At 43.3% G+C, this 144,179-nt stretch overlaps 1 protein-coding gene and 1 long non-coding RNA gene across 5 annotated transcripts; one reads left to right on the forward strand and one right to left on the reverse strand.

The window, feature by feature from the left end:
• Nucleotides 1-12,202: 12,202 nt before the first annotated feature.
• On the forward strand, nucleotides 12,203-115,497 carry SLC28A3 (solute carrier family 28 member 3). 4 transcript variants are annotated; one of them, XM_054986111.1, is made up of 18 exons: nucleotides 12,203-12,358; nucleotides 26,917-27,000; nucleotides 29,539-29,618; nucleotides 34,858-34,949; nucleotides 56,134-56,323; nucleotides 58,469-58,613; nucleotides 66,646-66,759; nucleotides 68,945-69,022; nucleotides 79,494-79,574; nucleotides 80,296-80,376; nucleotides 82,175-82,300; nucleotides 83,262-83,392; nucleotides 84,955-85,123; nucleotides 88,113-88,310; nucleotides 98,462-98,543; nucleotides 101,309-101,407; nucleotides 104,954-105,062; nucleotides 113,684-115,497. In XM_054986111.1, the coding sequence occupies exons 1-18, from the start codon at nucleotides 12,299-12,301 to the stop codon at nucleotides 113,805-113,807; spliced, it is 2,043 nt and encodes a 680-aa protein (XP_054842086.1). In that variant the 5' UTR covers nucleotides 12,203-12,298; the 3' UTR covers nucleotides 113,808-115,497. The 4 variants fall into 4 exon arrangements, with proteins under 4 accessions (XP_054842086.1, XP_054842087.1, XP_054842088.1 ...); XM_054986112.1 differs by lacking the exon at nucleotides 66,646-66,759; XM_054986113.1 differs by lacking the exon at nucleotides 104,954-105,062 and having other exon boundaries at nucleotides 113,684-113,789.
• LOC129334197 (uncharacterized) lies at nucleotides 34,774-47,601 on the reverse strand. Its single transcript, XR_008597490.1, has 4 exons — nucleotides 47,445-47,601; nucleotides 45,765-45,881; nucleotides 36,029-36,162; nucleotides 34,774-34,861 (listed from the first exon to the last, which is right to left on the reverse strand). It is a non-coding gene; the product is annotated as an uncharacterized LOC129334197 (long non-coding RNA).
• Nucleotides 115,498-144,179: the final 28,682 nt, after the last annotated feature.

Here is a 144,179-nt window from a genome sequence, read left to right on the forward strand (position 1 = left end):
TAGCTATAAAATCTAGGTTTAGAGTGTTTGTATTTTGGTATTGTACACTGTAATAGTCAAAACTATACTCCATGTTTCATTACAGTTTCAGAGTATTAGAATCTGGAGCAGTTCTAGGTGAGGTCTTACTCACGGCTCTCTACAGTCTTGATCTAGGAACTCTGCTATGAAGGACTTCAGTAGGCCTAATTCTCTTCTCTTTGTTTTATATTCTTTGTTCTGCATTAAGTTGTACTCTGCCTACTTTAGAAGACTCTCAGCATATGCCTGAGTGGCAACATCATACACATATGTGACAGATGTCTCAAAAACAGGACTGTCATGTTTGACTGTGCCCATTCATCCATGCCAATATTAAATGTATGGTCCAGAGTTACCTCGGTGTTGTACCTGGTCTTATGTCATAACTGATAAGTACATTCCTTAACTTGCAATAACCACTTTAGTTTTCTCAGGCTCACAGCATAGCCAGCAGCTGTGGACAATCTTTTCTATTGATATTGTTTAGACTGACCTTGACTGTCTGAAGTGTTGCATTACTCGGGAGCACTGGATCTAGGGTTGCCCGCGCCTGGAGCAACCCTAGGCGACCACCTCGCGTGTGCTTGCAGTGGCCACCCCCTGTCCTGCAGGGCAGGCGAATGGCGCAGGCGGCCCCGCAGCCCCCCGCACTGCAGGACAGGGGGTGCACGGCAAGCTGGCTGCCCCCTGTCCTGCGGGGCAGGCAAAAGGCAGCGCGGGGGGCTGCGAGGTGCGGGGGGCTGCTGCTTGCACCCTCTGGCAGCTGGCAGCTGCTCCCGGCGCCCCCTCCCTGGTGGCACCAGGGGCAGACTACCCCCCCTGCCCCCCCATTACTTGGTATCTTGTCTGTCTAGTGCAGGGGTGGGCAAATTGCGGCCCGTGGGCCACATGCGGCCTGCTACAGAGCCACATGCGGCCCGCCAAGACAGTCACCTACCGGGCCCCTGGCACTGAAAGTTAACTAATGAATGCAATCATTTTAAAAGGTGCGGCCCTCCGCTAACCTCCACTCCCACAAAGTGGCCCTCGAGCCAAAACAATTGCCCACCCCTGGTCTAGTGTGTGAACTCTGAAGCTATTTCCCAGACTACCTCTGAATTTGTGGTTTAGGTGGGAGGGGGTTGTTTGAGTATATTGCTTTGCAACTGCCTGAAGCCTTATTCCTTTCGATGAGAAGTTGCCATGCTCATTTGCCTTTAACTTCATGTACTCCTATGGACCTGTGTATATGTAACAAGATTGATTTCCTGAATAAAAGTCATTTAGCCAAGGACATGTGTCTTGCTGAAGTGATCCAGGGATCTATCTGCCATAACCTGTCATCCAGAGTCTGACAAGGACTCTTGTGGTGGGGGGAATCCAGACCACATGGCCACTACATACAAGACAAGGCATAGATTATTCAAAAAAATAGGATGGCTACCATATTTTCATGTACCCAGCATCTACTTTCAGTCTAATAAAACCATGTAGTCTTAGCTAGGTAGCACAGTGTCCATCCAAGCCCTAGCTCCCTAGTATGCTAACAGTGCATGACCAGGCAAGGCCACCCAGTCAAAATTAAACACTGAAAGACAGAGCACCACATTGGTATATTTTTCTTACCCCTTCAGCCTTATTTAAACTTAGCACTGCAGGTTAAGTCATAATCATGATCATGAACACGATTCTATTCTTGAGCCTGCTAATTATTCACAGGTGAACAACAAATGTGCCATTTGAGAGGTAAGTGGGAAGGCACCCTCTCCCGTGTACTTTTGAACACGTCATAATTCCTCAGAAGCATCTGGTTTCATCTGTGATTTTAAAAAATCCTAAAATGTACTGGATTTTTAAATTTTGGGGTCTGGAATTTTTGGTCTTCACTATATCCATAAGTAGGTCTTCCAAACTTCGTGCAATTCCTGAAATGGTGCCCTGCAAAAATAGCACTCACTGCTGCTTTGTTCCCTTCTGCTGTAGCTCATCTTCAGTAAGACTAAGTGTTTAGGTATAGTTTTGTATAATTTTAGATCATAGGTCCAACTCTTCTTTGGCATCAGTGGTAGCTGTGTCCCTAACTGGCAAGAGTCGGAGAGCTGAAATCTTTGAGGAATGTGTCCGGTGTCTGGACCTCAGCCCCCGGACTTGCTGGGAGGGAGACAACTGGGAGACAGCAGCCCTGCCGCCCCAGCCAGCAACCAGGTTCAGAACCCACTTACACCCAGGGAAAGGGGCAAAGGGCCAGGGGCTCAGAGGGCTAGAGGAGGCAGAGAGGCACCAGCTAGGCCCACCCTCCAGGGGGGCGATAGGGGGCTCAGCAGAGCAGAGGAAGAAGGCAAAAGCAGGGGGAATAGGGACCCAGCAGCTGCCCAAACAGAGCTCTTACCTGGCAGAGAGGAGAAGCAGCCACAACAGCTCAGAGCCACGCCCCAGCCTCCACCTCAGCTTGAAGACAGCAACCTGGCTCAGGAGATGCTCAGAACCAAGCCCCTCCAGGTGAAGCTGCTGAAGGCATTCTGTGGGAAGAGCTGGGCAGCCAGCCAAGGGGCCACAGCTGGGCCTACCTTCAGTAATCAGCTCAGCCAGAGAGGCCTGGCAGCCAGCCAACATGATGCAGCTGTTGCTGATCCAGGCAGACCAGCCAGCTACCTCAACTGCAGCAGCTTGAGACAGCCCAGGCCAACGCTGGGAGGCCAGGGATGGGTGTGGCCTGGCAGGCAGGACCTGCAAGGAGGGCGGGGCGGTGAGAGAAGGCCCTATAAAGGCTGGCTGGGGGAGAGCTCTGAGGTGGTGGGTGTGAGTAAGGAGTGATGGTGTGGAAGCAGGTCAGTGCGAGAGTGGAGGCTTGGAGGAGAGTTCTGGGAGGAGGAGATGATGGAGGACGCAGGGGGTGAGCATGCCAGGTTGAGCAGGCCAGCTAGTGGACTGAGAGGGAGTCTGGGTGATGTATACCACCCCTCCTTCCACAGAGCAGGGTCCTGCAGCATCCCTGGCACCCCTCTGACATCAGGGCCGGCCCAGCCGGCGCCCCGCCCAGCAGCAGCCGCGACAAGCCCTGACAGAATGTGCATACTGTTCTATTTAATTTTGCATGCTAGAAGGCACTAGCATCAAGGAATAGTCAGTTTCTGTAGTAATCTACTATGGAGTACATTTATTGCTTTGTAGACACAAGCACAGTCTTCTCACCCTGTCAAGCTCAGGTGGACCTATTCTTCTGGTTTATAGTAGACGTTGAATTTCCACACTGCTTATCGGCTGGCCAGTGTATGAAGCACTCAACCGCCATCTTTTTAGGAGTGTTCTTTCAAAATTCCTTTCTAGTAATTGAAAGGAAGAAGTCTTCCTCCAATGAAGTTTTTTTTTATTTACCAGAACAGAACCATTGCATTCAATTCCAGGTAAAAGGTGTTACTTTATTTCAGAAAGGAAGTGTAGCACAAATGCCGATAAGATAAACATGCAGGGCACTTGAGGTGGGGAAAACAGGATAAAGTGTTCAATTTGTTTAAATCAGAAGGTGTTTAGCAAACAGCCTCCCCAACCAACCTTCACCCTATGTGGTTTCAAAGGCATGTTTGCATCAAGGAAACAATGAAAACGAAAAAGGGCTGTGCCTCGGCTACACTGTGACTTTTCTGATCTAAACCTCATTTTCTCAAAGCGGTTCTGCTAGTTTTATAAAAGACCATACACGCCTTATGAGGCAGAAGGGGCAGTGGAAGTGTACCTTAGCCCACAGCAGAAATCCCTCTTCTCGTTGCTATCATTTGCAGACATACCTCTACAAAGCCTTGAAGCAACAGGAACTGTCAGCACTTTTATTTTACACGAGAAAAATAAAATCCACTCAGCTTTCAGGCTAGGACCTCCAGGCAGATTGCTTAGTTAGTACATGTAGGTAGGATTACAGTTGGTACAGTTCCAATAGAAACACTTTCCCAGAGTCCCCTTGTAGAAAAGAAAATTCTGGCATGTTTTTTTAAAATTGGAAAAGGTCACTTTCCCTACTTACTTTCCCCATGGGTGGGGAACAGGGTCTGCCAACAGTGCGGTATGCTTTTGGCAGCTACCATAGCACTGGCAGAAGCCTGCGGGGATCCCCAGGCACAAGGCCTTCCTTCATGCTGTACGGCTGGGGCATTAGGTGCTTGATGGGGGGATCCCTTGCCTGGCTGGCCGGGTTGCAGCCATTCAAGGGATGGCCTACACCCGGGGCTTTGGGGCTGTCAGACTTGTGGCTAGATAATGTTCTTCTTGGAGCAGAGGTCTTTGCACAGGCCGATAAGGACATTGCGCTGCAAAATGACCACTTTGTCCACACTGCAAACACAATCCTTGTTGCCATCTAGCATCTCTCGCTCCACGGATAGCGTAGCCAGCCCCCCGGCTCCCTCGAGCAGGAGTGGAGGAGCGTCTTTGGCCCGGAGGTTGTTGGTGTTGCTCCACCAAACGAACTTCCATCAAACGGTTTTCTACTTCACAGGTCAATTGTATCCACCCCAACAGCGTAGGAGGATTATCTTGCATTAAAGCTCTGTCCAACAATCTAGGGTTTAAACCCTGTTTAAACATGATAATCTTGGTGGATTCTTCACACCTTGGGCATTTGGCAGCGAGTTGTCGGAATTTTGCGGCATAGTCTCTAGCCGACATGCTGCCTTGCCTAATAGCCTGCAATTCTGTTCGGGCTCTGGTTTCTTCTAGGGGATCCTCATATTGAGCTCTGATTGCGTCTACCAGCCCTTGGAGTGTATCTAACTCAGGGGCCCCCACGTTATACAGTCCTACATACCAGTCAGCTGCTTTGCCTTGAAGATGTGACCCCAGATGTTCGATTTGACTAGCTTCACTTCCGAAAAGATGTCCCCAACGATTAAAAAATTGCACTACTTGTACTAGAAAAAATCCCAATTTGGAAGGGTCCCCATCGAACGTAGCATCCAACTTGACCCAACCCATTGGAAGGTCTTGTCGAGGGGCCGGTGCCGGCATTGGATAGACATCAAGTGGCCCGGGTTGTAAAGGGGGTTGTCGTGGAACTGGCGGCAGCTGTGGTAGAGGTTGTTGAGGGTGCGGTTGCGGATGGTACGGTGGCGGCTGGCACGGTGGAGGCACTCCCGGACGCGGCTGGGGGAGTCCTCTCGGGATAGGTCGCGTTGGCCGAACGGGTGCTGGTTCCCCTCTAGGCAGCAGCTGATGAGGGGCCGGTCGTAATGGTAGCGGATGAGGAGAGATGGGTTGGAGAGGTACTGTATCCCCTCGAGGCCCTGGCGTTGGTCCCGTCCCTGGTATGCTTGGCGGTTGGTTCGCTTGCGTTGTAGGTGGAGGGGCTACCGGCTGGTCCGCTTGCGTCGTAGTTGGAGGCAGAAGCGGTATCACCGGCTGTAGCGGTTCTCCCCCGCCGTTGGTAGGAGTGGTGGGGCAGGGATCTCCCGGCTGCGGCCCATCACCCCCTCCACTGGTCCCATCGTCACCTGGTCCGACCGGTTGGTCAGGATGGGCATCATCTGGACACGGGTCATCTGGACCGGGTCCTTCTCCGGTAACCGAGTCATCATCTCCCGTCTCTGGTGGCTGCTGCGGCCAGGGTTGAACAGGACCCCCCGGCCGAGGTAGGAGCGTTTGAAGGTTGGCCAAACTCAGACTGATGTCTGGTAATCCAGCGGGCCGATCACGACCGCTGTCCCCCGCAACTAGCACTGACAGCAGGTGGACTGCACTAGCCAAACTTTCTTCCATATTTATAAGTCTGTTTTCCAACAGCTGCACTCTATCCATAGTTTCTTCTCCCTCAGCAGCTCCGGCAGTCTGCGAGGTTTGCCTAGTTTCAGTCCGCGATCCCGTGGTGAGCGTTTGCTGCCAAGGCAAGGGTGTCTCGTCTCCTCGCTCCTCTTGGGACCTCGCGGCTAAAACTCCTTTTGTCAGGCCGGTGATCGCCGAAATCCCTGAGTCAATGGCTATCGTTCTGCTCTGCAGTTGCACCCACTGGTGCTCACTTACTTCTTGTTGCCCCGACCACGGGGTGACTTCCGCATAATCCCAACTCAGGGCGCCACGGCGGGATGTGTCCCACTCCGATTGTTCGGTCGACCTATTCCAATATAGCCAAGGTTGATCACCGGTTTGCTCGGGGATGGATTCCAGGCTACGCCGACTATCCAGCTGTAGATGCGTGAACATCGCGCTGGCCCTCCTATCCCTCGTTTCCCTTGGTCTCGCACCCCACTGGGTCGGGGTAGGCAGCGACAGCAGCGGGAGAGCCGTGGCCCGAGGCTGCGTATCCGCCCTGCTTGGAGCAAGGGTATAGATCGTTGTAACCGAGGAGTTATTCTCCCGCGGTGCAGGTATTTGAGAGTCCGAGCCTTGAGAGCCGGGGGAGGCATACGGGTCAAACAAAGGATCCCTGACCGGGACATCTTTGGATTCCGTCTGATCCGGCTTAGGCATTGGAAAATTTGTTTGGTAACAAAATGTCAGACTTGTGGCTAGATAATGTTCTTACTCCAGACTGCCTCCTGCAATTAGACAACAGTCCATTGTTTCCAAAAGGTTTTTACTGAAGAATTAGTTCATTATAGTCCACGAGCCTGAATACAAAATCCAGGATGGTACATATGCATTGTTACCAATGACAGGCAAAGCATGAGGTACAGAGTAACAGATCACAGCAGGCCCAACCTCCCCCCACAGTTCTCAAAACATCCCCTTTGAAGTCAGAAGAGCGGGCAGCTCCCAAGGCCGGTTCTTGGTGGAACGTCAGTAGCCAAAACAATCCTTTTCTGAGAGATAGCTGCCTGGGAACCTTGGCACCTGGAAGAGAGCACTTACACACTGAAAAGATTAAAATGGAGTCGGTTAAGCATAGGCATACAAGAAAGCAGTCTGGACCTGACAGGGGCTCGCCCAGGCAGGTCAAGGCGGAGGTCCTGAGTTGACCCCGTGGCTTGACCTGTACCGCTTAGTTGGCCTTTGCCTTGTTTATGTTAATGGTCATTTTAATAAACGGCCCCTTAATTCCAAGCCTGTGTCTGTCTCTTCATTCCAGCTGGGGTTGCAATGCTTATGATTGTTCTCGACATCTTCTACTCCATTGACTGTCTCAGGTTCTCATGTGATATGTTTTGTTTATACATAAACTGCTTTTAAATTTTGAATCTTGTCACTCCATAGAATTCTTTGATCTTGACAGTTACGAGATTCTACTGAAGTCTTTTTTAGGACTAAAAAAGTAGCTGTTCAATCCCACCCCGAATTAATTTCTGGCATTATCTTGTTCCTATTTAGATTATTTATTTCTGTGTCATAGATTTTCTGGTTATTTATTTGATACCTTGTGGTACCATACAAAAAGCAATATTTGACTGAAGGTCCAGTGAGTGGATGGCTGGGGAATAGGGCAGCATAAATCAAACAAAATAGAGAAATAGTATTTCCCCTTTTAAAAAAATCTCATAAAATAAAGGGGGTGGCAAATAATCCAACTGCATATGAAATACCCTTTATACTGTATATGTTCAATATATTAAAAGTATGACCTCCAAATCAATAATAAATCAATGTTCACAGACAAATTTGCAGAATTTACTTATTCATTAATATGGGTACATAAGCTTTGTAATTTGCCAAAAAGGCAAATATCTGCTTCTGATCCTGCAAAAAGAAATCAGAGGTACCTGAAATTCTTGCTGGAGAAGCAGCATTTCAGAAGTCTATAATTAATCCTCAACTTCAAATACTTCTTCCACACCCTTTGTAAATTAAACAGAGGTTTAGCATAGAAAAACAATGGCTCCCAAAAGAGTGTGTCATTTTAGGGTGAAGTCAGCAATACAGACAAAGAAGAGTGTGTGACAGATTCTTAAACTGGGCAGGGGGACTTGCCCTCCTTGCTGGGGGCAGGAGATCCCTCACTCCCACTCTCCACCCCCTTCCCCAGCTTATCCGGCTGGTGGGGGGAAAGGCAGGGTAACGCACCTCCTGCATAATCTACAGTGTATCCTAATTTTTCCCCCGGTGGTAAAGGGGATTTCAGCTTGTGCCAAGCCCTTCTGGACCTCTGGGCCCCAGTAAAGTGTACCTCCTTACACACACCTTGCAAGGCAAGTGCCACTGGCTCATGTTGGTGGCATACTACACCCACCACTTACTTCAGGCAGTGCAACCTGAGTGTTCAGAGGGCATGCTGGGGTGGCCCCAATAAGGGAACAGCCCCCCAAACCATCAGCCCAATCGGAAGAGTCTTGGTAACCATAATTGCCCATCTGCCCCTGAATTCCACTCCCTCTTAAACTCTTCACTTTGTCCTTAAGAGCTTATAACAGAGTCGCTAATGCTTTTCCTCTTAGGTAACCAAATTAGCTTTATGCTATGAAGTTTCCATTTTGTAAACTCCTTCAAGCTGTCTGTTTCCCCTGACAACATCAATGAATTCTTTTTGCATCTTTCCTCGATTCCAGATTCTCTGCATCTTCAGTCACTCCACTTGCCACTTTCAGTATATTCATACCCTGTGCTTCCTGACAGTGGTCCTGTATGTGTCTCTCTACAACCACAAAAATCTAGTTTGTATTTCTTGTTTGTCTTTCATTTCGCGATTTTGATTTGACCTAGCAACCAGCAGAAAACCAGGGCTACCGGGGCAAGGGGGTTCCTTACTGTGATGTCACTTCTGAGAAAAACCCAGACATGATGTTTGCCTTCTCTAGGAATCCAGCAACATTTTTAGATTAATTTTTTTCCTGCCAGTTGCAGGAGCAGTGACATATAGAATCTGGGGGCACAGGTTCTCCAACCCCTGGCAGAGTTTGGCAAACCTACTTTTCACTCTGGGCTATTAATTAGCTCAAACTCATCCTTCCGAAACTGCTTTTTTCACCTTTTGAAAGAAAAGGTACTGGAATTCTGCACCTTCCTTTTCTGTTTTTGAAAAGAAGCTTGGGAAATACAATTTTAAGATGAACTTTTCTCCACTCAGACTCAAAAGCCTCCAAGGTGCCTTGGGTTTTTAAAAAGTAGAATAATCACAGAACTCTGTGTAACATACCACTTAAGCCAAAGTTTAGAACAAAGTCTTCTTTACTAGCTGTTATGCATCCTACTCATTACAAATACTATTAAGTTACCATCTATCCTTTATTTAAAAGGGCACCTGTGTGGTGTCTAATGGTCCATGTCCCTCATCAAGTTTGTTTGTGACATCTTTTGAATACGGTTATAGCTGTAGTCATAAACAGAACTACACAGAGTTATACAGATCTACTAGAGAATATTGTGTATTCTGAATCACTCCTAATTGCTGTGGGTAGCTGTTTCTAAAAATAACCTATGAGCTTATTTTATGTGGTTGCCTTTTGCTTCTTGATTACATTTAAGACATATGTACAAAATTTTTGAAAATAATTTTGGTTACTAATGATAACGACCATTACTATGTACCAGGAAATGATTGCCCAAATAAAACCTGAAAACAGTAAAGAGCAGGAAGATTTGAGAACATTCATGAAAACAACAGAACATATTTACCATTACTTAGATTCTGTGGCATTACCTTTAATAAGTTAATAGTTAACTATAATGGAGATGTTAAAATTAACTGGTGGAACCCAGCTCAAACCCTCCCCTTTCATAAAACAGCTTCAAAGCAGAGCAGGGTCTTCTTAACATTAGCCCCGAAGCTCCCTAGTCTGACCTTCAGAAGGTAAAACTTTTATGGTTATAGCAATTTTTTTCCTTTCAAAACTTTTGAGAGTTAATTTGCTAGTGCTGCATGTGATGCTTTGCTGTATGTAATAATTAGAGATGGGCACGAACCCAAATACAAACCAAAAAACCCCACGAACCTGCCTGGTTCGTGGTTCACAAATTTTTATTGTGAGATTTAATATTGGGCTAAGTACCCTTGAGCAAGTGGAAACAAATTTTAAAATTAAATTAAATTAAACACATTGAAGCTGCATTGATTTCAATAGTGATTTTTAAAACTTTTTTATTAATTTCATCAAACGTACACAACAAACAAATAGAACTAACCATTAAATAATACAAAAATTAATAAATCTGACACATTTATAATTCTGTTGATTACATAATATAGATTCTACAAATCATGTTCAGTCTAAGATATGCACAGACTCCACATCAGTACAAACTGTTCCAAGTTATTTCTTCTCTGTAAGAATGTTAACTTAATCAAAATAAAAGTTTATTTAATTTTATCTTTAGTTTTTAATTTTGGTATCAATAGAGATGTAAGCAGAACATTAATTGTTCAGTTTTTTTCTTCAGATGAGTCTGAAGCATGCTTTAACTTTCTCTGGATTCTCCTCAGACGTTTTGATCCAAAATCTGTAGCTCTTCTTCAAGTGAATGGTGCCTCTGCATGGGCAGCTATCCCATTCAAAGTTGATGACTGTGAAACATGTCCAGATCCTATAGTGTGCACAGTGTAGTGTATAGCATGCATCATTATTGTAGTGTATGTTTGTATCATGCTTACCAGAGCCCTACACATCCATGTACACCCATCCTATTCCAACAACAAAAGCTGATATAACACATGGGTTGAATCCAGACAGCTTTTTCACTCATTCTCACCCAACTGCCCTCCATACTACAGCCCCCATCCCACATACTTTTTATACCTGCAGGCCTTATGATTTTCAGAACAGCCTTTTTTTGTGGTCAAAAATATTTACAATTAAAACATCTTATAGAAATGCCAAAATTCAAGTAACTTTAACACAACCTTGTACAAAATTTGAAATTCTGATAAAACAAGCAGCAGGCAGAAAAAAAGGCACAATTTCTAAAATCTATAACATTCTAAATTCAGAAACTAAGTCCTCTCTCCTCCCTTATCAAAGATCCTGACAAAAGGACTGCCACATTGCTTTTAATGATAGCCACTGGAAAGAAATACGGAATTATTCTATACTAAGTACCAAAATTATAAATATTAAACTACAAACACTGAAAATCTTAATGCTGTGGTACATTACACCTTCCAAATTAAACTACATAAACCTTCCCTCTACTTGCTGGAAAGGTTGTAGCAAAAGGGGTACCTTTCTCCACTGTTGGTGGAGTTGCACAGAAATTCAGAAATTCTGGTTAAAAGTAATAAAAATTATCTTCAACATGACAAATTACTCAGTACCTTTAAAGCTGGAAGTTGTTTTATTAAATTTCTGTCCTGATACAACAATTCCACCCACTCAAAAAACTCTATTCTTCTATCAACTGCAAAAACAACTATTGCAACTTGCTGGAGAGAAAAAAAGGTCCCGCAAGTCTAAATTTGCTTCCTAAAAATCTGGGATTATTTTACTATGGAGAAGATCTCTGACCAAATTATGCTGGTAGAATGTCCCAATTATAAATCTAATTTCATGGCGTTCTGGATCCCAGTGTTGGAATGTTTAGAAAAAAATGATCTCATACTCAATAGAGTCATCTCAAATCAAGTATATTATGAAACTCTTGAGTTATATGTAATATATTGTGCTCTCTTTCTTATTTATTTATCTCTGCCTGCAATCCATTTATACTTAAATATGTTCTGACTGCCTGGTTATTATGCTTAATTATATATATTAGTCTATGGTCATTTACTATTTGCTGTCAGGCTTCGTTACAAGTTCACTGCAAATTGTATTCATATTGCAACTGAAGTTAAATTAAAAAAAAATAAAAATGATGCCTCCTTCCTTTTTCACCAGTGGAAAAGTTGGTTGGATGCAGCTCCATGTATGAAGGCATGTCATCTGATGATGGCCTGACAGAAATCCAGCATGTTTTTGCTTTTCAATTTATTTTTGAGGTCCTAGCTTGTCAGATATATAATAACCATTGTCCCTCTCTGAATATTTTGAATGACATGTGGAGTAACAGCAAATATGAAAGCAATGCCAAATCCCAAAACTCTGCAACAGAAAGTTTCACAGGAATCTACACACTTGACTTTAGGAGAAGTAATGATTTAACAACAATATAAGAACAAACATGTGATGTTCTTTTGAATGGCTCAAAGCCATGTGTTAATCATCCTCTTTTTTAAAAAAATTCACAAGCTTGGGATCTTACTCTGGTTTGTTCAAGTGACTTCCAAGAGACCCAGTAGGTGGAGCAATGAATAACTTAAGAGATCTCTGGGAGTGGTTACAGTAAGGTAAACTTCTAGGAAGAGAGATTCTGTACACACTGCTTTACTGGATGTTGTTGCTGGTTAAATACTATCACAGACAGAACTTTGAAAAGAAATCCAAATAAAAAAGCCCCTGTTCTGGCTAAGCTCATGACTCTGAAGGAAGTTAACAGTGTTTTTTCAGATGGCTACAGAAACCCTGCATTTGAGGTAAGCCTAAATAGCTTTTATTCTGTAGAAGGCAAAAATGCCATGGAAAGGTTCTTAGAAAGAGAGATTTTCTGCTTTCAACAAACGATGATTTCACAAATACTGATACACCTGGAAAGATGTCCTACCAATGCAACGTGTACTGGACTGAATTGAGGTACTTAAATGAGAGGTTCCACTTACTATTCACATTGTCTCTGATTATATTGGTGCAAACCAAAAGTTTTTGTTTTTCTCTTTAGAGCAGGGTTATTTGTGCTCATTGAATTGAATACTCTGATCTTGGTGTTACATGGAATTTAACACTCTAACCTTTTTCAGTATCTCAGACTGGAATTGTGTTTAACCACAGATTATTGTGACTGAAAATGTAATTGAGGCTGCATGGCATGGTTTGATTGTAATAAATGTGGCATTTGTTGGAATGTAAACATCCTGCTGTGTGATAACATTTCTTTCTGTCATTTTTGAAATGTTTCTCCAGCAGCATGAGCATTATCAAAATCACTCCCATATCTTTATATGTTCTTTTAAGAGAATGATTAAAACTGGGGCCTTAAAGCCATTAAAACACACTTGTTCTACACCCTAGAAAAGAGTCCAGTAGCACCTTTAAGACTAACCAATTTTACTGTAGCATAAGCTTTCGAGAATCACAGTTCTCTTCATCAGATACAAGAACTGTGATTCTCGAAAGCTTATGCTACAGTAAAGTTGGTTAGTCTTAAAGGTGCTACTGGACTCTTTTCTATTTTGCTACTACAGACTAACATGGCTAACTCCTCTGGATCTAGTTCCACACCCTTACTCTTACTACAAAATAGAGATGTTACTGAAGTTCGTGAACATGCTGTTTCAATTTGAAAATTCCAGTTTCTACCATGGCTTCTCCCTGATTGGGATGGAATTGTTGTCTTTCCCAGCTTGCTAAAGAAATTCAAGAGAAATATTAATGTTAAAACTGATACTTGTTTCTGCATCAAATGGGTTCAAATGCCTGGAAGATGATATCAATTACCATAGAAGAAACAAATAAATGAGGAATATTAACAATGAAAAATTAGCAGATAAAAATGATTGTGATGACAACAAAACGAAAAAGTCATACTTGTACATTCCTGTTAAGGATCTTTTTATCATGGGGAAAAAAATCTTCACTGTGAAAACAGAGCCTGTGTGCACATTCTTCGCCTTCCAAATAGGGCAAGGCGTAGTGCAACACCAGCTTAAAAACACGAAGCCCTGTGCATGCTTACATGTAACCCTGTGGTAAGGAGGGTTGCAAGTAGACATGGGCACAAACCAGAAAAAAAAGAACCATGGGGTTCGTAGTTCGTGGGGTTTCCACGAACCACGAACTGGCACGGAACGGGCCCAGTTATGAACCAGTTCGTGGTTCGTGCGGTTTAAATACCCCTTTCCAGCAGGGAAAGGGGCATTCAATCATTTAAAGGGCCCTATCCTGCCGCTTTCAAGGGGCAGGACCCTTTAAACTATCATCTCGCAGGCGGCAGGGGGGATCCCCCATTGCTGACTGCCAGCTGATAGTTTAAAGGGACCTGTTGCTTGCAAGTGGCAGGGCCCTTTAAATGGCCATTCCTCCCCCCCAGGGAAAGGGCCATTTAAACTGGCCCTTTAATACGAAGCAAACAAACGAGTAGTCCAGTTCGTGGAAATTTGTGGAAACGAGCTTCCATGAACTCTGGTCGCGAACCCCGAACCGGGCTGGTTCATGGGTTTTTTTGGTTCGTATTTAGGTTTGTGCCCATCTCTAGTTGCAAGCACACATCATCCCACAATGCAGAGAGAGTTCTCCCTCTATTTTGGTGAGTGCCTAAGCCACTTTGTAATTGACATAATTAAGCACTTCGTATTTTTCTGGGTTTTGGTTGTTGTGGATTTTCCAGGCTGTATAGCCATGGTCTTGGCATTGTAATTCCTGACGTTTCTCCAGCAGCTGTGGCTAGAATCTTCAGAGGTGTAACACCAAAAGATCTCTCAGTGTCACTCTGTCACTCTCAGTGTCACTCAGACTTTCACTCTGACACTGAGAGATCTCTGTCTTTTGGTGCTACACCTCTGAAGATGCCAGCCACAGCTGCTGGAGAAACGTCAGGAATTACAATGCCAAAACCATGGCTATACAGCCTGGAAAATCCACAAAAACCATTGTTCTCCGGCCATGAAAGCCTTCGACAATATTTCTGGGTTTTGTTTGCAAGTTCCTTCATGCTTCTAAGCAGCAGGTTATAAACACTTAAATAAAAATAAGTGAAGGTCATTTATTCATAGTACCTGACAAAAAAAAATAACAATAGCAATTTTCAATTAAATCTCATGACACTTGAGAAGGCACATCAGCCATGGCTACAATTGCCTTCCTGTGCACAGCAGCAGCTCTTGCCTTTCCATTATGGCTATATTAGTGGGCCATAAGACTGGAAGGACTTAATCTGGGGCCTAGCCTGCCAACACCTAATGATGAAGTACAATTTAGGTTGGTTTAATATTTATTTTGACAAGTTTCATCTAAGACTATGAAAAAGACAGCAAAATATTGCATAATAGGTATAAGAATATGAATTCATCAGAATCAGTTCAGAATATCTCAAGATATTCTGGGAAATGGTCACATGTGCACCCATCTCCAGTCAATTACATCACTTCCAGTGTGACCTGGAAGCAACAGCATTGCACCAGAGCTGATTCATTAACAATTAGCATGAAACATAGCAAAAACACTATGTTTTCCAGTAGGTAACCTGCTTCCTCTGCCCCCCCCCCACTGGTTGCTAGGGGAGATCTGGTAACCCTAATAATAATCCTGACCTGATATTGAAGATGGGAGTTTTTCCAAGTGTGGAAACCATGTGGATATCTATTGACAGAAGCAGCTGAAGAAAAGTAACCATGCATTTTAAGACTGCAGTAGCAGCAGCTAATGCCTCCATAATAGCAGTGTGATATGTGAATATGTGAAATGGGTCACATAAAGTAAGGAAAGTGGAACCATCCCTGGGATGTATGTCTTTTGGTTCTTTCACCATTGAAAACTCCCTCCAAATTAGAGCTGTTTCAGTGTAATAATACAAGGGAGACACACCCCTTTCTGGTTCAGCCACAATGCTTATTGGTTGGCTTTGAGCCATTGATTTTCTTTCTCCTAGCCTAATCTACCTCCCAAGGCTTTTGTGAGGATATAATGGGACAAACACCCTCCCTATATGCTGCCCTGTGCTCTGTGCAGAAAGAGTAGAATATTGTTGTCTTGCATTTCTAAGATACTAGGGAAACAATTGCTCTTTAATATACTATATCTTTTCAAGGGTGAGAATTGGAGGGAGGATTAGCTTCCTGCATCCAGGAAACAGATAACTGAAAAAGAAATGCAGGATCCTAGTTCCCCCCTTCCCTTTGCTTCTTCCTCCACACCTAAATATGCATTAATCATCTCAGATACGTGTTCTTATCTTGTGACATACTCTATTTCCTCAGCTCAACTTTAGTTTCCACAATGAACAAAGACTGGAAATCTGAAGTCCAAAAGCATGAAGACATATATGCAAGCAATTCATTTGTACTATGCTTACTGCAATTTTGTAGCAACACTGGCTTGTACACAGATTTTCAGAAGTATCCAGATCATTAAACTAAAGGCAGAGAACATCAGTTGATGCCGCTTGTTCTAGTTAAAATTTATCTCAAAAGGAAATGAAAAACTTCTGCAAGTTTACCAGCGTCCCAACAAAGAGATAATTAGCTACTCCCTGGTGCCCAAAAGGTAGTATCTTGTTTACATTATTTGCAAATATCTGACAATGATAATACATTTGCTACATCAATTCTCCTTCTTTTCCTAGTCTAATCACACCCAGTTGCTTCAGTTTTTCTTTATACCCGGACCCTCTCCACATGCTGTCTTGCACTGGATTTTCTGGGCATTCAATATGTGAGGATCAGATCTGCTTTAGGCCTCTGTAATTCTGCACTTCAGGGAATTGAAGCAAAGTCCATATAAGGAATGGTGAGGCTGGTGCTCTGGACAAAGAATATATGACACACCACCTTTGGATGAAAACAGACCACAACTTTATTGATTATAGCCATTAGAGCATTGGTAAGGTATAGGACAATGGATTCTCTGCATTGAACAGCCCCTTGCCACCCAATGGACACTTGCCCAGTACCCCTGTTGGCACTGTCGGATGGGGGCTGTACTCCCATCCAGGTGTGGCCCAGATGGCCCTTGTCACTCAGGGTGAAACCTGCAATGGACAGCTCAGGGATCAGCTTCCTCTAGATCCCATAAGGGGACCCCAAAAAGGGAGGGGTGAGTCACCCAGTCAGACTGACTCACCCCAGTGGATCCAGCCCAATGCCTCAAAATCACCATAAAGTTGTGACAAGCAACGTCCAGCCACAACTAGCACCAAGGGAGGGAGGGAAGCCATCAGTTTTTCCTGCTTCCCAACAAAGGAAGGGTGGCACTGACCACAAAGGGCTGCTGGAGAGGAGCCAGGTCCCTCCTACACTCCTCCCTTCACGCCTCCCAGCAGTCACCCTTCATTCTGACATGGCACTTGCCCTCCATTTCAACTTTGTCTCCTGGCTGCAACTTTGCCCGCTGGTGAGTCCCTTTGCATCAGTTGATCAGCTGAGGACATGTCAGTTTCATCAGTCCCTTTGCATCAGTTGATAAAGCTGAGAAAACTGATAAAGCTGAGAAAACTTGAGAGGCTTTTTTGCTTTTTATTAAAGCATCAATATTTGCAACCTTGTTTTTTTAAAAAAAATTAAGACAAAAAGGGATAGACTAAAAAGTACAGGAAACACAGAACTCCAGTACAAAATGTCATCCTATATATCTTGAGTAGGTCAGAAGACGATTTACTTCTCACATACCCACAATGCATAACAAAAAATTATTACATTTCAGTGTATTGATTGACTGAGGTGTTCTGGAGGAAATTTTGAAATATTAGGGATTAATGGCTCTCTGCAGAGTTTTTCTGTTAGACATATTGCAACATTTTTTACCCCACCAGCTGCAAGGGTTTTGTTTGTTTTTAAAACAACAACATTAAAAAATAAAGAGAAAAACTGCATTGGTTGCTGTCCAGGGGGCATAAAGGGGGAGGCAAAAGGTAGGGTCAGGGCCAAATCCCACACCAAAACAAACAAACAAACGAAAAGCAAAACAACATTCTGCACTTCAAAAAAGGCCGCAATTTCAGTTTCACTGAACATGGGGGTATGTGCGCAGGGAGAAAAACTGCAGAAAACCTAGGTACAAATCAGTTCTGTAGCTTATCCAGCCTTTCACCGTACAGAATACACAAAATTCTGGGAAGCAGTTTGGAGACTCAGGGCCAAGCTACAAGTGATGAATGACACTTGAACGGCAAGTGTATTTCTCCCTGTTCACTTGCCCTCCACTCAATCCACTTGCCGTTCAAGTGTCATTCGTCATGTGTAGCTTGGCCCTGATTGGGGTATTTTGACCCTGTATTCAGAACTCTGGAGAGAAACTGATGTCTTAGGGGGCCAAAACTGATGCAAAAGCCCTGTTGGGAAAGACCATTGTCTAAACTTTTGCTTCTTCCCAGAACTGAGCTATATGTGACCAAATCAGACTGTTTAAAAAGTAATTGCCTAAAAGCAACTGTGTGATTTTTCAACTGGATCAGAAAGGTGGTGCTGGGACGTTTGGCTTTCTCCCACCATTCCATTTTCTCAATCCTCCCTAGCTGGGTAAAAGGTACCTATTTGGGGTGGGGGGGACAAGCAGCAGCTGAGGAAAGGCTATTTAGATCAGGAAAACAGTGCATGGAAAGCATTTTTAAAAATCAGCATATGCAGGTGTTTAACACAGCTAACAATAACTATTAAGGGACAACAATTTAAAATTGCTAAGAACCTGGAGGAAAAAAATGCCTGCCCCTTTAACAGAGGTTTAATGGGATGCTGTTTACCAGGTGGTGTAACTACTTCCATGACTATGAAAAATTCACTTGCCTATTTCTATACACTAAGCCTCTATTAAAGGGAAAGGACATTGTTTTTTGCCAGGTTATTCACAACCCTAGACAAAGTAGACAAGCAACAACCCCCCCCCACACACACAATTTTAATTGACATTATTTATTTATGTTATTTATAGTCATCTCTTCTCACCGAGATTCAAAGCCAATTACACAGTGTAAATCAATACAATCAATGGCTGGGACATCCAGTAAACAATGGATAGGGTTTGGACCAGCCCTTTTTGTCAATTTCACATTTCTAATCCATGCAGATTTTTAAAAAGCGATTCATTTAAAGACCTGGAAACAGTTTAAAGAGCTGGAGGGAGTAGTAAGAAAGACTAATCTAGTGGAGGGTAGGGCAGGGGGAGGAGAAGCAAAGCCAAAGGACAGCAAGAAGTTGAATGAAAAGAGCATAACGCTGGCAAGACTGATGATGAATAGCCTGGACTAGCCTGAGCTTGTCAGAGCTTAGATGCTAAACAGGGTAGGTTGCTACGCAGAGAAAAGCAATGGCAAACCATCTCTGCTCATCTATTGCCTAGAAAACCCTTTGAGGGTAACTGCACAGACATTACATGGTGTTCTATCTCTAGGGTCTACACTCTTTATTGGTTTAGGTCCCCACAAGAAGGAAACCACCTAGTCTTAAACCTCCTTTCCAACATTGTGCTCTGCGTGAAAAGAGAGAGGGGGAGAGGAAGCATTCGAGCACATGTACATAGGCTCAGCACATGACAACTGAAGCAGAGTAGTAAGGAGTCAGACATGTGGAGGCCATTCCCACCTGCTTCCACACTATGGTTGCACCCATTTTTATTTAAGAGTGTTAAACTGGATGCTTGAATGCACCCTTGTTTCCTCCTTAGCTGGTCATAATTTTATGCCTGATCCTCCTGGTTCAAGTCTTACACTCTGTACAGTACTTTGGCCTTCTCCTGTGCTACAATGAAAAGACACGGGCATTTGATATCAATCAAGTTCTCCAAATACTTGTGAGCATATAGGAATACTCTGCATTTGGTGAAAGTTCTCTTTGTTGAAAGCCAACGTTCAAGAAGCATTTTAGCTCTGTTCACATATGAACAGGTGGGGGTGGGGGTGTTCAAGATAATGATCCCCTCTTTCAATTTCCAATTTGTGAACATGTAGGTCATGGCCCAGACCAGTGGGTGTGATCCTGTTTTCTAACTCCATACGTTCACTAAATATGGGTGTATCATATGAACAGCAGTCTACCAGATGTTTATCTCTCACAATGATGTATATGGTTCTCCTTCCATTTTAGTCTCACAACAGCCCTGTGAGATAGGTGGAGCTAAGAGGGAACGACTGATCCAAGGCCTCCTAGAGACTAACTCATGGCTGAACCAGGTGCCCCATTCAATCCAATGCTCTGTTACACAATAGGTCTGTTAAGGTCTGTTAAGGATTTCAAGAGCTACAAGAAAGTACTAAAGATATTACAGCTTTGTTTAATTAACATGTGCCTTTAAGTGTTCCACTTTGCTTTAAAATATTGTCAGAGCTCATTTCATTGGGAATATCTGAACAAGCTCTTATGCTATTACTATTTGATTCAACAGGCCTTGAAGTTTTGTGCTTTTGTTCTAGAAAATGTTTACAAAGCATATCTGAAATATAAAAAGTGCTTTGCATAGATTGTCTCAGAAATACTTATAACAGTCTTGTAAGGTGGTGAGTGTTATTAACCCCATACAGTAGCTTCCATGGTTGGAAAGAGCCTGAGTCTAATAGAATGGGAGCTACCTTAAGGCCACCAGAGGAGCTCGTTACAGAGATGAGATCTAAACTGGAGGTTTTGCAGCTCACACCTTGATCTTAGTTGTTATTTTGTGCCATGAAGATCTGTCAAAAGACAGTAGAGACCCCCTCACCTCTGCAGGAGTATACCGTATACCCTGCAGCTGTGGACAAGTTTACATCGGGACCACAAAGCATAGCATCCAGACAAGAATAAAAGAACATGAAAGACACTGCAGACTTGGACAACCTGAAAAATCAGCAGTGGCTGAACATAGCCTAACTCAAACAGGGCACAGTATCTTATTCCAGGACACCAAAATACTGGACAACACTTCCAACTACTTTGTCAGACTGCACAGGGAAGCCATTGAAATTCACAAGCATAAGCAAAACTTCAACAGGAAACAAGAAACCTTAAGAATGAACAGAGCATGGTTTCCAGTTCTGAAAAACACCAGGCTAACAAAACACTCTACACCCGACAATAGCCCTGCAGAGAAGATTAGCACATCAAGCACCAATCCATATGCAAAAGAACCTCCTCAGGATACAGTGAAGCCTCCCGCCATTAGCATTCCACACCCTGGGAAACTCTTACAGGATGACTCAGCTCAACCCCACCCCTCCTGAGTAGATATAAATGACCTGCCAACGTCTTTTCCACACTGTGACACTGAGAGATCTCTGTCTTTTGGTGCTACACCTCTGAACATGCCAGCCACAGCTGCTGGCGAAACATCAGGAACTACAATGCCAAGACCATGGCAATACAGCCCGGAAAACCCACAACAACCATCGTTCTCCGGCCGTGAAAGCCTTCGACAATACATCTGTGTGATTGATCTGTGTGATTTCTTTTCCATCCACATTTGTGTAACTACAGGTTTCAGAAGGAACACATAAAATCCTACGAGTTACCAAGTTCTAACTTGTATCCCAAAAAGGATTATGCACATAACCCCAGAAAGATGCCAGTGGTGTTTTTCCACATAGTGTTTTCCACACAGTGACAGGCATGTGTGGGGTTGCCAGGCCCCCTAGAGCTGAAAGTGAGGGATATGAGATTTTGAGAGGTGGCACCAGTGGAGCCTTACCTTGTTCATGCACGCATGCGCTCTGGAATGCTCCTGTGTCACAATGGGAATGACATCATTCTTAGCACATTGTGGGTGCATTTCACACACTATGGAGTTTACAGCCCCATTCCTGCACCTTCAACACCATCACCTCACCAGCCAGGTGAGAGGTGGTGGGGGCAGAGGCTGGGAGAGGGGATCCCCTGCCCCCACAAGGAGGCTGGTAACCCTGGGCATGCGTAGTTTCTCTTTTGCTGCTGAGGCTACAAATACAGCACATTGGCAATGGGGCTTCCATATGACAGATTTCCTCATAGTTTCCCATACCCCATTCCTTAAGCACACCACAGGGTTTTTTCAGGTTTTTTAAAGAAAATTGCCAATTGAATATCATTATATTAATATAATCATCATGACCTGGATGGCCTACGCTAGCTAGATCTCATCAGATTTTGGAAGTTAGTCAGGATCAGCCCTAGCTAGTACTTGGATGGGAGATCCCAGTCCCTTCGACAAAGAATTAATGGACATAAATCTGACATCAGGAACCCAAACATTCAAAAAACGTTTTAACCTTCCAGGACATTCAGTCGCTGACCTAAAAGTAGCAGTTCTTCTGCAGAGGAATTTCGAAAGGTGATTAAAAAGAGACTGATAACAAAGGTCAAGACAATGCATCCATCTGGACTGAATCGAGACACAGACTTCCTCTCTTGTTACCAATGCTAATTTCTCCACACCTACTACCCCTCTGCTTAGCCCACCCTATTCAATCATGCCTGCCTTTGTCATTCACCAGCTATCATCATTCGGCTTCTGTAATCACTCCACTCTCCAAGATATAAAGACAGATGGACTCACAATTAGACATGGGCACGAACAGAAAAAAAACAAACATGGTGTTCGTTGTTCATTGCCATCCACGAACAACGAAAAAAGACTGACGAACATGACCTGTTTGCGAACATGTTCATTGTTCATTGTTCATGGGGGCCAGCAGGCTCTTCTCCAGCCATCAAGATCCCTACCACACCACTCCCAGAAACCCTACCTGAGCAGGCAGCAGGAAAGGTACCAGTAATAAATAATAGCTTGGCCCCAGAGCCTGGAAGCAGCCCTGGAACTTAAAGAGGTAGATCCCTATCCCACCACACACCAAGAAAATTCAAGCTCCAATGCACTCTCCCTGTCTCTCTCAAAATGCCAACAGCAACTGTCTCTCCCTCACTGTCTGCAAAACCAGAGCTGGGAGCCCCACTCCCCCCTGCTCTTTGCTTCCTTGTAACAAATTTGGAGCACCACACTTGAAAGGAAGACCTGCCTATCAAGCTAAATTGGGCTTAGATTGGGGTTTCCAGGGCAACAGCAGGAGTTCAGAGTTCAGGCAGTCCCTGCCTCCGGTTGCCAAGGGAATTGATTGCAGGTTCCAGACTGTCTGGCTTAATGAACAGCAACGAACAGCAACGAATGAGGCTTGCAATGACCACCTGTTCATTTAGAATGGGGCCTCAGGGACAGCTTGTTCACGAACAGCTGATTGGGGTGTTCATGGCATTTTTTAGTTCATATTGCTGTTCATGCCCATCTCTACTCACATTCTAGCTGTATCTGAAGAAGTGAGCTGTGGCTCACGAAACCTCATACCCTACCACCTATTTTCTTAGTCTTATCGGTACTACTAGGCGCTTGCTCTTTTCCACTGAAATTCACTAATTACACTTACCTTACACAAACCAAATTCTGCAGATGATTAGAATTAGTGCCACATATTTAATTGCTGAGAGACCAAGACTAGTTTTAAAGTAGCAGGCAATGCAATGTTTCAAAGCTAAGGCTCACCAAAATCATTGAGTCGCACAGCCCTATGTCTTTAAACAAGAATCTGCCCCAGTCCCTTATGTAAAGACATGACTAAATTACAAAAATGACTAACAGGAGAGGGTGGCTGGTGGAGGGAGAATTCCATACCTTCTCCTCTCTGCTTATTTATTTATCAACAAAATTTGGAATATAAAATATTTATATTACAAATTTTCTTGTGGCTCAAGATGGCTTACAAATCATAATTTAAAACACCCCCTCTACCTGCATACTCTCTCGGTGCTTTCAATCACACCTTCACTTTTCACGTGACTGAGCCAGTGAGCCATGCTTCAAATATCTGCCATTGTCACATGTGGTAGGGTCCTCATTTGGCATTACATAAACCACGTTATCAAAATTAGTGCTAAAAAATTATATTAGATTACTGAGGAATAGTGTTGGCTGTTTCCACTGTTCCTGTTTTTCAGACTTCTGATTTTTGGAATATCCTCTGGAGCCGTGAGAATGCTACAGCTACACATCCAGTATAGCCACAAATGTATAGCTGCAACAGTAGAGCCAGACTGTTTGCTAACAAGCATTTTGAACTAAGCAAAATGAAAACTTAAGTAATTAACAAACGAAACTCTGTTTGACTCTAAACTAAAAGCTGATATACACCAAGTTCACATAGGCCATTTAGGGCCTCTTCAGTTTCTTTCTAACTCCTTGAGTGTGGGTTGTCAACAAGCCTAGAGAAAAATATCTTGTCCTCTTAATACAACATGTGAAATTAGGGAGACCTCCTACTGCTGCTTTAGGTTGCCCATCAGCCTGCTGAGGGTTAGCAGGATGAAAAAAATGTTAAATGGTACCATGCTGGCAGCATAACGTCACTTCCAGTGAATACCCAGAAGTGATGTCACATTGCTGGTGTGTGATGACAAGGCAACACTGCAGGATTTGACCAAATCCTAGAGCATCATCTGGACATTACACGGGCAATGCGATGTCACTTCTGGTATTCATCAGAAGTGACATTGCACAGTGGGTGTGGCACCATTTTCTGTTCCTGTGCCCCCACCTCCTATTGGTTGCCACCCTCTCACTGGCTGGAGCTTTTCATGTCATGGATGTAAATAACTTCTCTCGTTAAGCCTCTATTAAAGGGAACTTTTTCTTTAGTCCAGGCAGTTGGCAACCCTACATGGAGTGTATGTTTGGTGGGGGAGGCAGTTTTAAAGGTGTTTGTGGAACTGTCTACTAGTCTCATTAGCATCCACATGCTTTTAGAAATTGTGTATATAAACAATCTAACCTGAGGAATGCAACTTAGAGGTGGATACAAAAACACAAACCTCCACTCATGTATTTAACAGCTCTGTGTCTGTGCCTGTACGCCATGTTTAGTACATCCTCTATTTACATTATGAAATGCAGGACATGAGCTGCATTTACCTCTAAATGTGTTTCATCTTCCTTCCTCTTTGCTATTATCTACATGTTTGCACGATCCTTTATTATAAGGGCAGAGAAGTCAAGCTAATCCCTGTTTCAATAATACTTAATTCCTGTCAAGTCAGACTTGGTGTTCATCTCAGATATAAACAACAAATAATCTTTGTTTAGTCCTAAAGTTATAGCTACACATTGTTGACTTTAACTGGTTGAACAGAAATTCTTTTTCCTTCAGGGATCCCTGGGAACTGTAATGTTCAGCACCTTCACCAAACCGTAATGTTCAGAATTTCTTGGTGAGAGGGATTTCTCATAGCAGTCTGGTCACTGTGAATTCTGTACAGCTTCTTATGTAGTATTTTGCTTCCACCGATAATAGAAGGCAGTAGCGGTGGCTTCACTTCCCTGCATGGCTATGCCCAATGAAAGTAACTAAATCCCCTCTATTACCTCCACCCCACCCACATGATAATGGAAACGAAAGCAATTTCTATGAATCTTGAGTGACCCGACCTTTTGTTTTTATTGTCATTTTGGCATACCTGTCATCATGACTAGCAATATTTACTTGATTTAGGTGATTTAAGGAAATTATTTACATGGGTGGAATCCACTGACCTTATTTACAAATCTCAAACTTTTATTTTCATTTTCTGACTGTCAGCTCAGGACGACAGATGATTCAGGAATAAAACTACCCCTACCAGTTAGTCCAAGTCTGGAAGGCATAAAACATTTAAAATGCAAACAAAAAGGATTGACATAGATCTGGAAATAGTCCAAGGAAACAGTGACTCTTTGTTAGGCTCTGGAACTGGGAACCCTACCAACTCCTGTCATGAAGGGAGGTTTCAAGGAAGCCATGGAGAAGCCAAATAGACCTGCCTCCCTGAACAGTTGAAGAAACATGACCCGTCATTGCTAAGCAGTGTGACCAACTGCAATAGAGTCTCTTGTGCACTAGCTGTGTAGAAGAGGACAACTTGACAAGTGCAGCTTGGCATACAAGGGTGAGAAAAGCAGCTGCTGCTCAAATAGTCTCCTTTATATGGCTAACAAAAGGTACCCGAGCACTCTCCTCCTCACCAGTGCAGTTTGATAATCTTAGACTCTGCATTTAACAGTCCCCCTTTAGATGGTAAGGTATTATTTACTTCAAATGTGAATCACAGAATAAACGTTCAACAAACTTATCTAAGTACTCTTCACAGATAAGTGGGGTAATCTGATCCTGTGCATATTTACTCAGAAGTAAATCTCTCTCTGTTCAACAGGGCTTATTCCAAGATAAGTGTGTGTATAGGGTTACATACAAACAAAAATCTCAGCCTTCACTAACAGAAGGATGTGAGAAATAAGATCCTAAATAGAAACAACATACACATACAACATGAAGAGGGCATCCCTCCCTGCCCCTGCCTGACCAACCCATGGGCTGAGGCCTGTGGCAGAAGCTACTCTCCATTCTCCTCTGCCATGGAGGCAACAGCACTCACTGCCATATACACAGAGACAAATCTTTCTCGCTCTCCTCTCCCCCTCCTTTCCTGGATTCATAGAGGTTGTGCAGGAGAAGTCGATCCCGCTTCACTCTTGCTACTGCTGCAGGATGTGCGGCTTGCCTCCACTGTCCAAAAACAGCCCAGGCTGTTCTTGCTGCCATATGCTGGCTACAGCCTGCATGGGGGGGGGGGGTATCCCATGAACTGAAGCCCCAGGCCCCTGCTCCAAAGGCATTGGTCATTTTTTACTTCCTTCTGGTCACCCTCTTGTAAAAGAAGCTGGCACTCCACACTTTAAAGAATTGTTGGTTTCTAGAAATTGAAAACACAGTTTCAACAATTTACAAAGCGTACTTTAGGCTGAATTGGAGGCCACTACTGTTGTTTTCTATAAAGTAATGTCACATCCATGAATAAGTCACAGAAAGCATTACTCTGGGGGGCATTTTATTACTTAGATGTATTAGATGAGGTTTGAATGCTGTGGATTTTTTCTACTAATGTCACTTCATCTATGAATGCCTTCCTGAGTTTGTTACTGATTGCTAACTTGAATTTTAATAATAATAACAACAACAAATTCGATTTATATGCCGCCCTTCAGGACAACTTAATGCCCACTCAGAGCAGTTTACAAAGTATGTCATTATTATCTCCACAACAAAACACCCTGTGAGGTGGGTGAGGCCAAGAGCTGGAGGTCCAGAGAGCTGTGACTAGCACAAGGTCACCCAGCTGGCTTCAAGTGGAGGAGTGGGGAATCAAACCCAGCTCTCCAGATTAGAGTCCCGCACTCTTAACCACTACACCAAACTGGCTCTCAATGTCATACTTTAATTCTACCATAGCTCCAGTGCTATTGTCCATTGTGCCCCTACAGCGTTGTTATTCCTAAATTCTACTTTTTCTTCTGTTCTCCATCATTGTAGGATAATATCAAAGAAGATGACATTACAAACAAGAAACTTAGAAACAGGAACTTAGATAAAAGTGATTTAACACCTCCTAACCAGGTAAGCCACTTCTTTCTCTAGTCTGCCAGAAGTTCTGATTTAGAAGCAGAGCCATTCTCTCCTATACCATGCCAGACAAGCTGAGTTATGTTGTACATAACTCTGCATAAGATAGTCCTGCAAGACATGTAATCCTATACACTTACTGGGAAGTAAGTCCCATTGAACTCAATTGAACTTTTTTCTAGGTAAACATCCACTTGCATGCAGAATGTAATGTGACTTGGTAATACATGGATATAGTTAATAAAAATGCCAACACTGAGATCATAAGAATTGTTACAGACTAGAACTCCATTTCACTGATTTGCACACTACATTTCCCCATACGAGTGTGTGGTTGGAAAAGGTCAGACTGGTTTACAAGTATCCCATGAACAGACTTTTTTAAAATGTCTATTTCTGCTACTAGGTCTGATTTTGTTTAAAAGAGTCAGCCAGATGGAATTAGTAGCAGGGGATTAATATGGCCAGAGCTTACCATTTCTGTTAGAGGCGCAGGCTTTTCACAGCTGTGTGACACAGAGATATTCACCAGGTTAGGCTGTCATGAACACATTCATTGCATAAAGAAGGTTTCAGGTTCAATTCCACATTTCATGGAAATGTAAAGGATCTTTGGCAGCAGGTATTCTCTGCTTTCTCTGGCATTCTTTGTCTTGGAAAACCAAAGCTAGTCAAAGCAGACATTGAGCCTGGATCCTCAGAAGGTGCTGACAGTCATGGATCTTCACCTTAATTGCCCCCCCCCCCCCCGCAGTAGTCCCATCTTACCCCTAGGAACATTGTTTACTGGGCAGGACCTCCCTTAGCTAATAATCATGAGACCTGAGAGGTTACAGTTTGAAGGGGAAGGAGGCAAAATAGTATTTCACCTCCTTTCCCCTCTCTACAAGGTTATTAGCCCATGCGGGTTCTGTGATCTCCGAAATCAATTTTTCCAGGCTCAAATGGAACTGCTAAAGAAAAGATTACCCATGTTTTGCTGTATAGGATCTGATCAACATGGTTTGACTTAGTTTAAGGCACCTTCATGTGTTCACACAGGGTCTTCTCTAGAAATGGGCAGGAAAGGGAAAAAGTCCAAAATGAGAGTTTCATGTTTCATCGCAATCCACAAATCACGAAACTTCATGAAATTGACACGTTTGCCAAAACAATTCATTAGTTTCGTGATTCATCAGAACCCGGGGCATTTCAATGGCCCCCTTCATACCTGGAGATGCCAAACTCGCAGGGAGACTTCAGCAGGCTCTTCTCCACCCACCCTCCCACTTTGCAATATGTTGATTGGGAAGGGTGGGAAGGGAAGTCCTGCCAGAGCGCATAACTGAAATGGGGACTGGGAGTTGCTGGATCAGAGGAGGACGAAGGACTGGCCGTGGTGGAGCTGGGCTGGGAAATCAGAATGAGGGGTGGGGTGGAGAAAAAAAGGCACCCGCACCCAAAGACCTTCCCACAGCAAGGCCAAGAGCTGGAAATAAGAGGCTTCTTTCAGTCTCTTTAAAGCAGCATCAGCCAAAAGCACAATCCCAAATCCTTCCGCATACTCTCCCACTCCAATCTCAGCAAAACACTGACATAGATCAGAACTGGAGGTCTTTGGTTGGCTGACAGACCTGCCTAACAGGGTTTAGAGGGGTGAGATTGGTGTGCCCATGTGCCACCTCCTTGGTTGCCTAGGGGATTGACCCCCAGCTCTTGGCTGTATAGGACAGAATGGAAGCTCTCCAGATAGCTAGGAGAGCTGCCAATCAAAGGTAAGTGGGCTATGATTGGGGTTTCCAATGGCAACAAAAGGTCTGGGCCCATTGTTGCCTAGGGAATCAATGGATTGGTGCCAGCTTGTCTGCAATTACGAATTGTTCATGAAGCTAATGAAACAGGCCAAAAAGTCATGAATTTTGTGATAATTTCATTATAACTATGGACCCCACAAAACGCTGTTTTGCGACACACGAAACAGCTCATTTCATGACAAAATTTGCTTCGTGTTTCAATTTGTGCCTATGTCTAGTCTTCTCCCCATGTTTCATGATAACTAAATAAGTAGCTTTCTAAATGCTATAGAACCTTCTGTCTCTTTAGATTCATGACCCTTTTTTAATTGCCTATAAAATTAGGACATGTTCTTCCATATCTCTGCAATGTAGAATCCCTTGAATGAGGGGTATAATGTATAAACATCCATATTGAAAGGAAACAAAGAACTCACAATCAGAAACATGTTTCCCATTTAAATCAATGGATTTTTAAAGGAATGTAATGAAAACAAACCTATTAAAAACAATCAAATCTTTTGGAATGAAATTCAATATGAAAACAAAAAAATGCAAATCCTTGATGTATATACACACAAATGTTAATGGGAAGATCTAGATAAAGAGAGGTGATATAAGGAAACTAGAAATGTCATGCTGATTGGGAGCAAGCTGCAAATGAAAGCCACATTTTATCTTCATCTGGTCTTTGAAACATGGCCAGAAACTTGTACTAGGGATCACATTGTCAATTTTCTTTCATACTTCTTTTTTCCAGTATGATACAAACATCATTATTGCGAGTGATCATCATATGAACCCTGAATCAGGAAAAAATGAAAGAACTGGGTGCAAAGGGTAATTTTATTTTGGATTCTCTCCACATACTGCTTTCCTCTTCAAGTGAAATGTTACCAATACAACCATGTTCTGCTTGGCATCTCACTATTTCTGTACCACATTAAACAAAGGTTTATTTTGGACAGTGCCACAGGCCCTTGAACTTGTTTGTCATTCTTATAGTTTATCTTTCCATGAAGGAACAAAGGGAAGGGTATTGGGTTTATCCAATGTTATCCTCACAAAAACTTGTGAGGTAGGTCATGTTGCCCAAAGTCAATAAGTGAACCTCCTGATTGAACATGAATTAAGATGCAGCCAGCTTTCCTGATCAACATTTATATTAATTTATTTTAATGCTCATAGACCAAATGGTCATAAGCAAACATTTTTAATTCTACTCATTTCCTGATCAACACTTCAACCATTACTATGCCTGCTCTTGTTATGGAGAGGCATTTAGCAAATATTGGTAGAATGAAGCAGCACTTGAATATAACTTTAAATATTATCTGTTCTTAAATATTAGGATTTTATGGGAGAAATAACATTTCATATCTATGATGGGACATGAATCATTTATAGTGATTGATGTAAATTTTTAGCTCTTATCAGATCCCCCACCACCACCAAATCAGATTCTTCATGGGACTAAACAAAGAATTAACTAAATCCACACACTATAAACATGTTCAATGGGAATTCTTGTAGTGGTATATGTAATTTTTAAAAATACATCCAGTTTTCCCATTTTAAAATCCTCTTAAGTGTCTTGCAGTCCTTAAAAACACATCAAATATAAAACAAAAGTGGTTAGCAATAAAAATACATTACAAAGTTCAGCAGCACTTAAAGCCATCAGTTAGTCACTATGGAAGGCTGGTTGGAACAACCTACCACAAAATGATTGTAATGATGATAGCAAAAAAGCTCCCTTGAGAGGGGGCTCCAAAACCAGGAACACTACACTACATTAAAATGTGTCTTTCAGTAGACCCCTGCCCAAACTCTCCTTTGGAGAAGGATCTCAGGGGAAGATCTTATTACTGGACAGGTTGAGAAAGGCAGTTCTTTAGATATTCTGTTCCCAACCATTCAGGCTTTACAGTTCACATTGAACTGTGTTCAGAAGCATACTGGTAGGCAATGAAGATATTTCAATATTAAAGTGATATAATCACTACAGTGTACTTCAGAAGGCAAATTGCCTGCTGTAGTATGGAGCTCCCAACTGCTCTTCAAAGGTTGCCCCTTGTATAATATATTGCAGTAGACAAGGTTAGATGTGTTTGGATTCGCAATCTATCTTACAAAGGTTAAAAAACTAGGCCTCCTGAAATTCCCCTTTCTAGACAACTATAAAGGTACAGAAGCTCCTCCTCCTTTTATCTCTGTTCCTTCTAAGAGTGAGGCTTGACATGAATAGTTACGTACGTTACCCATTGCCTGTTTTACAATTAATACTTGATCTGAGTGTCTCTCCTTTTGAACATAAACAGCACATGTCACAACTAAAAAATGGTAGCAGATTAAAAAATGAATAGTTGATCACCTTCACCATCACTGCCCTACTCTGACATAACACAATACATATATGATTTAAAGAAGGATTAGATTTAGAAGGATTAGATTTCTCAGTGATGCCTCTTGCTGTTTCTCAGTGTTTTCCAGCTACAAAGTTCTGAAATAGTTCTAACAGTTTAATGGATCTACTCCAGAGAAAGTATGTTGCAGTCAGTGTGAGTAAGAAACCTGATTGCTAAATTTCCCTGAAGTGTTCATCAATTAATTTTTACATGGTACAGATTGGTGACACAGGGAATCTTCAAAAATCATATGTTCTCGATCTTAAATGATAATTGAATTTACATTTTAATTTTGCTGAGTAGATGAACAACATATATATTCTTGGTACTCAGATTTTATAGCCTTCATATTTTAGATCATGTTTTGTATTGAAGTGCTCATTTATAATAGTTATCCCTACAAAAGCCTGAAAAGGATACCTGAAAGTATCACATATCCCATATTAAAGCTGGATGATGACTGAGGTTGAGAAAGAAGCCTGCCTAAGGCCACACAAGCTACATAGTTCATGACTCAGCCAAGATCTGAAGTTGCACTCTTCTAACAGTGCAATCCTATGTCAAGTTAATCATAGACTCATAGAATCATAGAGTTGGAAGGGGCCATACAGACCATCTAGTCCAACCGCCTGCCCAGTGCAGGATCAGCCTAAAGCATCTCTGACAAGTATTCATCCAGCCTCTTCTTGAAAACTGCCAGTGAGGGGGAGCTCACCACCTCCCTAGGCAGCTGATTCCACTTTTGAACTACTCTGACCGTGAAAAAGTTTTTCCTAATATCCAGCCGGTACCTTTGTGCATGTAATTTAAGCCCATTGCTTCAGGTCCTACCCTCTGCTGCCAACTGGAACAGCTCCTTGCCCTCCTCTAAATGACAGCCTTTCAAATATTTAAAGAGAGCAATCATGTCTCCCCTCAACCTCCTCTTCTCCAAACTAAACATTCCCAAGGCCCTCAGCCTTTCCTCGTAGGGCTCAGTCTCCAGACCCCTGATCATTCTCATCGCTCTCCTCTGCACCCTCTCGATTTTGTCCACATCCTTTTTGAAGTGAGGCCTCCAGAACTGCACACAATACTCCAGGTGTGGCCTGACCAAGGCAGTATAGAGAGGGGCTATGACCTCCTGCGATTTCGACGCTATGGCCCCTTTGATACAACCCAAGATTGAATTAGCCTTTTTGGCCACCCCATCACACTGACTGCTCATATTTAGTTTACAGTCCACTCTTACTCCAAGATCCCTTTCACATATACTACTGCCCAGAAGTGTATTCCCCATCCAGTATTTGTGCTTCCCATTTTTGTGGCCCAGATGTAATACTGTGCACTTGTCTTTGTTGAATTGCATCCTATTCACAGCTGCCCACTTCTCCAGAGTATTCAGGTCTTGTTGAATTTTAATTCTATCTTCTTGGGTGTTTGCTACTCCTCCCAATTTGGTATCATCAGCAAATTTAATGAGCAGCCCTTCCACTCCTTCATCCAGATCATTGATAAAAATATTGAAAAGTACCAGGCCCAAAACTGAGCCCTGCGGCACCCCACTGGACACCTCCCTCCAATCTGATGAAACGCTGTTGACCACCACTCTTTGAGTGCGGTCCTCCAACAGTTCCCTATCCACCGAACTGTCCTATAGTCGAGTCCACAGTCTTCCAGTTTGCCCGTCAGAATGTCATGGGGGACCTTATCAAAAGCTTTACTGAAATCCAGATAAATCACGTCAACAGAGTTCCCCCGATCCAGTAAACTGGTCACTCGATCAAAGAAGGAAACCAGGTTGGTCTGGCAAGATCTGTTAGGAACAAAACCATGCTGACTTCCCCAGATCACTGAGCAGTCCTTCAGATGCTTACAGATTAATCCCTTTAAAATCTGTTCTAATATCTTCCCAGCTACAGAAGTCAGACTGACCGGCCTATAGTTTCCTGGGTCATCCTTCTTCCCTTTCTTAAAGATTGGGATAACATTCACTCTTCTCCAATCTTGTGGCACATCCCCAGTCCTCCAGGAGGCCTTGAAGATGATGGACAGGGGTTCTGCAAGTTCTCTAGAAAGTTCTTTCAGCACTCTTGGGTGCACCCCATCCAGCCCAGGAGATTTGTATTCATCCGGTGCAGCCAGATGCCTCTCCACAACCTCTCTGTCAATGTCAATTAGCCACTCAGGTGTCCTGCCACATTTTCTACTATCTCTAGATGTGCCTGAGTTCTTCAAGGAGAAAACAGAGGCAAAAAAGTCATTAAGCCTGTCTGCTTTTTCTCTGTCCTGCATCAGAGTTTCTCCATCTACTCCCAACAGCGGTCCAATTGCCTCTTTTACCTTGAGTTTGCTTCTCACGTATCTGTAGAAGTTTTTCTTATTGTAGCGAGCCCTCCTGGCCAGACCCAGCTCGTACTGAGCTTTGGCCTCTCTGATGGCTGATCTGCAGTACCTAGTAACCCTCATATACTCCTCTTTAGAGGTCTGTCCTTCTCTCCATTTCCTGAACATTTCCTTTTTCTCCCTTAGCTTATTCTGGAGCTCTCTGTACATCCACATCGGTTTCTTGGAGCCCTTACCATGTTTCCGTCTTGCTGGGATAGTGAGGGCTTGAGCTTGCAAAAGCTCGTGTTTGAGAAGGGCCCACCCTTCACTCGCTCCTTTCCCTTCCAGCACACTCCCCCACGGAATGACTCTTATCAAGCCTATGAGTTCATCAAAGTTGGCCCTACGAAAATCTAACTTACAAGTCTGGCTATGAACTTCCTTGGCCCCCCACAGCAACTGGAATTCAAGGAGGACATGGTCACTTCCCCTAAGGTCCCTGCCACCTTCATCTCATCTACCAATTCTTCCCTGTTGGTTAATATCAAGTCTAGTATGGCTGAGCCCCTTGTAGCTTCCTCCACCTTTTGAAAAAGGAAGTTATCGGCCAGGCAGGTCAGGAAATTGCGTGATTCATGATGCTTTGCTGAGCCTGTCTCCCAGCACACATCGGGGAAGTTGAAGTCACCCATAATTACAAGGTTCTGATGTCTGGATACTCTACCAATCTGTTCAAAGAGGACAGCATCCGTTTCTTCTCGCTGGTCAGGTGGTCTGTAGCAGACTCTAACAATAATACCCTTTGTCCTTCCTCCCCTTATTTCTACCCATATACTTTCCACTGGGCTGTCCGCCCCATTCTCCATAACTTCTTGACAATCAAGCCCTCGCCTCACATACAACGCCACTCCACCTCCTCTTCTACCCTTCCGGTTTTTCTTGAACAGCTCATACCCATCCACTAGCACATTCCAGTCATGGGAATCATCCCACCAAGTCTCAGTAATTCCTACTATATTGTAGCCCCCTGTTTGCAATCCAGTCTAAACCCACTGAAATCAATGGACTTATATTGCTATAACTCCCCATAGGCTTGTACAGCCATGTCTTGTCAATTTTAAAGGCATCCTTAACTATCCCAGTGAAGTCCGTGGAGTTTCCAAATGTTTTGATGTTGGCTGGATTATATCCATTATGCCAGAGTCAATCTTCAGGTGATGATGATAGAGAACAAATAAGTACTATCCACCTGTTATGTAGATTACTCTTGTTTTTATTTTGCAACAAATGTTTAAATTTGAAGTGTTTGTTTGGATTCATTTTTAGTTTATCTTTCCTTGCCTTTCTTCCTTTTTTCCTTCTAGGTATCTGGAAAAAAGATATGATGCCATCATTAATTTTTACAGAAAACATAAAACCAGGATTCGATATATGATTTATGGAATATTAATAGCAGGTAATGGGGGCTGTTAGAAAAACATCAAAAACATCTAGTTTTATGTAAAGTTTGGATGGTTATATTTTATGTTTTATTTCTACATTGTGAGGCTCCTCCCTCACTGGCGCCCTCTCCTGATGGTCTGCCATCCTACCAGCCCTCCAGGCAGGTGTCCTCCGGCCTCAGATGGGCAGGGAAGGGGGTTGCACCACCTTGTTCCTTCTCCTGCCCTGGGAGTAGCAGCACACTCCAGCTGTCTCTCCCTGCAAAATCCTCCTTAGCCTTCACAGGAACCTGAATTTAAAGGCCTCCCCTGGCCCCACCTCCCTGGCTCTGCCCCCAGTTGTCACCCCATCTCCCTGACTGGCCCTGCTCCCAGCCTATCTGATGGGAGGGCCAGGTAGACTCTGCAATTGCCTGGCCCCACCTACTCCATCCTCACCTAGGGTGGGGCATTTGGTCTGCTCTCTGCCTGGCTCACCCCTGCTGCCTCTGAACCCTCCCCAGTGGCTCCCTTGGCATCTTGGGGCCTGTGCCTGCCTGGCTTGTGCTGATGGCAATCTCCTGTGAGCCTGGATGAAGTGGAGCCATCTGGGCAACTGCAGGAGACAGGTGAGTCTGCTGAATGGCTGCCGGCTGTTCCCCAAAGTTGTGCCTGGGCGTCGGCTGCAACTGGCCTAAGGGTGAGAGAGGCCTGGAGGCCTGTAGGGGCTCCTGCAACTGAGGTACTGCCAGAGGCTGTGCTGTGGGACCTAAAGAGGGTGTCTGCAGCTGCAGGGCTGGTGGTGGGGGTGGACAAAAGGCTGGCGTCGCTGGACATACATAAAATGAAGATTGTAGAATGAAGATTATAGAAAGCAACAGAAAGTTCTTTGATGTTCATTTAGCTAATGTGCTCCCATACCATTTGAAAATGTTTTAAAATGCTGTTTTGAATGAACCCTGCAGATTGAAAGATGTAAAATAATAGCAATTGTCATTATAATATAATATAATATAATATAATATAATATAATATAATATAATATAATATAATATAATATAATATAATATAATATAATATAATATAATATAATATAATATAATATAATACTCACCTGGATAGCGCAGGCAAGCCATATCTCAGAAGCTAAGTAGGGTCAGCCTCGGTTAGTAATTGGATGGGAGACCTCCAAAGGAGACCAGGGTTGTTAGTCTCTTGAAAATCCCAGCAAGTGTCACCATATATCAGCTATGATTTAAGAATAAAATATAACTATAAAAATTTACGTTTTCTAATATTTCATATTATTACATCCTTCTCATATTTATTAAACTTTTCATTCTCCCTTCAGCCTCAAAAAGCTCACAGGACATATCTACCCAGCTTCACATTTCTTGTAGCTAAGTCTTTCCCAATATATTAAAAAGACCAACCAAGAGCCTTTCCAGATTGAGTACTTTTAGCACATACACTAAACAGTGGTTGCAAAACTAGATCTAGAAAATACTGTCACATCAATTGCAGAGGAGTCATGTATCATTAACCTGAAATACCTGTAAGCACACATTCATGCCCCCACACACCAGGGCACCCATAGCTCTTTTGAGAATCACTGCAGTTTGCAGCTGAAAAAGTTATCAGACACCTCTTGGATATTAGGATTTGAGTCCAGTGGCATTTTAGAGACCAACACGATTTTCAGGATATAAGCTTTCGAGAGTCAAAGTTCCCTTCTTCAGATACCCTGGAAGTCTGGTTGGTCTTTATGATGCCACTGGATTCAAATTCTGCTGTTCTATTGCAGACCAACGCAGCTACCTACTTGAAACTATTGACTATTGTTTGTAACTTTATGACAACAGGCTCAAGTTCTATGAACCCCCCAATTAAACCAAAAACTAGAATAATAGAATCATAGAGTTGGAAGGGGTCTTACAGACCATCTTTCCAACCCCCTGCCCAATACAGGAACAGCCTAAAGCATACCTGACAAGTATTTGACCAGCTACAAGACTGCCAGTGAGTGAGAACCCACCACATCCCTAGGCAGCTGATTCCCCTGTTGAATTACTCTTAACATTAAGAAGTTTTTCCTAATGTCCAGCCAACTAACATCCATCCAACAATTATGATTTCTTTCTCTCCTTGTCAAGATGGAAAAGTGCTTATCCATTAAACTATGGACAGAGAGCCAGTTTGGTGTAGTGGTTAAGAGTGTGGGACTCTAATCTGGAGAACTGGATTTGATTCTCCACTCCTCTGCTTGAAGACAGCTGGGTGACCTTAGGTCAGTTACAGCTTCTCAGAGCTCTCTCAGCCCCACCCACCTCACAGGGTGATTGTTGTGGGGATAATAATAACATACTTTGTAAACCACTCTGAGTAGGTGTTAAGTTGTCCTGAAGGGTGGTATATAAATCAAATGATGTTGTTGTTGTTAATTTATTATTATTTATTTGTAAATTTAGCATTGGAAAAGAGTTTTCTTTTAAAGGCCACAGAGCAAAAAATTAAAAAGAGAAGCTAAATTTATATATCTTACTATATAAAAGGTGAGCCGTGTTCCCGACTACTCACCTCTTATCCTGGCGCAGGCATAGTCCTGGCAAGCCTCTGTGGTCTCAGAAGGGCCTACAGAAGGTTGGCTGTGCCCTCTCCAGCCCCAATAGAGCTGGGGCCAGTGGAGGGCTTGCCTGGCTGGCCTGCACTCCCCCCCCCAAGCCTGGATCAGAGGGTGGGAGGGGTGGGGAGGCATGTAGCTGTCCTACACTTTCCCTAAAGCCTGGATCAGGGCAGGGGGTACATGACTGGCCTGTACTACCCCCAAAAGCCTGAATCGGGGGAAGGGAGTGACATAGGGCACACGGCTGGCCTGTGCTTCTCCACAAACCTGGATTGGGGGCAGGGGGCACGTGGCTGGCCTGCACTCCCCCCAAAGCCCAGATCGAGGGGTGGGGGAGCACAGGCCAGCCGTGCCTTGATCAGGAGTGGGGGGGCACGAGGCGGTAAGCATGCCTGGCTGGCCTGTGCTCCCCCCAAAACCTGGATCGAGGGAGCGCAGGAATGCTGCTCAGGCAGTGCATCCCTCACAAGGCCCTGCTACCTTTGGAAACTCATGGAGCTTTGGGGACAGTGCCTGTGGAGGGTAGTTTGAGGAGGGGAGAGAGCTCAGTACTCCCTAATATTTGTTTTGGTTCTCTGATTACTGTGGAATTGTATCAGCGATAGAGTTACCAACTTCAAGGTGGGGCCTGGAGATCTCCTAGAATTACAACTATCTTTGTACTCCACTTCACAGATCAACCCCAACATGGAGCTCTTGAAGGGGATTGCAGCGTAATTCTGTGCATAAACGACCTCTCCTTTGTATAGGGATTTGTGTAAAACCTCATTAATCAAATTCATGAAAACTCCAGGTGCCCCTTGTAGTCCAAACAGCATGACTAGGTATTCAAACTGTCCCAAGTAGGTGTTGAAGGCGGTTTTCCATTCATCCCCTTCCCTGATGAGCACTCAAAAGTAGGCACCTCTTAGATCAAGTTTGGTAAAGATCTTCCTCTTGGCCACCACTCCAAGTAAGTCTCTAATGAGGGTGAGGGGATAAGCATTGGACATGGAAAATGAATTAATTCTTCTGTAATCAGTGCACAGCCATAAACCCCTGTCTTTCTTTTTGCAAAACAACACTGGGGCAGTGAGGGGGGAGCTAGCGGGTCAAATAAAACCTCTCTTCAGGTTCTTGTTGATGAACCTGCAGAGCTCTGCCTGCTCAGCCAGGCTCATGGAGTACAGCTTTCCATTGGGAAGGGTTTGCCCAGGGATCAGCTCAATGGCAGTCTGTGGCCCAGTGAGGGGGGGAGGTCATCAGCTTCCTCCTCCTCAAACACCCTGCTCAGATCCTGATATTCAGGGGGGATTTCATCGATTTTCTTCCTCATAAAGCACCCATTTTCAGGCATAGGAGGGGGAGTGTTTCCCCACTTCAAGTCCCACACGTGTTTCTGACACTCCTCCACTGGGAAAACACAGTTGGCCATCTTCCACTGTTTGTATAGGTCGTGATCATAGAGCCAGCGGACCCCCAGCACCACTGGGAACTTTGCAGTACGTCTTACTACAAAAGCTCTCTCCTCCCAGTAGCTCCCCATCCCCACTGGTGTTAACTCAGTCTCATAAGTGACCCTTTCCTGAGGGATCCATTTGCTCAAACCTGAGCGGCTCTGGCAACTTCATCAGGTCAAGTCCCAACCCAGTTACCAAAGAAGGAGCTATTAAATCTCGGCTGCACCCAGAGTCAATTAAGGCTCTAACTATGATATGCGTCCCTCTTCACGGGTTTACTAGGGTTATAGGAATAAAAATTAAAATTCCCTTGGGTCTCACCCTCTATGGCACTGGTTCTTCTGGGACCTGCTGTTGAGTGGCCTTCATAGCAGGTCTCCGTCGTTTCCCACTGTCAGAGCTTCTTCTCCGCTACTGGAAGGGGTGCCACCTCTTGAGCTGTTGCTTCCTCTGTCACTGGCTTCTTGTCGCCACTGCTTCCTCGCTGAGTTGCACTGCTGCTCCTCCCAGATCCGAGTGCCCAAACAAGCCTCGCTTGGATCCCTTCTTCTCAGGGAACATCTTCCTCTCAACCAAGGCATTCCACTGCAAAGTGGCCACCAACCCCACACTTCAAGCACAGCCCTCGTTTCATCTTCCTTTCCTTCTCAAATGGCGCTGTCGGCCCCTTGTGACAGGGCTTGTCCCCTCTTTTGTATTCCACACATCCTCGCCATTGGCTGGCTTGATGTTGAAGACAGCAGTTTCACTACCTGCTCTCTATTTTCAATCTTGCACACAAGTTGAATCCACCCCAGCAGAGTGCATGGGTCATCATGAACCATAGCCCTGGCAACCAAATCTGGGTTTAGACCGACATGGAAGAATTCAGTTTTCACTAGCTCTGTCCAGTCTCACACTTTGGCTGCATACTCCCAGAATTTGGCTACAAATTCTCTCACTGGACGATGTCCTTGTCTCATGCACTTCTACTTCATCTGCTCCCTCTCCTCCTCAAGAGGATATTCATATTGCTCTCTAAACAATTTATTTTTATTTATTTTATTTTTTCAATTTATATACCGCCCATCCCCAGGGGCTCTGGGCAGTGAACAGTTAAAATCGATAAAAACAAAAACTAAAATCAATATACAAATAATAAAACAAATTAACAAGGTGCAGTGGTGGGGAGAACCTTCCCCACCCCAAAGGTGGGAGGCCGACATGGCACCGCCCCCTTCAATCACCAAATGCCTGGCGGAACAGCTCTGTCTTACAGGCCCAGCAGAACAATAATATGTCCCGCTGGGCCCGGGTTTCCATTGACAGAGCATTCCACCAGGCTGGGGCCAGGACTGAAAAGGCCCTGGCCCTGGTTGAAGCGAGGCGGGCTTCCTTAGGGCCGGGGACCACAAGTAAATATTTATTCGCTGATCGAAGCGATCTCCGGGGAACGTACAGGGAGAGGCGGTCCCAAAGATATGCCAGTCCCAACCCACTCAGGGCTTTAAAGGTAAGAACCAACACTTTGAACCTGATTCGGAATTCAACCGGAAGCCAGTGCAGCTGGCGCAGGACAGATATGATGAGTGACTGGTAAGGTATACCAGTCAGGACCCATGCCGCCGCATTCTGGACCAGTTGTAGTTTCCGGATCAGGCCCAGGGGTAGCCCAGCGTAGAGTGAGTTACAGTAATCTAGCCTGGAGGTGACCGTTGCATGGATCACTGTAGCCAGGTCCTGGGGCGTCAGGTAGGGGGCAAGTTGCCTGATCTGACGAAGATGGAAAAATGCAGACTTGGCAACCGCCGTGACCTGGGCCTCCATCGATAGGGAGGCATCCAGGAGCACACCCAGACTCTTTACCACTGGCAAAGTTGCCAGTGGTGTCCCATCCAGGGCAGGGAGCTGGATCCCAACATCTGGCAGCCCCCGTCCCAGCTGCAGGACCTCCGTCTTCACTGGGTTCAATTTCAGCCTGCTCTCTTTCAACCATGCCGTCACAGCCTCCAAAGCTCTGGCCAGATTGTCTGGCCGGCCGTCCATCAACAGAAAAAGTTGGGTGTCATCCGCGTATTGATGACAACCCAGCCCAAACCTCCGCACCAACTGGGCGAGGGGGCGCATATAGATGTTAAATAACACCGGGGAGAGTATCGCCCCTTGGGGAACCCCGCACACCAAAGGGTGACGGGGCGATAGATCTCCCCCGAGCGCCACCCTCTGTCCCCGACCCTGGAGAAAGGAGACCAGCCACTGTAAGGCTGTCCCCCTAATCCCCACATCGGCAAGGCGGCTGGCCAACAAATCATAGTCAACCGTGTCAAACGCTGCTGTGAGATCAAGTAACACAAGCAGCGCTGACCCGCCTCGATCCAGATGCCTGCGAAGGTCGTCTGTGAGGGCAACCAAGGCTGTCTCCGTCCCATGGCCAGGACGGAAGCCAGACTGGAATAGGTCCAGGACTAGAGCATCATTCAGGAATTCCTGCAGTTGTACCGCCACTGCCCGCTCAATCACCTTGCCCAGGAATGGGAGGTTCGACACTGGGCGGTAACTGGACGGGTTGGTGGGGTCCAAAGATGTTTTTTTCAGGAGGGGACGCACTACCGCCTCCTTTAACACTCCTGGAAAAACCCCAGAGCTCAGGGAGATGTTAACAATGGCCTCCAAATGGTCCCGTAGCCCCTCTGAGCTGGCCTTCACCAGCCAGGATGGGCAGGGGTCCAGAGGACAGGTGGTTGGCCTCATCCCCTGCAGGATCCTGTCAACATCGTCCTGAGAGAGCAGCCTGAAATGGTCTAATACGGACCCAGAAGACGGCCAAGGGGTCTCCAGTTCCCTTACTGTATCAACAGTGGGTGGCAGGCCACGGCGAAGGGACAAGATTTTACCCGCAAAAAAGCTCGCAAAAGCCTCGCAGCCAATAGTTGAATTAAGAATTTGGTGGTCTCCCTGAGAGAGGGAGACCAAGGACCAAACTGTTCGAAATAATTGAGCCGGGCGTGAGCTAGCGGATGCAATGGAAGCAGCAAAGAAATCCCTCTTTGCTGCTTTCACTGCCACCTCATAGGCTTTCATAAACGTCCTATAAGATGTTCTTGCCTCTTTGTCGCGCCCCCACCTCCACACTCACTCTAGTCGTCTCAGAGACCGCTTCATCTGGCGAAGCTCCTCGGTAAACCAAGGAGCTACCCGTTTGCGGGCTCAGAGAGGACGGCAGGGGGCAATAGCGTCGATGGCTTCAGAAAGACAGCCATGCCAATCATCCACCAGCTCATCTAACGTACTGCCAGGGGGCATCGGATCCCGCAGAGCCGCCTGGAAACCAATTGGATCCATAAGCCTCCGCAGGTGAGCGTAAATCCACTCACCGCCCACCCAGGAAAGGAGCGGCATGCTCAGACGAGCCTTCAGAACAAAGTGATCTGACCATGGCACTGCATCATAGGCATCCAGGACCACCATCATCCCTGCCCCAAAAATCAAATCCAGCGTGTGACCTGCTTGATGCGTGGGAGCCGAAACAAACTAGGAGAGTCCTAGGGCTGCCATGGAGGACACCAGGTCAATGGCCTGCATGGAGGCATCGTCGTCAGCATGGACGTTGAAATCCCCGAGAACCAAAAGTTTCGGGAATTCCAAGGCCCAGCTGGCCACCGCCTCCAAGAGACCAGACAGGGAAGATGCAGGTGCAGTAGGCGGTTGGTACACCACGCATATTGCCAACCTCTCCTTGGCATCCAACGCTAGGCCCACACAATCAATGCCAGAAATTTTTGGGGTGGGGAGTGGTCTGAAGGAGAAAGACTCCCGAATGAGCAAAGCCACGCCTCCCCCCCAACCACTTGTCCGGGACTGGTAGAGGACCGTATAACCTGGGGGGGCTAGTTCTTTCAAAGCGACCGTCTCGCCCTCCCTCACCCATGTCTCGGTCACGCAAGCCAGGTCCACATTCAATGCTGCAAGATAATCTTCATATTGTGCATGACGGCTGCCACGCTACAATGTTCTGGGACTTGGGCTATGTAGAGGGTCACATACCATTTAGCTGCTGCCCTTCCCCAGCCTGGAGCCCAGGTACCTCACCTGGCTGGCTTCATCCAGGAAAGTGGGACCCCATTCTCTCAGAAACTTAGCCACTTGCACTAGGAAGTATCCAAACTCTTCAGGGTCTTCCTCAAACCGGGTTTCCAGCTTGCGTAGTCCCAGTGGCAGCTGGGCTGGTTGCATCGGGATGGGTCTAGCTGGGCCCGTGTCTTATGGCCCTGGCGGCAGAACCAATTGGGCAGATAGCCCTACAGGAGCTTGGCCTCCTTGCCCATCTGAAGGAAGTACTGGCTGCTGACTTTGTGATGGCTGGGAAACTCGATCTGGACAGCCACCTGGGTCCCCCATCTGGTTGAGGGAAGGGCATCTTGCAGCAGGTTGTGGACATTTTCCATAAATTCGTACATGGTATACTTCAGCTCCTCTATTTCGCCTTGAAGCTCCTGTACCTTCTCCTCCACAGGGATCAATTCCTGCAGCTCGTCCGGTTCCCCTTCTTCACCTTTGTCCTCCCCTCTCTCAGGGATTCATCTTCACTGGATCAGACTCTGTCTGGACAATTGGCTCCTCCAGTGGTCTCTCATTTCCATTTCCCTTCAGGCCAACACCATGCAGAGGGCCCATCCTAGTGGAGTGGTTCTTAACCAGGATCTGTACTTGCCAGGCTGCCAGGGCCATGCTCCAGCTCCAATCAGTGCATCTGTGCCAATCCCATGCCCATTGGCGGGGTCTTGGGATTGTTCATTGGTCTTCCCTGTAGTACTGATATCTCTCCTGCCGTGGCACAAGTATCAGGATTCTACAGTTACTCAGGTCCAAGGGGAAAGAGCATTTCTGTCAATCTGTGAGGGTTTTGCCAGGTAACTCTCAAAAGACTTCACTACACGAGTTAAAGTACTTTATTGATAAGCTACTAGTTCAGCACTTACTCCATCCTTGACAAGAATGGTGTTTCTCTACAAGCACAAAGCATATGTAGGATTCTAAGCATAGGCAAATTTCCATCTCCTCACCCCCTTTAGGTAACGGTTAGCTCAGTTCAAGAGGAAGCCTCATGGCGGGAAAAAGCAGAGTTGATGTAGGAAAAGTCTCAAGGTCGTGAGTGCCTGTGCCAGCACTTCTTCCCAGGCTCAGGCTAGAGGATAGAGATGGGCACGAGCAGCAATACGAACAAAAAAAAGCCACAAACAGCCCATTCTGCTGTTCGCGAGCAAGCTGTTTCTGAGGCCCTGTTCCAACCGAACATATGTTTGTTCCAAGCCCGGCTTGTTGTGTTCGTCTGCTGTTCGTCAAGCCAGACAGTCTGGCACCATCAATCAATTCCCTTGGCAACATAGGTAGGGACTGTCTGAACTCTGTCTGAACTCCTTCTGTTGCCCTGGAAATCCCAATCTAAGCCCAACTTACCAAGTGTGGAGCTCCCATATTTTTACATGGGAGCAAAGAGCAGGGGGGAAGGGGGTGTTCTGTAGCCATGGGAACACCAATCTCATCCCTCTAAACCCTGTTAGGCTGTTCTGACCACCAACCACAGACCTCTTGTATTGCTCTATGGGACCTCTGGAAAAGGCACAGTGCTCCCAGCTCTGGCTTTCAGTTTCAGCATAGAGTTGTTGCTGGCATTTGAGAGAGCAAGAGAGGGAGAGTGTATTGGAGCTTGAATTTTTTCTGGGAGTGGTTGGTGGGGATCTACCAACCCTCAGGTTCCAGGGCTGCTGCCAGGCTCTGGGGCCAAGTTATTATTTAATATTGTTAACTTTCCTGGTGCCTGCTCAGGTCAGGTTTCTGGGAGTAGTGTGTTAGGGATCTACCCACCCACAGGTTCCAGGGCTGCTGCCAGGCTCTGGGACCAAGCTATTATTTATTACTGTTAACTTTCCTGGTGCCTGCTCAGGTCAGGTTTCTGGGAGTAGTGTGTTAGGGATCTACCCACCCTCAGGTTCCAGGGCTGCTGCCAGGCTCTGGGACCAAGCTATTATTTATTATTGTTAACTTTGCTGGTGCCTGCTCAGGTCAGGTTTCTGGGAGTAGTGTGTTAGGGATCTACCCACCCTCAGGTTCCAGGGCTGCTGCCAGGCTCTGGGGTCAAGCTATTATTTATTATTGGTACCTTTGCTGGTGCCTGCTCCTATTGTATCGAATGGGAGTTTCCTGGGGATGCCGGCTTTGGGAATGTATTACTCCGATATCCGTATTGCAATCTTGACCAAACTTGGATGATGGCTGGAGGAGAGCCTGCTGAACACTCCCTGCAAATATGGGCTCTCTAAGTCCCAAGGGGGCCATTCTAGCCCCCATGAACATCCAACCACAAACATGTTCGTGAACAGGTCATGTTCATAAATGTTCGTGAGTCCCTGTTCGTGGGTGGCAATGAACAACAAACATCATGTTCAGTTTTTTCCCCTCTTCGTGCCCATCTCTACTAGAGGAGAATAGACAGATAACAGTGGCGACAGCCCCCTTTGCATACTTTCACATCACAGTCATACCCATAGCATCAGAATGCAACAAAACATTACATTACACAGGGTCCTGCTGAGTATGGCAGGTGAACACCTGACACGTGTTTAGCACTGTATAGGCTCCAAATAGCTGTCCCATTTCCAACCTCCCCTTGGCTTGCCAAGGTTGGGCTGTTCACTGTTTCATCTTATCTTACTCAGAGAGGAAAAAGAGAGAAGGGAGCTATGCTGGAACACCAGGAAAGAGCTTGTGCGAGTGCTGTACTCTCTGTCATGACAGAGCCTCACTCATACCTGAAAGCTGTTGCAAAGGGAGGGTGTATAGGAGTTCCTCATCCAGCAGCAGGATCCACCATTCAGTCCACAGGGCAACAGCAACCAGGCTAGCTCATTGAGCACCCATTTCCATTCCTGGGATGTAGAAAAAGTGCATAAGGCAGGACTTCATGCACAGACCTATTCACATGCTGCCAAGTCCCTGAGATGCAACCATCAAGGGCACAATTGCCTACTTGGACTTTGGACTCCCAGCTGTGCTGGGCCCCTGAGCCATGCTGTCCTTGGCTGGCTCGCAGCCTCTGGCTCTACGTCCTGCTTTCTCATCAATTTCCCATCCCATCAATTTCCCAGCTTCTTGCCTCCATGCACTGGAGTGGAGAGCTCTAGGGCTCCTGCTGCAGTGGAGCTGATGCTTGATGCTGTCTTGGGGCATGCCCACTGTCACTGAGTGCTTCCTCATGTGTGGGAGACAATGTGGGCAGGGGTCAATGGTAAATTAGGAAGGGGCATGGGAGGGAGCTCATGGCTGCATGATGGCCAGATTCCAGAGCTGTCTGGTAGGGTGGGTGTTATGATCTTCACATTCTTTAGGATGGATTTTGCTTTAGTCTTTCCCTTCACACCCTCTGGGTAGTTAGCTGCCACCAGGAATATTAAATTCCAGTATTTTTTATTTTTCCCTTTGGTAACGTGTTTGAGCGTCAGGCTCCTTCGTGGTTCTATGTGGCCCTGAGGATAGGAATGGGAGATAACAATGACTGCTACTCTGGGATATAACAAAACAAAATAAAAGTTTATTTTTTAAGAAGCGTATTGGTTACATAAAAGTCGTTCTTAGTTCTTCTAGTTGCTTCATCCAAACTCATTCACACAGATCTCTTGTAAGGCTTCACACACAGTTAGCCTCTTACTCTAGGCTCTATATTTCTCTCACAGAGAACTCCTCAGACAGCACACAGCTAGCCTGTTTTCTTTTCACTCTCAATCCTTTCTCTCTCAGGCGCACACACAGTTTGCCTGCTTCAAATAGAATGAATATATAGTCTCACAGACACACTCAGTTCAGGCTTCCACTCAGGTTGCCTTTCCTTCACAAATACATGAACACCCTCAGGCTGCACACAGCTCGCCTCTCTTGCCCTAACTGAATCTTTTTCTCTCCCTCAATAACTGAAAACTGCCTTCACTCCGCCCACTCTCTGTCATCAACCAATCATATCACTCACTCATCTCTCTCTTTCACCCCCCACTCTTCACCTATCTCACCAAACATTTAAAGACACATGCACCCATTTCTTGAAATCATTACAGTGGGGATGAAGCTTCCACTGGCCATCCAAATCAACAGCAACCCACTAGGAAATTTCCTGGGGAATTAAATGGCCAGTCCACCTCTGTGGAAAACACACAGGGAGCCAATGAAGTTGTTGCAAAGCTAACATAATGAGCTCATGACATCACATACCTGTCAAAAGTTGAGCTACAATACCTTGAAATCAATTTAAGTTTCTGAACGAATATGTAGAGCAAAGTTACATAGGACCTACTTGGAGTTTACAGATGCATGCAATCAGTATGGCTAGGTCAGCAGAGTCAAGAATAGGAGACAGCGTTTGCTTCATAGGGAGATGATAGAAAACCCTGCTGGCAACTACTTCAATCTGTGGAATCCAAGAATACTGCCAAGATACTTACCTAATCTGGCAAAGATAGCCCAAATCCAATCTCTTCAAGAACATCTGCCTTCCCAACCATTAATCTTGACTTAAAACACAAATGAACACATCAGCTCTTGGAGCATTAATCTCATGTTATCCCATGTATGAAGGAATCCATGTGTGAAGCTTTTCTGTTGCTGCCACCTACTCCTGCATCAGGGGAATGCAAGAGAAACCAGACTTTATTTTGCCCCAGTCACATTATCAGGAAGGATAATGTATCGATTTATTTGCATAAAGCTAGTTTAGAAACTAGACTTGGCACCCATTCCAAAGTCCATTGAAGATAACTAAGAGATTCACGGTGCTTTCAGCAGACATTGGTATGTTTCAATTTACAGAGAACATTCTTGGAACACATCCCCCCAAATAAATTGTTCTTTTTTGTAATCAATTCTGTTGTTGTCTGAAGGACTCAGGGACTTATGTGTAAAAACAACAACAACAAAAGCTCACTGATCTTATTTTACTATAGTGATCAAAGAGACTTCCTTCCTTTCATATGCTCTGGAACTGAGTGAGCCAAAAATGTATCCATTTACCACAACATGAAAGCCCCTGAGTGAAAGCCAATTCTGTCTAGATTGTCAAACCACACAAGCAGTATAAAAGATTGGTTTTGCTAAGTCATGGTTTTAATTTTCTTTGATTAGATTCTTTGTTTCTTCCAAACTGTATTCCATGACCCAGATAGATTTGTTATACTTGAATGAGTGACCCTGTTCTGGACTGCAGATAACTGGCTAGTCCAGGACTGCTACCACCCAAATGGCTCCTTATAGCCTTCATTGCTTGCATGTTTTTAGTAACTATTATTTTCTTCCTTAAACAATATTGAACTGTATAAGTTTTATTTATTTATTTTTAATTATGATCTGCCTTTCAGACAGCAAATGGCATTCAACTGTGTCTTCTTGTACAAAGTACAGTATCTGTCTGTACTATAGTCTGTTCTCCCAAGAGAGAATTATATGCACTGCTTGTGGGTTTTCTAGACATATCTGATTTACTACTACTGGAAACAGGCTGCTGGACTAGATGGCTTGATCCACCTTTTTGCCGCCTTCAGGCCTCTTTATGAAAAAAATTGGCAAGTCACACATAGGCCAAACTTTCTCAAGATGAATTAATTACACAAGAGTTCAGGAATCCCTGTGGGTCATAAACAGCTGCTGCACAATTTTAAATATTCTGGGTATGTGGGGCAGCAAAGAGGTATGGTGAATAGGGAAAAAAAGAAAGGGCAAGGCATGGCAGCCACTGCCACCACTTTATCAAGCAGCAAAACAACTTGAGCCGACACTCTTTGAGTCCCATTACACTCTTGATATGAAAATCCCTATACAGACAGTGACTTATCATTACATTATTTAAATATTTCTATCTTGCCTTTCCATCTTATGGATCTCTAAGATGACTAACACCATTTTTTTAAAAAACAGTAAGTACAGAACAATATAAAAACACATATGTTTCCAAATCAAACCAGAAAGTAAACAACAGAAACCTGGAAAAATAATCAGCACCACTGATGGAGATAAAAAGATTTTCCAGGCCCCTGTCAAGCTGCTAGGAGAAAACTGCCTTAATTTGGTGCTTGTAGCAAGCAAGGCCCCTGTGACCACTCACTGTACCTCAGATAGTGAGGGAACAGGAAACAAGGTCTCCAAAGATGACAGGTGTGGTGACCACAACCAAGCTAATAACCATCACTGTTCTGTTTTTTTGTTTTTTTCTGGCGCCATTCCTGTAATAAGCAATAGGGACTTTAAAATATACATAAAAACACCAACACATGTAAGTAAGAAATCACTTTTAAAATTTCTTTTGTCAAAGAAATGTGGCAACCCTATTTCTAGGTCTCTGTTCTATTCTATGTTGTTACTGGAATTGGTCTCCTTCCAAGTAGGGGGGAATTAGTGGCAAGGAGAAGGCTATGCGAAAGGGGTAACAAGCAGGATCCTCCACCAATTTTTACGGGGTGAGACAGGTGTTCTTTGAAATAAAGAGTAGCTTTTATTTAAAGGGGAAAACTCACACACACAAGAGACAAATAAATGGTTCACAAAAGCACACCAGAGTCCTAGGAAATTAGCCAGAGGTTGGAATAGAATGAGGGATTCGGGATATAGTTATCATCAGAGGAGTAGTGTAGTTCACAGAGGAAGAGGGCTTCAAACATCCTGCATCTTTGGCCAGAGAGGAAGGCTCAGAGAGAAAGAGACTCTGAGGGAGTAGTGCTAAGATTCAAGGTAAGCGCCCACCACATCATAGTACAGCCAGGGCTTGATGATTCCTCAGAGGAGGAGGAGCTGGAACAGCCAAGGCTTGCTGACAGCCTTGCTTCTCCTGAGGAGGAGCAGCCTGTCTCCCATCAGCCAACCACAGCTGAACTGTCAGATGCCAAATCCCAGCCAGAAGCTCCCCTTCCCCACCCAGAGCCATCAGCCCAGACATAGCCAGCTTCCTTATCCCCTCCAACATCTCCCGAGAGCAATGAGAGCAACATTGACGCAGCAGGCACAGAAGAGACTTACAGACCTGACGTCAATCAGCACGCTTCCAAGCTCTAAACAGGCCAGCCTTCTCAGAGGAAGGAGGAGCTTCAGAGGAGGAGACTTGAAGCAGCTGTGCCAGCTGACATAACGCTCCCAGAGTATAAGAGCATGAGGGAGGGGCCCTTTCAGTGTGGCTTCAACAAGTTCTCTGAACTGCTACTATGTTGCCTGTGCTTGCTCCGTGGAACTGTTTCTCTGACCTCCCACCGGGCCTCTCTTTGACTGCCTTGATTTACAGACTTTGTTCATTCCTAGCCTTACCAGCTGGTTCTCATTACCTGTCAGCAGTACTCTGCAGACCCGGCTGCTGCCTGAAGCAGGACAGTTTGAAGCCACCCAAAACTCTCAAGCACAATGGAGGAAGGCACAATGGAGGAAGGCAACTGACCTTGCTGCCCAGAGCCAATTGCTACAGATGAAGGTACAGCAATTAACCCAGACCATAGCCCTGTTGCAGCAGCAGGCCACCCTGGGGCCAGGGCCAATTCCTGCTCCTCCCCGAAAATGTCCAGTGCAGCCTCCAGAGAAGTTCACAGGGAATATTGAAGAGTTCTCTGTATTCCTGGCACAGTGCCAGCTTTACATGGAACTGCGGGCCCAAGATTTTCCTGATGATAAGACCAAGGTATGTTTCATATTATGCCTCTTAAAGGGGAAGGTTGCCAAATGGGCAACACCCTTACTACTCATGAATTCACTGCTGCTGAGTAATCTTGCTGATTTTCTGACACACTTCAAGTCCATCTTTGCAGACCCTCTGAAGGCTGAGCAGGCCAACAGCAGCATTCAGCGGCTACCCTGATGGACTATACCACTGACTTCTGGTTATTGGCACAGGATCTGGAGTGGAATGAGGTTGCACTCATGGACCAGTACCTGGAGGGGTTGTCTGAAGAGATAGTGGATGAGGTGGCCTGTTGAGTGCCCTCTGAATCTCCCGGCCCTGATATTACTCTGCCAGTGCCTACATATTGACGGTAGCCTGGACAGTCGGAGGCAGGGCCGCAAGGAAGTACACTGCCACTCTGAAAGCCAACAACCCGCTCTGGGATTCAACCCCCAGCCCTGCTTGACCCGAAGCCTGACCCAGTCATCCAGGGAAGTGGAAGCCTCGGCTATCAGCATTAAACCCCGAAGTTCGAGTGGAGGCCGCTTCTACTATTCTGGACACCCCATAGAACACCAAAAGTTCCTGATACTGGGCCCTGGCATCTCCTGATTCCCGTGAAGCTCCGGTTACTAGAGGGGCGCTGGTTGTTAGTGTATGCCATGGTTAATTCTGGAGCCTCCCAGTCCTACATGGATGCCAATTTTGCCAGACAACACCAAGTGCCGACACGCACCAAAAAGACACCAATCCTGGTAGAAGTCATCGATGGTCGGCTTCTACGCTCGGGTTCAGTTACTCAGAAAACCCACCCTCTAGGTCTGCACATATGGAACCATCAGGAGCAGCTCAGCTTTGACATTGCTGCCATGCCTCACTTCCCGGTAGTGGTGGGGATGTCCTGGTTGGAGAAGCATGACCCCATGATCAAGTGGAGCAAGCAGAACCTGCACTTCCAGACCCCATGTCCCCATGAGATGCCCTCTGCTCTCCTGGGAGTGAGCACCAGTTCAGGTCTTTCAGCACTCCCAGCCAAATATGCAGAGTACCAGGATGTCTTCTACGAGAAAGGCGCAGACCGGTTGCCCCCACATTGGCCATATGATTGTGCCATCCACCTTATTCCTGATGCCCCCTTTCCCACTGGGAGGTTGTATTCCCTATCGGAACCTGAGCGAGAGGCCCTACAAGAGTTCTTGGCCAAGAATTTGCAAAGGGTATTCATCCATCCGTCCACCTCCCCTACTTCAGCCCCCATCTTGTTTGTAAAAAAAGAAATCCAGGGAATTGCGCCTATGTAACAATTACCAGGGCCTCAATCGCATCACCACTACCCGCTACCACTGATCCCAGAACTGCTGGACTGGTTACAGGGGGCCCGGAGGTACACCAAGCTCGATCTACGAGGCGCCTACAATTTGGTGTGCTTATGCTCTGGAGATGAGTGGAAGTCCGCGTTTGGTACCCAGTATGGCCAGTATGAGTACTTAGTCATGCCCTTTGGCCTCTGTAATGCCCCAGCTGTGTTCCAGCATTTCATGAATGATATCTTCCAAGACTTGCTGGATCACTTTGTGATAATTTATCTTGATGACATCTTGACCTTCTCCCAGGACCCCGCTGAACACACTGAATATGTTCGGGCTGTCCTAAAACGTCTGAGGCAACACGGCCTGTATGCCAAGTTGGAGAAGCATGTGTTTGACTTGGACGCTGTAGAATTTCTTGAGCACCTCATCACCCCACAGGGCAAAAGGATGGACCCCCAAAAGGTGGAGGCGGTACTGTCTTGGCGGGCACCCCGAAATCGGAAAGACATTCAGTGGTTCCAACTACTATTGGCAATTCATCCCGGACTTTGCCCTCCTAATGGTGCCCCTCACCAAGTTGCTACGGCCCCAAGAACCCTTCTGCTGGACAGTAGAAGCCCAACAGGCCTTCCAGAAGCTGAAAATCTGGTTCACAATGGAACCACTCCTACGCTACCCAGACCCGAGCCTACCCTTTGTGGTCGAGACGTATGCTTCCAGTGCCGCAGTTAGTGCCATGTTATCCCAGCAGGACACTGCCACAGGCCAAAAAAACCTACATCATCTGGGAGAGGGAGCTCCTGCCAATTAAATCAGCATTTGAGGTCTGGCAACACCACCTGGAAGATGCCCGACACCCCGTGCAGATTCAGACGGACCACAGGAATCTTGAGTATCTACAGACTGTCCACAGATTGAACCAGAGGCAGATTCAATGGTCCCTGTTTTCCTTCCATTTTAACTTTACCTTTACCTACATTCCCAGCTCTCAGAACAAGCGGGCAGATGCCCTCCCTCAAAAAACTGAGTTTGTTTCCCTGTCCCTCGAGGAGCCACTCTATCCACAGTTCTACAGCCCGAAGTGTTTGCTGCTGTGCCTCCCACAGCCTTGCCCCAGGAGCGGATCCAGGAACAACAGCTACGTGACCCCTTTGCCATGAAAATGCTCTAGTGCCTTTGTGATCCTGCACAGAATCCCCCCAGGGGTTACAGAGAGCAGGCGGGGATGCTCACACACCGAGACCGGGTCTATGTGCCACCAGGACCACTACGGGCTGAAGTCCTGCAACTAGCACATGACACCAAACCTGCTGGACACTTTGGTCAGTATAAGACAGCCCACTTGCTGACCTGGGAGTTTTGATGGCCCCACGTACAGACTGATGTAGCCCAGTACGTGGCCTCCTGCAGCACCTGCAGGCGAGCCAAAGATCCCCTTGGCAGGCCTACAGAACTATTGCTTCCCCTGCCCACTTCTAATGGCCCCTGGAAAGCTGTATCCATGGACTTCATCCCGGACCTCCCCACTTCTGCAGGATACACGTGTCCTGGTGGTAGTGGATCTCCTGACTAAGATGGCTCACTTTGTTCCCTGTTCTGGACTCCTGACTGCCCGCGAAACTGCCCAGCTGTACTTACACCATGTCTTCCACTTCCACGGGTTGCCAGAACACCTGATCTCTGATCAGGGGACCCAGTTCACCTCCTGTTTCTGGTGCACCCTACACACCTTATTGGGCACCCAAGTACACTTATCTTCCGCTCATCACCCCCAGTCTGATGGCCAGACAGAACGCACCAACGCCACACTGGAACAATATCTCAGGCGCTATGTAAACCACCAGCAGGATGACTGGTCTCCTGCAGCACCTGCAGGCAAGCCAAAGATGCCCCTGGCAGGCCTACAGAACTATTGCTTCCCCTGCCCACTCTGGCTGAGTTTGCATACAGCAACTCAGTGCATACCTCAATCCGTCAGACCCCGTTCATGGCAAATTATGAGTACCATCCCCAGTTTTTCCTGCCAGTCATGCCCACCTCACTGGTACTCACTGTCAACGACTTTGTGGACGAATTGCAGGCACTGCATAAGGTCCTGCTGGACCAACTACATTGGGCCAAAGAGGCATACAAAGAGGCTGCCGATCGTAGGCGTCAGCCAGGAGAGACTCTCAAGGTTGGGTACCTGGTGTGGCTCTCAATTCAACACCTCCAAAGTCAGAGGCCCTCCTGAAAGTTGGATGCCTGCTTTATTGGCCCATTTCCAATCACTGCCAAATCAACCCCATGGCCTACCATTTACAGCTACCCTCCATGCTCCACTTCTATCCTGTGTTTCATCGGTCCCTCCTTGTTCCCGTTGCACCCCCATATTCTCTCTGAGCCCCGGAGGTGCCACTGCCACCTGTCATGATAGAGGGCAAGGAGAAATATGAAGTAGCTCAAATATTGGACTCCAGACAACGACGTGGTCAGATGCAATACCTGGTGGACTGGAAGGGGTACAGACCCGAAGACCACTCTTGGGAACTGGCAGAGAACCTCCATGCCCCAACTTGGTGCGCCACTTCCACTGGGCTTACCCGCGGAAACCAGCCCCATCCAGTGTGGGGGACCTGGGGGAGGAGATGGTGTCATAGTACAGCCAGGGCTTGATGATTCCTCAGAGGAACAGCAGCTGGAACAGCCAAGGCTTGCTGACAGCCTTGCTTCTCCTGAGGAGGAGCAGCCTGTCTCCCATCAGCCAACCACAGCTGAATTGTCAGATGCCAAATCCCAGCCAGAAGCTCCCCTTCCCCACCCAGAGCCATCAGCCCAGACACAGCCAGCTTCCTTATCCCCTCCAACATCTCCAGGCCCCTGAGAGCAACGAGAGCAATGTCGATGCACCAGGCACAGAAGAGACTTAGACCCAACGTCAATCAGTACACTTCCAATCTCTGAACAGGCCAGCCTTCTCAGAGGAAGGAGGGGCTTTAGAGGAGGAGACTTGAAGCAGCTGTGCCAGCTGACATAACGCTCCCAGAGCATGAGGGAGGGGCCCTTTCAGCGTGGCTTCAACGAGTTCTCTGAACTGCTACTGTGTTGCCTGTGCTTGCTCCTTGGAACTGTTTCTCTGACCTCCGACCCGGCCTCTCTTTGACTACTGCCTTGATTTATGGACTTTGTTCATTCCTAGCCTTGCCAGCTGGTTCTCATTACCTGTCAGCAGTACTCTGCAGACCCGGATGCTGCCTAAAGCCGGACAACACTGCTCGATTTAATTGGGGCAGAGCTAGGGTTCTTTTAGGGCTGAATGTGCCCTGAGGCTGGAGAGTGACTTCAGACATTAGGATAAAGACATTAATGGTTGTCTCCTGGGATACACAAAAGGTCTGAATATCTTGATTGGCACTGCCGGGGCATGATAAAGGAATTGGATTGATTGCTCCTGGTGCCTTACAAAGAAATAGCTGTTAATTAAATATTCCTGGAGATGGCTGATGAATTTAGAGTTTTGATTAACTGTTCCCAGGAAAGAGTTTTTAAACTTATCAGAGCCGATTGATTGATGGCCCTCGATTACAGGGCATGATTTAATCAAAGATAAGAGGAGAGACTGCAATGTTTAGGGTGGTAACTCACGATCACTTCTATTGTCAAGATAGCACATTCCACAGTGTGGGGAGGCAGGAGCCAATCATGCCCAATCACACTGATTTTACTCACATTCCATTCATGATTCACTTTCTTGGGTCCAGCAATGCTTCGCTCAGCCAGCTGCTTTGGTAAAGTGAATTAAGGTGCATCAGATTCAAGGGGATTATGATTTTTATATCATAAGCAACTATTAAAGATGGCAGAGGCTGGGCTGACTGTTCACAATGTAGGCTAGTTTGGGCTTAATTAAACTTCAGGCAGTACATTCTGCTTTACAAAGCAACTTTTCTAGGGTGAGGATAGCCCCCCCCCCACAAAAAAACTGTTGTCTCCTTTGTTCCTTTCTCAAGACCGAGTCTAAATAGAAAAGCAGATTGCATAGATAGCAGCACTGACTAATACAAGCTGGGCTGTTTGATGGGCTGTTTTCTAAAGCTTGGATAAATGTGACAAAGGCATTAGAGAGTTGGTTTTGTTTAGGAGAAAATTGGGGTGACAGATATAGAAAGTGATAAGACATATCTGATGGGATTATGCTTGTTTCCAAAACAGCTTATCTGGCAATGGTAATTGCGGCCTGTACCTTGAATTTTCACAGAGCCATGGCCCTCTTTGTCCTCACTATCCTGGGAATCTTTTTCATCTGCTGGGACTTTTTGATGGACAGATATGAGGACAGAATTACAGAATTTTTTTCCCCTTGTGGAAGGCTTCTAAAAGCACACTGGTTTTGGCTAAAATGGTAAGTACAGTGGTTTTCTTTCTTTGCAGAGTCAGAACAAGCTTATTTTATTCTGTTGTTTTATCGCATCATTATTATAACGCTATGGTTTTATTTTCTGAAACCACATCTTTAGCTCAAACGAAATAGAAGTGAAGCTTTATGAATATCAAGTATCTTAAGGTGTTGGATCCTGACATATTTTTTCTTTACCCTGTATAAAATGTAAAATTTTAAAATAGGAGAAGTATATCCATACAAGTGCTATAATATCTGGCATAATTTATTTTTGTTAATAAAGAAATTATTACGGAAATTGAAATATTTTAACCCTAAATCAATTAATTCGTATGAATCGGTTAATATTTTTCTGGGGCAAATTATATTTTTGCCAGGACCTCATACTATGCAGTAGTCAAATGATCTTGAAAGGTGAAAGTTCATATCCAAGCAAAGATGCAAGCAGTCTAACAGCATCATTCAGTACCTTTTTACTTAGAAAAAATCCCCACTAAATTAAAATGAGAGAGTATATAGTGCAGCCAAAAGCTGAGTAGAGATCTAGGTTTGCCAATCTGGCTTGGGGAATTCTTGGAAATTTCAGAGCAGAGTCAGGATTGCTAAATCCTGGTTGAGATATTCTTGGACATTTGGGAGTGGAGCCTGGGGAGAGTGGAATTTAGGATGAGGACAGAGCTCAGCAAGGATGTGATGCCATACTGTTCATACTTTTGAAAGCTGCCAGTTTGTCCAGGGGAACTGATCCCTGTGGTCTGGAGACGTAATTCCAAGAGTACTCCAGGCTGTATCTGGAGGATGAAACTCTAAGATATACATCAAAAAAAGGCTCACAGCCCCATAAATACACTTTGTTTTTCATGTACATATAACCTAGGGGTGTGCAAAAAAGAAGAAGCAGGAAACCCAAAGCAGAAAAAGGATCAGAAACAAGGGATTCCTGAAGCAGCAAGCCACTCCTTGTTTGACCTGCTTTGGAGTGCTCCGTAAAGATTCCGAGCACACCGACAAACTACCCCCACCGCTTATTTCATCCCATGGGAGGAGGAGGAGGAAACCCCCGCCTTCCCCTCCCATCAGATAAAATAAGCAGTGGGGGAAGTTCAAACCCCACTGGTGCAGATCAGCTGCTTGGCTGGGTTTGTGGCAAGCCCTTTAAACTCCATCTGTGTCACGGAGGAACCCCTCCCCCCATGACCCAGGTGGAGCACAGAAGGGCCCTTTCGCCACGGCTTGCAATGCAAGGGGCAAAAATGGGACAAATTGGCCTTAAAACTCCATCTGGGTCGTGGGGGGAAACCCCCCCCCCCGCAACCCAGGTGGTGTTTAAAGGGCCTTTTCGCTGCTGTTGTTGGCGCAGATCAGCTGCTTGGCAGGGATTTCCCTGCCAAGCAGTTGATCCGCGGTTTAAATGCCCCTTTCGCTGCTGCTGCACAGCAGCACGGAAACGGGCATTTAAAACCCCATGTCCCGAAGCTTCCTGAAGCTATACGAATCGCTTTGGGATGCTTAGATTTGGGGTTTCTGAATCGGACCCAGGATGCTGGGCCCAATCTGGAAATCTTGAATCTTTGTGAATCGGGTCTGATTCGGGTGTTTACCTGAATCAGAAACCTAATTCGCACATCCCTAATATAACCATAACATGTGAGTGAATCCAGACTTAATATATGCCATAGCCGCAGGCTGTTCCATTGCTACTCTCTCTTCCTTTGCCTTCTCCTTTGTAAGCAGAAATTCAACAGATTATTTTTTTCTGTTGTACAGATACAGCAGCCCAGCTAAGAAAATACGTCAATGCTAATCTTAAGAAATTTGATATTGTAAGCTTCCTTAACCGGTATTTAGTCACTACTGAATGGTAAATGATAGAACTATGCAACTTCTGATCCTACAAACCAAACACAGCTCACTAGCCCTCTACTGTGACCCTCCAGATGATTGACACACACACACACCCATTTCTGCAGTTCTAGAAATAGGAGGTTTATTAATCCTGTGTATGAGAGGTGGGCTGTATTTTGCTCGATGGTATATGGTTAGTTTAAGCATGTTGGCGGTAACAGTGTGCTTTAAAAAAGATAAGATCATCATTATGTTTGCTTTTCCACTATCTTTCATTGCCTTCTATGACATCCTTTTACTTAGGGTGGTTTGGATAGCTGTTGGCACTGGCCTTGTGTGCTGGCTTATCTTTGACACTGCCAAACAAGGAACCAATCAGCTCATCTCCTTTGGTGGACTTGTGATGTATGTTTTCTTGATGCTAGTCTTCTCCAAACACCCAACTAAAGTGAGTGTTCACAATTTCTAATTTTTTTCTTTTGTATTTTTGATTTTCATGTGCAATTGATTTGTGCCAAATCCATGTTTTCGTTTTTAAAAAAATATTCTCTGGAGTCCCGATGGGCCTGCTTTTCTACCCTACCGTATGATACATGTTTGCCGCTGAGAGTACTTCTCCATCTATACTGTTACTGACAAATGATGAATGAAATGTGATTTTCGAGCACAATATATATATTTGTCAAGAAAGATGTTAAAACATTTTTTATTCATTTTTTGGCTCAACGCCTCTCTATTGGCACAATCCTCAAATGCCAGAACTAGACATTGGGCAGCAAGATGAGGATTCTTAATCTCATGTTTATGGCCAACAGGCAAAATGGGAACCAGGGGCATCTGCTGGGAAGAAGCAGCAGGGAGTAGATGTTTAAAACTTCACCCACTACTGCAACATTTATGTCCCAGTCAATTCTCCTCACTTGCCTAGGTTTCCAGATATGTTTCCTAGGCAAGTGGGCAATAACATCTTTCTCCCAGCTACCTGCCAGTTCATCTCATGTTCCATTCACTGGTTACAAACAGGGATCTGATTTTTTGATGATTGTCTGGCAACTTTTGACATCCTTTGAACAACCATGGCTGTTCACCATGTTGCTTCACTGTATTCCTTCTTAACAGCACAAATCTCTTTTCATGTATGGGGGCGGGGGGGGGGGGTCTCACACAGCCTGAATTAATTCTATTACCATTCGCTCCCATGCTGTATAACTGCTCCACTCAGCAAGCAATTGTTGAAATAGACAATTAAATCAGTCACAAATCATATAAATCAGTCAAATCAATGCTGTGCTTTAATAAATTCCTACCACTTGGTGTTTGTCTAAGCAGGGCTGGCCCAACCATTAGGCAAACTTGGCAATCACCTCAAGCGCCAGGTTCTGAGGTGTGCCCCAAAGCACACCTCAGAACCTGGCACTTGAGCTCAGAACTTGGCACTGAGCTCCTCCTCCCCGCCGAGCTCAGCAGCCACCTGATGCCATCTGCAGTTGTGCGTCCAGCTGGGCAGGTGGAGCCACGGAGGAGGGATGAAGGGCCATTGTCACTGCGCACATGCCTGCCAGTTGAACCTACCTGGGCAAGAGGAGCCTCTGCAACTCGTCTCACTCTTCTGCTGCCCAGAAACTAGCAGCTTTCAGATGTGGAGCACAGTAGGGGTTAAGCAGCAGGAAGAGGCACTGTTTGGGATGCCCTGCAATGGAGCAGAGCTGCTTGAGGAGACACAAAGTTTCCCTGGATCTTTTCTCCTGTGTGATGTGGGGAAGATGCAGACACCACCCACCCTCCTGTTGAGATGCTGCAGCAGCCAAAGGAGAGTGATTCTAGCCAGGGGCTCACCAGCTCCCTCAGGGAGGTGCACCACTGGAGAGATGCCAGGCCAGCCTGACCAGAGGGGGTATGTCAAGTCTTTGCTGTTTTACTGACCCCTATTTCTGGCTCCGAATGGGGTTTTACTGATCTTTTTTCCCCTCCTTCTTTGTTTCATCTAGGGCTTGGCTTTTTAAAAAAAAAGTCAAAGCATTACCAGTTGTTTGGCTTAGAAGGAAGGAAGGCCAGTGGCCTATCTAGTCCAGCATACTGTGGCCAACCAGTTGCTAAGGGCCAACATCAGGGCATAGAGACCAAGGCCTTTCTCTGATGGCTCCAGGGACCGATATGCAGAAGTTCACTGCCTCTGAATGTGGAATTTCCCATTAGTCACCATAGCTTGCAGCCACTGATAGGCCTACCCACCATGACTCTGTCTAATCCGCTTTTAAAGCTATCTATGCCTGTGGCCACTACTACATCCTCAGACAGTGAATTCCACATCTTGACGAGAGAGGGAGAAAATGTTTTTTTTTTGTCTGCCCTCTCAACCTTCTGAAGTGGTTTGATTAATTTTATTCAAAATACATATAGCTCACATTTCAGTTCAGATTACCCCAATTCACACTAGGCCCCAATACAGCTTCTATTAGCATTTTGAAAATTGAAAGTGTATCATGAAATGAAAGCTGGTGGAAGAAAAAACAATATGGGAATGGGTTTTTTGGAGTAAAGTTTACCAACACATAGAATTTTCAATCTAAATCTCTAAAAGAATCTACTTTTCTCTTCAGTTTGGTTCCCTGGCTATTGTTTTGGCTTTATTTTATGAAGAAATGCAGTGTCTGCTATGCTACAGTGGCATTAAGAGAAAGGTTGTCCTTTGATCACCAAAAAGCCCAGTTCAATTGTATACTGTGGCTTTTATGCCTAGTTCCAAGGCTTTCACCTGAGTCATGCATTAATCCACAGCCTAGTTCATCACATGGAGTTGCCTTCCAAAACTTTCAAATCTCCTTCAATCTGAGAAAATAAGGAACGTAGCCAGGAATTACGCAGGGGTATTAATTCTGATAATCCAGTTTCATAACAGCACTATGTTGCCCGGAACAATGGTTTGATTAATTTTATTCAAAATACTTATAGCTCACATTTCAGTTCAGAAAACTTCAAAGAAATCTAAACATTATCCATAAGACCAAGCAAAACTAAAATCAGTGCATTAAGCACCAATTTCCAAATCAACAACATAAAAACAGTATATGTAGTAAAACGTTCAGGCAAACGAAAAGGTCTTTGCCTAGCACCTAAAGATAAAAAATCAAGCAAGTGTCTCTTGGAAGAAAATTCCTGATCTGCCTCATCTCTGAGGGTGGGGGTACCGCATTAAAGAATCCAATGATCAGATTCATATGAAAGAATACACAGTTTTAATGCTTAATTATGCACTGACTATTCCTAAAAGCAATGGAACAAAGGGAAAATCCATGTACCAGTAATCTAGTGATTTTTCTTATTTCTTCATAATAAATGGCAAATCTTATTACATATCAACAGAACTTCACTTCCCATTATTGTCTTGAAAGCTGCTTAAATTTAAAAACTGGAGAGAAAACTGGAGAGAACTAATCTTCAAAATAACTACTTCAAATTCCTAAGTAAATGACGAGTTTATTTCTTATTTCCTTCATTTTTACCATGCCTTTCTCCTCTATGAGGAACTGAAAACAGCTTACATTGGTCTCCTTTCCATTTTATCCTTACAACAACCTTGTGAGGTATATTAGGCTATGTGGCTGTGACTACCCCAAGGTCACCTATAAGTTTCCATGGCAGAGTGGAGATTCAAACTTGGATCTCCCAGATTCCTGACTGGCGCTCTTAACCACTGCACCACACTGGCTATCCTGCAGGTCCTTTCTGCTAGCAGAGGTGCCTTACAGTTGGGAAGGTTCCTTCCACCAGAAAAAAGCGCCTCTGCAAGTCCAGACCAGGGTAATGTATTAGTCCATGCTTTCAAGTTTCAGTTCATCCCCCCCAAAGGTCTGGTTTGCTCTTGTGCCTTTCCCCACAGCTTCATACAGGATTCAGCAAATGAAAATTGGCAGAGAACAGAAGAGTGGGGAAAGAGTGATGGGAATATAGAGCATGCAAAATCCAAGTGTTCAGGGAGAATGTGCAACCATCACAATACCAATAATACCAATAATAAATAATAGCTTGGCCCAGAGCCTGGCAGCAGCCCTGGAACCTGAAGGGGTAGATCCCTATCCCACCACACACAAAGAAAATTCAAGCTCCAATGCACCCTTTCTATCAAAATGCCAACAGCAACTGTCTCTCTCCCTCTCCACTGTCTGCAAAGCCAGAGCTAGGAGCCCCCCTCCCCCCTGGTCTTTGCTCCCTTGTAACAAATTTGGAGCTCCACGCTTGAAAGGAAGACCTGCCTATCAAGGTAAATTGGGCTTCGATTGTGGTTTCCAGGGCAACAGCAGTAGTTCAGACAGAGTTCAGACAATCCATGCCTAAGTTGTCAAGGGAATTGATTGCAGGTGCCAGACTGTCTGGCTTGATGAACAGCAAGGAACAAGGCTTGCAATGACCACCTGTTTGTTTAAAATGGGGCCTCATGAACAGCTTGTTCGCAAATCGTGAACAGCAGATTGGGCTGTTTGTGGCTTTTTTTGTTTGTATGGCTGTTCGTGCCCATCTCTAGTCACAATCCATGCCAACTGTTTTTGCAGGACTGAGAGGATACATTTTTTAATCATGCATAGGCCCTTGTGCACTAGTTCCAAACAATTCAGGGAGGTAAGCTGATACCTGAAAGCATGATCCAGTTCACCCTGCAGCATACACACATTTGTATCCCATGTGACCATATACACAGGGCTGCTGTCTCTCGCTCTCTGAAATGTTTCACTCTGCGTATTCCTGCATGTCGAACTGCTATCAAAGGAACAGGAGCCCTGCCACTATGTCAATGAGAAATAATTCATGGACAATCTCTGAGAAAATTAACACAGAGACCAAGAAGCATATGCCTTTGGAACTTTCAAGAAGAATTCTAAAGCAATGGATGCGTTTGGGAAATTGGGACTGACCACAAAAAGCACTAACTTTTCCATCTACTTACTTTACTTCTAGAAAAGGAAAAGCATAAATCTTGTGGAAGAAAGAAGTTTTAGGAATTTGTTAAGAAGTGCTCATGCCAACATGGTATAGTGGTCTGTGAATTGCCAGTGCAGAGCACCAATTTTTATTGGCTTGGGGGGAGATGAGGGATGGTATCCCATGATGCACCTTCTTCCGTATTCAGCCACTGTTTCCAATGAGACACACGATTCGGGGCTTTCTGGGGGCTTGGGGGGCATTTTTAGACCAAATGGTACCAAATTTGCTGGAGACCTACTCCTAACTATCCTCTAACAGCCTTCCATATTTCATGAAGATTGGACTTCAGGGGGACATTTTATGACCTCCCCCCAAAAGGTGCCCCAGCCACCTCCAATCTCCATTGTTCCCTATAGGCAAAACTATGGGGGGTATCCAGGGGGTGGGGTGGCATTTTGCAAAAGAAATCTACAAAATTTACAGGACACATACTCCTGACTGTCCTCTAACAACCTCCCAGGTTTCATGAAGATTATACTTTGGGGGGCATTTTATGCCCCCCCCCAAAGAAAGATCCCCAGCCAATCTCCACTCCCTATGGAGAAAACTGGGGGAGCTATCTAGGGAAGCAATCTAGGGGGCTAGGGTGGCATTTTGCAAGAAAAATCCATCAAATTTGCAGGGGACCTAGTCCTAACTGTCCTCTAAAGACCCTCCAAGTTTCAAGGAGATTGGATCCTTAGGGAGCCATGATCCATATGTTTCTGCAGTAGGAGTCATTTTTCCCTACAATAGAAACTAATGGAGAGTGGCTGGTCAGCCTGCTCAGGGGGTGTTGGGTTTTTTGGAGGGGCTTCACAATTTGCAAAAGAAATCTACAAAGTTTTCCGTGGACATTCTTCTGAACGTCCTCTAAAGACCCCCCAAGTTTCATGAAGATTGGACTTCAGGGGGGGGCATTTTATGGCCCCTCCAAAGAAGGTGCTTCCAGCCACCCCATTTTTTCTATTGTAGGAAAAATTATTCTCACTGCAGAAACACAAGGATCATTCCCCCCACCCAGGGTCCAGTCCCCCTGAAACTTGGGAGCTCTTTAGAGGACAGTTAGGACTAGGTCCCTTGCAAATTTGGTGGATTTTCTTGCAAAATGCCACCCCAGACCCCTAGATAGCTTTTTCAGTTTTCCCCATAGGGAATAATGGAGATTGGAGGTGTTTGGGGGCACCTTCTTTGGGGGGGGGATAAAATGATCCCCTGAAGTTCAATCTTCATGAGACTTGGGGAGTTGTTATAGGACAGTTAGGAGTAGGTATCCAGCAGATTTAATACAATTCAGTCCAAAAATGCCCCCTCCCCAGACCCCTGGAAAGCCCTGAATTGTATTTCCTATTGGAAACAATGGGCGAATTTTGCCGAATTTGTGCTTTACTGCAGAGGAAGATTACAGCATGAGCAAAGAGAAGGTGCATCATGGGATACCATCCCTTGTCTCAGAGGAACAGGGAGGAAGTGAGATTGACTGTCATGTGGCTGAAGTGTGCAAGTGAACAGGAAAGTAACGGGGGGGATTCGGTTTCGTTTTCTCGGCCATGTCAGACGCTCCTCTCCGCAGGTCTGGGAGGAAGTGCCCGAGCACTCTGACTGGGCGGCTGATCTGCGAAGATTAGCCCCCAGGACTCCCAGTGAGGGAGGCAGGGTCCGGGACGCTGCGGGAAGAGCCCCCCGAAAATCAATGCGGGGGTAAATTGCCCGTTTGTCCCTATGGAGGCTGGCAGATGTGTGCAGCGCCTCGAGTGCTGCCGGGCTATGGAAAACGGCAAAGAGCAGAAATAGGCGGAAGCCTGTAAGTAAGCGAATCCCTTCTGTTATTACAAGCGCACGTGAAGGAGTGGTGGGATCTGAAGCTAAGAAGGCTAGTTCTTCCCCCTCGCTGAGTCTCAGAATTTGGCTGGTGGTCCCCCCTCCCCTAAAATGGCAGCGAAAAAACAGAGTCCCACTCTGGGCAAGTCAATTTTGGCTGCCCTGCAGGGGAAGGGAGAGTCACTCGAAGAATTGGTGCGGAGGTCGGTTATCGAAGCCATAAAGCCCTTTGTTGACAAGCTGAACGAAACAGATCAAAGGGTGGGCTTAATTGAGAGCGAAGTAAAAACCATTAAGGAAGCAGCAGGGGGGGCAGAGAAGTCTGCTCGGGAAAGTGCGTCACTCGTGAAGGCTACGAATAAAGAGTTAAAGCTGGTGGAGAACCAGCTGATCGGGCTACAAGTGGAACGAACACAAACAATTTTGCGCCTCCAGAACGTGAAAGAGGAGGAAAATGAGGATTTATGGGGTCTGGTCTCGGAACTATTGGCGACACCCGCGAAGGCAACTAAAGAAGAGGTTAAAAGTGCCATTTTGGAGGTCCGTATGGCTTCTTCAAAATATGCAACGAAGCGTCAGCTGCCTCGCGAGATCATCATCGATTTTTCATCTAAAAGGATCCGAGACACTATCCTATACAACTCATACAATGCGGATCTGGACTTTTTGGGTAACAAAGTCAAGATACTGAAAGACGTCCCATTTTTAGCTCGCAGCTCTTCTGAGGGAACGTGGAATAAAGTATAAATGGCTATTTCCTGAAGGTATCTGGTTTAGTCACAAAGATCAAGCTTACAAGATATTATCAGAAGATCAACTAAGGGATTTTGAGGATAAAAATCCGGAATTTCAGCGAGACACCAAGCAAGAAGAAAACGAGAAGTCTGAGGGGGGGGGGAGGAAACGAGCACTGCGGCTGCAGTTGCTCAGAGAGAACTGCGTCCGGGACCCAGGAGGGGGAGGAAAACTTAATTTGAATTTGAATTGTAATTTGCATTTTGTAAGGTCAACCACTCCATCAATATTATACAAAGCTTTAGTTTTTAATAATGGCAGTATGAAGGGAAAGCATTCTGTGTAGTGTAGATGTTATATGTTGTTGTTTGGGGTTTTTTTTTCTTCCCTTCCCTTATTCCCCTTCCTTTCCTTTGTATTGTTAGTTAATGTAGTTAATTAAAAAAAAAAAGGAAAGTAACGGGGGAAACACGTAAGTGCAATCACGTGCTCTACATGTGTAATTTGCCTCATGTTGTTCAGCTCTGAGTCTCCACCAAGCCCAACCTACCTCACAGGATAGTTGTGAGAGTAAAATAGAAGGGAAGGGAACAATGTTGCAAGCTGCTATGGGTCCTCACTAGGAAGAAAAGCAGGGCCGATTCCAGATGACTAACCTGAAGGCGCTGCATGCCGCCATGTCCCGGATTGCGACGGGGAAAACGTGAAATATCGTGTTTTCTCGTGCGAGTTTAGCGTGACGTTGTGCCAAACTCGCGCGAGAAAACGCGATATTTCGCGTTTTCCCCGTCGCGATCCGGAACATGGCGGCATGCAGTGCCTTCAGGTTAGTCATCTGGAATCGGCCCAGGATATATATCTAAACAAGCAAACAAACAAATAAATAGGGATTATACCCAATATAGCAGCATTCGTGTTGTTTCTATATAGTTTCCATCATTTCTTCCTTTCCAATGCATGGCCAGGTTGTGTGGAGGCCAGTCATCTGGGGAATAGGACTGCAGTTTGTTCTTGGACTACTTACCTTGAGGACAAAGTTTGGATTTGATGCTTTTAATTGGCTTGGTGGCCAAATGCAGGTAAGCATTGAATTAAAGGTGTTGGTGTTTTTTTAACTGCCTTTTCAAGCATTCATTGTTATCAGCAACAAGTATTCATCTGCAGCATTGGGTGCTACTAGAGAAGTGAGAAGGAAATCCACATGGGGAGCTGTGGGGAGGTATAGCCCAAGATGTAGGTACTAGGCTATGTGCCAATACCTGATAAGGTACAGGCAGATATTGGACAGTTGTCCATGCAGTGATGTTCAACCAGCTGCTCCAGGAGCATACCATCATGAATACTGCTGCAGACACCAAGAGGTACAGAATAAAGATGGGAAGGGAAAAGAAAGGAAGAGAAAGCTCATCACTTTTCTCAGTGCCATGGAGCCAGATTCCTACAAGGGTGAACTGTTAAGGCTTAAAGGACCAGTCATTGTTTACAAGCTGCAGAACACTGTGATCTGCCTCTGCAGTACCCAAAACTAGGAAATGCCACCCTTGGGTACAGGGGAAGAGCAAGCTCCACCACATCAGTTGCTCTCTTCTGCAAAGCTTTAATCTCTATGGGCCTGAGAGTCAAACTAGTGAAGGTTTTTTAAAGAGTTGGGTCTGGGTTCCCACAACCCAACTCAGATTCCCCATAGCCAGATGTGGGGAATAGTCCTTTAAAAATAAAAGGAGAGCCCAGATGGCCTAAGAACATCACTGTGGGGGGAGGAAGAACTCCTGCCTCCCCCCTCAAGCCGTTTTCCAAAATAGTGAGCTGGGGGAGGGTCTCTCTCTATTTGCTGCTTCATGTTGAGTATTCTGGGCATATGGAGTAGTAAAAAGAGGGAAATACCCTCCCCACCCTGTGCTATTTTGACATGGAGAGGCGACCCAACTCTTTACAAACCTGCACATCTAGTTTGACCCTGAGTTTCCCAGTTCCAGCGATTAATTGGGCAGATCACTGTTTCCATGCTGGGGAAATAGTGATTTGTTTCTTTAAGTCTCAAAGCTAGGAAATGTAGTCCTGTAAGGAAATTGTGGTTGGAAGAGAAGTGAAAACCAGCTCAAAACACACCACAACATTTTGTTGCAGGTCTCTCCTTGCTTAGATCTAATTTCCTTCTCTGTCTAGCCCTTTCACCTCTTTGTCAATGGTTTTTAAATGATCTCAAGTTTTTAAAAATACAACTATAAATATTCTCAATCTCCTCTTGTTCACAACAAGTATATCCCATCACACATGCCCTCAAGAAGCAGTAAGCTGGCCAGAACTATATTTAACTAGTGGCCCAAGAATGCCTGCATTTAAAAAAAATAAAATAAGCAGACCACTTCCTTTCATATTGCTAGCTCCTGTCCTGGGGAGAGAATCAATTGTGTTGTGGGAACAACATAAACAATCTGAGACACTTGTACTTCCCCTTCTGAAAAAGAATTAAGAAGAATAAACATTACTTCAGAAATTGTATAGTTTCCATTAAATAACTTACCTGTAGTTTGGTTTCCTTCCCAAAGTTACGTTATCCAGCAGATTCAAAAGAGATTTATTTGGACTGCTATCTCCATCTAGCAAATTTAAGAGAGATTTATAAGGACTGTTACAGTGTTCTTGCTGGATACACAGTGGATTTTTGCAACTGTTCTTAGAGAGTATATTTTTGTATTTGTATTTATTGAATATATTTATTGTATTGATATAATTATTGTATGTTATGAGTATTTGAATGTTAACTATTTTGGTCCCTTATGGACAATTGTATTGCTGTAATAATCTGGAAGTGTCTGTAGAATAATGTTTTCTGAATGCTGAGTTCCAAGTTCACACACTTATAGCACTTAGTCACTTTACTTGATAAAATATTGGACCGTTGTCCCATGTGAAACTCATTTTACATTCAATAGAGTGATTGTTGTTGTTCTGGTTTTTGGCTAGTCCAATCATCCCTTGGTTGCTTGTTTATCAGGCTAGCCTCACTATTTCTGGGTTGGCTTGAACAGCATCATTTTCTGATCCAAGCAATTCAGAGTTTAAATAATCATTTAATCACGTTTTATGTAATATCTACTGATTTGCTTGGCTGTACCTGATCCTATCAATTGTTCTGTTTTAAAGTTCATCCAGTGAGTTCAAGTAAACTCGGTATGACAAGAACCTCCAGCATAGCAATGTCTAGCAAGGATTTTCTGTCAGTATTATTTTGATAATTCTACCCTTTCTTTTTCTTTTAAGACTTTCTTGGAATACACTGATGCTGGTGCTAAGTTCGTATTTGGTGAAAAGTATACTGATCATTTTTTTGCCTTCAAGGTAAATGACCATGCTGTCTGTGTCCTGTAGTCAACTGTATAAAGGCAGGTAAAGTGATGTTGCTGCCATCAAGATGTATTGGCCACTAATGAAGATAGCTTTCAAAGACAAAATTATGAGAGGGCACAACTGGTATAGCACAGTGCATACGAGAATGAGTTATTAGGAAGTTGTTGGTTTAACTCTCATCTGAACCACCAACTTAGGGGAAGTGGCCTTGGGCAAATCAGTCTGCAATACAGGGGAAATAATTGTGGCCTACACTACAAGGATGGTGTGATAATATATGCAAAATACTGTGAACTCTGAAAGCACTTTACAAATTATCAACATCTATTAGCAGTCATGACTAAATGGAATTTTCATTATTAATACTTATTTCCAGTTGAAATAGCTTTCTGTCTAGCTCACAGTGCAATAGTACATAGTTTATATTCATTTTTCTTCCATGGTGAAACACACAGCAGCATATACAGGTTCTCTTGAATTCTTCCACCCAGCCACTGACCAGGCTCACACCTGCTTAGCTTCAGCAAGGTTGATACATCAGGGGCTTCTAACTGAAGTATTCTAAGGTGTTTCAGTGAGGGCCCAACTACAAATCTGTAGTTTTGCATGTTGTGCTGGGATTCCCCAAGTTGACTGACTCAGTCAGTCACATATCAGCTGTAGGTTCTCTTCTTGGAGCTCATTTTCCAGGCACACGGGGCTCCTGTTTGTTAGAACTGTGGTATACAGGCAGAAGTAGCTTCAGTACCCCTCTATACACACACTGATTTCCTAACACCAAATGGCTGTTGGGGACTGCTGGGGGTAGGGTTGCCAGCTCCAAGTTGGGAACTTCCCGGAGATCTAAGGGATGAAACCTGGAGAAACCTGGAGAAAGTGGGGTTTGGAGAGGGAAAGGACCTTGGCATGGCATAATTCCATAGAGTCCACCCCTAAAAGTAGCCATTTTCTCCAGGGGAACTGATGTCTGTGGCCTGGAGACCAGTTGTAATTCCAGGAGATCTCCAGCCACTACCTGGAGGCTGGCAAACCAAGCTGGAGGCTGTACATGTATTGATGCACTACATGTGCAGACCCCCTTCCCCAGCCATTTCAGGTTTAGGAAACAGCATGGGGGGAACCTGAAGCTTCTTCTTTCCATGTATCATGGCCCCAATGTGAATCAGGGCTCTACATGCTTGGGAAATAAGTTCTCTGTTGATGCGTGACTGACTGATTCAAAGTCAGGTTGAGGAGCCCAGACTAAGCATGCCCTTTGTATTTATTTTCTTTGAATGCATACATTGTTCAATAATCTTCAAAACGCTGGGTTCTTACCTTCTGTCCAGAAGCTGAAATGGCCCAACTAATTCACACCCCCAATAGTGCATAATTTATTTTTCTGGCAAAAAGCTGGATTCAGAGCACCACCAGTGGAGCTCTGCTAACTGAATGGAACTTTCCCACAGCAGCTTAACTGCACCCCCCAATCAGTGCTCACAGAAGTCAGGAACCATTTGGACGAGTAATAGTGCAATGTGGGAGGGGGAATTGACCAAAATCCCACTCTCTCCCTTGGATATAAAATGTGCTTTGGATCCAACTGATTTTTTTCCCCATGAAAGAGAGCCAAATTATATGGTGTCATCTGTAGTGTTTGCCATAGACTTTGGTGTTTGCACTTGATAGCGTTATGGCTGGTGAACAAATGTGATTTCTTCCTCATAACAGGCTATTGCATTCTGCTGAATGCAATAGTTAAAGGCACTGACGCTCACTTCCTCATGGCACAATCACATACACTGCCAAGCACTACGGGAATGCTGCAACCATGTGGGTGGGGTACTTGTTCACGTATTTCCTATATGAGTTGCCTCTCCTTCCCAGCTAGATTTAGGGTGGGAACGCCCCATGCAATTGACTCGGCCAGTGCTGGTATTTCATTCACTCACATACATGCACGCACACACATGAATAGCATGGGACTACCCCCAGTGAAATTTGTGGGAAGAGGTGTTGTTAATAATGACTTGACTAACTATATCTTTTAATTAATGGTAATGACAATGTAGCAGAGCTAATAAAGCATGGACCTGTTGTCTGTGGGGGAAGTCCATATTTCCAGCTTCCTTAAAGGAGGGTTCATTTCTCGCAAATGCTCTTTACAACATCCGTAGAAACATTACAGGGATCAGTGTATAGTTCATCAGTTTCAGTTATAAGCCTGGATGTATTTCTCAGCCAGTAGACCTCCCAAAAAGAAAGGGCAACGGTGGTTCAAATGATTTCAACCATAAACACATTTGGAGAGGAGGGACCCCTTCATTAGAAGCAAATAAACAAAAATCTTCATTGCCACTTCTGAAAACATAGGATTATTAGGTAAAAAAAAAACCCATTATGAGCTCTTCATCTGCAAAATTCCAATCTGTAGCCAGAGGTGTACATCAGTGGGAAAGAACATGTGGTTCCTTGGTAGCTGATAAGAGTGCATTCAGCCTACTTTCTACTCTTTGTGATATAATGGACAAAGCCTTCTCCCTCCATTTCTGATAGCATGCTGTCTGTAACCAATGGTCATAAAGCATATCCATCAAGCAGCTTTTAGATTCAAGCAAATGCCAGGTTTCCCTCTAGTGACCTGTGGGTATTTTCAAGTGGTGCCAGCTTAGTTTCTGTAGAACATTTTATTGGAGAATACCACAACTATAGATTTTGCTTGCTTTAAAATCATGATTGAGCTCCTTAACTCTTCATGTTCCAACTAAGGAAACAATTGTTTAGACCCAGATTAGCTGACAGCATGTTTTTTAGCCGCAGAAGAAAATAAATTTAAATTTTTCCTCTTTTACGTTATCTGAACCTTTTTAAAAGGTGCTGGTGATTCACCAGTTAGAGTTACAGCAAATTTTCTGTTAAAAATATCGAGGAGCAACATGAAGCTCAGCTTGTAGAAATCACTGAAACAAAAAAGCTTCTTCCTTGAGCCGCAATATACATTTGCCCTAAAAAAAACTTACTGTATGGACTTACTACCTATAAATGTCCCATCTCAGTCAAAAGAATTAGAATGTGGTAGAAGATATGAACATCATGGCCGTATTATTCATAAGGCTGACTAGGCTGATGCCTAGGGGTCCCACAGTAATTAGGGGCCCGTCAATTTTTTTTGCTGAGGAACAGTCCCACATAAATGATGATTGATTCTCTTATATGACCTCTATTAAAATAATTAACTGCTTCCTTATTGAAATGAAACAAATTGTCTCTTATATTTAGACAAGTATCCATAAATTATATATATATTTTACAGGGCTTTTTTTCTGTGGAAAGAGGTGGGGGAACTCTCACCTGGGACAGCTCCCGGCAGGAGGTGGTGCCCCTGTCACTTTGTGTGCTCCCTGAACCGTGTGATGACGTTACTTCCGGGAAGTGACATCATACTGCACGGAGCAGCCACCCCCCAGAAGCGTTCCCAAGATTTGGGCCCACACGTTTGCCCACCCCTTACCTGTGAACCAGGCCCTCCACTGCAGGCCTGGTCGGCTGTCTCCCTGTGCAGCCTGGAAAGCTGAAGGGATGAAAAAGTCAACGTGAAAAAGCTGGCAGGAAGCTTTGAAAGTTCAAAGCTGCACTTTTGAAAAGTGCAGCTTTGAGCTTTCAAAACTTCCTTCTCCCCCTCCCCCGATGGGAGGGGGAGGAGGGACTCCCCTTGGATTAAAAAGCTGGCAGGAAGCTTTGAAAGCCCAAAGCTGCGCTTTTCAAAAGTGCAGCTTTGAGCTTTCAAAGCTCCTCTCTCCCCCCTCCTCCAATGGGAGGGGGGAGGAAGGAGTTCTATCTCCCCCTCCTCCCCCTCCCATCGGGTGAAATAAGGCTGGAGCTTCCCTGGGCTTCAGCTGGGAGGGGGGAAGCCCTCTCCTCTCAGCTGAACTTTAAAGCCCATTTGGGGCTTCCCTAGCTTAAGCTAGGAGGGTTGAATCCCCCTCTTCTCAGCTGAACTTTAAAGCCCATTTGGGGCTTCCCTGGCTTCATCTGGCCCGCGAGGACTTCCCCACAGGCCAGCTGAAGCAAGCCAGCACGGGCTTGCAAAGGGCCCTTTCCCTGCGGGTTGGAAGCCGAGGGGGAAGGGGCTCTTTAACTTTTAACCCCCACGGCTTCAGCTGGCCAGCGGGGAAGTCTTGGGCTGCAGGGGAGGAAAGAGAATCAGGTAGGCAGGGCCACCAGACGCAGAAGAGGTGCCAGAACACTGTTCCACCATGTTTCTGCTGAAAAAAAGCCCTGTATTTTTAATAAATAATGACAATTTTATTCACTTCAAAATATTACAGTATTGAATAATTATACCCCCCAAATGTGCTTTCCTGAAGAGTTCTACTTGAGCAATAAAAATATTTTTGAAATTGTGAATAGAATTCTTTAGGAGACCCTCAAAATGGATATAGGGCTATGTACTACAGTCTAGTACCTACCATACCAGGGTCAGACTGTCAGCTGTAGTGGGGAGAAAGATTGAAGTGCTGGAAGGGGCCTGCAATACCTGAAAGCCTAGGGGCCTGGCTGTGGGTTAATACGGCCCTGATGAGCCTGTGTGACATCTTGCCAGAATACACTTTGACTAGGAGCCATTGTTATTTCTTTTGAAATCTGGCCTCCCTGAAGCAACAAATCTTGTGTAAATTGTACTCCTTTAGACTACTGGTGAGAAGTCGCATATAAAAATTTTCCCTTCACATAGAAAGCTGGCATGTCAGGGTACAGTTTTTTAGCCTAGCCTTCTTCCTGGTAAATGAATTTTCTATACATAAAAGAGTTCTTTCATGAGCTCCCACCTGAATTCTTAATGGTACAATCCAGACATAGGTGTATTGCATCAGGAGTGAACCTCTGGGAGAATGGTTCAGGCAGAAGGTATTTTCATCAAGATTGTCTTCAGAATCTACTTTTCTCTGAGAATTAGTTTACTGGAAACACTACAGGAATTAGAAGCTTGGTTTTTCTGCCTATTTATTTCTTTTCACTATTTATTTATGAAGGAACTCTCTGTTTTTAAAAAATCTGCTGTTTTTAAAAAGACTCATTTAACCAAAGCTAATCTTTGGCATACCTCACATTTGCCCAAGAAAACCTGCTGTATAGATGATGTTAAATGTTGTGCTCTCCAAAGGCAACTGTGCCAAACATCCCAAATTTTAATTTATGAAGGTGGGATGGGGTAAGCATACCTGCCAGCCCAAGGGTCTTAAACATGTCACTCCACTTTCTTTTCAAACCAAACTGCTTTTTATTCTGCCTCCAACTACAAGCAGAGAATATACCAAAATGAGTGTTATTTGAAGAACACTCTGTGCTCCTTCTTGCTCTTGCACAAGCCTTGATTTCTCTGCTTTTACCCCAAATAAACAATGGCATTCTTGAGGAAGACAGCTGTCCCTGAATGACAGCTGAACATTATTAATGTGCTTTATTAATAGACAAGAATAATTGATGGGAAGTTTCAATGCAAGTATCCTTGACGTATGATTGTCAATGCAATACGGGCGCTATACTATAAAGCAGAGCCCCATGGCGCAGAGCCCCTGTATATACTATACAGAGCCCTGTGGTGCAAAGTGGTAAGCTGCAGTACTGCAGCCCAAGCTCTGCTCACAACCTGAGTTCTATCCTGGTGGAAGCTGGGTTCAGGTAGCTGGCTCAAGGTCGACTCAGCCTTCCATCCTTCCAAGGTAAAATGAGTAACCCATTTTCCTGGGGGTAAAGTGTAGATGACTGGGGAAGGCAATGGCAAATCACCCGTGAGGGGTCTGCCAAGAAAACGTCATGATGTGACGTCCTCCCATGGGTCAGTGATGGCTCAGTGCTTGCGCAGGGGACTACCTTTACCTTTTTACCTACTATAAAGCAGCATGTCTGTCTGTCTGTAGGTAGAGATAGTGTGCGTGAGAGCCATGGGAGAAGATGAAGAAGGCTTTAAACTCAAGTTGCCATGTGGAATGCAGCCAGAACTCTTTGGTTGCATTCCTGTGTCAGTTTAAACCAACATTATGTCACGGTTAATTAACCTGGATTAAATGCTGACTTAAAGTAGGGGGGGCATCAATCCAGTTATCTTGTGCATCTGTATTCACATGTTACAAGTAATCAGAGTTGATTTCTAAAGGGATTCTTCAAGATTACTCTCTACTGCCCCACTAAATCATTAGTACAAAGTGCATTTGCCTGGTGACCTGGACCAGAGACTCAATATTGTAGTTTCTTAAGAGACTTTTTCCAAACTAAAAATCACTTATCCTCTTCCATATCCAACTGGAAGTCAGGAAACCTTAAAAGTCTCACTCTTGAGAGATTAAATAGCAGGTACCTGGTCTCTCCTCTGTTATCTTGGTATGCAGAAGCCAACTGGTTTAGGCTCTATATAGAGGTGAGCTTGGCAGATACCAACCCCTCCATGCACCATATTTTCACAAAAAGAAAAAAAATCATGCTTAGTTGTACATAGCATTACAGATTATAATAAGAAAAACATACAGCTGAGCAACAATTAACTAATAGCATTCAAGCAACAGAAAATAAAATAGGCATTATAAATTTTTCCCTATGAAAAGATAGTCATAATAATCAATGTTTCCCAATTTCTTCTTTGCATTCTGTTCTATGTCATTTTGACAGCCTCTTTTCTTTTTTGACCATGGGTTCTCATTTAATGTTGTGTGCCAGAGTGGTGGTGGTAGAAAGTGCTGTCAAGTCATAGCTGACTTATTGTGACCCCTGCTGGGGTTTTCAAGGCAAGAGACGAACAGAGGTGATTTGCCATTCCTGCCTCTGCAACCCTGGAGGTCTGCTATCCAATTACTAGCCAAGTCCAACCCTGCTTAGCTTCTGAGATGTGACAAAAATTGAGCTTGCCTGAACTATCCAGGACAGGGTAGGTGCCTTGGAGGGTCCCCAAAATTACTTCTGATGTCCATGTATCTCTATATAGCCCACAGACCATCCCTATTCTTAGATGAAATTTATCAGGTAGAAATTAGACATTCTAACCATCTCTACTGCTGATTTACAAAACCTCTAGGCAAAAAACAAGGCTATTGTTTTCTGGGCTACTGCTACTAATATAAGATTTGCCTTCTGCTATCTTGGCAGACTGAAACCTGGATGAAAAATAAACTGGATCTTAAACCTTTTGACTTTATTAGAGTAGCCTCTGAGGGTTCATGGACTGCAAATACAATAGTCACCTTACAAAGAAGTTAAATTTGACACTATATCTGGGGTGCAATGTCATATTGCCACAGTGACATCATCACAATAGATAGAATAAGAAGACACCTGGATTTCCTGATCAATCTTGAACTGTAGCTGACAGACTCTGGAAAATCCTAGAAACATTGCCATTTGCAATGAGTAACTTGCAGAGAAGATTCCAGGAGACAATTCTAAGTGGACTCTGCTACAGATGCAAGGAGAATGCCTGCCCAATATTCCAGAAGTTGGTCAAAAATGTACATACACACAGAGTTGTACATAATTATGACACTTCTATGTATTATTCATTTCTATTTGGTATTTATTTAAAATATTTATATACCAGTTCTCCATGATGCACTTTTCAGTTCAGTAAAACCATATTAAAAACAGACCAATGGCACAATCTCATAAACAACCAACAATGGCCATTTCCACACATCTTACCTTTTGCCAGCACATCACAGAAGACAGCGTCTTCACGCGCGAAATCGCGCCAGGAAGATGCTGTTATCAAACGAAATCGCATGAGAAAATGCTGTCTTCTGCGATAACAGCGTCTTCCTGGTGCGATTTCACGCGCAAAGACACTGTCTTCCACAATGTGCCAGCAAAAGGTAAGACGTGTGGAAACGGCCAATGATATAAAATAAATCAATACCAGGCACAGCCAAATCTACATCAGCTTAAAACAAATAGACAAGAGAGACAAAGCAAAAAATAATCATGATAGCCAGCTGAGAGAACAATCATCCAAATTAACTAAAAGCAAGCTGAAATTTAAAAAATCCTCTTAGCCCCACACTAACAGATATTCAGCAAAGGTTTCAGGCATAGGAGAGAGGGGGAGGCCATTTGGGGGGCAGCTACCAAAAATGCCCTTTAAGAGTGGTGCATTTAGTTTTAATCTAGAAGAAAACCCCCATATATGCAGTTATCAAAACTCTGGAAAAAGTTTTGCTTTCCCATCACAGCAGACATAACAGCAATTTCAGTGCAACCACATTAGCTCACAGAAGATATACTAAGGTGAGAAAATACTGTGGAAACGGAAGAATTGTATATTTTTAAAGTTGATTTTAAAAGCATCACAGCATTAGAGCTTGTGATGCCTGAAGAAGGAAAGCATTAGGAGATACCCACTCTTTAATAGTTGCCTAAAAAGACTATTGAATGGTCTAGTATTTCAAAATATAGATTGTTGTATATCACTGTAAGATCAAAAACAAGCAATGGAATCTGCTGTAACACAAACCTGAATTTTCATAGTTATTACTATTACAATTTGCTGAAAATATGCCTGGCAAAAACAGACATGATGGATATCACAGATTTTGGTTAGTCGAAAATAAAGTAAATTGAACAATTCAGATCAGGACCACACGGGGAGGAAAGATGGGATTTAACCTTTCCAATCCTGCTGAATTTCACTGATAAAAATTGGTCTCAAAATTGGACAGAAAGAACTTCTTCTCTGTCTCCCATAATACTGGAACTTGGGCCACACAATGAACTTGATAGGAAACAGGTTGAAGACGGATAAAAAAATATTTATTCAGTGAGTGGATTGTCAAATTCACTGCCAATGAATGTAGTGATGGCCATGAGCATATATGGCTTTAAAAGGGTATTAGACAGATTCATAGAAGAGAGGTGTTACTAGAATTGGTCTCCTTGTGAGTAGGCAAGAATTAGCAGCAAGGAGAAGGCTATGTGAGTGGGATTCACAAGAAAAATCCTCCACCAATTTTTATGGGGTCCCTTCCCAAGGAAACTGATGAGATGAGTGTTCTTCGAAAACAAAGGAGAAAACTCACACACACAGTAAGCAAATAAATGGTTTACACAAACACAGTCCAAGGAAATTAGCTAGGGGTTGGAATAGAGTGAGGGATTCGGGAGATAGTTACCATAAGAGAAGTAGTCTGTGGAGGAAGAGGACTTTGAATGCCCTGCGTCTTTGGCCAGAATAAGGCTCAGAGAGAACTCTGAGGGAACAGTGTTAAGATTCAAAGTAGGTGCCCACCACACTGCTTGATTTGATTGGGGCAGAGCTAGCATTCTTGTAAGGCAGATCAGGCCTTGGGGGCTGGAGAGTACTTCAGCTGTTGAGACAAAGGACCTTAAAAGTCACCTTCTGGGAATGACAAAGGTTTGAGTACCTTTGATTGGTGCTACTGGGGTGTGATAAAGGAATTAGATTGGTCGCTCCTGGTGTCTTACAAAGAAATGGCTGTTAATTAAATGTTCCCAGAGCTTAGCTGATGAATTTAGAGTTTTGATTATATGTTCCCAGGAAGAGTTTCAAACTTATTAGAGCTGATTGATGGCCCTCGATTACAGGGTAGGATTTAATCAATGGAAAGAGGGGAGTTTGGAATGTTCAGGGTGGTGACTCACGAGCACTTCTGTTGTCTAAGATAGCATGTTCCACTGCGTGGGGAGGCAGAAGCCAATCACGCCCAGTGGCTTGGCATGTATTTGCATTCTATTCATGTTTCGCTCTCCCGGGTGGGAACTGACAATGTTCTGCCTGGGCAATTTGCTAATGTGAATTAAAGTGCATTAGATTCAAGGGCTTATGATTTTTATATCATAAACAGCTATTAAAATGGCAGAGGCCAGGCTGACTGCTCACAGAAGGTCCATCAATGGCTACCAGCCATGGTAACTGAAGGCAGTAAACCTCTGTTATCAGCACTAGAAAGCACCATTACAGGAAAGCCTTGGCCTGTATACTCTGTTGGCTCCACAGCAACTGGTTGGTCGCTGTGTGAAACAGGATGCTGAACTAGATGGACCACTCATCTGATTCAACAGAAATCTTTTTATGTTTTTATGACTTCCCCTGCTGTTAGCAATTTTAAAAGGAAAAAAAGATGTCATGTTTAAAACCTTTTAAAATAAGTGGATCCTTCTCTTGTGAGGATTTTTATATAACTGAAAATTCACTTCCTAATTTCCAGGAAAGAGCTTAGAAAGATAGCTTTAGTATTTTTAGGGTGATGCCAAGCCAGAGCAAAACTTCCATGTGAAGCATGACCTCTCCCAAGAATAATGGGAACTGTAGTGTGATGCTGCTGCTGTGATTTCTGTTAGATATCCAGAGGCTTTTTACTGAACTACAGCTCCCAGTCTTCCCTTGGGCAAGAGAAGACCTCTTAAAATGAAGTCTGTAGTAGATGTACACAACTATTCTTTCACTCAATTATCTTTTTTTTTTGGTCTGTCTACAAATTAGGTACTGCCTATAGTAGTTTTCTTCAGCACGGTGATGTCTATGCTGTACCACATTGGATTCATGCAATGGCTTATTAAAAAGGTAACAACCTCCATTGTATTATTCAAAATCCCACTGAAGGTGAGCAACAGTATCGTGTCAATTGTCATATGAGCTCTCCAAAACAAAAAGGGCTAGAGACTTACATTTTAAAAAATGAAATCTGGACATTCACAGGACTGGATACACAGATTGTTATATTGTTATAATGATATTCAATTTCTGGTTAAAAAAAGAACCCACCCCCTTCCACCAGTGGTAGAGGTAAGAAATGGCCATTCTGGGGACAGGGAAATCTGATCATCCTCAGCCACATGGCAGCCAGCAAGGATTTATGGAGATCTTTCCCAAAACTACACAGCAAAACAGGTTTGGAAAAGATTAGAGAAAAGCTGAGAAAACTCTGGGAAGTACATGGCTCTGTGGGGAAGCAGGAAAAAACCCATTTCCAATAACACTAAATAACACATATGGAAATGACCAAAGTGCACATTACCTTGGCCCAACTAAAATAATTGTTGGTTCTTCCTAGCAAATGTCAGCACTTCCCTAGGCTACCATATCCAATACTTTGTGATCGGCTGCATGGTAATAGAATGAAATGTGAATGGTGTGCCTCCCAAAAATTCCTAAACTAGAAATTGGAAAGAGATACTACTGTCATTCTAGACATGTACATTTTACTTCAAGTATTTTATGAATGTTGACTAGCTTGATAATACCAAACCATTGTTCCCCTCATAAACACCCCTCATTTTCCTAGGTGGGATGGATAATGCAAATTACTCTTGGAACAACTCCAGTTGAATCTCTAGTGGCAGCTGGCAACATATTTGTGGGACAGGTAAGTTATGACAGAGAAAACGAAGTAATAGAATTGGTGCATACATCTTAGATTAGAAATAGGCCACATAGTAAAGGATTGTCGCAGAAAAGCTCCTCTCCCCCTCACCAAGAGAGAAAGGAGCAACAGAAATATGTTTCCTTTGAAACTATAAAAAATAGCAGATTGTCAAGTTCCTAGTAGTGGGGTCTTTTCTGTGCACGACTTTTTCATCGGTTTTGGCCCGATACTGTATCGATTTCTCTCCAGACTTCTGCACACATTGTCAAAAATATCCCAATTCAGTCTCCAAACTACTTCCCAGACTTTTTTGCATTCCACACAGAGAAAAGCTGCAACTGCCACAAAATCAATCTTTCCTGAGTTTTTCTGGCACCATTTTCTCCCTGTACATGTACCCTAAAGGTTTTTTCCCCCAGCAAAGCCAAAGCAGGGCTTTTTTGAAGTGCAGAATGCTTTCTTTGGGGTAAGGCCTGGCCCTAGCCCTGCCTTTCACCTGCCTCTTTATTCCCATGCATCCTGATTGGTTGAACAACAACCAATCCAGGTTTTTTTCCTGAATTTTTTAAAAATTAAATAGTAATGTTGAAATGTTGTTTTAAAAACTTGTAAATTTTCTCAGCAATTAACTGAGGAAACTGACCAGGCTTCAGCCCATCCACTGAGGAAACTGAGGAGTCCACCAAGCCCGCAGTAGAATCAGTGCATTTTTCTAGTGCAGAAATAAAAAACAGACACCACTTCAATTCAACTCCCTCAAAGTGTAGAATTAAAGAATCGAAGCAGTATGGCGCCAGAACTGATGAATAAAGCGGATCCAGTCCTCATGGGCTGAATATGCAGAAAGCCCAATGTAAAGATCACCATGAGGAAGAGGCCTGAGACAAACACTGATTGTCCTGCTTACTATGTAGAGTAACTCTAGTCTAATCCCACTGAAAGCAATGACTTTAGACTTGAATAACTCTGTATAGGATTATGGTTGTTGTGGGTTTTCCGGGCTGTATTGCCGTGGTCTTGGCATTGTAGTTCCTGACGTTTCGCCAGCAGCTGTGGCTGGCATCTTCAGAGGTGCTGGCGAAACGTCAGGAACTACAATGCCAAGACCACGGCAATACAGCCCGGAAAACCCACAACAACCATCGTTCTCCGGCCGTGAAAGCCTTCGACAATACATCTGTATAGGATTGCACTGATAAATGCATAAGAGGTCATCATGAACCAAACTAAATTTGCTGCAAACTGAAAAGTCCTCCTGGAAAGCCATTTAATGTAGGGATCCTCTCTCCACCTCCTTCCCATCATAATCATGTGTATTTTACTACTGAGATGTAGAGAAAGAAAGAAAGAAAGAAAAGAACAGAAATGAAGAAGGAAGAGGGAAGGGTGGAGCAGCACCATGGCACAGTGGTAGAGAATCTGTTTTGCATGCAGAAGATTCAGTCCCCAGCATCTCCACTAAAATAGATCAGGAAGGCGGCAGTGTGAAGGACTCCTTCATGAGTCCCTGGAAAGCCTGTCAAAGCAGACAGAACAGACCATGATAAACTAATGGTTTGAATCAGCAGCTTCATGTGCTCATGGCAGGTAGCTAAGATTGGGAGAGTCAATTATGGCAGAAGATGACACTTTTAGAGCTTGTAGAATACTAAAATAAACTTCTCTGTGTATAAGTTCTTCTGGTTTACAAAACCCCAAAGAACCAGGTGAAGATACTGAAATTGGATTAACAGGTAAAATACTACAATAATATAAGCCTTCACACAATTCATTTGCATGCATGCTTTTTCCCCTCCAGACTGAATCTCCTCTTCTGGTGAAGCCTTATCTGCCACATGTCACCAAGTCTGAACTCCATGCTATCATGACAGCAGGGTTTTCTACCATTGCTGGCAGTGTCTTAGGAGCATATATTTCTTTTGGGGTAAGCAATAAAGTATAAAGGACAAGCACCAGCTATTTTGGGGGCAGTTTCTTATTTTGAGAAGATTTCTTTAAGTTCTCCTCCTCCGTGGTTAATATAAAGAAATATTGAATTTAACTACCCCCACTCCAACATTCTGAAATGAAATCCTGCCCTCAAGTCATAGTTGACTTATGGCGACCTCTCATGGGGTTTTTATGGCAACAGACTAACAGAGGTGGTTCACCATTACCTGCCCCTGCAGCCCTGGTCTTTGTTAGAGATCTTCCATCCAATTATTAATGAAGGCCAACCCTGCTGAGATCTGATGACATCAGGCTCTCCTGGGCTATCCAGGTCAGGGACCAACATTTTAAGAGAGGTATATTAAAAGTTTTACTCTTACTGTGATTTTTTTTCCTGGCCTACAAAAATAGAGGGGAAATCACTAGGTAGGGTAAAAGAAGGGAAGTAGTTCTCAACAGAAGACCAATATTGTCACCATCACCATGGGTGGGAGGAAGAGTCCTGGGAGGAAAAAAATCTCCTCTAGGTGTCCCAGGTTTCCACCTTGCAGGGTTCCAGCAGCTAAAGATTGTTCAATATCAGTGATTACTGTCGCTTTCCCCAGCTCTGTGGAAGAAAAGAATTCTTATTAAGACAATGTTAAGCTTGTTTATATTTAATGTCATTTGGATCATGGGTCTCCTTCTCTCCCTTTATCTGCACAGGTTTTGGAGCCCATTTCCAGAATCCTCCAAGACTTCTCTCTCTGTGTAGGATCTCTCTTTCCCATTCACAAAGCCCTGACCCACAGTCCTCCTGTAACATAGTTAAGTTCCCCACTTTTCATTATGTGGTGCTTTGGATCAAGTGGCTAAATGAGAACTGATCATTTTTAACCACTTCATCAATAGGGTTTGTACATGAATGATCCTCTACATTGTCCCTTTGTTACCTTTCTGCCTTTTTAAATTTCCAGGTTTCAGCTTCCCATCTATTAACTGCTTCTGTGATGTCAGCACCAGCAGCTTTGGCTATCTCCAAACTCTTTTGGCCTGAGACTGAACGTCCCCAGATAACTGCACAGCGGGGAACAAAAATGGAGAAAGGGTAAGTAGGTCTACATTTACATGACAACAATGCTTAAACAAAACTGGACATAGCTATACAAACATATTGTTGTTCTACTGGTAGGTGTTAAGGATTTTTTTTGCCATCAAGTTGCAGCTGACCTATGGTAACCCCATAAAGTTTTCAAGGCAAAAGATGATTTGCCATTGCCTGCCTTTGCATAGCAACTCTACACATCCTTGGTGGTCTCTCATCCAAGTAATAAACAAGACTGACCCTGTTTAGCTTCTGAGATCTAACAAGATCAGACTAGTCTGGGCTATCTAGGCCAGGGCAGAAAATTCCTGTAAACAAATCAAGTGCAATAGATATTGAATGAATCCCACAGGGATGAGTTTATTCCTAGTTTTCAAGCACCCTAGACAAACTGCACCAACTGACCTCAAAATAATCTTGTCTTTCCAATAAGCATTATGACTGCTGTTTATGTAACCCTTTCCAACTCTTCCGGTCTATTATTCACTACAGTCACAGGTAAGCAATTCTGGATCCATATGGAGATACACAACACTATGGGAGATATGTAACCCATATCAAAAGTCACTTGGATGTGCATAAGAGATCTGTAATATACTACTATACACTTATTATCTCCTATATTCCTATGATCCCACAAGTCAACTAAGAAATGACCCTTTTGTAACCCACTCCAGTGCAACTGTAAGGTGATCATTATTTAGACAGAAGTTCAGGGCCCTGAGACTCCTATATGACAGGAAAAATGGCATGAGCCACACACCTACCTATTTCCCCATGCCTAAACCAGAAAAGGTGGCTGCTACTGAAATTTCAGACTATCACAAAGCTGTTAGCAGAACACAGCAGTGGTCAGAATTAAAAATGATAAAACAAGAGCCCTATTCAAAATCCACTACAGATGTGAACTTGTCAGATGGCCTTAGAACTATTTTCTTTCAGTGTCAGGGCCAAACTAGGTGTGCAGATTTTTAAAGAGTTATATCTGTTTTCCCAGACCCAACTCAGGTTCCCTGCAGCATTACAGCAGCATTGGGGGGGGGGGGCCTCCATGTTCCTGCCCCCTCAGCCATTTTCCCATGCCAAAATAGCATGAGGGGAATTATTTCCCTGTTTTTGCTGCTCCACATGCACAGAATACTGCAAGCAGAGCTGCAAAAATGGAGAAATAACTCTTCCCCACATGTTATTTTGGTATGGGAAAACACTAGTTTGGCCCTCAGATCCCTCCCTTTTACTTGAGGATAACAACATTGACCTACCTTACAGGTCTGCTGAGACTACTGACTCACACTGTGTAATCTGCCTTGAGTCTCAGTGAGAAAGTTGGACAGTAAATAACATCAATAAAATAAAGATAAAATAACACATGCAGAGTGCCTCGCATTTCTACAAAGTGCTATGTAGATTCAGTATTCATTTTGATATTTTCTGGGTAGCTGCCTTGTTGATATTTTAAAGGGGTGATTTCTATCATAAATTAAACATTTTTTCCAAGACTTGTGCTTTTCCATGGAGAAATGTCACATTAATGTTTATATTTTGTTTTTCTTTTCTTGGTGAAGAGACTCAAAAAACCTTTTGGAAGCTGCCAGCCAAGGTGCCTCTGCCTCCATACCCCTGGTGGCAAACATTGCTGCAAACCTGATTGCCTTCCTTGCCTTATTGTCTTTCTTTAATGCAGCCCTGTCTTGGCTGGGGAACATGTTTGACTACCCTCAACTGAGTTTTGAGGTATTGTCCTATATAAGCTTTAAGCTGATGCACCTCCAGTAAAATAATTGTATTTTTACATTAAAGCAGTCAACAGTAAAATGCAAAACATGGGTTGATACGCATGACCCACAAGTCAGAACACCCATGTCAGACCTTTCATGACCGGTGCCAATCCACTTACATTGCAGTTTTCTTCTTGAGAGTATCTCGCATCTCTCTTCAGTCACTTCTGCTCATTTTTTAGACTCTGCAGCTTCCACCTTCAACTGATCCCAACTTGTGACTTGTTTGCTTTGCTGTGCCAGCAAACTATTGGCCCCACTAAGCCGTTACTTTGTTTATATAGCCAAACACTTTTAGAAAAGATTAAAACAGTTGGCTGATTTCATCCATTTAAAAATAATTCTCTTTCTTCTCCTTTGCCATCTTTCCAGTTAAGCAACACTACAACACAACCCCAGTCTACATCTTCTCAATATCTGATGCCTCTTTTATACCTTTCATGCTATACTAAGGCCTACCTCATAGCCAGCAGTCTTTCTGCTAAATAGTTTTGCCACTTTCTTCAGACTTAAGTGATTCTTCCTCTCTGTCTCTCTGCACCCTTTCCTTTCTTTTTTAATATCTCTCTCCTCCAATACCATCCTCAACCCATTACTTCCCCCATGTCATTTGATAAGTTGATGACCTGGTTGTCTTCAACTAAAGTTTTCATGTGCCCCCTTGATCCTATACTCTCCTGTATCCTGGTTACCATTTCAACAGCCATTATCCCTTCTTTTCACCTCAAAATCAATCTATCCTCTTCTCCAACTCTTTCCCTACTGCCTTTAAACATGCCTCCATTTCCCCCGTTTTTTTAAAAAAAACTATCCACTTCTCTAACCACTATCCATTTTCCTTATACTCTTTGCTTCCAAATTTCTGGAGCAAACTGCTTTACCTGTGCTATCTCAGTTCTCCTCCAGTTCCCTTGAGCTCATACAAACTCATTTGCCAGCTACACTCCTCTGAAATTGCATCACTGCCAAGTCAATAAGCCTCTTTTGTGTTCTCAGACACTTTAAAAATATAGCCCTAATTCTTCAACTTCTTGGTGATAACTCTAGTTAATATTTCAGTCATCTCTCACCTGAATTATTTATACTTCCTCCTTCAGGTTTTCCTGTGTCACACCTGTTATCTCTGTCTAGAATTCTTCTGTCAAAGTCTATCACTTCTTTATCTGTGCTGCCCAGTGTAGTATACTTGGCTAATTTGTGTGGCCAGCCAATGTTTCCTGGCACCAGCTTCCCTTTTCCTCTTCCTTCTCCCTGCTCAGATGTCTTCCTTTTTACTCTTATCTGTGTCTCCTTTCTTTCTTGAATCTCTTTGTCCTATCCTATGCTACTTCTCCATCTGGCTTCGAGGTGTGCTAAAAATGATGAGAGAAGGTGTGGTGTTGGCAATAGGATTAGTGAGGGTGAGGGAAGAGGGTGAGGGTGAGGGAAGAGGGTGAGGGTGAGGGTAAGGGATGTCTGGGTGAGAGCTGCTGTTTAAAGGGTGTCCAAACTTCACTCTGTTTGTCATCATTATGGCATGTGTATACTTTTAAATTACTTTACCACAACAATAGCTCCTCAAGCACAGAAAGGAAGAGGGGGTGGATTCTTACTATGTAAAGTTAAAGTAAACAACAGAAGAACTGGAAAAGATTAGAAAACTTAGGAAAACAGAGGATTTACACTCCCCCAGTCTCGACTGGTAGCACCTGCCACATTCACTTCACAAACACACAAATATGTACTTTCCAAATAAAATCCATTATATATTATCTTATGAGTTCCTCACTATTGGCTGCAACTGGATTCCCCTATCAGAGTTTCCAATCCCACAAAGACTTCCATATAGTAGCTAGTGGTGATGGAAAGTGCTGTTAAGTTGTAGCCGACACCCCTATAGAGTTTTCAATGACAAGAGGTGGTTTTGCCATTTCCTGCCTCTGCATAGAGACTTCCTTGGTGGTCTCCTACCCAAGTACTAACCAGGACCATCCCTGCTTTGCTTCTGAGATCCAATGAGACTGGGCTAACTTGGGCCATCCAAGTCAAGGATATAGTAGCTACCCATCATAATTCATTTCAGTTGAATAAATATTAGCAATTCTATTGTTATCTGAATTGTTTCTTGCCCTTCTACAAAAACTTAAATCTTCCAGTCGTCTTTGAACATTTCATTTTAGTTTTAAAAATATACATTGGGAGTTTAGGGTCAGGACCCCCGTCCCCGTGGCAGCCATTTGTTGTGGCACCCACTACTCATATCTCAGCATTCCAAAAGCACCCATAGGGTCAACAAGGTTTGAGGTCCTGGCTTAAATCTTCTCATTGGCCTACTATCCACATGCATATCCAGCAAAAACTGTTTGTGCTTATGTTTAAAGCAGTGTATCGTTTTGCCACCCCAGTATCTCCATCCTCATATTGTTTCTCATCATATTTATTTGGGGGTTTTTTGTTTAAAACATTTATTAGCCACCTTTCTACCTTGCAGGAACTCAAAGTGGTTTACAACATAAATAAAATAACAATCACAACATGAATAAAACAAAGTTTAAAAACACAATCACACATCATACCCCCCACATCTCCAGGAATTCCCAAAGCCAGAGTTCAAATCTCTAGCTTGGAGACAGAATAAGTTTTTTTTATTTATCCTCTTTGCACAAGTTATAATTTCATAAATTTTTCATGTATCCCTTTAGGTGAAGTTTAATACCCCTTGGAGCCTCTGGTTTTCAACTTTGTATCAATTATATCTGCTGAGAAAGCTGCAGCCTTTTCTAGTTTGAACGTACAGCATGTGCTTATAACTTTGCGGCTGTCTGAAACGCTTTATCTACAGCAGGATATGCGGCCACATCTTGGCTGCTGTTGGTAGCTCAAGAAACTGTCCTGCAAATAGGTCACTATGTGATAAACAAACCGTTGTGGGCTTTATGTCTCACCGTCTCTTGTGTTTTCCGTAGATCATTTGTTCCTATGTCTTCATGCCATTTTCTTTCATGATGGGTGTAGACTGGGAAGACAGTTTTATTGTCGGTGGACTCCTAGGTTACAAGACTTTCTTCAATGAATTTGTGGCTTATGAACGTCTTGCAGAATTTATCCAGCACAGGAAGGAAGGGGGAGAAATGTACAGAAATGGCATAAAACAATATATGAGCGTGAGTATAGTTCTGTAAAAATTTTTTGCTGTATTAGAACCAGTTTCCTCAGAGATTCCAGAAGATTCGCACCAGATAAAAGTAATATTTGAATTAGAAGTCACTTTTGTTGGAACTGTATTATTATGGCAGTGAATCTTTTTAATACCCATGTATTCCTGTTACCACAGAGTATACAACCTGAGCTAAATGGCACAATCTGTCTCTTAACAATCTGTCTCTGAGATTTCAAAACCATTTTATAAAGGGCTGGGAGAGAAGAAAATTGCCTTAGACCTTAGTGTTTGTACCCAAACATGGGCAGTGCAGGGGAAATACCTCTGGGCTGATGGCTTCAAAGGAGCAATCTAGAAGAGCAAAGCATAGCTATTCAAATCATACAGAGAAGAGGAGAAACCATCTTTGGGAGTTAAGTTGAAGGCCAATCTATATTTCACATCAGAAAATCTTGGTGGGGGGAAGCTTAATCCCAAGAAGCCCAAGAGTTTACTACATCCTACGCCAGCGTAACTGCATGCCTCACCCCCACCATGGCAGGGATCCAGGAGCACCAATGAGGTGCTGTGTCCAAGCTGGGAGCACAGGGACCCAATTGCTCCTTGAATCACTGCACTGGATGTGGATGGGGGTGCCCCAAGCTGCCAAGCAAGGGCGTAGGCAGGTAGACAGAAGCTGCTGCCCCCAGCTGCACACTCACAATGGTGCGCACTACAGAGAAGGTGGAAGGCAGCCACTCAGGCCAGTTGCAATGGCACTGGCAGTCTCCAGGCTGCTCTCCTCTCTGCCAGGCAAGTGACTGGGCCACCCGGAGCTGCTGCCCCCCACCTCTGCACTCCCAGGTGCACACTTTTGGGCAGGGGATAGGAGAAGACAGCCTGACAGTCCAGCCACATCAGCAGCAGTGGCCTCCCAGGTGCCCTGTTTCTGCTGGGGTGCATGCCCTTTGCTGTGGCAAATAACTTGCTGTGGTAGGCTATGGGCCGCTGAGGCAGGTAAACCTGGCTTAGCACCCCTCCATGTGTGCCAAAGACTGGTGCCCTAGTGAGCGGGCTGGCCCTATCCTTTCCCTAGGGGGCATTTTCCTGATCAAAATGGCTCCCACCTGCTCATTTCCCAGGAAGTGAAATAGTCTGTGAACTGTGGCACAATGCTTGGTTATCTTAATTATTTTATGTTATTTGAGCTGTAAACCACCAAAAATAAATAAAATAAATGTAACAGAATGGGATGGAAGAATCTTGAGGTGGTAAAGTGGAATGCTTCACTTTGGATTTCAGCTGGTGAATGTCATTTTTGAATGCTCCTTGGAGTTAAAAATGTCAATGGACCACTGAACTCTGCTCAGGACTGCACTGAAAATTTCTACATTGAAAGTTTCTAGTCAACCTATACGCTGATGAGATTTACCATTTACATTGAGGGGTTTTTTTATAGGAGAACATTCAAAAATGGCATTCCCCAAATATAGCCTCCACTCTCCAGTCTATCACTGCACAACCCTTCCGTCTTGTTCCTATTTCTTTCTGCTGCATGTTGGAGAAAACGACATGCATCCTTCTTCAAGCAAGTTTAAAGTTTATATGTGCTCCAGAGAGCATAAAGGTGGAGGAGGGAGACTTGTGTTGAATCTTGATGGGTCTAGACTGGGAAGATGCAAGTGCCCTGCAAGAGGAGGTGCTTAATTAAGCAAGGAGTTTAAAGAAGTCTGACGTCTCAGAAAGTGGATTTACCGACCAACTCTGAGCTCTTACATGGAACAGAGGAAAGCTGGAGAAGATTCTTTCCTACTGCTACTTTTTTCTTCGGGAGATTCACAACATTCTAAGATTCACTAATTAAAAGACTGTATTTTATCTCAGATTCAACTGAATGGACAATTTCAGACTGAGCCTGAACTGAGGGCTGATTCACGTGACTCTTGGAAAAAGTCAAGAAGGACTATCTTCTTGTTCAAGGAAAAGTATCTTAGAGCCAAACTCGACATTATGGTGGACATGAGTCCAACCATGTGATTTTGTCCCCCACTCTACCTTTTCAATTACTGAAATAGTTGTAGAGGGCTGTTTTGGTAGTTGGAAAGATGCAAGGGGAAAGAAGACTGCATGGTGCCACAGCACCACAGGCCCAAATAGAACTGGGCCCTCACATCAATTTTTATATGGCTAAAATCTCCTCTAGAATGGTGTTGAGAGCCATGGGTTGGGCCCGTGGCCACTATAAAGCCTTATTGCTTCATCAAAAACTGACTGAAAGTAGACTTTGTGCAAGGGTTGCCAGCCTTCCAGTAGTAGCTGGAGATCTCCTGGAATTACAGCTGATCTCACAGAGAGCAGTTCCCTTGGAGAAAATGGCTGCTTTGGGGGGTGGACTCTATGGCATTATACCCTGCTGAAGTGCCTCCCCTCCCCAAACCCTGTCCTCTCCTGACTCCGCTCAGAGCTGACAACTCTACTCTGCCAATGATGCACTTGGGATGACAACATCATCATAAGCAAAAAAAAAATTAGGTTGGATGGGATCTCTTCGACCCATTTATTGGCATTCCAAAAACCATCTGTGAATCAGCCCCCACATCACACTTAGGAAGCCATAGAAACCAGAGTGGGGTGGAGATGGCCTAGAAACATCCTTTTCCTATGCATGAAACAATATCTTCTTTTGCTTTATCACTCTAGTTCCCATTATTATAAATTATTCTACAATTTGGCAATTCCATAACAAGTTTTCAGGATGAATATAATGGCATAGTGACACAAAAGCTTGGCATGTTCAATTTTAACTTGCTTGTCCTCAGAATCCTTCAACAAAACCAGGTACAAGCATTTCTATTACACTGCTTCATTTCCACCCCCACAATCTGCAACAAAAAAGCTTCCTGCTTTTCAAACATTTCCAGGAAAAAGGAGCCCAAACAAGACCTTGAAATGCATTCTCCTGTGTATGCCCAGAGAGACAAGAAATATCTACAGATTGCTCCTTAAAAACATGAGGGGGCACAGATGAGCATCTAATCAACTGAAGCACTAAGCTGATTTCATTGAAGCAGGGAACAGCAGGTAGAGATAATGGACATGCTCTTACTGCTGTCCCTCTCCTTGAACTAAGATGATCTCTTTCAATATCAGGTTTACCATGAAGAAGGCAGTTTTTGCTACTGGCATTGCAAAATCCACAGTCAATCAAGTTGCAAAAGATTTTTAATGGGGAAGGCAATGCAGTATCATTATATGTAGCACTGATTGGCTTCCTTTGGGCATTTTATGCAATGATTCGATATTTTACTTGGTTGGCCAAAGTGTCTGGTTAAACCATATAGATTGGATCCTACAGATATTACTTCTCCAACCTTTTGGAATTCTTTGAAAAAGCGAACCAACATGTAGATAACAGATACCGATTAGCCACTGGTCATTTTCACACGGCCAGGCGCCCGGAAGATCGCACGAAACTCATGCCATAAAAGCGTCTTCCTAGCGCAATTTCTCAGCACAATCCTGTTTAATGGCCCTTTTTCTGACGTCATCGGGCCATTACAGGGGATCGTGCCTGTGCTAGGAAGACGCTTCATGCTGTACGTTTGTGCGATCTCCCGGGGCGCATGTGAAAATGGCCACTATATACTTGGACTTTCAAAGGGCTTTTGACAAAGTACCTAACCAAAGGCTTCTGAGTAAGCTTAGCAGTCATGGGATAAGAGCAAAGGCCTTTTGTGAATTGAAAATTGATTGAAAGGAAGCAGACAGCAAGGATAAACTGACAGCTCTCGCAACGGAGGGAAGTAAGCAGTGGGATCCCACATGGATTAGTATTGCAGCCAGTGCATTTAGTTTATTCATAAATGACCTTGAACTGGGGTAAACAGTGTAGAGGCCAAGTTGGCAAATAACACAAAATTATTCAGGATGGTGAAAACTGAGGCTGACTGTGAATAGCTCCAGGAGGGCAACAATGTAGCCAATGTGGCCAATGAAGTTCAGCGTAGGTAAGTATAATTGCATACTGGAACAAGAAATCTCAACTACATGCTAATGGGGTCTGAAATTGTTGAGACCGAGGGAAAAGAGAGGCAGAATTCACTGCCAAAGGATGTAGTGGTGGCCACAGGCATAGACAGCTTTAAAAGGAGATTGGACAGAGTCATGGAGGATAGAGGTCTACCAGTGACTACCAGCCATGGCGATGAAAGGGAACCTTCACACTTAGAGGCAGTAAACCTCTGAATACCAGTGCCAGTGCCAGGAGGCAACATCAGGGGAAGGTCTTGGCCTCTTTGCACAGTTTGTTGGCCCTCCAAGGTAACTGGTTGGCCACTTTGTGAGACGGGATGCTGGATTAGACAGACCGCTGATCTGCTCCAGCAGGGCTCTTCTTATGGAACAACAGAAATCCATGTATGCAATAGGAAGTGATGCCTCTCCCACCTTTCTCTGTTTGTCTCCTAAGCTACTTTGAACACGAGAAATTCAACATGGCCTTCCATGTAGGAAATCTTATGAAGTCCATGTATGGATTGTCACATACGATCATATACACACATACTTCTCTGTGTATTTATGTGGTAATCTATATATGGGCTTTATGCTATTGCCCTCCTAGAAATATTTTCCATGTAGAACTTCTGACATTCCTGAAAGATCCCTTTACCTTGGAGTCTTACAAATGTCTGCTAGTAAACCCAGGCAAACACTAAAGTACCATAGAAAAAGAAACCACAACACATCTAATGACACGGGCAGGTCTGTCAAGAGACACCATGGAGACCAGGCAAAGAGTTTGTTGCCAAGGAGCCCCCCTCTCCTGTTCTGAGGCCTGCCATGAACTGTGTCAGTTTCCTGCATTTCTGTTTTAAAGTTACACCAAAGACTCTGTTCTAGGGCAGCACTGCCCATGCCTGCTTCCTGACTACCCTGCTTGTATGGACTCTGCTAGGGATGTGCGTTTCGGCATTCAGAATGCCGAAAGAATGCCGAAACAAAAGTGTTTCGGCTTCTTTCGGGGAATGCCGAAACGTTTCGGGGAATGCCGAAACGTTTCGGGTAGCCGAAAGAAAAAAGCCGAAACGTTTCGGGATTCTTTCGGCTTTCTTTCGGCTTTTCTATGGGAAAATGCCTCCGTCTTCCAGGACGTCTGGAGGAGGCATTTTCCCACCGAATAAGCCCAAAATTGGTGGGGACCTTCCTCTAACCCTTCTCTAACAACCACCCAAGTTTCAGACAGATTGGACTTTGGGGGGCCATGTTATGGCCCCCCAAAGCAGGTCCCCCCATCCTCCCATAAGAAAGCGAAGGAGCAGCATATTGTTAGCATGCTGCTGCTGATCTTTCTTCATTATTTCCTATGGGGAAAAAATGAAGAGGCAGGCTTCCTTTGCCAGGGGTGGCATTTTGCATGCAAAATGCCCCCCAGCCCTCAGGGGCCCTTCTCCCACCCCTCCTCCCACCCCCCACCAAGGCTCAGCCTGCTCCCACTTGGGGGGGCCATTTCATGGCCTCCCCAAGTAGGTGCTCTAATCTCTACCACTGACAGCTGGGGGAGGCTTGTGTTGCCAGGGGTGGCATTTTGCATGCAAAATGCCCCCCAACCCTCTGGGGCCCTTCTCCCACCCCTCCTCCCACCCCCCCACCAAGGCTCAGCCTGCTCCCACTTGGGGGGGCATTTCATGGCCTCCCCAAGTAGGTGCTCTGCTCTCATCTCTACCACTGACAGCTGGGGGAGGCTTGTGTTGCCAGGGGTGGCATTTTGCATGCAAAATGCCCCCCAGCCCTCTGGGGCCCTTCTCCCACCCTTCCTCCCACCCCCCACCAAGGCTCAGACTGCTCCCACTTGGGGGGGCCATTTCATGGCCTCCCCAAGTAGGTCCTCTCAGCCCCTAAAGTCCACCCCTTACAGCCCCACACAAACCCAATTCCCCCCCAGCTGCCACACACAGACCCAAATCCCCACATTAGCCCCTCACAGACCCAAATCCACCCCCACCTGCCCCACACCCATAACCCCAGGAACAGGCTGGCAAAGGCCAGCCCTCTCCCTTTGTTCCCTATGCTGGGAACTTCTAAACTCTCTTTCCCTAGGCAATTCTGCACAGCCCAGGGGTGCCACAATGGTGGGCACACTTCTGAGTGCCAGCTGGTCCCTGTGAAAGAGCACCTGAACCACAGACACCCTCCCTCAAATTCCCCCACCACCTACAGAGATGGCTGGCCAGCCAGCCCCATTGTTCCCTATGATGGGAACCAACTGCACAACAAAGAATAAAACAAGAACAACACAAAATAAAGTTTTAAAAAAATTATATTCTCCCTTCCAAAGTACAAGTAGGCAAAGCATTATGACACATTACACCAGCAGTCCCCCACACAGAAAAATTAAAACAAAACTCACTTAACATCAGAGAATCACAAAGCATGATTCCTGTCAAAAACACTTTATTTCTTGAACAGCTTTAGGTTACACAGCAGGGGGGAACACCAAAGGGCATGGCAGCACTATCTTACACAAAAATAACACAACTCACTTCACATCAGAGAATCACAAAGCACAATTCCTGTTAAAAACACTTTATTTCTTGAACAGCTTTAGGTTACACAGCAGGGGGGAACACCAAAGGGCATGGCAGCACTATCTTACACAAAAATAACACAACTCACTTAACATCAGAGAATCACAAAAACACAATTCCTGGCAAAAACACTTTATTTCTTGAACAGCTTTAGGTTACACAGTAGGAGGGCACAACAGGGCATGATAGCAATGTACTGCAAAAAATAATACAACCCACTTCACCGTTTTTGACAGCAATTGTGTTTGTGTGATTCTCTGATGTGAAGTGAGTTGTGTTATTTTTGTGTAGTACACTGCTTTCCTGCTCTGTGGTGCCTTCCTAAAGCAGTTACAGAAATAAAGTGCTTTTGACAGCAATTTTTTGGGGTGATTCTTTAATGTGAAGCGAGTTGTGTTATTTTTGTGTAAGATAGTGCTGCCATGCCCTTTGGTGTTCCCCCCTGCTGTGTAACCTAAAGCTGTTCAAGAAATAAAGTGTTTTTAACAGGAATTGTGCTTTGTGATTCTCTGATGTGAAGTGAGTTGTGTTATTTTTGTGTAAGATAGTGCTGCCATGCCCTTTGGTGTTCCCCCCTGCTGTGTAACCTAAAGCTGTTCAAGAAATAAAGTGTTTTTGACAGGAATCATGCTTTGTGATTCTCTGATGTTAAGTGAGTTTTGTTTTAATTTTTCTGTGTGGGGGACTGCTGGTGTAATGTGTCATAATGCTTTGCCTACTTGTACTTTGGAAGGGAGAATATAATTTTTTTAAAACTTTATTTTGTGTTGTTCTTGTTTTATTCTTTGTTGTGCAGTTGGTTCCCATCATAGGGAACAATGGGGCTGGCTGGCCAGCCATCTCTGTAGGTGGTGGGGGAATTTGAGGGAGGGTGTCTGTGGTTCAGGTGCTCTTTCACAGGGACCAGCTGGCACTCAGAAGTGTGCCCACCATTGTGGCACCCCTGGGCTGTGCAGAATTGCCCAGGGAAAGAGAGTTTAGAAGTTCCCAGCATAGGGAACAAAGGGAGAGGGCTGGCCTTTGCCAGCCTGTTCCTGGGGTTATGGGTGTAGGGCAGGTGGGGGTGGATTTGGGTCTGTGAGGGGCTAATGTGGGGATTTGGGTCTGTGTGTGGCAGCTGGGGGGGAATTGGGTTTGTGTGGGGCTGTAAGGGGTGGACTTTAGGGGCTGAGAGGACCTACTTGGGGAGGCCATGAAATGGCCCCCCCAAGTGGGAGCAGTCTGAGCCTTGGTGGGGGGTGGGAGGAAGGGTGGGAGAAGGGCCCCAGAGGGCTGGGGGGCATTTTGCATGCAAAATGCCACCCCTGGCAAGACAAGCCTCCCCCAGCTGTCAGTGGTAGAGATGAGAGCAGAGCATCTACTTGGGGAGGCCATGAAATGCCCCCCCAAGTGGGAGCAGGCTGAGCCTTGGTGGGGGGTGGGAGGAGGGGTGGGAGAAGGGCCCCAGAGGGTTGGGGGGCATTTTGCATGCAAAATGCCACCCCTGGCAACACAAGCCTCCCCCAGCTGTCAGTGGTAGAGATTAGAGCACCTACTTGGGGAGGCCATGAAATGGCCCCCCCCAAGTGGGAGCAGGCTGAGCCTTGGTGGGGGGTGGGAGGAGGGGTGGGAGAAGGGCCCCTGAGGGTAGGGGGGCATTTTGCATGCAAAATGCCACCCCTGGCAAAGGAAGCCTGCCTCTTCATTTTTTCCCCATAGGAAATAATGAAGAAAGATCAGCAGCAGCATGCTAACAATATGCTGCTCCTTCGCTTTCTTATGGGAGGATGGGGGGACCTGCTTTGGGGGGCCATAACATGGCCCCCCAAAGTCCAATCTGTCTGAAACTTGGGTGGTTGTTAGAGAAGGGTTAGAGGAAGGTCCCCACCAATTTTGGGCTTATTAGGTGGGAAAATGCCTCCTCCAGGCGTCCTGAAAGACGGAGGCATTTTCCCCAAAAAAAACCCCGAAAGAATGCCGAAAGAATGCCGAAAGAATCCCGAATCCCGAATCCCGAAAGAGATTCTTGTTTCGGCTTTCGGCTTTAACGGTAGAGAATCTTGTTTCGGGTAATCCCGAAACAAGAAAGCCGAAAGTTTTTTCCTTGCACACCCCTAGACTCTGCTTTTCCTGTCTCTATTGTGGACTATATTGCCTACACACTGTTTCCTGCCTCCATGGACATCTGCCTCACCTGGGCCCAGAGCCACGCTGTTGGCAGCATGGTGCCAACCAGGGAGACCCTCCACGAGCCTGGCCCCTGGTCAGTTCCCGCGGGGAATCTCTCGCGGTCTGGCCACCAAGCTTGCCCTCGCTACTGGGCAGCCTGCTAGCAAGCCCTAGTCATGCCCAGGCGGCAGCCATGTTCCCAGGCAGCCAGAAGACCAGCCTGAGCAGCCTGCTCAGAGAAGCCATTTCGTGGAAGCGTGCAGACCACGTCCGCAGCGGCCAGCCTCGCCCTGCTCTGCATATCTCAATAGCCGCCCCGGAATGGAAGCTAAAGTGCCGGCTGTCCTGAGCACTTAATGGACGCATCTCAAAGCAACCTTCACATTCTAGAGCTGATGACATCGAGACCAGCCCAGCTTCCTGGAAGACCCATTCAACCTGCCCGGCATTCCCCCTCCCTACTTTGTCCCCTCTTCCCAAGGTGTCACAATAATATATTCAGATTCTAAAGTTGCCCATCTAGGGTAGTTACAGAGCCATTAAACCTTTGTTTCGCTCGTGAGAACCACAGGGAAAGGCACTGGCCCCAGGGTACGTTTTGGGGTATTTAAGCCGGCCTCCCTGGCCATGAGGTGTGCGTGCCATTCCTAACCTGAAACCCTTGCTGTCACTCTCTTCGGATCTAGTGCAGGCATTAGACCATCCCATCTCGCTGCTACGTCTTTCTTCCATGCCGTAACCAGGTGAGTATACCCAGTTCCGTCATTCTCAAGTGGGCTCTCCTGCTAATGCAACCGTCTCTATTTTCCTACTCTTTATTTCTTAGTTCCTTGTATGTACTCCATGTGTATGTGCTACTGTAGGAATACACAACATTCTTAGTAAAAACACATTTATTGCTATTAGTCTCGCCTCTTTACTACACGAGTGATCCAGAGAGGGACCCTGGTATATATTGGTTAAGATCCGCACTAAATTAAAACCCAGTCTGCAAGCTAATTCCCCCATTAAGAAGAGCAGTTCTGGTAACAAATTCCTCTGGGCCAGCCTCACTCATATCGAACCCAAACATCATATGGAAACCAATTGCACGGCCCCAAGGGAACCAAATCTCGTGGAATCTCCCTGAACAGTCCTGAAATGGGCTCTGATGTCTGAAAGCTTATGCCAGGAAACATTGGTAAATTCATAAGGTGCCACCATACTCTTGGATATTTTTGCTGCAACTAACTACCTTTGTTATCCAGCCAGCCATGGTCATACTGATGAGATGTAGAGATAAGATGCAATTTCCCGACTCTGTGTTTTATTGCCATATGAATTTTTATTGTATGTTTGCTCTGTTTTAATAAGAAACAAACAAAATTCAATTTTAAGAGGTTATGAAGTTTTACATGATTAAGGAATTTAAATAACAATTTTTCCCCATTTGTTTCATTTTTAGATCCGATCTGAAACTATTGCCACCTATGCCCTCTGTGGATTTGCAAACTTTGGCTCCTTGGGATTGGTAATTGGCGGTCTAAGTAAGTACAGTATATTTTTCTAATTTGGAAATTTATATTGAGCAAATGGATCCCCAAATTTCTTCATCATAATGAGCAGTTTCACTATATGCTGGTGAATGAGACAATTCTCCCCCTCATACATTTGTAGCTGGAAAGGAGATCAAGGAATTGTTCCTGATGTCATGCTGCACATCGGAGGTGCTCAATGCAGTACAACATGGAGTCCACACAGAGGTTTTTCTCCATTTCAGAAACTTTAATTGTGCACCTTTCCCCACCAGACAACACTGTCCTCCATTTCCTGCACAAATATGAACAGCCCATTGTTTCCACTAAAAACTTCACTTTAAAAAAATGGAGGTAAAAACCCTACTGTTATGGTGGTGTTGAGACAATATTTTTCATGTATCTGGAAGGGATGGTATGCCTTGAGGATGTATGAATTAAAGGTAATGTTCCCTTCCTCTGCATTTTCATAGTGAACTGCCTTGGTGTTATTGTTGACATCAACAAAAAGGAGAGTTTTTAAAAATAGTTTGGGTCAGGGCAATGTCACAGCACTATTACAACATTATGACAATGCAGGGCTTTTTTCTGGGAAAAGAGGTGGTGGAACTCAGTGGGTTGCCCTCGGAGAAAATGGTCACATGGCTGGTGGCCCCGCCCCCTGATCTCCAGACAGAGGGGAGTTTAGATTGCCCTCCATGCTGCTCCAGCAGCGCAGAGGGCAATCTAAACTCCCCTCTGTCTGGAGATCAGGGGGCGGGGCCACCAGCCATGTGACCATTTTCAAGAGGTTCCGGAACTCTGTTCCACCGCGTTCCTGCTGAAAAAAAGCCCTGTGACAATGTAAGTGGCAAGTGTTTTTTCTCTGCACTCCTGATTAGGACTTGAAAAGCTCCTGGTGTCCTTTCTACCCTTCCCACAAGCAGTAGGGGGGCAATTAGTTTTTTTTTAATGTATATGACTGCAATAGGACACCCAATACCAAAGGTTTCTAGTATTCATTATTCTGGAGCAGTTCTATGCAAATACATAGGCTTTTAAAAAGTATACTATTGTGCTACTCTTGAGCAGCACTATGCATCAATCAAAAATAAAAAGGTGGACATAGAATCATGAAAGTAGCTTGATAATACCTTTGGGAGTAGAAAACAGCAAAAGTCCAGTAGCACCTTTAAGAATAATAAAATTTGTGGTAGGGTGGGTATGAACTTTCATGAGTCACAGCTCACTTCTTTAGATACGGTATCTGAAGAAGTGAGCTGTGACTCACGAAAGCTCATACCCTACCACAAATTTTGTTAGTCTTATAGGTGCTACTGGACTCTTGTTGTTTTCTGCTTCTACAGACAGACTAACACAGCTACACATCTTGATCTAACACCTTTGGGAGTAGATGCAATCTTCATCTGGTGTGAAGGAGAAGCCATGACTAACAATGGTGAAAAACCTGATTACCCTGTGCTATGTAGAATCTCTGCTGCAAGCACAAATTGAGCAACAATCACTCCTGCAACATGACCACAACGGAAAAAAATGCTCATGCAGCATCAGCCACAGCAGAACCCTTGCACTCTTCTTAAGCTGAGGCTGAAGAGATGAATGGATATCTTCCACTGTGCTTCAGAGGTGCTCCAAACATCTCCAAAGTTTTTTCTGACATCTAAAACAAGACTCTGCCCTTCCCTCATGAAAATCACATTTTTAAGCTGGTTATCCAAGACCAAAATTGTGGACCCCTGAAGATACAACACGTAAGTGAAAACATATCAAACTCAATCTTTCTACTAAGGTAGCCTTCCTCATACCCTAAAGACAAAAGTATTTGATTATTGGCCTAAGCCAAGCACTGAAAGATTCTCAACAGCTGCCTAAGAGAAGCAAGGCCCCAATACTCTATCTGCAACACAGCCTAGGGGGAAGGGGTACAAGCATCAATGTGCTTCCAAAAATTCAAAGATTATACCCTGTACCCATAACACAACTCTTTTGTAAATGAGTAAGGAAGAGAGTTGAGGTAAGTAATCTTGGAACAGCATTTAGCATAAATAAGATGAAAAGACACACATTAATACAGTATAATGACTGGATAGAAATAAGAATCTTGGAATATTTAAATATTGTCTGTGTCAAGCTGCATTTTGGAGATGCACAGAAGGACTCTAGTTCATCATAGTTCATACTCCAAGGACAAACAAAACAAATTGGGGGCAGCAACAGTGATATAATTAGAATACAGGGTAGCAATTTCTCATTTATCAGTCAGTCATCCCAGGTCATCAACCATCAGAGCTTTCTTGGCCAAAGGACATAAAGCTGTTGTCTTCTCAAACCTTGTTAGACTACAGCTGCACAACACTTCTTATAATCGTATCTGATATTGAAATGAGCTGAGGAAAAAGTGATTATGTAAACCCAGAGTCTGCTATCAGAAGCAGAAACAATGAAGACACGTACTTTGAATTAAGTGGCCAGTTAATGATTTTATGAGGTTAAACAGGCTAACGTGTTTTAACTACAGGGGCATTTGAGTTATCAGTTTTGTTTGCATTATAGTTTGTATTTTGGATTGTGGTTTAGAGAATTTGATGTGTGGCTGGCTACATGTCTGTGTTTTCTCATTTTATTGATGGTGTTAAATTGCATGGCTGTCATGAAAGGCAGTTAAACATTTTAAATAAAATAAATTGAACATGGTTTCAATAGGGTGAGGGTGTTGGCACAGATATGTTCTAAATATCTCTGCTTTTGTAATAATTTCTTTTAAATGTTTCCGTCAGCATCCATGGCTCCCTCCAGGAAAAGAGACATTGCAGGAAGCGCCTTCAGAGCCATGATTGCCGGTACTGTGGCCTGCTTCATGACTGCTTGCATAGCAGGTATTCAGCCTCTAGATACCACTGGAAGGCAGTATTTTGCTTTGTCCATTGAATTTTCCCCACTAATAGTTGTTGTGTTCTGATATTTTTGGAGTGCTCTAAATATTGTTGTAGGGATCCACTCATAAAATATTTACTTCCTTACAAGGATGAAGTTTCTTCCTCAACATTTTATTGACATTTTTAAAAGATGTATTTAGCTCACACAGACATTTAGTGTAATATACCAGTTAAAAAGGAATTCTCTCCTCAAAAGTCCTCTAACCTACTAACCCTAACCCAAAAATCTGCTTTGGACATGGAAGCTTATAGAAGAAATGTGAAGAAGAAGAATAGTAGTAGAAGTAATAGGAATGAGAAAGCATCAGTGATGGTTATATTTAAGCAGAGTTATACCCTTCTAAATCTATTGGTGTAACTCTGTTTAGGATTACATTGGCCGTCGTCACGCAGCCATAAATTTAGCGCCAAACTAGCGCCATCTCCCGCTGAATTCTCACCTTATTCTGGCTCTCTTGCAATTTCGCCATTCTCCCCAATTCACACTTTGTGACTATTTATGTCGTCTTTATCCACTTCCATGTGAATGCCCTGGATCGACTATGAACGCTTTGCAACACCAAAACGCTCACTCTCCCTGATCATCTGTCTCACCTAACACTGATTCTCCTGCCCTACACTCCCACAAGCCCCAGTGCGACCCACAATTAAGCCTCAAAGTAATTTTTTAAAAAAAACATCAGCCTTAGAGCTCTATAGCCCTATAGCCCTATTCTGCCATGGGTGGGAAATCTCTGCTACCTATCACGGCTGGCTTTTGGGTTGGCCCAGCACAATATTATAATAGAAGAGTAATATAACGCAAATATGCGGGAAAAATTTTTTTTAAAAGGGGGTGGGATTTTTAGGGCCCCATTTCTGGAGGCACTTTGACTGACTGTTGAATTGTGCTTTTCCCTTTTAATGTGACTGACTGGAAGTGTAAGCAGTCGTCAAAAGATGGGAGAATCCGTTCTAATAACAATAACAGAAGAAACGATTTCTAGTGCAAAACTGATGAAATAAGGGCTCATGTGACGATGGCCATTGTTAGTATTCAGAGTTTCATAAAAGGTCTTATATATTCTTGAATTTATCCTCCATTTCTCAATGAGCAAACAATACTTTTTCTTTTGCAGCACAGTCATTCTTAATGTAATATGCAGTGCTGTTATATTTGAAAACATTTAAACTCCTGTATAAAACTGACAAAGGTTGAACATAAATAGTTCACAAGAGGTAACCAGGAGCAAAAAGGAAATAGACTAGTTTCTGTCCTGTCTTTTCAACAGGCTTGTACAAGTCCCCTGCATACATACCATCTCTGCTTTCCCTTATCAGTCTTGCCTTGAGATAAACCAAGAAGCCCTGAGGACAGAGTCGAGAAGCAGAGTTGGAGCTCCCGGCACTGTGTGATGATGTCATCGGCACAGCGTGTGTTGGGGTGGCCGGCTTGCCGTGCGGCTGGCTGAGCACAGGGCTAGGAGGCCCTCTGCGCAGTTCACGAGCCCTGCTGGCCTGTGCCGCTCATGCAGCAAGCTGGCTGCCCCAGCACACGGTGCGCCGTAGATCTGGCAGTGGCAGCGAGGGCATGCGCTGGGGCAGCTGGCTTGCCATGCGGGTGGCTGAGTGCAGGGCTGGGAGGTCCTGCGCACATGGCAAGCCAGCAGGCCCATCGGCGGGGCTAGCGAGGGCCTCCCAACCCTGCACTCAGCCACCCGCGCAGCAAGCCACGGCGCGCTCCTGGGCAGCTGGCAGCCGTGCCCAGCGCCCCATCTTTGGCAGCACTGGGGGCAGGCTACCCCCCCCCTGCCCCCTCTTGATCCGGCCCTGTGGAGAGGTGCTATGAAATGAGAAGCTGTGGAAATCATTTTCAGGGAATTTGGCACTGATTGATGTTATGATGAAGAAATGCAGGATGTCTCTTGAGTAACACACAAGAGCCCCTGGCCCCAGATAAAATCTGGGAACCAAGCAATAAACCCCTTCGGTTTCAAGCATAGATGGTTTCCTGTTTATGGAGACAAATAGGTATGGCAGTGACAACCATTTGCAAACCTGCCAGAAGAGACACAATATGTCACTTTTTGGATATCTGGAGTTAGGACCATAAAGATTGAGGATGTGCAGCTGATTATGACTGGGTGGAAGGAATGGTGGGAAGTACAGGTACTCAGCCCCTATATCAGGATGGGTCAAAGAAGAACTCTCCCAAGTGGGAGAGAAACAGTTATAAGAAGTTTAACACATTCTGTGAAAGGCGCACAAGTCAAGAACCAGGGAATGAGGAGAAATGGAGGGAAATCTGCACCAACCAGCCTGTATTTCAAAATTCCAGCTTTGCTTGTGCCCATTTCTCAATTTAAAACCAATGACTTGTATAACCCAGTTAGCCTCAGGGTTTTGTTTTTATTAGTTACTGTAAGACTTCTGCTAATATTTTGATAGACTTTACCTGTGCATCTGTACGCATAGAAAACAGAGAGGTATATTAGTGATTTTTTTTTCTTTTTAAAGATCTCAGACTATGATTTACCCAAATGACTGGCTGTTTATCCATGCAGAGTTCAAAACACCTGACCAGGTTAGAGAGTTAGCTGGCAGCGGACAGCAGAGCGTATAGAAGCTAGCACATGCACCTCTGTCAGGGAAAGGGACAAATGGGTGTGAGCCCCCTCACATAGATGCAGATCCCCACCACCTCTTGGATTCTCATGTATTAAAAGGGTTGATCCTCATGTCTTAAAAGGATATTATACTGGCAGAGTATAACAATCACAGGGAGGAACATGATGGGTGTTTGGAGCTTACTGAATTATTATTATTATTATTATTATTATTATTATTATTAACAACAACAACAACAACAACAACAACAACAATATCCCACCCTCCCCGCAAGCGGGCTCAGGGCGGGTCACAACAGAAAATAAAATATACAAAATAAAATCACAATCAATTAATACAGCTTTCTAATAAAACACTTGCTCATCGTCTAAAACCATATAGCATCTGACGGAGATGGAGATATGGCTTACCCATGCATGGTCACTCATATATGGAGGGTAGATGGTCAATACCCCCTACAGACATAGAGGAGACCAGGAGAGAGGCTCATTTGGTGGAAACTCTGATGTGTGTGAGAGAGATAAAATAACAAGCTTATACTAAGCTTAGGTTTAGAAAAGAAATAAGAGCTCTTTATTATAGGAATTCCACAGGAAGAGAAGAACGTCATGAGGAAGAAGACCTGAGATGAGCAAACTGCACATCAAAGGATAGTTCAGGACAGTAAAGAGTAAACAGATGCCCTGACTTCTCTATCTTTCTAACTTTCTGGTTTGTACCCCTCTAAAATCTTAGGAAAGGGACAGTGTTAAATCTTCCTCTTCTAACATCATGGGCAAAAAGTGTGTGGGGGGGGGGAGAAGCAGAGGTGGAGGACCACTACAATCTAAAACACACTACTGTTGTTTAAGACAAGTGGCTTTTCTTTTCTGTTTTCAGGAATATTATCTGTTGCAATAGATCCATGCTATGATGTATTAGGAAGCAGCTTCAACACCACTACAAACAGCACAGAAAAAGTTACATGCTGCCTAAATCTGTTTAACAGGTAATTATTAAAAAGAAAACTCTGTTTCAATTCATAGTCATTGTGTACAGTGTTGCTGACACATGATCCTAAGACAAAGATAATGTGTTACTTTTATTAAAGGATAGAATACAGGCTTATAACCCAGTGCTCATGAAGATGGTCTGATCATTGTTTTTGATTTTTTTACTTCAACATTCTGAAGTGTTTGGGTTTGTCTTTATCCACGTTCTCCAACACATATCCCAAGAATTAATCCTTTGGACATTTTGCCTGTTCCTCATTATTGAAGGCATAAAGTTATGCCTTAATAATGCTGTGAAGGACTGCACTTTATAAAAGCCTGGAAGTGCTGTACAAACAGCTGCAGGACTGTTAAGGGTTAATCCTTCGCATACACAGAGAACTTTGAGTCGCAGGCTACTCCATAGACTCTGATTGGGTAGCATGAGCTGGAAAGAAGAAGGGCCCAAGCTGAGAGGAATCCAGTGTGAACAGTTGGGAGACGGAGTCCTGATAGAGAGCAGTTTTAACACCAACAGGAGAACTGGGGAAAAGTTGGCAAGGAAGTTTGGGAAATAGATAAAGACTCCCATTTGGACTAAAGAAAGCAGATTGATCTTCTAAGGAGAGGAGACTTTCCTTACCCAGTTAAACAGGAAGTTGCTCTGGAGAGTGGAGAGATCCCTCCCTGGTCAGGTATGGTTGGAAAACTGCCTTTGGAGACCTTAAGTTTCAGTCAATAATAATAATAACAATGATAATAATAATATTAGATTTATATAAAACTGAAGGAGAGCGCTAGTGTTTGAAGAGAACGGTTTTTGGGGTACTAGAAAGTGAGTACCAGTATTCTTAAACTCAAAAGAGTCAGAAAATACTAAAAGAAAGTGTACCAGAGTGTTTGCAGAAAACACAGGAACAAAAGCTTCTAAACATAAGAGTTTAAGTATCTCTGAAGAACTTAAGAACTAAAGTCTGTGCAGGTATTGATTTTACCTCAGAGATATCTATGCTGAATTACCTCAGAAATTTTCTTTTTTTTTTTTGAAAAAATTTTATTGGGTTAGAATCCGTTATTTTTACATTTACATTCAATTTCCCCCAAATTTTTCATTTCTAACCCCCTCCCTTTCCCCCCCCTTTTGTTGACTTCCAACAGTTTTCCAACCCTTTGTCCCTTTTCCCTTACTTCTATTAAATTCCTCTATCTAAAGCAAATATATATTCTCCATTATACTAAGCAGTACATCCTTAACTATTTTTCTTATTATATATCCAAACTGTAAGTCTTTGTTTCCATCTTAGATAAACAATTTATCCCATTTTCCATTTTTAAATATTTCTATATATCATAAACCTATATATCATAAACCATAAAAATCTTACACATTTAAATCAAACAATTTGACTTATTCTCTATATATTACTCATTCTGTCTTTTTATGGTAATTCTATATAACTCTCATCACATAGTCAATCAATTTGACTCGTCTATACCTTCAGACATTCAGTTTGGTGCATTATACAAATCTTATCAAAGAAAGAAAATATTGTTGGTTACTCAATCCTTATATTTATTCCTTATAGTTAATTATTTTCTATCAATATTCTATTTATTAACCTATATATATCTATATATATGTCAATCTGTTAATCTAACTGCTTATAAATTCACATTTATCTCTTCTCCCCCCGGTAAAGTCACCCCCTCTACATTTTATTATACTTCAGTAGTTCTCAAACTGCCACAGTTTTCCTCCCACCTCCCATTTCTTCTCCAAATATTGTTTCAGCTTCTCCCAGTCTGTGTTAAACTGCCCTGAGTCCAGATTTCTCAGTTTTCTTGTCATCTTGTCCATTTCCGCCATGTACAGCAATTTGTAGATCCAATCTTCGATAGTTGGCACTTCCTGTACTTTCCATTTTTGCGCATACAATAGTCTAGCTGCTGCCGTCATATAAAATATCAGCGTCCTGTGATGGGCTGGAATTCCCTCCATTCCCAAGTTCAGTAGCAGGAGTTCTGGGTTCTTATTAATTTGAAATTGTAAAATTTCACTCATTTCTCTTATTATTACCCCCCAGTACTGCCTAGCTACCTCACACGACCACCACATATGATAGAGGGAGCCCTCATGCTTCCTACATTTCCAGCATTTATTAGAAGTGTTCAAATTCCCTAGCGCAATCTTCTTTGGTGTCATGTACCAACAATAAATCATTTTGTAGATGTTCTCTTTGATATTTGTACATGTCGTTGTCTTCATTGTAGTCTTCCACAAGTATTCCCATGCCTCCATTGTTATTTCTTTATTAAAATTTATAGCCCATTTCACCATTTGTGTTTTAACTGTCTCATCCTCAGTATACCATTTCAACAGTACTTGGTATACCTTGGATATTCTTTTCTTGTCCTCTTTAAGAAGGGTCTGCTCTAGTTCCGAATTCTCTATTCGTATACCTCCTTTTACAGAGTCCGAGTTATACAAATCTCTGATCTGTCTATACTGGAACCAATAGTAATTAGGTGATAGTTCCTCTTGCGTCTTTATTCTAAGTTTAGATGCTTCTACTTTAGTTATTTCTTTGTATGTTAAACATTGTCGTTCATTATCAACAGCTCTCGGGTCTATCACCTCATATGGAACCACCCACCAAGGAGTTCCTTCTTGTAGATAAATTCTGTACTTCTTCCAGGTTGTGTATAGACTTCTCCGTACAAAATGGTGCAGGAACATCGAGTTGACCTTTACTTTGTCGTGCCATAGGTATGCGTGCCATCCAAATATTTTTTTGTATCCCTCTAGGGCTAATAGTTTCTTGTTCTTTAATGTCATCCACTCTTTCAGCCAAACTAGGCAGATTGCATCATGGTAAAGTCTCAGGTTGGGCAGTTGCATTCCGCCTCTTTCCTTTGCATCTTGTAAAACTTTCATTTTCACTCGGGGCTTCTTGCCTGCCCATACAAAATCTGATATTTTCCTCTGCCATTTTTCAAATTGTTTAGAGTCTCTGATGATTGGTATTGTCTGTAGCAAAAACATCACTCTTGGTAACACATTCATTTTAACTGCTGCAATCCTACCCAACCATGACAGATTGAGCCTATTCCATTTAATCAAGTCTCTCTCAATCTGAGTCCATAGTTTTTCATAATTATTCTTGAATAAATCTATATTCTTTGCAGTCAGTTCAATTCCCAAATATTTCACCTTACTTGTTACTTCACAGTCCGTTGTTTCCATTAACAGTTGTTGTTTCTGCTTAGTCATATTTTTACATAGTATCTTTGACTTCTTTTTGTTGATATAGAAACCTGCCAAGTCTCCAAACTCCTTGATCTTGTCTATCACTTTTGGCATGTTCTCCAATGGGTCCTCTACGATTAACATTATATCATCCGCGAATGCTCTGACCTTGTATGAGTAGTCCTTTATTTTTATTCCTCGAATTTCCTCGTCTTGTCGTATTTGTATCATCAGGATCTCCAATACTAAAATGAACAACAGTGGAGACAACGGGCAACCTTGTCTTCTTCCTTTACTTATAATCAGTTTCTTAGTCAATTCATCGTTCACCACAATTGCTGCAGTCTGGTCTCTGTAGATTTCCTTAATTGCTCTGATGAATCTTTCTCCTAATTGTAGCTTTTCCATAGTGGCAAACATAAAGTCCCAGTTTAAATTGTCAAATGCCTTTTCAGCGTCGACAAAGAAGAAACCAACCTCTTTATCACAACGCTTATCATAATATTCAATAGCATCAATCACTGTCCTTAAATTGTCTCTTATTTGTCTGTCTGGCAAAAAGCCTGCTTGCTCCTCCTCTATAACTTCCGAAAGCCACCCCTTCAGTCTCTCCGCCAGTATCTTCGCAAAAATTTTATAGTCATTGTTGAGTAACGATATAGGTCTGTAATTTTTCACATTAGTCAAATCTTGGCCCTCTTTTGGGATCAATGATATGTTCGCTTCAGACCAAGTGTCTGGAATCCTTTGATCCCTTAGAACTCCATTGATCACCTCCTTTAGGAATGGTGCCAGCTCATTGGCCATAGTCTTATAAAATTTAGCTGTAAGTCCATCTGGCCCTGGCACCTTTCCTAGATTTGCAGATTGTATTGCCTTACTTATTTCCTCATCCGTTACTTCGCTATTCAGTTTATTTCTCCAAGCGTCCGAGATTTCTGGTAGCGTCATTTTCTCCAGATATGACGCTATTGAGTCTTTATTTACTTCTTTCTTGTTGTACAGTTTAGCGTAGAATTTATAAAAGGCTCTACTAATGGTAGTCTGTTCCAAATACGTTTTGTCATCTTCACAAATTTTATTTATTGTTTTCTTTTCCCTTCTCTTCTTCAGTTGCCATGCCAGGTACTTCCCAGGTTTATTTGCACCCTCAAACGCTTTCTGATTCAGCCTTTTGAGATTCCACTCCAATTCTTTATTGCTCATTGCTGTTAGCTGTTCTTGCAATATTTTAATTTCCTGGTATAATTTCTTTTTCCCTGGTCTCTTTTTTAACTGTATTTCCTTAGCTTTTATTTTCTCCTCAATCTCTTGTCTCTTCTCCTCTTTCTTCTTTCTTGCTCTGCCATTTAAGTCCATTAGTATGCCCCTTATAACCGCCTTGTAAGCATCCCAAACTTTATCAGTTGGTATTTCTTTATTCACGTTGTATTGTATGAAAAACTTTGTCTCTCTTCTCAATATTTCCATATTCTCTTTTTCCTGTAGCAAGTCCTCATTTATTCTCCATGCTTTCCTTTTTCTCCTTTTCCCTAATTTCCACATAATTGGGTTATGATCTGAGCCTACCATCGGCATTATTTCTACATCTTTAGTCCATAACGCCAAATCTTTTGAGGCCCAGATCATGTCAATTCTTGATAATGTGGAGTGCCTTGCAGAATAAAAAGTAAACTGTCTGCTTTTAGGATATTCTCTCCTCCATACATCTTCAAGAGTCTCTTGTTGAATCAGCTCAAAAAAGAGCTTTGGTAATAGTCCTCTTTTCTTTTGTGCTATTGTAGTCTTTTTATCCAGTTCCAAGTCTGTCACTCCATTGAAGTCTCCAGCAAGAATTATCTGATCATATGAAAGATCGTCTAAATGCTTCCTCAAATCCTCAAAGAAGCACTCTTTTGCACCATTAGGTGCGTAAATTCCGACTACCAACACTCTCTTTAGGTTCCAAGTACATTCCACTGCTACAAATCTGGCTTCCACATCTTTCATTATGAATTTTGGTTGTAGCTCCTCTTTTACATACCACACCACTCCTCTTTTTTTCTTACTTGAGGCCGCTACAAAGTCCTTGCCCAATTTTCCCAGTTTTAAATATTTTACATCCTGTTTTCGAATATGAGTCTCTTGCAAACAAACAATATCACATTTTTGTTTTAGTAGCCAGTGAAAAATATTTTTCCTCTTATTCGGTGAATTTAGTCCATTTACATTCCAAGATAATACTTTACACTCCATATTCATAATCTTGTTGGTAAGTCTTTTTCATTGTCCCTTATAAATCGCTCCATCTCCCGCTCAGATCTGATACGCTTTTTGGCACCTCCAAATTCGAAGGACAAACCCTCTGGGAGCTCCCATCTGTACCTGATTTTCATGTCCTTCAACATCTGGATTAGCGCTTTATATTTTTTCCAATCTAGTAACACTGATCTGGGTAGTTCCTTCATTATAATGATTGTCTTGCCATCGATCTCCAATGGATCTTGAAACTGTTTAGTCACAATCTTCTCTTTCATGTTTCTTGTTGTAAATTGTACAATCACATCTCTTGGTACTTTCCTCTGGGTTGCAATTCTCGAGTTCACACGATATGCCACATCTAGGATAGCCACAACTTCCTCCTCCTCCTTCCCCAGGTATTCAGCTAACACCTCCGTCATCTGCTCTTGCGCTGTCTTTCCTTCCATTTCCGGCAGGCCGCGAAATCTCAGCTGCTTCTCCATATGTCTACTTTCCGCAACCGCCATCCTTCCCCTCATCAGCCTCATCTCTGTTTGTTGCGTATCTGCTAAGTTCTCCATCGCTCCTTCTACTGTTTTAACTCTCTGCTGCGTCCCTTGTAGTTCACTTTGTATTGTTTCCATACCTTTCTTCACTTCTGACAGCTCCGATTTTACTTCTGACAGCTCCGATTTTACTGTCTGTTTAACCTCTTTGATCAGCTCGATTACCTCAGAAATTTTCAACCCCTGATGTCACCCTCTAAAATAAATAAAATAGTTATTTTTGAATTTTAAAAATGCCTCTGGTGCCATTTCTGCTGTTTAAGGACAAAGAAGAGAGAAAGAGGAGTGATTGTCATACATGCCTTTGAAAAGCATTACAATAACCTATTACTTTATATCTACATCATATCTAAAGCCAGGAAAGCTTTAAGGATGCACAATCAAGTACAGAGATTGTCTCCATTCCTGTTACCTATTTGACTGCAATGTATTTTATATAGCCTTCACATCCTAACACATTAGTGCTCAATACAAAGAAACAGGAGTCTTGTGGCACTTTGAGATTAGTCATTTTATTACAGCATAAACTGTCATGGACTAGAGTCCCTTGCTTCAGATTCAATGCTGCCATATTGTGCTGGAGGTATGAAGAAAAACAAAAAAAAACAGGTTTAAAGGGTCTTAAAATGCTGGCAATAAGGATGAAAGGTGATTATGTAACATTTAAACCTAATTAATAAACATTGAGACCATTCGCTAGTTACACTGAAGTTAACATCTATAATGAGTGGGGAGTCCCAGGAGCTTTAGATGACTATAACTGGTATTATACTGTAATCTCTCTTAAATTTGATTTTTAGTGGTCTATTTCCAGGCACTGGCCTAGCTTTGTCAATGTTTGTACACTTCTATGAGTGAGTATTGTAATTCCCAAAATTCCAGTTGTGAACCTTTCAGAAGTACCTGTCCAAGGAAATGGAGCAGGTGCAGATGTAATGTAGTGTTTGGCAGTAGACAGTTGATTGTGTGGTGTGCTCAGGATGGTAGCTGGAAACCTCTAGATGTGTTTAGCAGTCAGTGACTTTCTCACATAAAGTGGTGTGGTGTTTATTGGACCATCATGTAGCTGTACAGGCATGTCCAAAAAACAGACTTATTGTCTGCACTGATCCAGCTCATATTGACGATAGGATGAAAGTTGTTGAAGTCCTAGTGGAACCTCTTGAGAGCTTTCTTCCCACACGTCTAGATGATGAAAATGTCATTGATCAGTACAAGAGAAGTATTAATGGATAGGGCTTGGAAAAACACTGCTTTAAGACAGCTGGGACACATTTCCATACTGTCAGGCCATGTGGGCATCCATGGCTGTGCAACTAACCTGAAGGTAACAAGTTGCTGCCAGATCTGAAGTAATTATGGGTGAGAACAAAGTAACAAAGGTTCGTACCAAAGTATGGCATGCTATTGTCAGCATTCTTGGTGCAGGATATATAGTGGCCAGATGGCATTGACTGGGAAACAGTCAATGGAATGTAGTTTCTTCTGAAAGTTGGTAATATCATACAAGTAACTCATACCTCCTCCTACATAAAATGATGGCACAATGAGGATCCACTCATTGCAACTAAAGAAGTGGGCTCTAGTGTCCATGAAAGCTAATGCTGGAATAAAATGTTAGTCTTTAATGTACCACAAGACTCCTGCTTATTTTTTCTACAACAGACATATGTGGTTATCCCTGTGAAATGCTCAGCACAGTGATCCCAATCAATCAGGAACGCTGATGAATAAATTTAACTCCTGTGGACATAAAGGTTTCCTGTTGACTTACATTATTTATATGTTATTTATAGTCTGCCTTTCTTACTGAGACCCAAGGCAGAGTACAAGGAACAATTCCTTGTTTGCACACACACTTATTTTATCTATCATTCTGTTGTGTTGTGTTGTGTTGTGTTGTGTTGTGTTGTGTTGTGTTGTGTTGTGTTGTGTTGTGTTGTGTTGTGTTGTGTTGTGTTGTGTTGTGTTGTGTCTGAAACAGACATCTGCATACTCCATCAGGGAACAAACTGCTTTGTTGCTTTACCTGTCTTAAACAGTGCACATGCTATTATATTACAGGATAAAATTGGCAGAATAGCTGCCTATTGCCTGGTATTGTGAAGTCATGGAATGTTCATAAAATTTTAACTTTTGGATGTTGGTATATAGAGAAACTTCTCTAAGGGAAACTTCTCTAAAAAGCACCCTTCATCTAAAGTCTAGAAATAAGACAAGTATTAAGGGTAGAGAGGCTGAGTGGTAGAAAGGTGAACAGGAAGATGCAGGTAGTAAAGAAGTTATAAGACTAAAATTAATATTACTAACTTGCTAGACTACAGCTGCAGAGTTTAGTGAGGACCTGAAGATGAAAAAACAAAAAACACATTTGAGACTTTCCAAATGTCCTGAATATGGTTATGAAAATAATAGGCAACAATAAGGGGGGGAGGGTGACTTGCATTGAACGACTTTTTATAAATTATTTCTATCCAAACTCATTTGGCCGTAGTGTTATAGCTTGATTTTGGCAAACTATAGATTTTATGTCAAAGCATCAAAAGTAATTTAATGTTTTAAACTATCCTAATCATATTATTAAAACTTCTTTCCTCTTTACCAGTGTCCGTGTACACAGTCATACAGAAATCTTCCTAAAAGGAAACCATACCTTGAAATCCTTAGCAGGATGTTGTAAGCTACTGGACCCACCCACATTTAACTGCAGTTGGACTTCTTCATTTTAAACAGAGGCACTTTTATATAAGAGACAAGCACAGGATTTCACTTGATTGCTGTACTGGTGGAAAGACAAAATGGCAGCAGAGTTACCTTACTGCTCCAAATGAGACTAATCTTGTTTTCAGTTTAAGCTAGCAGAGTTATGCAAGTTCTTCGGCTTCTTTGAAATTATTGGGTAAGTAGCTAGGTTCCTTAACTCTTAATGAGCTCTTGTGTCATATCAAGGATAGGTAATTATGAAGGACATGTAAAGCAGTTTCAAATATTTATTTAAAGTTGTTGCTGCCTACTCATAATCTGATGCCTCTTCTACCAAGAGATGCCTTAAAAATATGATTCTATTTGAGCTCTATTGAAAGAAAAATGTTCTTATAATACGCCTTCTCAGAACTGTCCATTTTATTCCCTGGGACTACTTTCAAAGAAGTAGGCTAAAGATTACAGCTGTACCTGTTTTCAGTTTTAACAAAGCACTTACGGATTTGTCATTACAGGAATTAAAATATAATTTTAACATGTATAATCCAGCCAAACCTATCCCAATGTGACATAATGTATAGCTAGAACTAGGCATTCAACAGTGTTTTTAAAGCTCTTTTATTTTGGTGAGAAAACACTGTGACATTTATTGTGGTTCTTAGCCAGATCATAAATTATGAAGAGGGACCAAGATCCTTATAAAACCACATTCTGAGGGCCAGCCTATCTGATTTGTCATCTATCTACCTTCCCAGAAGAGCTCAGGGTGGCATACATGGTTCTCATGTCCTCATTTTATCCTCACAACAGACCTCTGAAGTAGGTTAAGCTGGGTGGCCCAAGTTCACCCATGGCTGAGTTGGGGGGCAGGGTTGAACATAATTCCATGTAACTGTCCCCTGATTTTAATTTAAAGCAGCTGCTAAAAATTGCAGTCATGACATGAATAAATGTGTGAGGGGGCAAACCAAGGGGACTTGGAGATTTAAAAGTTCCAGTAACCAAAAGGTCAAGCACTACTCCACTCACACCTTCCTGCACTCCTGACTGCTGGACTCTGTTACACAGATCATGTAATGTGTAGTTTCATCCCAATATAACATTTGCCTGGATCTCAGTATGCTATCTGTGAGAAAAACTGAGTTGACAAAATATTGCCGTATGAGAGAAAATAAATATCCTCAATAGCAGTACAACATGTGTTGATGTAGGTGTGAAAAAAATGGTAAAGTGCATCTTTGCAACTACAAATGATCATGTAGAAAAGACCAGAGTGGTTTTTCTTTAGTAAGACCTCATTAGGAGAGCAAAAAAAATTCATTATGTCTTGTCATTCCAATAAATGGAAAATATTAAGATTAAATTATCCAATTATTTGTTTCTATTCTTAATAAAGATATCATATGTTGTGAAGTTCAAAGATATTTTGACTGACTTTTTAATGTTGTCTCTTAGCATTTTGCTCCAAGCCATAATGGTTCCCAGTTCTTAATAAAGACATGATATTAGAAGCTAAAGACTAGACTAGGAAATATTTTAGCAACTGAGAAGTTAAGAGATCTTTCTTAGTCAACAACTCTTATTACCCATGTTCGGAAATACTGAAACAGATCCACCAAAAGACACTACAATAGCATAGGCGAGTGAATGAATACAAACTTGCAACATAGAGCAAATGTGAAAGAACAATGAAAATAAAAATCTGTGCTTCTTGCATCTCCACTACCTGACTGCTTATTTGGATGAGTCACTCTTGGCATCTCACACTGGAAAGACTTAACGTTTGTTTTTGGGGAGGGGGGGTTAAAGACAAATCTCTCAGTATTTTTCTTGTAGGGTTGCGCCAGTTCTTGGTTGGGAAATTCCAGGAGATTTGGGGTACAGAATAGGGAGGGAACTCAGTAGAAATGTGATGCCATAGAGCCCACCCTCTACAGCTGCCATTTTCTCCAAAGGAACTGATCTCTAGTCAGGAGATCAGTTATAATTCTGGGAGAACTGCAGCCCCCACCTGGAAGTTAGCAAGCCTATTTTCTTGTTATTTCATTTTTTTTTTCCAGAAGACAGGTAATTCTCTATAGCAACCAAAAGACAGTGGTTGGTCACCATATATATGCTGCTTTGGTAAATATAAAACCAGTAATATTTATTTATCAATATTAATTGAGGGTGAGTGCTGACTTGATCAGAACAACATATAGTAGCTGCCTACCAAGTTATTTCAAAGTAAATTTGGTTAAGCTGTCAAGTGTAAGTTAATATGTAAATCTAGAGGAAATATTTAAAATGCTACGTATTCCAGTGAAAATTTTAGGGTTGCCAGGTCCCCTTATCCTCCCTGCAGGAGGGGAGAACCAGGTTCTCACCTGTCTGAAAATCTTATATGCATGAGTGCTCTCGGCAGTCGGCACCAACATGATGATGTCACTTCTGATAGTGATGTCATTGCTCTGGTCACAGGAATGCTCCTGTGGCCAGCACAAAGACATCACCCCTAGAAGTGATGCCAGCGCACCCCGCTAACAGCGTGCCTGCTGCAGGCCTACCTGGGAGGTATTTTGCCTCCCGAGTCCATTCCCCATGCCTTCTCCCCCCCCCCCAACACACACACACTGGCCTGGTGAGTAGTGGCAGGGATCAGTGAATCCTCCACCCCCACTAGGGGGATGGCAGCCCTAGTGAAAATTTAGAACATATAGGGCCAAGCTACACATGACGAATGACACTTGAACGGCAAGTGGATTGAGTGGAGGGCAAGTGAACAGGGAGAAATACACTTGCTGTTCAAGTGTCATTTGTCATGTGTAGCTTGGCCCATAGTCATATTTTTATATGCATTTGTTCTGATTCCTCAGTGTGCCATACCAGGGCAGCTCTTTTAAACACCTTGAAATCCTAGCTAACCGCTGTTTGGTGACTAAGACTGAATCCAGCCTCTCCACTCCCAGTCTACTAGGCCTGGTGACTAAAAGGGCCCTCCACATTCAGACAACCTCTGACACCCAGTGCTAGGAGGAAACAATAGGGGAAGGCCTTAGGTATGCCCTGTTGTTGGCCTTCCATAATAACAGGCTGGCAGTTGTGTGATACAAGATGCTGGACTGGAGGGACCACTGGGGACTGGATGATCCAGCAGTGCTGTTCTTGTATTCCCCAAACAGCTAATTGGAAGGATTCAGCTTTTTATAAAGAGCTATGCAAACGCAGCCACATAGGGATAATCACATGCAGCACTTAAAACAACAACAACAACATTTGATTTATATACCACCCTTCAAGATGACTTAATGCCCACTCAGAGCGGTTTACAAAGTATGCCATTATTATCCCCACAACAAAACACCCTGTGAGGTGGGTGGGACTGAGAGAGCTCCTAGAAGCTGTAACTGATCCAAGGTCACCCAGCTGGCTTCAAGTGGAGGAGTGAGGAATCAAACCCGGTTCTCCAGATTAGAGTCCTGCACTCTTAACCACTACACCAAACTGGCATGTGCCAGCATGCCTGCTTCTGTGTCCACCTAGAGATATGTACATAGAAGCAGAGTGCATAACCATAGCTGGATCAATAGAAATCTCTTCTCCCTCTGTTTTTCCACAAATTCTACAAAATTTTGTTCTACAAAGTCAAAAATTCAGAAAGGATCTTGGAAAGGAGAAAAACTACCACATTTCATGGTGATTTGAAAATCAATACTAGATACAGCATTATAATGCAACAAGCATCAAGTGACACCTTTTAAAGACAAAAACAAAATGCTGTAAAAGCTTTTGTCTGTCAGAGAGGGTTGCCAACTCTAGCTTGGAAAATTCCTGGAGATTTGGGGATGGTGCCTGAGAAGGGAGGCAGCTCAGTGAGGAATGAGATATGGAGCAGCAGTCATGGCTGCCCTTTGCTCCAGGAGAACTGATCTTTGTAGTTTGGAAATCAGTTGTTTTCTGAGGGAACTTCAGACCCCACCTTGAAGTTGGCAACCCTAGAGTTCCCTTCAGATGCATAAAGTATACAACCCTTGGGCCTGATTTTATATATAGCTGGAAGGAGGATAATATTACAAAGTGTAAAAAAAAGATCCTAGCGAAAAAATAATCCATTCAGGCAGAGTGGTAAAATATTGCTATGTACTTTGTTACAGCACATTAATATGGCTACTCCTTTGAGATCATTATAATTCAGTTCATTATAATTGCAAAATGTTGGTTTCTAAGCATAAATCAAGAAAGATCCAGGTCCTGTTTCTATTAAAATGAAGTTGGTACCAGGCTTTGTCATATTTATGGTGTTCTTAAATGCTATATTGATGGAAGTCCATCAAGTAACTGAATGCACAGCATAGAAGAACTATATCTGGACTTTTGACATCCTACCATGATTTTTATCATTCTCTTTGTAAAGAAGCACTAGGTGGCAGAATTTCATCAAGGAAATTTCTTTAAAGCCTGCATGTCTGCCCAAGTTCAGCTTGCCAATGTTGCATAAGGGTTTGGTCATGTTCTGTTAAATCTGAGATGAAACATTTAAACTGCTGATCCAAATAGGAATGCTACTGGCTGGTAAACTGCAAAAGAAATGCCCAAGTAATGCCAGCCCAATGACCAAGCATCTTCTGAATGCTGATCAGCACATGTGTGCATGCACATACACACACACTGCAAAGTCTTCCCAAACTGACATGCCTTCAGAACAGTAAAATCTTGATAAAGGTGACGTTTAGTCTCATGGTTCAATACTGGTTTGTTGTAGTCAGTAATGCATGTTGTTGAAGGCTTTCACGGATGGAGAACGATGGTTGTTGTGGATTTTCTGGGCTGTATAGCCGTGGTCTTGACATTGTAGTTCCTGACATTTCACCAGCAGCTGTGGCTGGCATCTTCAGAGGTGTAGCACCAAAAGACAGAGATCTCTCAGTGTAACAGTGTGGAAAAGATGTTGGCAGGTCATTTATATCTACTCAGGAGGGGTGGAGTTGGGCTGAGTCATCCTGTAAGAGTTTCCCAGGGTGTGGAATGCTCATGGAGGGAGGCTTCACTGTATCCTGAGGAGGTTCTTTTGCATATGGATTGGTGCTTGATGTGCTAATCTTCTCTGCATGGCTATTGTTGGGTATAGAGTGTTTTGTTAGCCTGGTGTTTTTCAGGACTGGAAACCATGCTCTATTCATTCTTAAAGTCTCTTCTTTCCTGTTGAAATTGTGCTTATGCTTATGAATTTCAATGGCTTCCCTGTGCAGTCTGACAAAGTAGTTGGAAGTGTTGTCAAGTATTTTAGTGTCCTGGAATAGGATCCCATGTCCTGTTTAAGTTAGTAATGCATGTTGTTCTCAAAATCTGGAGGTTAAGCAAATTACTGTAATTTTTTTTGACATAGATTTTTTCTTTATTTAGACTATAAACAATAACATAAAAGCTGTAGACAAAAAACATAGAAGATAAAAAACTACATTCTAAAAAGAAGACACATTAATAATACATAAACAAGTGAAAAAGAAAAAAACCCTTAAACTAAACTACAGATTGAGTTCCGATTTTCTCCATCACAAATATGGATCATTTTCAGAGTCTCACTTATTTTAAGTTAAACACAGGGGCCCTCTTTTTTCTATTGTTCATTATTCTTAATCCGTAAATCCAGATGTCATCAAGTCCTTACTGTCATGAGTGTATAGCTATGATTACTTTCTTCTTTACAGAGCGCTCTGCATTCTGCGATTTTTGGTGGTGCTAAGATGCTCTGTCCCATCAACTGTGTTGATCTCTACTAGTCCATGTAACATATCATCAGGGAAAATGGAGAGGAGCACAACCCATGCTGAGGAATATTTCACAAAATCTAAATGGCATGGTACCTCCCTGGTACAAGTGATTTTGATGTAGCACTACAGTTCTAGTACAGTAGGGTATGAAAACAAGTATTAGAAAATTATCAGCAGAAAACTGATCAGCAGAAAACTGATAAGACTTCCGGTTTGGATAATGGCGATCTGACGTGGTCCAGGGAGCTGGACCATCAAGAGTGACTGTTCGGGCAGGCCAGGTGCTTAGATCGCCTGCTGCCACCCCTCTACAGGCAGAAGAGGGACTAGAACGCTACGAGACCCTGAGAGTGAGTGATCTTGGCGGAGGGGGGTCCTTGATAAAGGATTTTCCTCATCGCCTTGAGGTCCCCTCGGAGAAGGGCAAGCTAAAATCTCTGCAGTGCTCTTTGAGTCATTTGTTTGACATAAGGTCGCCAGAAACCAAGCTTCTGTACAAGATTTGGCCAATTTGTAACAAAAGAAATGGCACGAAAGACCCAAACGGAACAAATTAAGGTAAAGATCATTATCTTACTTTCGGACTTAAAATTAGAAGAGAGACTTAATTAAAAGTTAAAATTGTGGATTGAGCTGTTAGAACAAGAAAGGAGCAAAGCATTTCGAAAGAAAAATTGGAATTTGATAGACTATAAAGCGCAAAAGAAGAGAAATTAACTTTTGTTTATGCATACCTGCGATTTTGGAAGAGATAACTGGCAGTAAGAAACGGGAGGAGGCTGAGAAGCAGCGGAGCAAGTATCGCGAGAGGCAGAATGCATGGAGAGCAGCGAGTGTCACTGCCTAGAGAGGCTTAATCTGGAGACCAAGAAGGAAGTGGAAACAGCAAAGAAGACACCGGAAGGAAAACAAAGGGAAAAAACGCAAGACAAAGCAACGAGAGGATGAAAGGAAGTGGATACCCACCATTCTGAGAAGGGAAAAGGACGAAGGAAGCTATCATAGAGAATCTCCGCCTGGCATTTGGTGAGATTAAAACAGATTGGATTTTTAAACTAAAGAAAACAGACGATTTGGACTAAAATAAAAACAAAGTGGAATATAAAAACGGATATCTGGGGAAGGGAGAAAACCAGCGCAGGAGCAAGTAGTGAAGGAATGGCAGGTTGCCATAGGAACGGCTATAGAATCGCTGGGGGGAAAAGTCACAGAGGGCAATAAAGAACTGAGCCAACCTATGCAGAAAATGGAAGAAAGTTTGATTAAAAGCATAAAGGATTTATGATTTATTAAAAACAGAAGTGGAAGTGAAGAATGAGCTACAAGTAACAAAGAAGGCAGCTCAAGAGATGGAGCAAAAAACCGCTGATTTGTTACCTAGTTTAAAAGCTGGAAAACAAGTATTTCAAGATTGTGTGGTAGCAATTGAGTATAAAATTACAGAAAATAAACTGGGAATTTGCGATATGCTAGAGAAAACAACGCAGAGTGTGCAGGAACAAATGAGCGAAGTTTTGGCAGAATTGTTAAAGAAGCAGTCAGAAGAATTGACAATAAACTTGGCATATAGAGTCAACTCCAGCTATGTACAACAGAAGAAGTTACCAAGAGATAATATTGCTCAAGTGAAAGATGAAACCCTGAAAAGGCAGTCTGAAAGTTCTCTGTTAACGGAGGGAAGTGGAGTAAAAACCATGGAAGAGCTCTCTAATAGGAGCAGGAGAGAAAGAAAGAAGAACAGGGAACAAGCACAAAAGCTGAGAGGCAGAAATACAAGATTTAAGCTACAGATGGGAATTACCTGAAGGGCTAAGTTTCCAGCTTCAAGCTACAAGAGCTATTCAAGGGAATGAATTTATGGTAAAAATGTAAGGCTAAATGAACAAATTGATAATGTAAGCTAAGTGAACAAATTGAAAAAATGAAAAATGCAAAATGTAAAGCTAAATGAACAAACTGTTAAGAAAGTAATGAGAACAAAATTTAAGTGAAACTCTTTTTTCTGTAGATTGGGAGAAATTTAAAAGTAAAATTTATTTGGAAAAGATGAAGGGACTGAATTTATGGCAAAAATGTAAAGCTGTATTTAATTGGTTAAAGAAACAAATTATAATATGTTGAAGATTGGATTTAAACTGTTGTATATAATGGAAATGAATAGATTGATAAGAAAGTTATGAGAACAAATTTAAGTGAAATTTTTAATAGATTGGGAGAAATGTAAAATCAACATTTATTTAGAAAGAAAGGGGATCTGATAGGATAAGAGTAGTCTATTGATAATTAAAGAAATGTAATAATAAAGAATAAGTTAGAACTTTGCCTTTAATAATAGGGACAAATGAAAGTAATGTAAAGTTAATGATAAGAAATAAAGGAGTCATAGTGCTGTTGGAAGTCAACACAGAAAAGGGGGAGGGGGAGGGGTGGGCTACATATATTAATATAATGGGAAAGTATGTTATAATATGACTGGTGGAATGTATGTTAACCTATCCAATGAATTTTTTTTTAAAAAAGAAAGAAAATTATCAGCAGAAAACAAGTATTAGAAAATTATCAGCAGAAGATGGAGAAGTATCACTGATCTCTTCAAGTTATGGGGCGGTAAGCTTCAAAGCATAAGGTTGTTTGTCTCCATACTTCACATATCCACATTTAAGACAGGACTTGGGTATGAGACTTGGGGTGGATGTGTGAGTGGCACCGGGCTAAGCTCCCTCAGAAGAGATGGCAATGAAAACTACATATGGGGTAAAATCCAATTTCAACTGAATAATTATCATGTTTCTCTTTATACAGTGCGTGCATCTATTATAAACATGATAAACAGCTTGATCCTCTGCAGATGCTGAAAACCCCTTTTAAGGTGTTTGGTAGTGGTGGAGAGTGCTGTCAAGTCATATCTGACCTATTGCGACTCCTGCTGGGGTTTTCAAGGCAAGAAATTAACAGAGGTGGTTTGCCATTGCATTTCTCTGCATGGTCTTCTTTGTAGGTCTCCCATCTAATTACTAATGAAGGCCAGCCCTGCTTGCTTTCCCAGATTTGCCTGGTGCCTGCATAGAGACGAAATGACAATTCTTAATTAACCTTACTTACAAAGCCATCCTCCAGAGTACTATAGTATATGCAGAGTTCCTAAGGCAGGGATATGATAATGTCAAGTATATTTACGTACATCTCCAAGAAAGATAGTGTATTGTAAACAGAACTCTTGTTAGCCAGTGAAAATGTGAGTGGGAATATTTTTTGAAGTCTCAAAAATGCATAAAGACATAAAGGATGTTCCAAACTTAACAAAATAGTAAAGACTCCAGTAGCACCTTTAAGACTAACCAACTTTACTGTAGCATAAGCTTTCAAGGACTACAGCTCTCTTCGTCAGATGCATGGAGGGAATGAAGAAATTGGCCAGAGATATATAGGTGGTGAGGGGATGGGGGAGTAGATGCAAATCAGTTGGAAAAGTCATGAAAGAGGTAGAGTGCACAATCCAGGCTGAGTGTAACTTAACATTTTCACTTATGAGGATGTAATCACCATATAGGGAAAATGCAGGGGTCATTTCGTAGAAAAAGAGCTGGAGGAACTCATTAGCATAACTCATTAGCATGTGCCATGCCCCTTGCCATCACCAGAAGTGTGTCATTAGCATAACTGATTTGCATGTGCCACACCCCCTAACATTATCTATCCTGGCTGTTTTGGACCCAATCCTGGCCATTCAGGGCCAAAATTGGGCCCAAAATGGCTGAAAAGGGGCCCAAAATGGTTGGGATTGGGCCGCTGCTGAGTGGGAGAGTGATCCCCCACCTGTCAGAGGCCCAATCCAGGCCGTTTCGGCCCTAATCCAGGCCAAAACGGGCCTAAAATGGCCAAGAGTCAGGTGAGTGGGGCCACCTGACATGTGACCTCTTTGGGGAACTGCCAGAACTGCATTCCTGCGCGTTCCCCCTCAAAATGAGCCCTGGGAAAATGTATAAGGTCTTTTGTGAAGTACAAGGGTATTCCTTATTATATACAGCAAGAGTGATTAAAGTTCCTAAACCCAGCAGCCCCATAGCAAGATCTTTGCATTATGATGAGCATTCACATACAACCTAATCCTAGATGCTTCTCTCCTCAGCACCTCCATTTCTTTTCCCTTTCTGATGTCCATTCTGATGTCTCTGCCACTGACACATCCCACTAATGCTGCTTTTTGTAGTCACCTATCAAACACACAGTATCATACCCCACATCTGACCTTCATATTCTCTCAGAAACCTGTTTGATCCCTCCTTGCTGCAACTTCTGCCTCAGCCCCAGGGGTTTCCCCCTTCATAACTGAAAAGCCCAACAAGAAACATTGTAGCTGGTTGAGTCTTCTCCTGTACTGTCAGTCTCCATGAATGAATTGTAGGCTGTGGTGTATCTTAGGAATGTTTTTAAGTCTGATTATGGAGTGAATGAAGAGAGTTTGACAGAAAAAGAAGAGAAACAGAATAGATACTAACTACTTCAGTAAAAAAGGGAGGAGGGACTTCCAGGAAGAGGCAGGAAGCAGAAAGCAGCCTAAGAATACCAATCTGGAGACACACAAGAAGGACAGAAGAGAGGAGGAAAGAAGGATCCCTCTCTGCCATCTATCTAACTGTCAGACCCGCTGTCACCTGTAGGTATTCTGTGTCTTCTGCCTTCTCTGTACACAAGACATTGTATTTCCAACATGAAGTAGGCTGTATTCACATGGCAAGAGTTCTCCATTTCCTTTCCATAAGCAATGCAAATACAGACATTCACATTGGCAACATAATATCCACACACACAGTTTTGTGTACATTTTCCTCTGTTAACCACCATTTGACCTGACACTCCACTAGAGAGCTTTGGGATATGGTTAAAAATTGGTAATTGTTATGGTGCTATAGCATTTGACTGATCTAACAACATGAGCTACTAGTTCTTCTGAATTCCCAGCTTTTATTTCTTTTTAAAAAGTCATTACCTTATTCATTGTGGAGAGATAAGGAAAAAGGTGTATCTCTGCCACATAAAGTGCTAGAAACTTGCTTTGAAAAAAGTGAAAGCTGGGAATTCAGAGGATATTGATCATAGTGATATTCCATTACAATGCTATAATTCTCTAGTGCAATAATAATTACTGATTTTTTAAAAGCCCTCCTGTGGCATGGAAGGGAATGTTACTACAGGGAGCTGGGGCAAATAAAATTGTGCTGTTGTGCAAGGGACCTGCAAAACTGTGTATCTTCCTGTCCAAGTGTTGTATAATTGTACTTTGACTGTGATCTTTCAAAAAAGATTGCATCAAAACAAGTTTGGGAAAAATTGGAGCAAAATCTGTGAAAAACTAGAAAGTGAGCAAATGGGGATAAGATCCTTTGCTTGCTCCCCCAGCCCCCCAAAAATCCAGTTTGAATAGCAAATCAGAACAAAACCTCTGTGTGAAAGCAGCCTAAGAGAGGAAAAGAAAAAGTGAAGGTAAATCTCTATTGTATTCTTAGAAATTCATTAATTCTCATTAACTTCTGTTCAGGAAACAACACACATGATTTGTGAGCCACTGAAATTGTACATTATGTTTCCATTTGAGAACTTTTCATGTTTCTTCACCCTGTTCTCTCAGTTCCTAAGACAGGCCCATTGCTATGGAAACAGAGAACCAAGCTTCCTTAATTTCACTTAAGTAAAGCCTACTGATTCAACATGGCTGTTTTACAGGCAACTCTCCCATGGAAACAATTTCATATGAGCTTGGAAGTGAATGGCAACACCATTTATTTCATCAAAGCACTACACATACTACTTCAAGAAGGTTTTTGAATACTATCATTCAGAACTGTAGATTTACAATACAGATGCTGCCAAATGCAAAGGGTTTTTTAAAAAAACATTGTATACAATGAAATGGGGAGAGCACTCCACTTCGGTATAATACTGTGTTTTCTTCATCCACTGCAGCAAGTGAAAGGTCGTTTTTTGGCACTCACTCCATTTTAACCAGTGCCGCAATATGTGATGTTTTGTGTACCAGTGAATTGGTGTGATATCTTACACTTGCTCCAGGTTACGTATTTTTGACTCATAGCTAGTCTTCACCAAATATATAAACTAAAGTGTATCAGCATTCTAATTGTGATGGACAATATATCTTAAGAACTCACTGTTACACTTAAAAAACACCTGATGTCCTTTCTGTTCCACAGTTTTGAATGCTGATGGCAGCTTTAGATATTACAGAAAAGCAGCAGGAAGAAAAAGTAGACATTCTGTTTCTTCATACAACATACAATTATTAACTTATAGGATTTTTTGAGAGGGATGGGGTTACACTCTGGCTGAAAGATCAAGTGGGCATCTTGGTGGCAATGGCAAGTACTTCTAGAGTCAGTGTTGTCTAGACTGTTAAATGTCAGAAGTTGCCCAGAACACCTTTTACTAGGGCTCATTTGCTAACTGCAACCTTTCCTAAAGAGAGCTGAACTAGCTATAGAGTGGAAATTCACATTGCAAATTACCTCGGGATACTCAAGTGCAGGATTTAATGTGCAGACCTCAATTCACAGGCAGGCTGTCTCTTGCTTGGCACACGTGAAGGCTGCTTTCACGGGAGCTCCCTTTGTGTGCAGGGCCGGCCCGTCCATTGAAGCCAGTGAGACGGCCGTCTCAGGGCGCTAAGGCGCCAGAGGGGCGCCAACCCAGGGGCAGGGGCACACGCCACGGAGTTGCCACCGGCACCGCCAGCCAGGAGCACATGCTGGCAGCGGCAGCGTGGGGCAGCTGAGCAGGCAGCCTCCCATTCAGTTGCTCTGCGGGCCAGGCACAGCCGGAGGGAGGGCTGGAAAGTTCCCTGTGCGCATGTGCACACACACAGAGGCAGCATTAAGCTGCCTCGGGTGCCAGCGACGCTGGAGCTGGCCCTGTTTGTGTGATTGCATTTGCAAGTGAGTACAACCACCACCACTGAGTCTCAGCTCTGTTTTTACAGCAAGAACTCTCAGGGATGGACACCATAGAACAAGTACTTCAAGTTCCTCTGATTTGCCCATTTGCATTTCTTTAAAGTGTGAGAAAGTGTCAAGATCTGTACTTCAATGAATGGATGTAGAAGGTGGGGAAAACAGGGAATTTGGCCATTGTAAACAGCCTGGGATACTTTTAGCAGTTAAGGAGGAACTGATATCAAACGCATGAATGTACCCACATGGAGCCAACTGAAGTGTGACTGTGTGAGCCAGTGCATAGGAAGTTGGATGGTGGACACATGAAATGAGGTTCACTTGAGTGACCCTAGGTACTTCGTAACGTGTATTTCCACCCATAGTCACAACATGCTTTAACACCATCCAGAGTTGACTACTGCCTACTCTATGTGGAGCGACCCTTGAAGATGGTTTGGGAATATAAACTGGTTCAAAATGCTACAGGTAGGATTCATATTGGAGTGAACATATTAAACAAGTGTTTATACCAACTTCATTGGCTTCCAGTCTGTTTCTGGCAAGATGGAAGGTGAAAGGCTTTTTGGTTCTGTAGGCATCATGTTGCCACAATAGAGATTCTAGGTGCTTCATTGTGTTCAAGGTGGTCCTCTGTTTTTTCGACTCCTGAGGAAGAGAAATTGAAACAAGTTCTTTGCTGGCTCCTTGTAGAGTCATTGGGGTCTTTGTACCTCTTGTTTGGTCATGGACACCTGCAGAAAAAACACACAAGTCAGGCAACATTAAGAATTAAAGGCTTTGTCTTCAAACAAGATGTTTAAAGATCCTGACTGCACCTACTTTGCACCTTACTACGCTGCTGTGTTGTACTGGCTATTGCTGCCTGTGTCTCCCTTGTATGGGGGCTTACTTTTATGTCTAGTTCATTCCTTGGACTTTAATTCATTATTGATACATTAAATTTTGTTAAATTTTGTTATATTGTTTGCCCTTGTATTATATTGTTAGGTTCACCACCTGGATGCTGGCAACCCTAGGTGGTATATAAATTAACCAAAATAACCTTTTCCTGGCCAGCTTACCAGCATAGGATCTGGAGCTTTTGCATGAATAAAAGACAGGTGCACTTGAATATTATTAATTTTAAGAACTCATTCTCATTAATATAGTTATTATAACAAATCCTTTTAAAAAAAATAATAATAATTAGTCAATATTTGGATTTCATCCTTATTCTGGTGCCTGGTTTTTGTTATAGTGTTCATGGAGTCCAGAGGAAGGAGAAGAGATAATGTGATTCATATCCCTACCATCACTAGTACCACTATCACCACTTACTTGGCCAGGCCTGACTCTCCTTCCCCATCCCATCCAGCAAGCTTCCCACTTGAACCAGCAGGTTAATAGTGCCTTCTTAAGCAGAGTTACATAGAATGGTATAACTCTGCAGAGGATGGCACTATTAACCACTGAAGTCAATAGTTAGAAGGGTAACACTGCTTAGGGTCATAGATGCAGAGGAGATGCAGAGATGCCATTGCTTAGGGTGGCACTGTAGGGCGCTTACATGACAGCAGATCAAGTGTTGTCTCCACTGAGGGTTGACAGCCCCTCTAAGAGCTTACTTTGTGGGATCTCTGGGCCTGTTCATTTTAAATATTAGTTTTTATTTTTATTTTTATTTATTTATTCAATTTTTTATATATTAAATATAATAATATATAGCATTATTTTAACCTTTTGGATTTCTGTTCCACCAGAAGACCTAGAGCTAGCAAAGGACAGACTGCAGGTAATCTCATCTCATTTACTGAGGACAACACTCATAAATCAAGCCTCTTTCTGTACCTATCAGGCCATTAATGAAGCTCTCTAAAACGTTTAATCAGTGTATCACAAGAAAAAAAACCTTATTGTATTAATACTCTTCCAAAGAAAGAACTATGTTACATTAGCATTTCCCATGAACAGGTCAGATGGTCCCATTTATGTAATTTGGACAGTTTGAACTGTCCACCAAAATCTCAGTTTAATGAGGCACATAAGGACCAAAGTATATGTTCTGTACACGAGTCTGCCACAAGGACATATAGCCATATTGCAGCTCCGAATTTTCAATGGAAACTCCATTGAAAAACACTATGGGGATTCAGATTGGAACCATGGTGCAGGAGGAGGAGGGGTTCCTGCCTCCTCCTTCTCTCTCTGTGCTCCAAACACAGCTCTCTCCAGCTAGTGACTTTTCCACTTTTCCCTTGCTGTGGCACAACAGCCCCACTGACCTGTGAGCACTGCCTTTCTTGCCCTCTGGGGTGTCTGGGGTTAAATAGTTACAGTCCAACTCTCTGCCTGGATGCGCCTCCTACGTGTTGCCCCCCCCAACCCTCAGAGGGGCTTTCACTCCTCTCTTCCACTTGCTGCCACCACTTGGACTTTGTGGAAACTGCCCATGGGGAGGGCCAAGGCTCCCCTCTTCCCTGTGCAGGCTTGCCACTCAGGGCCCTGCCTTGTGCCCCGTCTCCTGCTACCCAGCACCTGATTACTGCAGGGACTGTTTACTGCACCTGCTCACCACTGGGGGATCAGCCAATTGCCAACAGACCATCCTCTTCCTATGGCACCTGCTTTAAGTAGAATGGTTGGTCACTGGGAGTCTGTGGTATACAGAACAGCTATCAGCATTTAAGAATTTTAAAAGCACTTGTTCAAGAAAAGAAAAAATGTTCACACTCACACTTGTAAACAAAGCACCAACACAAGCAAGAGAACTCAAAAAGAAATGTGTAAAAACACAATTTCTCTATTCCTCCCTTTGTACATGCCTAACCGCCTTAGATCTTCTTTTTAGGCAACCTCTCTATCTTAGAACGCTCCAGCTTACTGAGAAATGCTCATACCTTTCATGGTTCAAGCCTCTCGCCTCCATATGGTCAATGGTCATCACTTCCAGGAAGGCAGCTGGCAGCTCTTTCAGCTTCCACCTCAAATTAGCCAAAAAGGTTTTATTCTTTTCCCTTTGCCCACTCCCTGGGCAGTTCAACAGGATAGGTCAGAAAGACTTTTCCTGAGAATTCCAGGAGGAAACCTTTCTGGAACTTTAGTCTTCCAAGTCTTTCCTTCCCTCCCCTCCCCCCCTCCTCACACTAGGGTTGCCAGCTCCAAGTTGGGAAATTCCTGGAGATCTGGGGAGTGAAACCTGGAGAAAGTGGGGTTTGGGGAGGGAAAGGACCTTGGCATGGCATAATTCCATAGAGTCCACCCCCCAAAGTAGCCATATTCTCCAGGTGAACTGATCTCTGTGGCCTGGAGGCCAGTTGTAATTCCGGGAGATCTCCAGCCACTACCTGGAGGCTGGCAACCCTACCTCACACACACACCTGGAAGGGTGAACTTGGAGTAGAAAGTGTTCTGGCCACATCTACATTACTAAAGCCCAAGGCTGGGTGTGGCTTAGAAAGCATCTGGCTTTCCCTCCCCACTCCTCCCTGTTCTCAGCTAAGAGACACTTTTCAAACTAGGAGTGAAGGTTTTGATACAGTCCACATCTACAAATAGAAAGCATTTCTCCTCACTTGCTAAAAACCAGTATCATCCCCTTTGCTCCCTTTGGCCAGTTAGGTGGCCCATCTTTTTAAAAAATATGCCAGAGTATCCAAAATACTCAGAAACTAGCAATGTTTCCCAGGGCACCTCAAGGGTCAGTACGATCAGTTTAATATCTACATGAAGCTATTCAATGAGATTGGCTGTCGTCAATATATTGATGAAACCCAGCTCTGTGGCTTAGATCGCCCAGAGCTTTTCCACAGGCAGAAGGATTTCCACTTACAGAGCGCAACTCCCTTAACCCCTCCTCCCAGCAATGCTCCCAAAAAGGAAAAAGATTTAAAGGAACATGTCAGGCTGCCACCAGAGGGGGTAGGAGAGGAAGTAGTTTGCTGTGAGCAGAAATCCTTCCACCCAGATGTTATGTATTCGGCTCAATACGTATTACCAGAGAAAAGCTTTTGGGGATCCAAAGCTGTATGTTCTGTTGCTAGTATCATTTTTATTGTTGATTGTGTTGTTAAATTTTACTGTAAAGCTGCTTTTAATATAGGAAAGGTGATATGTGAATTTTTAAAACATAAATAAAAATAATAAATCAAAACAAAAGACCTGACTCTAATTTATTTTCCAGTAAGCACACAAAGTGCTTCCAAACCTAAAATGAATTAAGTCTCTTCTTTTCCTCCTTTGACCCCCACCCCCCGGCCAAGGAAAATATACATAAACCTGAAATTCAAAATGCTTATAGTTGAAGACCTAGCCAAAATAAAAATATTCACAGAATGCCCATGTGAGAATAGTAGCACCTTTAAGACTAACCAATTTTATTGTAGCATAAGCTTTCGAGAATCAAGTTCTCTTCGTCAGATGCATGATCCGAACTGGTCAAATACAGAAGAGGAGGGATGAGAGGGGAGAGAAGGAGACATATATCAGAAGGGGACAGGATGCAATTAGCGGGGAGGCAACCAAAACATTCCTTTGCTAGTAAATGTAAACATCTCCTTTTGGTGTGGAGTCAGTTTGCCGTGTTAGTTTGCAGCAGTAAAAGCGTCCAATTCCTATGTAGTATAAGCCTTCGATAACCACAGCTCTCCCTGCCAGATGCAACTGACAAAGAGAACTGTGGTTATCGAAGGCTTATACTACATAGGAATTGGACGCTTTTACTGCTGCAAACTAACACGGCAAACTGACTCCACACCAAAAGGAGATGTTTACATTTACTAGCAAAGGAATGTTTTGGTTGCCTCCCCGCTAATTGCATCCTGTCCCCTTCTGATATATGTCTTTCTCTCCCCTATCTCCCCTCCTCTTCTGTATTTGACCAGTTTGGATCATGCATCTGACGAAGAGAACTTGATTCTCGAAAGCTTATGCTACAATAAAATTGGTTAGTCTTAAAGGTGCTACTGGACTCTTTTTGATTTTGCTACTACAGACTAACACGGCTAACTCCTCTGGATCTAGGACCATGTGAGAATAGTTTCTCTAAAGAAGAATAGTCTTTTCATGTCCTGAAATGACAGATACTTCACGTTCACTAATATTATATATCTGACTTTTATCAATACTCTGAAATATTAAACACTGAGTAAAACAGGTCAAATCCACATTCACCCATTACCCGCATGTTTATCGGATTTCTTCCGTTTGCCTCCAATCCGTGATTTTTTCCTCTTTGTTCACATTCCTGCTTCCAATCCATCTTTCTCGCACGTCCCTCCGGTCACACAGCCGCTCGAAAACCGCTTTTTGGGGCGGGACCTTTTTTCCCCGCCCATTTTTTAAAAAAATTTTGAGCGCACTTTTCCGTTATTTCGATCTTGCCTTATAAAGAAACATCATTGAAGATAATGATGCCTCTCTTTCCCCCACTGACAGCACTGATGGCTCTCTCCCGTTTCTTTTTTGGAAATTTAGAAGCATGTGGGAAGCTTTCGTGGGCATTTCCTATGCAGGACAGTTCAGTGCCTGAATTTTACTGAAGTTTCACTTCCTTGGAGTGTCATTATTTCAATATTTCGTAATTTCGATATTACAGTAATATAAAATAAAAAAAAACAGTTGAAAAGGAAGTTTAGCGAGTCCGTTCTGAGGATGGATTCACCCCAAAATGATTTTTCAAACTACGAGATTTGATTCAGAAACAGCATAATCAATAAATCCAATGCTATGAAGTCAAAAACAGTCTTTTGCAGACTACGGAGCACTTGCAAGTTGAATCAGCTAATAGGAACTCTTGGAACGGCCGGAGAGACAGGGGGGTGGTTTTTAAAAAAACCGCGTAAATTGCGCATTGGCCCGTTCGCGGCCACCGTGAAACTCCCGTTGAAAACCTGTGACCACATATTCGGGAGAAATGCGAATGAAATGCGTCTGTTTAATGAAGTAATGTGACCGGCACTCGGGATTGCGTGGGGAATGTGGGGAACATGCGATTTAGAATGAGTAATGTGGATTTGACCACAGTTGCCAAATGTGTTTTCTCAGAGAATTAAAGCAACTGATCTATTTCACTCAAATTTGTTCCTGTTTATCAGATAAGTGCACATCATTTAATGTTTAAAAGTTAGTTTGCTCAGGATAGTACTGGCAGCAAATACATTGTCAAAAAGAAGGATATTGGATTTACTGAAATTCCATTTCAGTTATAAACTGACTCAGCAAGCCTTGATTAATCACTGTTTACCTTTGTCCATCTGTGAAATGTCAGTAAGAATAACCAGGACCACTTATCTAGGTGGGAACAAGAGTTTGTAATTCATTCATATACTATGTGGAGTTAGGAGTAAATAGTGAGGAACTCACATTTGCAATTCTCAAATTCGGGCCTCATTCAGACATCATAACAAATATCTATTAATATGGACACTAATCCAACTGGTTTGTATGTTTGTTTGTATGGTTGTATATTCTTCCTCCCTCCATTTGCTGAACACAAGTAAAAGCTTCCTGGTTACAGAAACGTTTACACTCCAATATACTATAATGTCTGAATGCAGGTATCTAGACAACTGTAGATAGATTCCTCACCACAAAATGGGATTCTTAACCATGGTTTAATCCCAATTTAGAATCCTGGTTTGGGAGAGGAAACGAAATCCATTTTCAGCATTCAGAAAATTGGACTTTGATTCAAGAACTATGAAACCAGGATGACTTTCACACGACAATCATACTCTGTGGTTTTCACATTGTCACTGTGGCTGCCAGTTCAGTGCAGCACCAGGGCAGGTTAGAGGCTTTTAAAAAAGAAAGAGGGCTGGGGATTCAGAAGATCCAGTACACAGATAATTATAATGCTATAATAATTTATTGGTTTTCGATTTAACTCCCCCCACAAAAGCCTTCCAGTTGCACTGAGTGGAAGGACACTGTGGGGGAATGGGATAGGGGAAATTGCACCAATGCTGGAGAGATCAGGAAAAATCTGGATTTACCCAGCTATGCAGTGGCCACCCCAGTTTTGCTATGATCTTTCCTAAAACATATTAAACAGGTTTAAGAAAGATCACAAGAGAGCCAGGGAAAAGCCAGAAGGTACATAACACCATCATGCTGCTGTGTGGAAAGTGAGAAAAAAACTACTTCACATCAGCAGCAAAGCAGGACCAACTACTCAGTGCAAAAGTGACCAATATCTGTTCCATTTGTTGCAGCTCCCCAAACAGCTAAATCAAGGGAGTAAACTAAGGGCCCCCAACATAGTTCCAAATGGTGCCATGATGCCCGTCAAGTATTTTTAGAAAATGTGCTGTGCCAGGTCTAGCTTTTGCCCAGCAAGGCTTCTGATTAGCCACTGGAGATGACATGCTGTGCAGATATTTTTTTAAAAATTGCTTTGGCAGAAGCTGCCACCACAGCTCAGCTGTCTTTACTGTGTGACTGAGGGTAAGCTATGTGTAAGCAAGAAAATACTTTTAAACAGTATGTTCATTTTAAAAAGCATTCTGTTAAACAGAGTTGCTGTCTGAACTGTTGAAGAGTTACTATTAGAGCTATGCACGACCTCGCTTCCTGATGTTTTGTGGTTGGCTCTGCCTCCTGCAGCAGTGATTTTGTGGTTGTGTCCACCTATGTCAGAATTCCAAAGGTTCCTGCAGAGTCAGAAAGGTTGGGGATTCCTGGACTAAACATTTACTAGATGATTCTAAGATGATACTGATAAATTTATGGTGTGTCCACTGGGACTACTTGCAGATTCTGATCACCCCTGAACTATGATATATTTTCTATAATGAAAAAATATATAGAAAAGGAACCACTAAAATGATAGTGGAATAGCATATTTAAGGCTTCAGAAATTGACGGTTATTAATTAGAAGGGTAAAGGTAAAGATAGTCAGTCCCCTGTGCAAGCACCGAGTCATTACTGACCCATGGGAGGATGTCGCATCACGATGTTTTCATGGCAGACTTTTTTATGGGGTGGTTTGCCATTGACTTCCCCAGTCATCTACACTTTACCCCCAGGAAACTGGGTACTCATTTTACCAACCTCAGAAGGATGGAAGGCTGAGTCAACCTTGAGCCAGCTACTTGAACACGGCTTCCGCCAGGATCGAACTTAGGTTGTGAGCAGACCTTGGGCTGCAGTACTGCAGCTTACCACTCTGCACCACGGGGCTCTGTTTATTATTATTATTTATTATGTTTACCTTTATTCATTAGAAACAGACAAAATAGCAGGGCAAGGACACATCCTTGCTTTACTCCTCTGCTGAATGGGATAGCCCTGGTCAGTTCACCAGATGAACCACATCTCACTTTATGATCAGCTGAAGGCTGATCATAAAGAATAGGAGACACTTGTCAATAGATTAATTATTCAGTTTATCCCATAATCCTTGCATGGGCACCAAGTCAAAGGCTGCTCTGAGGTCCATGAAGGCAACACCCTGCAATCCACCTTTTAAGCTGGTATCCTTGTCAACAATGACTTGGAGTGTGTGGCAATGGTCAACTGCACTGGCTCCTCTCCAGAAAGGGATCTATACAGTTACAAAATGGTACAGAAAAGGAATGTTGGCCTTTACCATGAACCTACCTTCCTTCTGCTCTGAGGAAGAGGGCATCAATCAAGAAAGTCTAAAATTCTTCCAGCATTACTGAATCCTGGAAGAAGTCATCCATTTCCTTATTTCAGTTACTCCTGAAGAACTAGCTATGCTAAAAATCTGAAAGTGCAATCCTAAGCAGAGTTACTCCAATCCAAGCCCATTGAAATCAATGGGCTTAGACAGGAGTAACTCTGCTTAGGGTTGCACTGTAAATTAACCATTTTAGTAAGTGTATTACAACTGGAAGCAAGAAGGCAACAACACAGTAAAAAGACTTTACCTCTTTTAAATCAGGGTAGGACAAGATGCCCTCCCTTCCTCAGACCATAAGGAACCCTCATGGTAAGTGCCAATGTTCCTTTCTTGCTCTGAGGGAGAGGTCATCTTAACAAAAGCAGTTGTATCCCATGTTGGAAAAATCAGTACCACTGCTCTATTACCTTCCTTCCAAAGGCTATGTCCCCTGAAATAAGAGTATTGATTTATAGTGTCTGACAAAAGTGATCTGTGGATGCCTTACATATCTCTGCAACAGAACCTTCAGCATCCAATGCTGTTGCCTAAATGGGGAGTCTCAGGGCTTTTTTTCTGGGAAACGAGGTGGTGGAACTCAGTGGGTTGCCCTCGGCAAATTGGTCACATGGCTGGTGGCCCCGTCCCCTGATCTCCAGACAGAGGGGAGTTTAGATTGCCCTCTGTGCCGCCAAGTGGCGCAGAGGGCAATCTAAACTCCCCTCTGTCTGGAGATCAGGGGGCGGGGCCACCAGCCATGTGACCATTTTCAAGAGGTTCTGGAACTCTGTTCCACCGCGTTCTTGATGAAAAAAAGCCCTGGGGAGTCTCCTTGTGAGATGGGGGGAATTAGCATGCAAGGAGAGGCTGCAAGAAGCGGATAACTGTGAGATCTCCACCTATGTATATGAGGATTGTCCCTTCTAGAGAACTCTTTCAATAAAGAAGCAGTTGTTCAATCAAAAGGAGTTTTTATGTAAAATAATAAAGATGAATTGCACACAAAATACACAGCACACACACAAAGCTAACTAGAAAGCAGGGAGGAAAATTGGAGAGAGTTGCAGAATTGGGTGATAGTTTCCAGTCCAGAAGAGGGTGTCGGTGAGAGAGAGCACTGAGCGACCAGCGCTTCAATGCAGGAAGAACTCAATAAAAAAGGAAGAAAAAGAGATTTGTTCCACAAAATCCAGGAAATTAAAGAGAAATTCTAACCATGGCTTGGGATGCTGAAAGATCAACATGGAAATACAGTATCTGCTCAGGATAAAATAAAGATGGAAACAATACAGTGAATTACTATACAGAAAAGTTGGAAGGATGACAGATATCTTCATAGAATAATCTTTGGCCAAAGAACCAGAAATCTTAGAAAGTAACATGAAAGCTGCCCTCAAAGCAATTGGGAGAAACAAAGCACCTGGAGCAGATGGGATACCAATAGAGCTATTTCAAGCTGCAAAATCCGAGTCCATCAAAATCTTAACAAGAATCTGTCAACAAATATGGAAAATAAAACAATGGCCCACAGACTGGAAATGCTTAGTCTACATTCCAATTCCAAAAAAAAGTGATGCCAAAGAGTGCAGCAACTATCAGACCATCACATTGATTTCCCATGCAAGCAAAGTGATGCTCAAAATTCTACAGCAAAGACTCTTACCGTAAATGGAATGAGAAATGCCAGATGTTCAAGCTGGATTCAGAAATAGAAGCACTAGAGATAACATTGCAAATGTACGATGGCTAATGTATGTATGTAATGTATATTATTACAACGCCCTGAGTCTGATGGGGAGGGTGGTCTAGAAGTGTAATAAAATAAATAAATAAATAAATAATGGGAAATGGCTAATAGAAGAAAATCAGCCTATGTTTTATAAATTACAGCAAAGTGTTTGACTGTGTGGTTCATGAAAAGCTATGGATGGTATTAAAAGAAATGGGGGTGCCACAGCATCTGATTGTTTTATGCAGAACCTGTACTCTGGACAAGAGGCTACTGTTAGGACAGATTATGCAAAAACAGAATGGTTTTCAATTGGCAAAGCCGTCAGACAAGTCACAAGGATGCATATTATCTCCCTACCTGTTCAACCTCTGTGCAGAGCATATCATAAGGAAAACTGATTTAGAATGTGGAGTGAAAATTGATGGAAGGTTCATTAACAATTGAAACCATGTTACTGGCAGAAAACAGTAAAGACTTGAAACGGCTACTGATGAAGCTTAAAGGAGAAAGCATCAAAACGAGATTACATCTGAATATCAAAAAGACAAAAGTAATGACTAATGAGGAATGAGGAATTACACAATTACACAAGTAATGAGGAATTACACAATTTTAAAGCTGACAATGAGGAAATTGAAATTGTTCAAGATTTTCTATTCCTTGGCTCAATCATCAAACAAGGGAGGCTGCAACCAAGAAATCAGAAGATTGAGACTTTGAAGAGCAGCCATAAGGGAACTAGAAAAGATTCTTAAAGATAAAGATGTCTCTCTGGGGAGTAAGATCAAGTTAATCCAAACTATAGCATTTCCCATTACTATGTATGGATGTGAAAGTTGGACAGTGAAGAAAGCTGACAGGAAGAAAATTGATTCATTTGAAATGTGGAGCTGGAAGAGAGTTTTGCAGATACCATAGACGGCCAAAAATATAAATAAGTGAGTTCTAGATCAAATCAAGCCTGAATTCTCCCTTGAAGCTAAAATGACAAAACTGAGGCTATTGTACTTTGGTCACATCATGAGAAAACAAGATCCTCTGGAAAGGTCAATAATGCTAGGAAAAGTTGAAGACAGTAGGAAAAGAGGAACACCCGAAACAAAATGGCTGAACTCAATAAAAAAAGCCAACACAGTTATTCTCTACCAAATTGTTCAATCAAATACAAACAGGTTTTCAGGTTGTGCTATTGGGAAATTTCATCCCCTCTTCTTACAACATGTGTAGAAAACAACAATAAGCTAAAGGAGCTATGCCTAAAAGCCTCCACAGATCATGTGAACTTGCAGCAACTGCTACTGCCATCTCATAACCTCTAGCTAGAGCCATCTCCTAGTGGAGTATCCCCTATGGCTGATTTCTGTAGAAAAATTGGCCCTGGTGTCAATTCAAGAACCGATGCTAATGAAGTGATCCTTCCCCCTCGATGTTGTGTTTGTTTGCCATGATTTTGAAGCCCCTGGAGAAATTCAATAGGATTGACTCAAGTATTATCGGTGTGTCGGGGGGGGGGGGGGTGGAATCAATAAAATAAAACAGCTTTGTGTGCTTTTTACTTGCATATGACGGATCTCTCTGAGCCACTTCTTACAGCTAGGGTTGCCAGGTCCCTCTATCCTCCTGCCAGGAGGGTTGGGGGGGACCCAGCACTTACCTCATGCCAGCACCGTGTTGATCTTTGCGCATGTGTTCCAGAGCTGGCATGATGATGTCACATCCAGAAATGAAGTCACCATGCTGGCCATGAGAGCACTCTTGCACTCCGCACAGGGCCAATTCAGGCCTTTTGGGGCCCAAATCAGCCCCAAATGGAACACGAGAACTCTCCCGTGGCCAGTGCAACAATGTCACTTTCAGAAAGGACATTGCCATGCCAGTTGGGAGCGCACACAGCACACGTTTATGAGGTCCCTGCTGGTGGCAGGCAACCTCAGGGAGCTTGCCCCTTCTTACCGATCACTGGACAATTGGTGGATGAGTTTGCCCACCACTGGCAGGCACCTGGGAACCCTACTTACAGCACAGTCCTGTAAGACTGAGGGAAAAAGCCCCCCTGGTTTGTATAGTTTGGGGAAAATAGAGTAGGAACTTTCCTGACCTCTTCAGGAATGCCATTCCATTAGATGGGGGCCAGCACAGAGACAGGATTTGGAGTAGGGAAGCATTGGGAAGGAATGCTTAACTCTCTTCCCCACCAGCTGCTTTTCCCCTCCAGGCATGACAACCAGTATCAGTACCATGCCATAAAGCAGGAAGCTCCAGTCCATTTACTCTGAGAGCAACCCACTGAGCTCCACCACCTCTTTTCCCAGAAAAAAGGCCTGACTACATGTATAAATACCATTGTTGGTATCTCTGGTGAGTAGGGTTGCCAGGTCCCTCTATCCTCCCACCAGGAAAGTTGGGGACCCGGCACTTACTTCATGCTGCACCAAAAACAACAAAGGAAGCACGCCAAGAATTATATTGCCCTATGTACAAATTTACAATAAAAATTACAACAGTGGGTAACAGTTTGATACGACAACCGTTAGGAGCAAGAAAAGTTCCATCAAATTTCTTCAAGCATTCAACAGGTAAGTGGTTCTGTTTGTAGTCACGTCGCTGTTAATGCATGATGTCCCAAGGTCCATAAGAACTGGTTGAAGACATCAAAGAACGCTGAGTGGCAACGAGCTTACCGGTCCAATCCAATTTGGCTCGTTTCAGGACAAATCCTTCATCAGGCCACCAACTATTTCAATTCCAACATAATCTTAGGACGTGAAAGCAACCATCCAAGTACAGAGTCAATGCAAAGTCCATTCAAAGGTCTTCATGCTGGCAGCTTCATGCTGGCAGCATGTTGATCCTTGTGTGTGTGTGCTCCAGAGCCAGCATGATGACGTCACATCTGGAAGTGATGTGACCACGCCAGCTGTGAGAGCGCTCCCGCGCTCCGCATGGGGTTGATTTGGCCCCTTTGGGGCCCAAATCAGCACCAAACAAAGCGCGGAAATGTTCTCACAGCCAGTGCATCACCATCTCTTCCAGAAGTGATGTCACTGCGCTGGTTGGGAGACTGTGTATGGCACACATTCCTGAGGTGCCTGTTGATCATGGCCAACCTCTTGCCCCTTCCTGCCAATCACTGGGTGATCCGCGGACAAGGGGGCAAATCCCTGGGAGTTTATCCACCACCGGCAAGCACCTGGGAACCCTACTGGTGAGTAGAATTCACAATTCCATAAAGAAACGTGGTAAACTGTGAATAACCTCAAAGAATCTACCAGAGGGTGTGGTTCAGAAGTCTATATTTGACTAGACAATGTTTTTTATCTCAGCCTAACAATGCTGGAATACTAGCCTCTGAATCTTAATTGTTTAAATTAGAGTGGTGTAACATGTTTGTCATTTCAATCCTCATGGCCAGTAATAGGAGCTGAATCATCAACAGCTTAGCCATGGCCCTACAGAGTCAGAAAGGGCTCTTGTCTTGAGTGGTGAGGGAGCACAGCATTTAACCTTAAAGACAGTCTGTCATGAGAAAGCTGGGAAGACAGCCTTCGAGATTAAAACAAGCTTTATTGTCTTGTTGAGAAAACAAGAATAAGATGGCAACCAGGAAGCACCCAACTCTGGTCACTACGTAACAGTTTGCAATGCCACCTAGTGACGGATTTTTATAATAACAGTTAATGTGTTAATATGGTTTTATTGAATTATTTTAAATGCAGCTTTAATGTTCAACTGTTTTAATGTTTGCATGTTCACCACTTTGGGGAGCCTATTTGGTTGGGAAGGCAGCATAAAAATGTTTAAAATAAATAAATGTTGTTCTCTCTTCTCTTCTGACAAGTAGTGGTAGGGATGCAATTAAATAGACAGAGGGTGGAAGGAAGCAACTCTGATGGTCTCTTATCTATTTAAACAATGTACATGCTGGTTCACAACTAAAACAATACACCAAAACCAAGCAATCCACTAAAACAAGCCTGAACGCTTCCAAAAAACTGGACCTGGATCTTTGTTCCGTTCCTTTTTCATAAATATTTCATTTTGATGATTTCTTGTAATGTGCATTTCCTGAGGCAAAATATTTACCTCCAATAAATTTGTTTACACATCATCTTTGCTCCTCTTTCACTCTCACTCATTTTTCTTTCTGTCTTGTTAGATGCTTAAAAGTAGCAAGGAATTAATGCCTGACCTTGTGCTCAATTGTCTTGCCTCTCTCTCCCATTGCCTGTTCTTGTTCATGCTAATAAGCAAATGCCAATAATAAATTTGTTTTTTAAAAGTGTTCCTATGAACCAGAGCAGAGACTACTGCTTCAGCCTTCTTAGCGAGGTACTCATTGCTTGAGAACTGCACGTACATGCTGCTTAATTGAGAAATAAGAATACTGGATGGGGTGGGGGGAGGGAAACTCTACAGCCAAATAACTGACAGACACAGAAATGGTTTATAAACTCTGCTTAGGCCAAATTATTAATGTAGAAAACAATACAGCTCTGTGTTTTCTTCTTCGACGCATATATTAACAGCTATACATGGAAAACAAATGCTGCTTTGTGGAGAATGAATTATGTAAATGTAATTTATAGCATTAATTTGGACTTGTAAATTTAATCCACTCACACATAAAAAGGTTTTTCGTGCAATGAATATTTCTGAGGCAGTTTAATATATTTAAAATAAATATTGAGCAGCTGACAGGGGGAAAACACACCCTCCATATCACAAAAGCTGCTTTAAAACAATCATTTAAGTGCCTAATGAATATTTACTACCTTGGGATTTTAACTCCTAAGTAAATCTAGCTTCTAAAATACTCATTGTGCAGCCTATACAGGTGGCAGATATTGTTGGGCACACATCCTAAGTGTGCATCCTAGGAACGTATTAGAGAAACAATTTCAGCTATATCTAAAAGTAGTGTTAATAGAGCATTATTAAATTCAAAGCAACAAAACACTGAAAATACATTTAGATTTCAGTAGCAGAGCACAATGGATTTCCAGTAAACAACAAATCATGAAAGACAAAGAATTATGTTTTATGATGTCACCTTTACAATAAATTTTTTTCTTCTTATGTAGGTTGTATTCTTATGCCAAATACTCTCCTCTAATCTAAATAAAATAATCTTGTTTGTAGAGTACAAAAATATCTAGGATTCTCTCTTAAGACAATTTTTCAGCTTTACAAAAAAAATTACAAAAATTTTGCATTATACAACTGAAGATACAGTACTTTAATTATCCTTATGCAAAAGCATTTGTGTGGTTTATAATGATTACTAATCATCAAAACAGGCAAACAGCAATGTGACCATACTATGATTGCCTATCTGGATGACTGTCATAACTCTACCTGATTAATCTTTGACATTGCTTGCTCTCTACATTTTTCTCTCACACCGTCAGTGAGTTCCTACTGTATACGTCATTGTACTCTCTGGGCAAATGCTTACTGCACACAAAGGCTACAATTCTGCAGTAAAGACAAGGTAACTCTTACAAGCTATTGTATAATGTTATAAAATGGTTACCTAGGTTGTGAAGCTGGGAGACCATTTTACTGGTCAATTTGGATGTTAGGGAAAATCTTATATTTAATTTTCCTAGGCAGCATCCAAGACTTTGTAGCAAGAAAATCCACAAAAAAATGTGTTTGTTCATGACCCATGTCAGTTTCCCAAATATAGCAATCAACTGTATCACCACTTGTACTACAGTACCTGCCACAAAAAGTAAAATTGGCTTAGAGGACACATGCAAAACAGTAGACCTTGAATATCACTTGCTAGCCAAAACATAGAATTCATTCAAAGTTCAAGAACTATGGATGTCACTTCCCTCTTTTTGTTCTTTCAAAAAATAGTAGCATTGATCCACCAGTCCCTCCTAGTGTAGTAATTCCACATTGCTAAAGAAAATTAAACAACCACAAGCAAAGAGTGCATTGATTTTCCACTGCTTTTATGCTGCCAAGAGGAGGGGGATGCTTGTCAAGTAGAACAGATTGCATGATTTAACCACGTGTAAATCCTAGGCCTCCTTCACACATCCAGTCAATAGCATGGGAGCACATAAGATTTCCATGTTGCTGGGGAGTATATGAATATATCAGGCACATGAGTGGAGCAAATCAATGACCCTTACCCACATGATCAGCAACCTACCACTAGTAAGAACTATGGTGATTAGTGGCAAAAAAGCCAAAAAATCAGCCAGTGGGGCCATAATCCACCCTCAAACAGAGCTATATCATTTATAGTGCAATCCTAAACAGATTTACTCCAGCCTAAACTTGTTGAAATGAATGGGCCTAAACAGGCCTATCTCTGTTTAGGATTGCACTGTTGGCCCTCTAGCGGGATTGGTTTTGAGTGCACATATTACTAAAAACATGTAGTACATGCAGTGCAATACCTAAGTAATACAGTCAAACTGGGCAATTTCATATTCCTCATTCTTACTATAATCAGAATACAGATTATTAAAACAGATTTCCTTCTTAGCATAACATTCATACTAGCCCTTCTTCACCACCAGCATTTTCCAATATTCATGTAATGGACAGCAGGGACCCTCCCTGCCCGTGCGGAGAAGCTGCCTTGATGTTGAGGACGACAGTACATTGAGCCTGCCACATCAAAAAGGGAGGAAGATGTACCAAAAATAGTATTGTAAGGAGGGGAAGGAGTCATATGTTTTGAATTAAATTAAAGAGAGCAGAATGGTGTGAGAAGGGAATAATCTGCACAGTGTTTTCTAAACTCCTCTTTGCTAAGGGGCTATTTGAGTATTTCTGCACTTGTTTGGGACAATGAAGGTATATTCAGCCTCTGAATAACTTCAAAAAGCATTTTAAATGGCATCACTGGTAATATGCCCATGATGCGCCTTCACAATAACACAACAGGGGCTGTTCTACCAGAAACAAAATGCTAGAGTTTATGTGCCAGGGGAAAAGCTAATTCTCCATAACAGCAACATTACCTTGATCCAAACAACAACCATATACATTTTGAAAACACACAAATTGTCTGAGACAGCGCACAGTATTCTCCATTATAATGAGCCACACAACTTTTTTTCTGTAATAGCTTTGCAACCCAATTAGAGTGAATGCAATGTGTTGTTTCTACCTCATCATCTACAATTAAAACACGTTTCCTCTTTTACCATACCTAGAGCATAATTTGGGATAGCAACATAATAAGAATGCCATTTTCATGAGAAAAACACACCACCCAAATGCAAGACAAAGCAGTCACTCTTAAATTACCAAAATGTGTTATTGCCAAGAGATTCAGAAATAAAATGCAGCACAAAGCCGTTCTTCTAGGAAAAGCCATAAT

The sequence above is a fragment of the Eublepharis macularius genome, chromosome 8 (genome assembly GCF_028583425.1).
Source record: "Eublepharis macularius isolate TG4126 chromosome 8, MPM_Emac_v1.0, whole genome shotgun sequence".
Lineage (NCBI taxonomy): Eukaryota > Metazoa > Chordata > Lepidosauria > Squamata > Eublepharidae > Eublepharis > Eublepharis macularius.

What these genes read in the sequence shown, in the direction of transcription:
- SLC28A3 (XM_054986111.1), top strand. Translation starts at nt 12,299, where the DNA reads ATGACTCTGAAGGAAGTTAACAGTGTTTTTTCAGATGGCTACAGAAAC. An exon ending in GGCTTGGTGGCCAAATGCAG is followed by an intron (nt 66,760 to 68,944) that starts GTAAGCATTGAA and finishes TTTTCTTTTAAG; the next exon opens with ACTTTCTTGGAATACACTGA. An exon ending in GGAACAAAAATGGAGAAAGG is followed by an intron (nt 83,393 to 84,954) that starts GTAAGTAGGTCT and finishes TTCTTGGTGAAG; the next exon opens with AGACTCAAAAAACCTTTTGG.